Source organism: Carassius carassius, chromosome 37, assembly GCF_963082965.1.
Source record: "Carassius carassius chromosome 37, fCarCar2.1, whole genome shotgun sequence".
In the NCBI taxonomy this organism is placed as follows: domain Eukaryota; kingdom Metazoa; phylum Chordata; class Actinopteri; order Cypriniformes; family Cyprinidae; genus Carassius; species Carassius carassius.
In genome coordinates, this window is record NC_081791.1 from 19051144 (window position 1) to 19187204 (window position 136061).

At 37.9% G+C, this 136061-nt stretch overlaps 4 protein-coding genes across 7 annotated transcripts in view; 2 read left to right on the forward strand and 2 right to left on the reverse strand.

Annotated features, from left to right (window-relative positions):
- Nucleotides 1–11775, reverse strand: part of LOC132117731 (photoreceptor ankyrin repeat protein-like) — a 12420-nt gene extending 645 nt beyond the window's left edge. The window contains exons 1-5 of one of the 2 annotated variants that reach the window (XM_059527043.1): nucleotides 11476–11775; nucleotides 2827–3185; nucleotides 2579–2708; nucleotides 2358–2498; nucleotides 1–683 (exon numbers count right to left, since the gene is read on the reverse strand). The exon at nucleotides 1–683 is cut by the window's left edge and continues 645 nt beyond it. In XM_059527043.1, the coding sequence (XP_059383026.1) occupies nucleotides 1–683; nucleotides 2358–2498; nucleotides 2579–2708; nucleotides 2827–3105 (1233 nt within the window). In that variant the 5' untranslated portion in view covers nucleotides 3106–3185; nucleotides 11476–11775. Of the gene's footprint in view, nucleotides 684–2357; nucleotides 2499–2578; nucleotides 2709–2826; nucleotides 3186–6681; nucleotides 6725–11475 lie in introns of those variants that run through there. The other variant, XM_059527044.1, reaches the window with a different exon arrangement.
- Nucleotides 11776–14308: 2533 nt separating this feature from the next.
- Nucleotides 14309–88661, forward strand: arhgef25a (Rho guanine nucleotide exchange factor (GEF) 25a). 3 transcript variants are annotated; one of them, XM_059528006.1, is made up of 17 exons: nucleotides 14309–14853; nucleotides 17157–17295; nucleotides 66839–67146; nucleotides 67888–67998; nucleotides 75279–75403; nucleotides 76555–76621; nucleotides 76975–77078; nucleotides 77217–77286; nucleotides 80002–80091; nucleotides 80992–81084; nucleotides 82121–82171; nucleotides 82438–82515; nucleotides 83433–83624; nucleotides 83708–83888; nucleotides 84072–84289; nucleotides 85216–85383; nucleotides 87611–88661. In XM_059528006.1, exons 1-17 carry the CDS (start codon nucleotides 14758–14760, stop codon nucleotides 87728–87730), a joined length of 2211 nt encoding a protein of 736 aa, XP_059383989.1. In that variant the 5' UTR covers nucleotides 14309–14757; the 3' UTR covers nucleotides 87731–88661. The 3 variants fall into 3 exon arrangements, with proteins under 3 accessions (XP_059383989.1, XP_059383992.1, XP_059383991.1); XM_059528009.1 differs by having other exon boundaries at nucleotides 14310–14849; XM_059528008.1 differs by lacking the exons at nucleotides 14309–14853; nucleotides 17157–17295 and adding an exon at nucleotides 36492–36876.
- A 1749-nt stretch (nucleotides 88662–90410) lies between these two features.
- On the reverse strand, nucleotides 90411–93803 carry sp5l (Sp5 transcription factor-like). The gene is made up of 2 exons (XM_059527046.1): nucleotides 93347–93803; nucleotides 90411–92814 (listed from the first exon to the last, which is right to left on the reverse strand). The coding sequence occupies exons 1-2, from the start codon at nucleotides 93398–93400 to the stop codon at nucleotides 91780–91782; spliced, it is 1089 nt and encodes a 362-aa protein (XP_059383029.1). The 5' UTR covers nucleotides 93401–93803; the 3' UTR covers nucleotides 90411–91779.
- Nucleotides 93804–113762: 19959 nt separating this feature from the next.
- slc26a10 (solute carrier family 26 member 10) lies at nucleotides 113763–121229 on the forward strand. Its single transcript, XM_059528010.1, has 18 exons — nucleotides 113763–114312; nucleotides 115363–115473; nucleotides 115683–115840; nucleotides 115948–116112; nucleotides 116254–116406; nucleotides 116622–116704; nucleotides 116941–117088; nucleotides 117192–117305; nucleotides 117510–117587; nucleotides 117856–117951; nucleotides 118060–118166; nucleotides 119047–119116; nucleotides 119290–119469; nucleotides 120410–120464; nucleotides 120560–120648; nucleotides 120739–120793; nucleotides 120873–120979; nucleotides 121101–121229. Exons 1-18 carry the CDS (start codon nucleotides 114048–114050, stop codon nucleotides 121137–121139), a joined length of 2073 nt encoding a protein of 690 aa, XP_059383993.1. The 5' UTR covers nucleotides 113763–114047; the 3' UTR covers nucleotides 121140–121229.
- The last annotated feature ends 14832 nt before the right edge of the window (nucleotides 121230–136061 follow it).

Here is a 136061-nt window from a genome sequence, read left to right on the forward strand (position 1 = left end):
TAGCTTATTCTTTTTCTCCTTCTTGGGTGTTGGCTCTCCAGACTTGGTTACTTTGATTTGGGGAACGCAACCAGTGGGGGACACGGTATTGTGACGGGCAATACTGTGCGGGACGAACTTGCGGACTACATTCGAGGCCAGGGAGAGTACGCTGCCTCTCTGCTCCGAGCCGGAGCAGTATGAGCCCAGCGATACAGAAGTGGCAGAGGTAGATGTGACAGAGATGGAGCCATTGCTGTGCTGCATCCCATGTTCCTCGAGCTTTTTCCCAGGGTGCATCTGCATCAGTTCAGGCACAGCCAGACGCCTCTTTCCAATCTCCGGTGGGCTCAACGGACAAAGAGGACGGCATCCGGTTACCACCAAGGGACTGTGGATGCTTGTGGTTATGCGCACCATATGGTCCATGATGCCATTGTCCTGGGGGTCATGTGGAAAACTAAAGGTGAATGTGGACTTCAGGCGATGGGCGAATTTCTGTCCTGTGCTTTTTGTGGCTGTGGCCTTGGCCACTAGCTCTTTCAGTTCTGGCCACTCTGCGACATATTTTTCACAGAATTGTTCAGCCTGAGGTCTGCTGTCCAGCCGTCTAAGTCTGTTTAATGTCTCAAAACGACCTGTCTTCAGAGCCCATTCTCGTATATCCTTCTCCCTTTTGGCATCCACAACATTTACATTGGCTCCTAGCAAAGCAGAGACATAAGGAGACTATATTACATTTCTTCCTCATAGCATACACACTAAAAATCCATTATGTTAGCCAGATATCCAAATGCATATTTTTGTAAAAAAAAAAAAAAAAAGTAAGCATTTTATAGCACATTCTTTATAGTATAATACTTAATAACAAAACTATATTTATGATGGATCTATTTATCTGCTGGTTTGCTGTACATTTGAAAGAGATTACAGTAGCATTATATTTCAAAGAAAGGTCTGAAAATGAAAAGAATCATGGTAATTTTGTTTTTTAAAAGGTTAATAACTGTTTTAACAATTGAAGTTAGTATAAAGTTGAGCTGAGTTGAATTTGTGGCTATAATTACTTAGGGTGAGCGTGATTTGACAAAGTACAACATGTTCCTGGATCAACATCCTCATTCCAATCAACCAATCAGAACTGAGAGATAACTTTTCAGGAAGTGTCAGGTTTAGGTTTACAATCAGGATTAGGTGCTTCTATACCCTTGTTTTTAATCAGCTATAATTGCCCTCTGATTTTAGGGATAAATTATGGGTAAGGTTAGGTTTAGGGGTAGGGATTGGGATTGGGTTTGTATTTTTGTACAGTAATGTTGATCCAGGATCAACAAAAAATGAACATGTCTTACTTGACAAAATCACGGTTACTTAGGACCAGTTACTTAGAAATGCTTAAAAGTGTGAACATTATTGGTTGTAAGAATAGAAAAACATAAGCAGTAATTTTTACCCCGCCAAGTGGCGACTTTAGGAATAACATCAATGTCTAGTCTTGAAGGATTTTACATTTCTACAAGCAGAGTAAAACATATTTACATGATTTTTGAGGACGAAACATTTTATTATCTTTCAAGTTGGGGTACTTAAATTATGTTATTTAATTAAATGATTAAATGGGGTACACCATAAAATGATATAGTAATTAAGAACTAATTAATATATTCAAAATGAATTTTATATATTTGACATTTATAATCTTTTGTTATTGTTGTTATTGTTGTTATAAGCCTATTATTATTATTATCTTGCTCAACTTTTATTATGTAACCAGTATTCACTTGTCCTGTGTCATGACAAATGCAATACAATTCAAGACCACTGCAAGTGAAAGTGATAACATTATTATTGTAAAGAATGTTCAATTTATTGTATTTAGATAAGTGAAAACCTACTGACATCTTGACTACCTGCCTTGTAGGTACAGTGTAAATAATCACTGGTAAGTGCACACATGGCTAATCCATTACCTTGCCGTGAGGGCTAAATGATTATCAGGGATCAGGAAAGAAAATGTCCTCAGGTTCATCTTTTAAACCTGCTCGCACTTGTGTCATGTCACCACATCACTGTGCTACTGTTCTTCAAAAGTTCTTTACTTACCTTACTATATATATATATATATATATATATATATATATTGCAAAACAGTAGCATTTTCAATAGTGGTCTCAAACTTCTGTACTTTTGTACAACCTTTAGTACTGGTACTCAATAGATTGAGGAAGACAGGAACAGCATCCCATGGTTTTCAATATTATGCACCAATTAACTTCATCCAGATTGCTATCCAGATTGCTTAAGGGAAGCTGGTAGGATCTCATCTCTCTGACCTGGTCAGTCTGTAAACTAATTATTACAGTCCTAAAATAACGTACCAGCCATGAGCAGAGAAGCCACACAGTCATCACTGCCTTGCATGACTGCCTTGAGGAGTGCGGTGAAGCCTCGGTTGTCCCGGAGCTCCATGTCCACACTGCTGAAGTAATTTAGGATGTAGGTGAGGATGATTACGAAACCTGGAGTATTTATAGAGAGAATCGGGAATTAGGTCCTTTGTATATTTAATTTTTTTTGTTTGTTTTAATAAAGAGCCTACCAGCCTGTGCAGCAATCATGAGTGCAGTGTTGCCATCATTATCCTGATGATTGATATCCAGAAATGGGCACTGATCGAGTCCATACACCAGATCCAGAAAGCCTTTTGAGACTGCCACCATTAGACCGTTCTATCAGAGATCAAGAAGAGGATTTGTCAGCATAGAAAATGATGTAAACCATCTCTTCTGCCAAGTTTTTGTCATATGGATGATGCTTTATGGGTAATAAGGTTATCTGAATCCCTACCCTGCCATTTATGTCTAGCTCCATGACTTCTTCTCTTGTAACACCTCTCTCCAGAACTCTGCGGAGGGCTGCCGCATTGTTCTTGGCACAGGCTTGGTACAAGGTGTTGGCAGAGCCTCCACTGGCATCTTCCCGTTCATAGTCCGGGAGCACAGAGTCATCTGACAGCACACTCCCAGAATCTGAATCATTCTCAGAAACTGACAACTCAGAGGCATCCTCATCTGGCCCGGAGCCCAGATTTGGATCCTCTTGCACCGTGACTTTAACCTCAGCCATCTGGCCAGCACGAGCCAGGAGTCACACGCTCAGCAGGCACTTCATCATCATCTGCGTCCTCGCCGATCCCTCCCTGGAATCTGCAAAGATAAAGATAAATGTAAAGCTGAAACCATGCTTTGATGTACTGGATGCAAAATGTACTGGAATACATTTAAGTTCATTTTTTTCTTTCATGACAAATACTTATTTTACATAGTGCTATAGTTGGAAATAAAAACTAAGTTAAAAAAAGCCTGATCTAAAAAAAAATAATTGTTTATTATTAAGTTTTTTAATTAGCAAAAATCACTGGCAGAATAATGTATTTTTAATGTACAACATCAGAATAACTTAAATGTTACATTTAAAAACATGAAAATCCACAAATGTAACCATTTTCAGTGAGGAATAATCTTAAATTAAAGAAAAAAACAGCTTGCCAATCTTATATCAGAAATTAATTATAATTAAAAGTAAATTATTATAAATTAAAATGATAATAACCCAGAAGTGGCAACATGTGATCACCCTCCATTAAAATGGGCTCCGTAATAACTTTAAACAATTCACAAACAGTATTGTTTTTAATGTTCAGCTATTTTATACTGGGAAACAAAGTAAAAAATACTGATGAAGGAATTTATTTATTTACTTATTAACTTACTTTATCTTTTTTTTTTCACGAAACAATGTCCTCCCTTTTGGTAGCTTTATTTTTACACGTTCATAGTGCTATTTTTATAGCTATTTTTTGGCTTTTTAGTATTTAATTACATAATTACATTAAATATAATTCATTATAATATCATTTTATTTAATTTGTGATCACTTTGCTTGAATAGGTGGCACAGTGGCACATCTCGGACAGAGAATGGTTCAGGGCTGAACAGGATGAAGAGTCTCACCTGAGGTGAACGTTGTTGTGATTGACAAATGGTAATCTGCACAACTTTACTCAGCTATGCTGTAACAGTCTCAATGTCTGTGAAGAGCTTCACTATAGCTATATCTGGGATGAAGCTATTTATAGGTAGAGGATAACAGGAGAACAGTTACTATAATTTATTTGACTGAAGGTGGAACTTAGGAAGCACAAAGTTTAAGTATCAAACCTGATGAATGTGAATGAGAAGGAACCTATGAACTTTTGTACATGCTTTCTGAAAATATTCAAAGGTTGAAAACAAGGTCGGTAATTGTATGCCAAACTAAACATACTGCAAAATGGGCAATCATTTCACAAGTCAAGCATAACACATTGATATTCTGACTTTAATTTCTCCTAGTGTGGGGTTTTAATGAGAAGAATATGCTGAACTGAACACTTATGATATCTCATATGAACTGTGCAATTCTGTAAATGGTTTGGAAAGAGCAGATTGTGCTAATGGCTCAGGAGAACAGATTCAGTTAGTCAAATTTTAACCTCATGAGTAATGTGTCTGCTTATGTGTCAGCCATGGCCTGACTCTTGACTAATCAAATTCATCATAGTTAAGACCATTTTCACTTCCCACTTTTAAATACCTAGGAGCAAGAAATTGTGAAAGGCACTTAAAAGGATAGTTCGTCCAAAAATGAACACTGGCTGTATTTATTCACCCTTGGGCCATCCAAGATGTTGATGAGTTTGTATTTTCATTAGAACAGTTCTGCAGAAATTTAGCATTATATCATTTGCTCATCAACTGAGCCTCTGCAGTGAATGGGTGCCATCAGGAAAAGATTTAAAAAAACTGATAAAAACATCACAATAATACACAAGTTGCCTAATTTACATGACTACAGTCCATCAATTAATGCATGCTTGTAAAAGGCATATTAACTTTAAACTGTCACTTCTGGCCAAAATATCCATGAGCTACAATAACACTATTGGTGTGAGTCCATAATACATTAAAACACTTCCATCCACTGTTGTTCTCTCACACCAAAATCCACATTAAATGTTTGTTTTCGCTTGTAAATAGCACTTGATCTCTGCCTGTTTGTCTCCCGATTTAGATAAAGATTTTTTAGTGGAGAAAGGAATATTATTGATTGAGGACTTGCCAGAAGAAATGGTATGAAGAAAAAAGGTCTTAATGATGGGTTTGTTTATCACAATTTATTGTGATGTTTTTGTCAGGTACTGTAACTCTCATTCTCACGGCACCAATTCACTAAATAGGATCCAATGGTAAGCAAGTGATGTAAATGCTACATTCCTTCAAAATTGTTCTGATGAAGAAACAAACTCATCTACATCTCAGCCATCCTGAGAGTACATGTTTTAGAACATTTTCATTTTCGGATTAACTATTCCTTTATGCTTAGGTCACTCATGTAAGTCTTTAATAAAAGCTTCTAAATGGCTATATTTTTTTTTATAGAAAGTGCATCCACATGCAGTATTGTTAATAAAATTTGATGTAAAATTTTGCCAGTGCATGAAAAGAACCATTGTTTGAATCTTTTTTTTTTTTAAAGAACATATTTGCTCTCACAGTGCTTTCCCAGCTATATTTAGCCTCTGTTTCTGTTAGCACAGTGGCCAGTGCAGACTGACATAGGGGCGTGTGTGTGTGTGTGTGAGAGAGAGAGAGAGAAAGAGAGACAGAAGGGAGTAGTGAGGATGGGAAAACATTCCCCGTTAGTGCCACATAAACAGTCTGATCAAGAGATTTATGCGCATATATGTTTGTTTAAGAGAAAGTTTGTTTTTAGATGGTGGTCGTTTCACTTCTGTTAACTGTCCACTTTTAACCAAGTTTTAAGTTTCAGAGGTTCTGTGGTGTGACAGTGTTTTTTATTCCAAGTAGTCTCACTAGTGATGCAATTTATATAGTGCCATAACAAATGCATGCACAGTATTTATAATAAAATATAACTGCTGTGTGTTTTATTATAGCACGTCACACCATAGGACATTTAAAGGTATTTTGACACATAGTTTCCAACAGTTTGGCTCCCATTTGCAGCATCTGCACATAATGTTTTAACTTATTTTATGCTTATTAAGCAGTATATTATCTGAAGACATCCCACAGCAGGACTGAATAAATGAACTTTGGGAAGTACATCCACATAAACATTACAAAACCTCTAAATTCTTATTTACTTCCTGTTACGCCCCATGCAAACTTTTTAGGGATCCCCAAGAGACTGCCCAATTAAAAACTGATTTTGGGAGTGACTCCAGCTTAATACAGTTTTGTATTACACGACGAGGACACTTAAATTTCCATGCAATTTCTACATTTTACTTAAATAAATAAATACGTTTTCCTGTGGCTTAGTGGTAGCAGTGCAAAAGGTCATGGGTTCAATTCCCAGGGAACACACATACTGGTAAAAAAAATGGTATAGCCTGAATACACTGTAAGTCACTTTGGATAAAAGGGTCTGCTAAATGCATACATGTAATTACATAAAATTGCTAAAACTGTTTATTTTAAGTTTTATAGACAAAATCTGTTGTTTTTATAAAAACCTGTCAATTTTTCTTCTTTGTTGTAACACTTTACGTGCCCTTTCAGCAACTGATACTTATTTCCCACTTTTAAAAAAAAATCTATATGCACCAAATCAATAAACACATCCATTGTATCTCACCATTAAAAGTGCTCAGAATATGTTTTAGCATTGTCCACGTCTCTCTGGGTGATCAGATCATTGCTCCTGCTGTGTCTGTTTAGTCCTCCCAGTATGGATTCTTACTGTGGACTGCCTGATCCCGCAGGACAGAGCCGTGTCCCTGCTTGTCCCCTCCTCCCAAGCCCATTGATCAGGCACTTAGGCCTCCCATCACTGAAGAATCTTTCCAAATCTTGACACAGGTGCTCTGTTAAGACATGGCCACTCATCCTGATTACAGGAGATTTATGGATTAACATTCAGAAATGGCAGCTGCCAGGAGTCTTTGGTTTTAGGTTGTAAAGACTGCTTCATTTCTCCAGTCTGAGTGGGCATTTTTCTCATTGACTAACTAAAAAATTTACTTTTTATTGAGAGCAACAAACTATTTTACAATTACCTGTGAAATTTGTTGCTGATGTATGCCACTCAATACAAGCACTAAAGAATTTTACACTTATAATCCATAAAACAGAACACCTCACAGCGCATGTGTATTCTGGGAAGAATATTATGAACTTTGCTGCAGTTATTATAATCACCCTGCCGCTTATTGATTTTCTACTGAGTATTGTATTGTTCCTTTCCCATTTCTGCCAGACATGCCTTCAAACCGCCTGTCTCATATATGCGCTGAAATAGCTATGGATCAGAATATGGTAGAGTTTAGCCAATTAAAAAAGCTTAAGTATATCAGAGAAGCCCAGATAACACCTCGTGCCACACATCTTACAGCCAGACGTTGCTCATCTTGCAGCAGTCACGTGAAAAATCATAGTCTGAAACTGAAATTAGTTGAATCAATTGTTATTAATTTCTTTTTCCAATATCATAGTCGTTTCTTGGCCAACTGGTGAAGACACCTGTTATTTTAGGCCTTATGAATGTGTAACTAATTAGATTAAAAAAAAATCTAATGATTTCCTATTAGTGGTCATGTATTGAGGAACTTCCAAACTCCCCCAAATTATAATTTAGTCAAAACAATGTGTCTCATTCACATACGCATGCACATATGAACATTGTGTGTGTAATCTGAGTACAAATGCTTTTGCACTGAAATTTTAAGAGGTTTGTACTGTTAGGTTAGAGGAGAAATTGTTGGGGTTTAAAAGGAGTCTTAAAAGAGAATCTGCTTTCAGAAATATTATCGATTTGACTTCACTAGCAATACTGGATAAGAACAAACTTGACAATACAATGTCCTCTCCTTGGATCACAACCTTAGTGTGGTGGAGGGGTTTAAGCTCCCTGGGAGCTGTTTTGTCGGGAGCTAAATCTCCTGGTACGGTCACCCTAGGCAAACTGGTCCCAGATGAGAGATCAGACAAAGAGTGGTCCTATTTACCTATTATATGGTTAGGAGAAGGAAAACTGTTATTTCAAACCCCAGCTGCCTTGCAGCATACCCGATCATGGGGAAACTCACTAAGGTGGTCCGCTGCTTTTTCAGCAACATTCTGGCAACTCCAGTGACATTTGTTGGTGTGAAACTGTACCCACTTCTGCTGCTCCTTTGGAGGGGGGACCTGCTGCATGGGCAACAGTTTGTTTCTCTTTTTATATATTCCCCTGCCCTGGCTTGCACCATGGAGAGGTCACTCCAGCTGCGCCTCATGGCATCAAAACACCACGGGAAGCAGCAGTTTACCAGTTATAAGCTACAGTTCAGTTGGCATAGAGCATAGCACCAGGGGTTGCTTCTGACAGTGGGAAAGATCCTTGGCTCTCATTGGACAGCTACAACCTGCCTAGGCTGGGCAGCCCTAGCCAAATATGTGTTGTCCCGTCATAGTCTGCCTTCCCCAATCGGTGCTTGGGGATTAGGAAAACTTCTACAAGCAAATTGTAAGATTTGCACCAGGCAAGAAAGTAACAAGATCAAACATCAGACAAAGGGGAGGTTGGAATATACGTACAATGACAATAGAATTATCAGAATTTATCCAAAATATCAGTGATGTGAGAAAGAAAGCCGTCATTAATACCGAGCTCCTGAGACTGCTGGTTGACATAGCTGCATTGCAAGAAACACGCTTAGATGAACTGGGTTTGCTCAGGGAAAAAGACTACACCTTCCTCTGGCAAGGAAAGAGTGCTGAGGAGCACAGATCGTTTGGAGTTGCTTTCACAATAAGGAACACATTGGTGAAAATGGTTGAGACACCAGACAAGGGTTCTGAATGTCTTCTGACTTGCCGTCTCCATACACATGATGGCCCAGTCACTCTCATCAGTGCCTACACTTCTACACTGAAATCTCCACCTTAAATAGGATTATATGCCAATCTCAGCATCATGATCACGAACATCCCCAGCAAAGAACACATTGTTCTCCTTGGTGACTTCAATGCTAGAGTATGCAGCGATCATGTGTTTTGGCCTTCATGTTTAGGACATTTTGGAGTTGGAAAAATCAATGAGAATGGGCAACACCTGCTAGAGTTGTGTTCCTATAAAGTCCTCCGTGTGACCAACTCCTACTTCCAGACGAAGCCTCAATACAAGGTGTCATGGAGACATCCTTGCTCAAAGCACTGGCACCAGCTGGATATGGGCATTGTCAAATGAACACGCCTTATGCTTGTGCTCCTCACCTGCACTTACAACAGTGCAGACTGCGACAGACTGCTTTAGTGTGTTGCAAGATCAGGCTATAACCTAATAAATTGCATCGTACCAGACAGGCTGGGAAGCCTCGCACCTACACCATCATGATGCATTACACAGAGAAAGTTGAAGATTTTGCCGGTCTGCAGACAACACAACTCTGCTTCTGAGAAATGGGACCACCTCTGGGAGTCTATTCAGAAAACAGTCTTTGCAGTCTTTGGGAAGAAGACCTCAAAGTCCAGTGAGATGACCCTCGCAGTACCTTGAGATATGAGAGATGCAATGATTGTCACCCTCTTTAAGAATAAGAGTGACAGAAGTGATTGCAACAACTACAGGGGCATCTCTCTCCTTAAAATCGCAGGCAAGCTTTACGCCCGCATCTTGCTAGAATGTCTCCAAAAACTAGCGGGGCGTGTCCTCCCTGAGTTCCAATGTGACTTTTGCTTAGAATGATCTACTATGGGCATGATCTTCTCTCTCCGCCAACTACAGGAACAAAGCGAAAGTGACATACAGCCAAGTATGGTGACCCATACTCGGAATTCATGCTCTGCGTTTTAACCCAACCAAAGTGCACACACACAGCAGTGAACACATACACACACAAACACACTCGGAGCAGTGGGCAGCCATTTATGCTGCGGCGCCCGGGGAGCAGTTGGGGGTTCAGTGCCTTGCTCAAGGGCACCTAAGTCATGTTATTGAAGATGGAGAGAGCGCTGTACAGTCACTCCTCCCACCTACAATACCTGCCGGCCCGAGACTCGAACTCACAACCCTTGAATTGCAAGTCCAACACTCTTACCGTTAGGACATGACAATGCAGAGAGCACCAAATTCCCCTTTACATCATCTTCATTGATCTTACCAAGGCATTTGACGTGGTCAGCAGGAATGGGCTGTTTAACAAACTTCTGAAAATTGGACATCCTGATCAGATCATTTCACGATGACATAAAGGCAACCTTCCAGTATCAAGACAGTATTTCAGAATCTTTAAACGTCAAAAGCTGTGTGAAGCAAGGGTTGGGATCTATTTTTCCATGAACAATGAATTAAATTAAACTAAACTGAACAATGACAGTTTCTCTTGCCTTTGAAGTTATTGAGGAAGTTTTGAAACATTGCCACAGTAACTAAATGGAATTGAATCAACACTGAACTTGCTTTATCCAAATAAGATTAATATGGATTCTTTAGAACTGCTTTATAGCTGAATATAATTTATTTTGTAAATGACGAACTTTAAAATCAATGCCATCGAACTGAATCAAATCGACCTAACCTGACCTGAATAATGACATTATTCTCTTTTCTAGAGCTGACATTTATAATTGTTGACATTTAAGATCACTGCTATTTTCTTTTATGCTGCTCCAAAATGATCTGTATTTAATAACCAAAAAATACCTGATGTAAAATTTATTCTAAATGTATAATGTATTTAAAATCAGCTGAAACACTCATATACAAAACTCACATAAGTTCTCATATGATGGAAGTTTGAGAACTTTTTCTGCCCACATAAATACACAAAGTGTATGAAATGATTACTAAAGCCCAATGTGCTTTGAAATGTCATCATACCGAGAAAGCAGAAACTCTTAAAGTAGGGGCCTCATAGTATTGTGAAAAAAGACAAGAACAAACTGATAAAGTACAAGGATTTCAGTTAGGTTTATCCAGCAAATTTAGCTGACACATTTGCTGGTTAGCCACAAAATACATTTTGGCCCACGTCATAAGGGCCTTGGAATGTAAAATCTGAACAAAACAAACTTTAGTGACTGGAATGGTGTATTCCAAATGGAATTTAATTTAATTTAATTTTATTTTTACTAAATTCACAGTTTTCTTTATTTATAGTAGCCCAGTTACAATTGGAACTCATTTCAGATCTCTATGTCAGAAGCCTTATAAACATAAAGACCATTCATAGTTCTCCATTCAAGACCACAATGCCACCAAAATACCAAAAACAGAAATCAGTGCGAGCTGTCATCCTCATTTCTTTGCATGTGCAAAATATCACTTTAAAAATATAGTCAGCCTTAATGGTTGACTTTAAATTTATATAACCCTGACTTCATGAGTATGATAATAAGCCTAAACCAGTGTGTAAAGTATTTGCTCAGTGGAAAGCAAAACCAGCCAAACCTTCAGGATTTTTAGAGCTGGTTCACGTCGGGTTGGCTGGATGAGTTGGATTCAGAGAGCATGCGGAGAGGTGATGTACGGCCACAGTTATTTTCGCAGACTGTTGACCTGAAGCAGAAGAGTTATTGCAGTGCGAAGACGTAGGAAATGAGTCAGAGAAAGAGGAAGCTCAGTTGGCCTTAGAGATCATTCAAGTGGGGCGACTCTCTCCACTAGAGGAGAGAGATTTAATAGAAAATAAATCTGATATGTGTTGGTTAAAATGTGTCTAGTAATATAAATACCACGCAAATTACATATATCGCAGCGTTTATTGCTTTACAGTGGCTTTTGAGTGCTTATTCCTCATTGTGCCAGCAGAGGGCAGCAAACTGCACCATTACTGCATTTGTTACTAGATAGGGTGTTGTTTATGTAATGTTCTCAGGGTACTCGGTGTACCATCACAAAATCGACCTCAGCACAAATGAGTGCTTAGTTTTGACATGCTTAATTTAAGTGTACTTTCGTTTATAGTTTTTATGAAAATGAACTTCCCAAGTCATCAAATTTTCATGTAGAGAGCTGTAATTACTGAGGAACGCGTGACCGGTGTTTGGTATTTGTGAAGGGCAAGAAATCCGTTTTTTCAATGTCAGTCACGGTACAAACTGTGTTTACACACACACACACACACACACACACACACACACACACACACACACACGCACCGTACCCTATGGTAATTCTAATTATGTGCAATTATAGCATAATTATATAAAGCACACTCGTTATGTTCAAAGGACTGAATGTCCTTCTAATGATATGTTGTTGTAAACTTTTTTTTTTTTAGAGAGACCAGCACTAGCTCAGATTTTGTCATTTTAGCTCTCCTTATTAATACCATATGGTGCATTTGTGTGTGCGTGCATGTATGAGGTGAGTGTTTGCAGGATGACGGGCTACTGAGCACTAAGTTTAGTCACAAAAGCAGTGCTAAAGACAGCCATGTGCAGAGTTATTATTAGAGTCTTGGCAGTGTTTCCACAGCCCTTCTTTACACTATTTGGATCCCACTCTGAGAGGCTCAGGCGGATCACGTTCCGCTTTCCACCGTCCTCCTCTTTTTTTCACAGATCTCAGTGTCCGTGAACATACACCATAACAGAAGCATCTGTCTAGATGAAAATCCGACCCAAATTTGTGCGGTTTGGGCTGTAATACGAGAGAGAGAGAGAGAGAGAGAGAGAGAGAGAGAGAGAATATACTAACATTTGTAATTGTATAAACGTGTGGCTTGACTCCAGGCCAGGTGAAGAGGGAATGAGCAGCAGACTCAGGAATGTGTATGTCTACACACATATATTGTGGGCCACCCAAGTATCATGACACGGTCATTCATTTAAGCTGGAAAATATCAAGGCTAAAATAAGCATGGGTCTCGCACAGGTTCTAGATAAGTAAACAAAACATCCAGCAAAAAGCCTTTTTATGGTGGGTTAATTGGATGAATGATTTCTGGCACAATACATAAGCTACTCTATGAAAAAAAAAGTTTGTTTTGAATTTCTGTTTAGTTTTTCTAGTATATTCAGTCTTAGTATTTCAAGGCAAAGTATGTTTAAAGATGTTAAAAGCTGTGTCTATTGGAATTTTTTCACTTTTAATGAAATGGATTTGTAAGAGTTAACCATTTTATACTGTGTTTAAATATATACTGTATAAATATATACTGTATTTTATACTGTAAATTTAATTTAAATACATTCATTTAAATGTATTTCAGTTTAGTTTTACTTTCCAAATTGTTTTTAATGTTTGATGTTTGTTTTTATCCTGCTTGTTATGCTTTATTTTATGAAAATGTTTGTTAACAGTATTGGTTGTTTTTTCTTTAAATGTGACTTTAATAATATTAAGGACAATTATTTGTTTACAATTAATTATTTAGCAGATGCTTTTATCCAAATTCACTTACAGTAAGATTTTATTTTACATTTTTGAAAGAAGTCTCGTTCATCAAGACAGCATTTTTTTGATGAAAAATACATTTAAAATAGCAATATTATTTTTTAAATGTTATTATAAATTTTAAATAACTGTTTACTATTTTAATATGTTTTAAAATGTAATTTGTTGTTTTGGCAAAGCTAATTTATCAGCAGTTATTACACCAGTCTTCAGTGTCATGATCCTTCAAAAAAATAAATCTAATATGCTTATTATTATCAACTGAAAAAGTTGTGCTGCTTGATATTTTTGTGTAAACTGTAACATTCCTTAAAAAGAACAGCATTTATTTTAATTATGTATTATTTATTGTAACATTGGATCAATTTAGTGCATCTTTGCTGAATAAAAAAAAATAGTTTAAAAAAAAGTCTTACTGATTAGGACATAAAAAGTTGAGAAACACTTCTTATGTCATAATGTTTAGAAATTTCTGGCAGCCTCCTTCTCCTCAGGCTTTTGTTGTAAGTTTTAAAGTTGGCAGCCATTATGAATTAAAGCTGACATCTTCTGTGTGGTGCCCTGAGCCCAGCACAGCTGCCTTATTTGGGTTATCTGCTGCTTTTTATGCTTGCACCATGCCAAAAGCCATATGTCATCCATTTAGACTGGATAGGAAACAAGAAGTGAGAATGATGGTGAAAGTACAAGAAGAAAAGGAGGAGGACAGAGAAATAGGAGATAGAGGAGGAGGACAGAAACTTGAGGATTGTTCTAAGAATCAGTGTGCTGTTGTGCAAGGGAGGCACAATAGAAGATGAAATTGATGTAGAGAGGGTGGAGAGGAGTCGCTGAAGGGGTGGTAGTTGCACGCAGCCAATGACAATCCAGAAAGGCTGACTCATGAGCGGTTAGATGTTCTGTTCACAAAAGGTCCCAAAAGCCAAGGAACTTGCAAAAACAAGTTACTTTTCTCAAAGGAAAGGAAAGGAGAAAGAACAGAAAGCTATCTTTACGTTTTACTGTGGTGTGGTTAACCCTCTCTTAGGAACAACCTTGACTTTAGGAGAAGAGGAGAAAGGCCTGACTGAGACCCACAGCAAGACCTTCCCACCTGTGTGAAGGACAGGAGCCAGAGAAGACGCTTTAGTTTGGGTAACAGCACTCTCTCGTCCACTTTAAACTAGACAAAAACAGACCATCATCCTCCGAAATACATTATTTATGTGCAAGAGCATTCCAGAGGATCATAGAAAATTGGAGCTTGGCTGCGAATCAAAGCTCTGGTACGAGGGACTTTGAAGGAGGGAGGGAATATCGACAAGAAAATTGACAAAGACAGGCTGCTGGAATATGAAGTCTCTTCCAAAGAACCAGGGACGAACCGACCAGATTTTGGGCGCTATGGCAGATATGCTGACATCTCTGGCGATACCCAGTCAGAAGTGGGTGAGTGACTTCTGTGGCCTTTCACATTTGTACTTAGTTGTTGAACAATATTAATGCAACACACATGTGACTATTGCACAATTATATCTGTCCTTATTTTGTGCTTTGAGAAGCTTTAGGTTTTATTTTAAGTAGCATTTGCTTTCATATGTTTAAACAAAATTCGCATGTAACTCAAAATAATGAACGGCAGCTGGTTTTGCGTGTTTGGAGAACAATTCACATGCATTTAAAATTTCCTGTAACTTAGCATGGTCATTATCATAATTCACTGAGCAGTTCCTGTTATTTATTCAGAGATGATAAAGATTAACGGCCAGTGAAATCAGAAAAAGATGCATGAAGGATACGGTTATTGTCAGTCATCCAATCTAACTGGCTGGAGTCCTGTAATCAATGTGTTAAAAAAGGAACTATTTGCAGACGTGCTCCAGATTGTGTAATTGTACATTTAAATGTAAATGTGGAGTGTGTGCTTCCTCTGTACGTGTGTACAGCTTCAGAAAAAGAGTTGATAGAAAGATTAAATGACCCTTGTGAACACCCATGTTTAAAATGATTTCATAACAATCTTTTAAACGAGGAACACATAACAGATAGGAAAAGAATTAAGAGATAAACAATGAAGTCAGTCAGAGAATGACATAGGAGCATTTCGGAGGAAAACTATGCAAGACTGTGACGGGTTGCAGTGGCACATGACACGAAAGACACTCTCCTGGGTGTTTAGCAGGAATTTAGAGCACTTGCAGGCACAGGAAACAAGTGCTGATTAAGACATCTCCTCATAAACAAACACACGCATGGAGTCTTCTCAAAAAAGCTGTCAAGCTGTAGGTCTGACTGGCTCTTTACTGTTCTTAAAGGCTTTCCAAATATTTTATACTGATTTATGTAACTTTTTTTTTTTTTTAACTACTCTGGTGAACCTGTCACTCAAGACATGATAAGGGCATGAAGGAAAAAGGAGAATACCTTTTTACCCTTTTACTTAAACTCATAAACACACACACACACACACACACACACACACACACACACACACACACACACACACACACACACACACACACACACACACACACACACACACACATATATATATATACAGTTCAAATAGTTTAGAGCAACAATGCAGAGGGTTTAAAATACCACTCTTTTGCGTTTTTAGTTCCACTGCTCATTCCAAAATAAAGTCTGAGGAAGAAAACATTTGCGTGAGGAATGTTAAGATTGGATGGTAGAAACCTTCTGCTAAGAACATAAAGTAAATGTGACATACATAAAAAATTTCCCATTTCACTATCAGTCTATTGGATAAAGAATCCCCAAAATATTGTCGTTATCTTGCAGTTATAGTGATCTCTTAAATATTTTTCTCTAAAATCTTAATCTTTATTGTCAGTCTATAGTATTTGTTATGGCTCAACCTAGATAGGAGAACAGCACTATAAGCATACTAAATTTATGATGAATTAAATGGCAAAAATGTCCATCTATGTATATATATACACTCAAACATCTGGGGTCAGTAAGCTTTTCTTTGAAAGAAAGTAATATTTTAAACCAGCAAGAATGCATTAAATTAATCAAAAGTGACACCAACTGAGCATATTAGAATGATTTCTGAAGGATCATTTGACACTGAAGACTGACACTTATTCAGTTTTGCCATAACAGGAATAAATTGCATTTCATAATATATTAGTTTAATATATTAAAACAGTATTTTTTGTAATTGTAATAATATATCCCAATAGCACAATATTGCTGTATTTTACTGTATTTTTCATGAACTATAGAAATGCAACCTTCGAGGGCATCAGAAACACCATTCACAAACATCACTAAACTGAAACTATTATATGAACATTCTTTAATCATTGTGTGTGTGTCTGAGTGTGAAAATAGTAAATTATTAATTAAATCAGTAAATAATTAAATAAATACGACCCTGGCTGTGAAAACCCAGCTTAAAGTCATTATTTTGTGATTTACTGCTTTCTAAAATCATCCTTCGTAAGGTAAAGAAAATATATCTTGAACCTTGATATCTTTAATATTGACTGAGTAAGGCCATGCCAAAGACTGAAATCATAGTGTAATTAATGGTTGAAATCAAACTTTGATATTTCATCATTAGCTTTGAAGACTTTAGCCTGGTTTTCACAGACAGGGTCACAAATATCTAATATCTAAAATAAAATATGTAAATTAAAATCTCCCATCATTAAAGTTTATATTTTGACAGCTGAATATACACATTTCAAGTATAATTTGTGATTGTCCATCTTTGGTTGTAGAACTCAGAGAGTATTGAGCACCTGGGTGTGACACAGGAACAGAAAACAGGAAAACAACGCCCATGGGACACACAGGAACTGAACTGGGATGATATGTCCCGGGACAGCCTGGAAAAAGTACGAAGAAGAGACAGAGCAAGTAAGACACAACAACCATATTTGGTCAAATGTTGCTTGACATGACTATTAACAGGTTAAACATGCACAACAAGAGTTGCCAGTGATCAACTCCAACGTGATGGATATGGAGCCAAGGCACACTAAAAAAAGAAAAAAAAAACATGGAGTTTGAAGATTGACTTGGTGCAATCTTGACATTCAGTAACGAAGGAATGTATGCCAGTGTTCATGTTGATATAAGACCATGTTCCTGTTTAAAGCAGCTATCATTTCTGTTTGAACTACGTCTCACTTCCATGTGATATGAGGAGTTGTTTTGATCTGAGCAATATGCTTAATGATAGAGTGATATCCTTATTATGGGCTGAAAAAGGCGTCTTTCTGCTGCACTCAACCCGCAGTACAAACAAACATTCTGGCCTACAGTGTTTAGGGTTTGCCAAATATTTACAAGTGCAGTTAACACTATCAGCATGTTTTGGGTCCTCACATGAAATTATAATGGTTTCAGCATGGGCTGAAAATAACTTCACCGAAGATTTAAAGGTGTAGTTTGTTTCGCTGAAAAGTGTAAACACTGTGGCACTATCAAAACATTGATCTGTTTGTTTGACCATTCCATTAGCAGAATATTAGTAACAGATGCTGAACCAATGGCATGGGTTTGGGGATGGACTAACTGTTTGCCTAACCAATGGAAGACGGGGTGTGTAAGCAACCTGTTTGAAAACACTCAGTGAATGCTTCTCAGTACTCGGATGTTTCCTTGTTTCTCCAGCCTATGACCTGGATATCCTTGATGATGAAGATGTAGCATCAAAATAAATAAATAAATAAATAAATAAATAAACCAAGAAAGCACCTAAATAATACTAATAATGTATAGCGATGCAGTTGATCTTAAAACTTCACATCTAAGAAAATGTGTGCTATATAAGTTTTGTAAATGCATAAAGATGTTTAAAAATTCAGACATTTGAAAGAAAACATGGAAAAATAACAACTTGAATGAAATATAATATTTAAAGGGGTCATATGATGCAATTGAAATTTTTCCTTTCTCTTTGGAGTGTTACAAGCTCTCGGTGCATAATGAAGATCTGTAAGGTTGCAAAGACTAAAGTCTCAAATCCAAATATATATTCTTTATAAAAGTTAAGACTCTGCCAGAGAATGACATAGGAGGGGCGATATATTTCCAACGAGTGCTTGTTCGGCCAATCACAATGCACTGGGTCAGTTGGCCAATCAGAGCAGACTGTGCTTGTCGGAATGAGGGACTTTGTACAAACCCGATTCCAAAAAAGTTGGTACACTGTACAAATTGTGAGTAAAAAAGGAATGGAATAATTTACAAATCTCATAAACTTATATTTTATTCACGATAGAATATAGATAACATATAAAATGTTTAAAGTGAGACATGTCATGCCAAATATTGGCTCATTTTGGATTTCATGAGAGCTACACATTCCAAAAAAGTTGGGACAGGTAGCAATAAAAGGCCGGAAAAGTTAAATGTAAATATAAAAAACAACTGGAGGACCAATTTGAAACTTATTAGATCAATTGGCAACATGATTGGGTATAAAAAGAGCCTCTCAGAGTGGCAGTGTCTCTCAGAAGTCAAGGTAACTCATGCATACGTACGTACATAGTTTTAAGACATGTTTTACATTTAAGTCAAGGTAAATCATGCGAACATACGTACATAGTTTAACTGTGCGTTTTGCTTTTTCTTATAACAAGACTTTAACAACAATGCCAGTAGGTGAGAAGTAAATGTGTATTATGAGTGACTCACTGAATCATTCAAACGATTCCTTCAAACAAACGGATTCATTTAGAAATGAAACAACTGACATGAGTGAGTCATTGAATCATTCAATCAACAGTTTTATTCAAACATACTGCACTACATCCAGGAAATAAACGCCAGTAATGTGTTGGTTAAAGATGTGCAACAATCCAGTTTTTGTTTAATTCAGAAGGGCCTACTCTTGTTAATGTAACAAAACGCCTCAAGGTTACGTATGTAACCCTAGTTCCTTGAAGGAACGAGACGCTGCGTCTAGCGCTTTGGGGAACGTCCCTGACGAGACCGACTCTGAATATCGTGTGCAATCCGTCCATCGGAAAGGCGTGACGTCACGGGCGGGGTGACGTAGCGACCAGGAAGCTATAAAAGCACGTGCCGTGCAGCTGGCCTCAGCTTCGAGTAGGGAAGCAAGCGCCGGCAGGGGTGCCGGGAGTATGGCTTTGCGACGCAGCGTCTCGTTCCTTCAAGGAACTAGGGTTACATACGTAACCTTGAGGCGTTCCTTTTCAGGAACTCGAGCTGCGTCTAGCGCTTTGGGGAACGATGTGCCAACGCTGCCAGACTTCCAAATCCCTGCCTAGTGTGTATCCGAAGAGCACAGCTAAGACGAGAGAACAGAAGAGCCCGGCGGGGCTCGCATGTCAAGATTGTAAAATCGGACAAATGTGGAGGGCGTGGACCACCCCGCAGCGTTGCAGATGTCCAATAGGGACACACCTGCTGAGAAGGCCTTGGAGGCCGCCATACCCCGAGTAGAGTGAGCCTTGGCCCCCAAAGGAGGGGGAAGACCAGAGGACTCATAGGAGACGTTGATAGCCTCGACTATCCAACGACTAAGGGTCTGCTTGGTGGCAGGAAAACCCTTGTTAGTAGGACCGTAGCAAACAAGCAGTTGGTCGGATTTTCTCCACAGGGCAGCTCTGTGGACGTATGCGTCCAGTGCTCGCACTGGACACATACAGTTTAGCTTCTCTTGGTCTGGCTCCCGAAAGGGAGGAGGACAGAAGGCCTGCAGTACGATAGGTTGTGGTGTGACAGAGGGAACCTTCGGAACATAACCCGCTCGAGGGTGTAAGAATGCTTTGGCCATACCAGGGGCAAAGTCTAGGTAGGTAGGGGCCACCGAGAGGGCCTGGAGATCTCCAACTCTCTTTAGAGAGGTGATTGCCAGTAACAGGGCAGTTTTAATTGTTAGATGTCTGTCTGAGATGTCTTGAATTGGCTCGAATGGAGCTTTACAAAGAGCCTCTAGCACCACAACCAAATCCCAGGGGGGAACACGGGACCGTACTGGAGGTCTCAGCCTCAGTGCACCTCGGAGGAAACGTGTAACTAGGGGGTGTCTACCCACTGACTGATCATTGAAAGGGACATGGAAAGCAGCTATGGCCGCCACGTAAACCTTTAAGGTGGAGTGGGATAACCCCGCAGAGAGCCTGGCTTGTAAAAACTCCAGAACTGTACCAACTGGGCAGTTTGCTGGGTCAAGCTGGCGGTCTCTGCACCATGAAGTGAAGAGTTTCCACTTCAGGGCGTACAGTTTCCTCGTAGCGGGAGCTCTGGATTGGAGTAGGGTCTCAACAACCTCGGTTGAGAGACCAGCTGCTAACAGTTGTGCCCCCTCAGGGGCCACACCCACAGCTTCCACAACTCCGGGCGAGGGTGAATTATCATGCCCTACGCCTGTGAGAGTAGGTCTGTCCTGATCGGTATCTCCCACGGAGAGCCGTCGAGGAGCGAGACTAGATCTGAGAACCATGGTCGGCCCGGCCAGAACGGGGCTACTAATAACAGACCCGTCCTGGCGTACTCTCGCCAGAACTCCCGGGAGCAGAGCGATAGGGGGAAAAGCGTACAGACGAAGCCTCGGCCAGGTCTGTACCATAGCGTCCAGTCCCAGAGGAGCTGGATGAACTAGAGAGAACCAGAGGGGACATTGCGATGTCTCCTGAGTCGCAAAGAGGTCCACCTGGGCTGTGCCAAATACTCTCCATATCTGCTTCACCACCTCGGGGTGAAGCATCCATTCCCCGGGCCTCGGCCCCTGCCTCGACAGTATGTCTGCTCCCACATTCAACCTCCCAGGAATATACACTGCTCTGATCGAGAGGAGTTTGCCCTGGGACCACAGAAGGATCTGGTGTGCCAGCTTGTACAAGGGGCGTGAACGCAGACCCCCCTGGTGATTGATATAAGAGACCACTGATGTGTTGTCGGTGCGCACCAACACATGGTGACCTCTCAGGTCTGGGAGGAAATATTTCAATGCTCGATAGACTGCTAGCATCTCTAGGCAATTGATGTGCCATGTCAGATGGCGATCGCTCCACAGACCGCGGGCAGGGTGGCCACTCATGACCGCACCCCAACCGGTGAGGGACGCGTCTGTCGCTAGCGTTACACGGCGACAAGGAGCTCCCAGCACCGTGCCCTGATTCAAGAACCAAGGTTTCTTCCACATTTCTAAGGCACGAAGGCACCGCCGCGTGACCTTGATAACTCGAAGTGGATTTCCCCTCGGGGAAAAGCCCTTGGACTTGAGCCACCACTGTAGGGGTCTCATGTACAGCAGGCCAAAAGGTATCACGTTGGACGCAGCTGCCATCAGCCCTAACAATCTCTGGAATTGTTTGACAGTGAGTGACTGGCCTTCTTTGACTCTCTCGACTGATGTGAGGATCGACTCGATCCGAGCAGGAGACAAGCGTGCCTGCATCGTGGTCGAATTCCACACTACGCCTAGATAGGTGGTTCTCTGAACTGGAGAAAGTACACTCTTCTTGGCGTTTAGTCTCAAACCCAGCTCCCCCATGTGTGCGAGAACGACATCTCGATGTCGAACCGCCATCTGCTCTGATTGAGCTAGAATCAACCAATCATCGATATAATTTAGAATGCGGATGCCCTGCATACGGAGGGATACCAGAGCCGCATCTACACATTTCGTGAACGTGCGGGGTGAGAGTGCGAGGCCAAAGGGAAGTACTCGATATTGATAAGCTTTGCCCCCGAAAGCGAACCTCAGAAACCTCCTGTGTTGTGGAAGGATGGATATGTGGAAGTATGCGTCTTTGAGATCTATTGTGACAAACCAGTCCTCGGATCTGATTTGAGCTACCACCTGATTGACAGTGAGCATTTTGAACTTCAGTGGCATAACTGAGCGGTTCAGGAGACGTAAGTCTAAGATCGGACGCAACCCCCCATCCTTCTTTGGAACTATGAAATACCGGCTGTAGAATCCGGATTCCCTGTCTAGAGGAGGGACCACCTCGATGGCCTCCTTCCTTAATAGGGTATTCACTTCTTGTTCCATAACCAGAGCCTGCTGGGGGCCGACCACAGTCGGTGTAACCCCGTTGAACTTCGGTGGTGGATGACCGAACTAAATGCAATAGCCTCTTTCTATTGTACGCAGGACCCACTGAGATACATTTGGCAGTAGCTTCCACGCTGCTAAATAATCTACTAAGGGAATCAGTCTCTCGAGACTGACCTCTGGTGTAAGAGGCCCCCGAAGGGGCGGCGAGCATCCCAGCTCCGCTGCGCTCACGGGCGAAAATAACTGGGCGTAGCGCTCGCTGGAGGCCGCTGCGCCCTGAAACTCTGGCAGGGTTGGCAGGCCGACCTCCTGAGGGCACTGAGGTGAGGCGGGCACCGTATAATGAGGTGGACCGCGCTCTACCCCAGCAGGGGCTGCCCTCTGGATCCTGGCGTCAGGATCTTTTCGTCGAGGACTTCCGGGCTTCAATGACAGATCTTAAATCGGCTTTCGCCCTAGAAGCCCCCGACTCAGAGCGTCGCTGGGGCCCTCGGTCCCGATGTGGGGGAGCACGAGCGGCGACACTCTGTTTTTGTACTTCCCGGTATGAGGAGGCGGTATGTGGCGTGGTCATCTCCCGCCCAGATGCACCACGAGAGCGACGAGGGAGGATACTCTGGAACGCCGCCGCCTGTTTGCGTGCCTCCTGGAACCTGTCGACGACAGTGTTGACTGTGTCGCCAAACAGGCCCGAGGCTTGAAGCGGGGCGTCCAGGAGGCAGACCCTGTCTCTTTCCTTTATCTCTGACAGGGTCAGCCACAAATGCCTCTCCGCGGCCACTAAGGCTGCCATAGACCGCCCAATTGCGCGAGCGGTCTCTTTAGTGGCGCGGAGGGAGAGATCAGCGGTCTTTCTGAGTTCTTCTATATCTCCAGACTTAATCCCCTCCCCCTCATCGACATCTCTCAGCAGGTCAGCCTGATAAGCTTGAAGGACTGCCATAGTGTGAAGGCAAGCCCCAGCCTGACCTGCTGCCACATAACCTTTGCCCACTAGCGATGATGTAACTCGAAGAGGCTTAGTGGGCAATGTCGGAGCCTTAAGAGACGATGCCGAACAGACGCTCGACCCGTGGCATCGCTCTATAACCCCGCTCTCCAAGCCCCATCACGTTGCCATAATATAGTGAATCGGGGCCGAAGAGGCGGGTTGAATAAGGGTGGTTCCACGATCTTGACAACTCATCGTGGAGATCGGGAAAATATGGAAGACTCCGACGTGGAGGTGGTTGCCTCGGCCGCAGAAAGCGTTCGTCTAGCTTGCTTCTCTGCGGCTCGGTTTGTTTTTCAGCAGGCCATTCGATTTTTAATTTATCTACTGCTCGCGTAACCACCTCCAACAGCTCCTCATACTGGGGCGACAGGGGTGGCGAATCCCCAGCAACCGACTCCACATCGACCTCCTCGGAGGAAGAGAGGTGAAGAGTTGATCCCTCACCCTGGGGGGAAGAAACCGACGAGCGTGCTTCCGAACCCAGGGTTTGGGCGCCGGATCTGGCAGATAAGGAAGGAGATAAGGACTGGCCCGTCTCCATTCCCTCTGACAGATCCACCTGCGATCCCCACGAGTGCAGCAGCCGCTCTGCCTCGGCAGAAGCGGGGCCAGCACCGCGAGGAACGCTGGTGAAGGCTCCCTCCTCGAAGAGAGCCCTCCGGGATCGAAGCGTCCGCATTGGCAATCGCTCGCAATGCGGACAGTCGGCCCCCTCGAGAGCCGACTCAGCGTGCTTCGATCCCAGGCAAGCCACGCACAGACTGTGTGTATCCCCGCTCGTAATGTAGCGAGGACAGGGAGGAACACACAATCTATAACGTGGCTTGGAATCGCCCTTCATATGTTTGGTCTTTTGCTTTAGTTTTGGCATATTGAGCTGTTTTAGCGATCTTTTAATGGCTAAGGGACAGACAACAATAAATAGGACCAACGGGACAGACTTTTGACATGCACACACAGAGCGCTTGCTGACAGACGCGAAGCTGAGGCCAGCTGCACGGCACGTGCTTTTATAGCTTCCTGGTCGCTACGTCACCCCGCCCGTGACGTCACGCCTTTCCGATGGACGGATTGCACACGATATTCATAGTCGGTCTCGTCAGGGTCGTTCCCCAAAGCGCTAGACGCAGCGTCTCGTTCCTGAAAAGGAACTATACATATTCACTGGCGATATTATGTCTTACATGTTACTTATTATAATTTTTTTGTTTATTGAAATATGTTTACTGTTGTGGTGAATATCAGCATGGCCTGCACGGTAATATATTTGTTGACAGCTGGATGCAATTACAGCTGGAAAATTATGTTTTTTTATATGTGTTATTATATTAACTGCATTCCAACAATGAAAGTCTGAAGGGGGAAATAAGGCTAATGATGTGTTTTGGGGTGAATTTATGGTGAGTGTAGATAAGTTGAGGTAACAGTGCTCTTATCAGATTGGCTCTGTCACAGGTCTGAGCAGGTTTTAATGAACCACACCCTGGAACTGTACTGCCTGAACTGATAATCAAACTTATTTAATCAAGTTGTAGAGAGGAAATGATCTTTGCTAATCTTCCATGATGAAAACTGGATGAAACGCTGCTCTGAACAGCTTCCAGATAGGAGACCCACTTGCCTGCCTTTGGCCAATGTCAGGAAAATGCACTGCTTGTTGTAACTATGATTATTTGGAGTTAAATGCATTAAATTGAGTTCATCAGAACAAAAAAGAACTTTGTAGTCAGATTGGCGCTGAATACTGAGGTATGTGACATGTAGCCAAATTACTAACTGTACAGGATGAGCCCCTAGGATGTTTGTCGCAAATTAGACTGCTTAGATGAATTGCAGTGTCAAAGCTGTAGCTTCTAAATATTAGTTTAAGACATACCAAGAGCAAGCACCAATGCCCATTTAATCAGGGTTGCTTCTTGAACTTATGTAATTTTACTTATTTTGTTTATGTTGATGCTGTAAATGAAAACAAAGAATTGTAAATCATAAATCATAAGCGATGACCGAAATGACTACTTCTCAGTAGGATAGTTCAACCCAAAATGAAACTCTTTTGCATGTGATTTATTCACTATTATGTCATTCTAAACCTGTATAAAATTATTGGAGCAATAGACAAGTTCTGAAGAGACTGTAGCTATTTCAATTACACTGAATGAGGACTAAAGCTTTCAAGCTTCAAACAAGGATGTAAAAGCACCATTATGTGTCATAAACACCAAAAGTAATCCATGACTCCAGAAGTCTTCTGCAGCTACTGTACACACTATTCACTGATAATCTTGTCTTCCAGTGAACCATTAACTACCGTGTATCTATCCCCAAAATTAATTAAGTATCCAGAGCTGTGTTTCCCAAAAGCATCATAGGCCTAAGTAGATCGGCGAAAGAATTGGCACCAGTGGTCTCTGTGATCTACTTATGATAACAATGCAGATCAGTTCAGTCCAATTGAATCAGTGAGTCATTCAGACTGGTTTTGCACACTGATTAATTAAGAAGATACAAATCAAAATAATGATTGGTTTACAAATAAGACAATACTGTTTCTTTAATGAACGTACCAAAGTACGCTTCAAATGAATAACGATTAAAAGGAATCGTTCATCCAAAAATGAAATTTGCTGAAACCCTCTGCCATCCATAAATACACATTATATACCTTATACATAGACCTTTAAATCAGATGTTTCTCTTTCAAAGCTATTAATAAAGGCTTCAGTACATGCAATTGAATCCTGTTGACAATAGCAAATGGAAGACATTATTCATTTGTCTCCTTTTGTTTTTCACAGAAATAATTTGATTTGGAAGGTGAGTTAACAATGACACAATTTTTGGCACAACTGTTTCTTTAATAGCAGCCCGTTTAACCAAATAAGTTCTCAAAAGAACTTTAGCCATTTTGTAAGATGCCATCTCTTCAAGTTAGTACTTTTCAGTTCCCCATCAATAAGATCTGAAGGTCTCAAAGTGAAATTTCCATTCCTTGCTTTGTCTATGGCTAAAGAGGCCCCTGCAGTACTAGAAGAGCTAGAGGCACAGGAGATCACCCATCTGTTAAAGATTAGAAACAAGATGTCGTTTAGCAGCTTCAGTGGATTCACAGGACAGTGCCAGCATTCACTAAATCACATGCAGAGACATGTAGCTTGCACACATTCACCCTCTTTTTTTACTCCGTTTTCTTCTCTTCCTTACCAAAAACTTATGTCCAGCAGTCCATTCAGGACATTTCATTGGATAGAAGCCCTCAAATCTTCACTAAATCCTCAAACTTCACTTTCCACTCTAGGAGTCTTGAAGCACGTCATGTACGGTAGCTCTTTCATAACAGGGTTGACTGTGGATGATGACACAAATGTTCAAAACGATATGTATGCCCTTCAGTTCCTTTCTTTTGTCTGGTTGAATACTGGAAATCCACAACAAAAGGAGGCAGCTAAAGCAGATTTTTTCAAGGTGAATGGCTCAAATTAACAGTTTCCTGGGCCTATAACCTCAGATACTAAGAGTGACGTAACCAGATCCCTGTGCTGAGGGCATTGGCATTGAGGGCATTGAGAATTATTTGTTGTTCATAATTTTTGTATTATACATTTTAGTGGTTCATGTGCGTTCAAGGCTGAGTCTCATAACTCTAGCGCAGTATTTTTGGTTCGTAATTATTTATTCATTTTCTTCATTCATTATTTAGTTGCAGCAAAGCTGTTTGGCTCTGTCATGTGTTGCTGATGTATCTTTCTCATGCATTCAGAAAATAATCATGCTTTCATCGCTGCAGTAGAAGATGCCTGCTGTGCAAACAAAGATTTTTTTGGGTTGCTGATATTTGACATAAAACATTATGTAGCGCGTATCTAAAAAAACCCTCTATATATGGTTTGCTCTGCAAGAAATGTTCATCCATTCATAAGATGGCCCATTATAAAGATCCCCTTTCCACATATTCCTTAGACTAAAACAGCTGGGGGAATGTGGAGTCAGAATTCCTAAGAGACCCATAGGCTAAACGAGTCCCAACCTTAAAAGGGCCTTTGTTACCACAGCTTTGGAGCTACACTGCCATGCTGGGGAAAATTGGTGGTGGTTGCCTCAGGGTTTTCCAGTGTGTGTGTGTGTGTGTGTGTTTTCATGTCTATATGTTTTATTGAGCATGTGTAATGCATGTCAAACCTTTATTAGAACATAAACATTGACATTTATTGCTACAGTGCGTCTATCCAACCTAACTTCCAGAATTCAGAACTGAAGTAGCGGCATCCTTTAAATTAATAAGAAAGAATTTGCCACACCCCACAGATAATTGAGTGGAAATGACAGAATTAGACATTTACTGAATTAAAAAAAGTCAGAGGTAATGCATTTTGGGAAGTGGTAAGTCCTTCCACCTTAGTCCAGAAAAACTTATCTTTTGGTTGTTTTATTTCTCATTCTATCATTCTGTTTAATAATGTTCTGTCATTCTGTCCTTTTATCGTTTTATATACACTGCAATATAAAAGTTTGGGGTCCGTTTTTTTCGTACAAGAAATTGATACTTTTATTTACCAGGAATACATTAAATTAATCAAAAGTGACAGGAATAACTTTTACACATCTTAAATGCATCAAAGATGGGTTTTCAGCAGTTTCCACAACATATTAAGCAGCACAAGTGTTTTCAACATTAAAAAATAAGAAGAAATGTTTCTTGAGCACCAAATAAGCATATTTGAATGATTTCTGAAGCATCATGTGATATACTGAAGATTGGAGTGGCTGCTGAAAATTCAGCTTTGCCATCACAGGAACAAATTACAGTTTAGAATATATTAAAACCTATGATGCCTGTTAGCTGTCATTCTCTCTAGTTCTGTTATTCTATCTGTCTTACTATGTTTTCTTCCCTTAAATCCTATAAACTTCAAGAATTGTAAACTATTTTATTTGGCTTTGTCAAGCCAACATTCAGTGTTTATCTAGTCAAAGTTTGCCTGTCTAGTTCAATGATTGTAAGGAATTTCTAATTTAATATAATTTTCATTTGAATTCTACTTAATTACATTGAAATTCAAATTGCAAATCTTTATCATCTTGCGACCACAGTTCAAATTCATATTCATTCAAATTCATTCTCAGCTTAATTTCTAAATGTTAAAAATATGTGGCTCTAAGCTTTGCACATCATGGGAAAAAAAAAAACAGAAAAAAGATGTCTATATAGAAAGAATAGACATACAACTAAATCCAATCCAAAAACAAGAGTTGATAAGGAGCACCACTATTCTCTCGAGTTAATGCTCCAGAGCAGGAGACACATTGATAAACTGCTGGCCTCCAGGCCAGAAGCCAAACCTTCACACCCAGTAACCATCAGTCATCATCCTCTCAATCAGCTCCTAGAACAGTTGTGTCAGGAACATCGTAAAGCTGTAGGGCTGTTTGTATATTTCTTGGCATGGTGTTTATCCACTGGATGTTGATATATGGTAACTATTGGGTGAGATGTATCCCATTGTTGAAAGATCTGTGGTTTAGGATGGAGTCTGGGAATCAGATGGGTCATGTGGTAGACGCTGGTCTGTTTTGTTTTGCCTCTTTGGTGCTAACTGTTGCTTTGTTGGTCATTAATCAGAGCAGAGGTTGCTACACCTTCACCACAAATGCCTTAGCCAAGTCCTCATGATGAACAGCGCTCTGGGGATATGTCTTTGATCTGAAGATGAGAAAAGGGTAGCCTGACATTGTTGATTCATTGACTTTTTGGCTACAGGGTTGAGAGAACAGCATTCATGCAGACAAAGACAGCGTTCTGCAGAGATCTGATCTAATGATCTGCTTCTATATGTATCAGGGAACAAAACTGGTCTACTGATGGCATTTCCACACTGTGATGTTTTATGAACAGAAATCCCAGGATGAGATAAAGGACAGAGAGGAAATGCATGCTGTTCTAATCATCAGAATATGGAAATGGTAGCAGAAGTAGTTTGGACTCTGTGTGTAGTATAATTTTTAAACAGATATACCTTACATAAACTCGTTGTATGGACTGTGTTGCATGTCTAGATGGTAAGAAGGATTGTGTTTACATTTTATTAACCTATATGTTTAAATATCTCATCACTAATCTTAGAAAATCCTGAAAATACTCCCCAGCACATCTTAGCGGCTAGATTTATAGGATCTGGGGGAGAGTATTCAGCTGAGGTTCATCTGTTTAAGTACAGTATGCAAAGGATGGGGAGTTCTGGTGCAAGGGATTGTAGGAGGCACCGCTATATGTTTCCCATCAGTCTACACACACACAGTTGACAGCATGTAAGTAAGTATGTCTATTAATGACATGTATTTAAATGTGCATTTGTGTCTCCTTTTCAGTTCATTTTATTGACCACATCCTGCTGAATTGGAATAAGCCATGTTGATGGCTCCATTCTGAGGATAGATTGATCTTGATAGACTCGATTCAGTTCTAAATGGTGCATATACCTTGTATCTGAATGTGTGTGTGTGCACATTTTTGTATATATTTTTGTGAGAGTCCTGGCCAATCTCTTGGCTGGGGTTGGGAGACAGACCAGCAAACAAAGTGCAGAGCATAAAACACCAGCTCACTGCAGCCAGCCGGCTTTCTGCCAGCTGTCTCCCTGTTCTCCCACACTGCTGCCTATTCATGCAGGCCTTAATTGGAGCTCCTGCTTTTAGAAAGAAAAAGAATGAGAATTTGAGAGGTCTGAACATCCCAATAAAAACACACTGCACAGTAGGATTTAGAATGGGTTGGAGAAGGGGAATGAAAAAACTAAGTCACTCTACTTCATTTTCATCTGTACATGTTGATGTAAATGAACTTAGGACAGCTGTATTGGTCACTGCATGATTGCATAATTGCATATTTAAGCTTGCTGACCTTGAACCCTCTACTACTAACATTTTCACTGTTCCTGTAACTGTCAAAGCTGTCAGACCTTGAACCATTGTTTGTGTAATTAGCATGCAGTGAGCAACGCCAGAATCCATCATCATCAGTATGTGCAAAAACAAGGAGGGGAGTGGGCAAGCAGAGCCAACACTACTTTAAGCTATTTGTCAATATTTTTTTCATTTCATGTTCTTAAATGCAGAGGTGGGTAGTAACGAGTTACATTTACTTCGTTACATTTACTTGAGTAATTTTTGGGGGTAACGAATACTTTTCGGAGTATATTTAAAGATGGGTACTTTATACTCTTACTTGAGTAAATTTTTGGGGAAAAATCTGTACTTTTACTTCGTTACTGTGGGCGACGCTCCTCTCGTTACTTTATCTTAATGCAATAAATGTTATAATGCTTCAGTTTATTCCAAACGCGCCGTCTACTTTTCTCTGGGCAATGAGTGATGCCCATTCGTGAATGATTCATTCTTTTGAGTCAATTCTGTTCAAAGGCTTGATCAAACCAATTGGCAAACGAGTGAATTGGTTCATGAATCAGTTTGAATGAGTCGTTCAGTTCCCTGCCGCACGCGCTGAGCGTCTGAAGTGGTTCACTCGGAGTTGTAACGTTTAAGAACAGAAAGAGCGTTGAAAACGTGGCTGGAACTGCACTGAATTGAAATCTGCAAAGGTTATTATTTGCTAGCGATGGAGATCCTTATTAGATGAACACCGCGTGTGCCGTCTACTGTTTAACAGGTAATAACTTGGGCTACATTCGATTACAGTACACGATACCACTGTGACATTAGTTTGTTGTACGTGTGTGGCTTATAACAGAGGGGAGTCAAGTTGAATAAAGCTTCCAAAAGACAAAAAATAGCCGATTAAGATTTTATTAATTTTAATACAATCACACTGGTGCAAGTACGTTCAGCGAGTCATATTATCAGCTGCTAAATTCAGATCTGTGATTGCTTGCTGGCGCTGAGCCAGAGATAGATGCGTTTATACAGCGCTGCCCATTATAACAAATCACACATGATTCTTTTGAGCTTATTAAAGCATTGGCCAATCAGAGGCGTTCAGATGAGTCATCGCTAAAATGCCGGTGCTTCCTTCACTCGCTCCTGACTGAATACCTCTTTCTGGCGAATTCTCTCGCAGAAACAACAAAGTGCAGATGTGTGTACGAATCTTTAATTAAGATATTGATTTCACAGTGTTAACAGTTTCAGTGATTTTAATGGGAGTTTCTGAGAGTGATTGAAATCTAGACTGTCAGTGAAAATTATCTTTAATAATGTAAATGTTATTTGCTCTCTTTCTGAACAATGAAAGATTAGTAGCAATATTTATATCACATTAACTTTCAATGTTAAAAACACATTTAATATAAAGTCAGTCGTATTAAAAATATGCTATGGCATGACACCTATATCTGTTACTTAAGTAAACAGACAGGGTTTTATAATAAATTACATAAATTATAGTAAAGGCTGATGAAATATATACATTTATACACGCACACATACATTACATACATTTTATCTATATATCTAAATAAAAATAGGCTCAGTATATATGACCCAAAGTAACTAGTAACTAACTACTTGAGTAGATTTTTTATCCGATACTCTTTTACTCTTACTCAAGTAACTATTCAAGACTAGTACTTTTACTTTTACTTGAGTAAATATTTCTAGAAGTACTTTTACTTTTACTTGAGTACAGTTTTTGGGTACTCTACCCACCTCTGCTTAAATGTGAGTGGACATTGATAAATGTAGACGTGTTTGAAAATTATATTTGCGGTTTTGTATTGTATATTCTTGTGTCTGAATGCAGTATGTATGAGAATGAGTGTGGATGAGTTTACGTGTGTGCTTGAATACAGTTTATGCATGCCGGGGCAGACTCATAAATGGAGGCAATGAAGTGGGGAGAATAAATAAATAAATAAATAGAAACAGGAAAGGGTGAGGGAAGAACAGAGGGAGAGGAAGAGGAATGAGAAGATAAAAAAGACTTGTATGGGTTTTAATGCACTATTCATCTCACATTCTTTCTTTGGTTCTTTTACCCTGTTGCCATGGAATTTTAAGATTTATCTGTGCTGATGGATTACAATATTCAAATGCCAGACATTATTTATTACAACCTTAAAATTGTGTTGTTGACCTGTTCAGCATAGGAAAGTGCCTTTCAGATTCTGCACATTCTTGTAAGTTTAACAGAAAAATAAGATACTGTAAAAACCTGTCTATTGGTTAACCAGACATTACATTATTGTATTTTCAATCAGAAATTATATGGAACAAATGTTACCAGCAGCTTACCTTAGAGGTTTCTGGATGTCCCTGTCTCACATTGAGTTGTATTTGTGTTTTATTTTATTAATATGCTTAAATAACAAAGAATTATTACTAATATTAAAATTATTATTAATATATATTATATGTATATATAATTAGAAAACTATATGTCTTTGTATAATTATTTATATATTATAATTAGTATAGTAATTTATATATATATAATTGTTGTGTTTTGCTGTAAAAAAACAAAAAATCAGAATAAAAGTGCAGTGAATTTAACAGTGCATATTTTCATCAGACACTCTTAGAAAGACCAATGAATAGGCTGAGTGTCTACAAATCACAGAGAGAGATTCTTTAGAGGGGTAAAGACTTGCCCAGGCACAAAGTTTACACTCCCTCTACTGATCAGAGATGTAAATGCAATCCATACTGACAGCATAAGCATTTAGTGTGAGCCTTGTTATTTATCATAAGATCACATGGTTGAGATATAATAAAATGTTTTTACAAAGTAAATACAATGCAAAAGATTATATTCTTCCCTATACCTGTTTAGGCAGCTATTGTACACTGTGTTGGTTTTGAGGGAGGTATCTGCCTCTGAAATGATTCACTTGCATGCCTTTAAAGAAACAACATGCTTTACCTCATCTGAAAGAGCAAACAAAACAAGCGCTCAGAACAGCTTAACCAAATTTACACTCCTGTCATGGTTAATTTCCTCAAGTATTGCAAAGAGAGAAAGCAAACTGGTTAACGAGGAAGAGAGGAAACTTGACTCGTGATCGTATACAAACAACACCATGCAAGCTACTTGTTGTCATAGCCATGCAACTCCTCCCTTTTGGTCAGCAATGTACACTTGAAGTGAGAAGGAACAATAATAGGACAGGACTGCTTGTTTGATGTGTGGCGTTAGTCTTTGCATCCTATGGTGTGCCTTTGGAATGGCTTTTTCAGTTTCAATTTAATTTGTCTTCCTTTTAGCCAAATCAAAATAGTGTTTGTTCTGTTTGTAGTTGGATTATAGATTATAAGAGAAAAAATGCATTATTCTTGCGAGTAAAATCCTCTGCCATTCACGCCAGGCAGACTACTGCGTGATGGGTTGCGGTTTACAACACTGCAACCTGGTGGAGTTGTTATGGGGCTGACAGCAATTTGCTGTAACAAAGTAATGTCATTCGTTGGCACTGAGAGTTTCCGATTTGAGGTGACAAGAGTGACAGTGATGGGCCGACTAAGTTGTTTACATGCAGGTTTATAAGGGAGCCACAGCAGGTTTTGAATAGTCAAGCTACAGTTTCCATCTGCCTGTCCAAAAATGACATTATGAATTAACAAATAATGTAGGATTAATAATGTATGTCACATGTCATCTCTGTCTTTCAGAGGAAGCACACAATGCTGAGGCTAATGGTAGTTTGATTAATATGTAGAATGCTGAACAAAGCCAATCTACAACCACATTATCAGGTCTGATAGTCTGCCTTAGAACTGGAATGATTGCTGACGTCTGACTAAAAATATGTCCAAAAAGTGTCCAAAAATATTAATGAATAAATTATTGCTTTAATCTGAATAAAACCACATTTTTGAATAGCATGCAAACGCACTTACTGTCTAACATGCAAGATATTTTGTGCTTGTAATGACAGCCTCAACTGTAAATTATTTTATATACGAAACAGGTGGTTTGCCTTTGATGCATTGTGTGTATTCTGCATGTGGTCATCTCAGTCCTGATGTTTTATTTTCCTGGTGGGGGAAATGTTTGTTGGATTCTTTAGTGAATTCTCCATTCTCGTTGGCTGTATTGCACTTACATGGAGCCTCTCTGCTTTTCTGCAATAGACACCTTTAATTGGCCTCTGGAGAGAGACTAATTCCATCAACACACACACACACACACACACACAGACACACACACACACACACACACACACAGACACACACAGACACACACACACACACACACACACACACACACACACACACACACACACACACACACACACACACACAGACACACACAGACACACAGACACACACACACACACACACACACACACACACACACACACAAACTCAGCAAAATCCCCAGCTGCTCATGTACTCTAGAAGAGGCTTGCACTCCATTTCCTGCTACTTTTCACCATTAGCATCACATTCCTACACACATTTTGCTTACACGCGCCTTGTCTGTTTATAGAGCTTTTCACACTTGACACTCTTTAAGGGATAGTTCACAGAAAGTTGAAAATTCCGTCATCATGTACTCAGTTTTCTAATTTCTCTCTTGTTCTGAACACAGAAGAAGATATTTGAAGAATGTTGTTAACTAAACAGTTTTGGTGACAATTGACTTAGATTGTATGGACAAAAAACAAAACAAAACACATTTCTCACATTTTAGTAGTTTTATTTAACTCAACTATTGTTTAAAAAATTCAGCAACATGGAATCATCATTTATTAATAAGCCATATATTGGTTTTTAAGCAATAGCTGAGCAGCACGTTGGTCAAACATTTAACCCAACTGCTGAGGCAAAAAAAAACAGTCGCTGGGTTTGTCCATATTGAACCCAACTTGAGTTGTTTTTAACCCAGCATTTTTTAAGAGTGTAAAAGTTGCCAGGTTGAATCCATCTTTTATGGATTTATCAGGATTTATTTTAATTTTCTATAAAATATATTTATTCATTTTTGTGGCAATTGTGCTTTTTTTATTAAACATATGGGATGGAAATAATTCATATGTAATATTTTATTTTATATTAATTTTACATACACTTGGATGGAAACTAGCTATGCATTAGACAAAGCAGTATATCATCAACTTTAAAAACTGCTTGTTCATCTGAGAAAATGACACTATGTAGATCTCTCGTAGTCACAAGTGTTCTAAAACATACAGCAAAAATAATATTCTCTTCAGTTCACATATTTGTCATTCAAAATTTTGAACTATTCTCTCATATGCTAAAATTGAACAGTTTGTGAAAGTTTGGGGTACTCAGGTAGTTTAAGGATTGGTAAACAACTCTTATATTCAATCCTAATTATTATTGCTAATAAAACTGGCTTTTACAACTGGTTAAGTCTGGTAGGGAAAGCCCTTAGGTCAGCTTTACCTCAATAACAATACCACACTGGTTGTGTTGAAATGACATTGTAAGTCACCAATGCCGCAACAGAACATTCAATCAGAGGTGACAGGCACACAAACTCACACTCACGAGCTTGTATCAAAGCCTTCAGGATACATAACACAGACACATATGATCAAAACCTATAAACATACTATTTGAAACATGATATCTGCATTCACCACACCCAACTCTGTGTGTCTTCCCAGGTCTGTAACTTTCAAAACTAATCAAACGGCAGCTATCTTTATCCCGACGCCCTCGTGTTCTGTAAACCCTGTGTACAGTAAACACAGCACACCAGTTCCTCGTCACAGCAGGTCTGTGAATTGTCTCTGAGTGGAGGTAGTTGTAGAGATACTCTATTAGCCTTGTATTCCTGAAATAATTACCACATGCAATCGATCTCACATTCAGATTTTATTTTCCACCTTGTTAATCTTGGATGTGACTCATGAGGGTTCGAATTAGGACCAGCCGTCTGAGATCTTCTAAAATGATGTGCTAAAAAATTCCAAGAGAGATGGTTGAATAGAATGGAGAGCAGAGAGAGAGAATTTTGAGAAGAGTAATACAAGATGAAGGGGATAATAGGGGGAGTGGGAGCTGTATCCTAGAATAGCCAGCAAGTCGAGCTGCTAACTCCGCCCCCTCACCCCCCTCTTCCTCTCACTCGCTCTTACTCTCTCTCTGGCAGTCTTACAGTCTGTCATTTGAGCAGACAGTGAGAGCAGGAGGGAGGCAAAACTGGGAGTCTGAGCTTTGCTTTTGCCTGCTGTTGACTAGTCTTGTGCAGTGACAACTCGAGACTGGACATCTGGACGGTGTATGATTCTATACCAGACTAGCAGGACATTCTCTCCTCTTAGGATTTGTTTTGAGGTTCTCCCCCACACCTCTTTGGAATTACCGCTACAGGGATATCCCTGGCATGAATATGCGTGTGTGATGTGCCATGCCCATGCCTGCTAATCTTGTGGTCAGTGACTGGGGTAGACCATGAAGGGGGGCCACCACCATCGGGGCTGCGCCTGCCACCACTTGTTTCGAAAAGTCCTGGCAAAGTGCGGCTGCTGTTATGCCCGGGTCAGAGGTCAGTGACTTTTAACACTGTCACGGTGGACTTGATTACAGAGATGAAGGATAAGAAAACTACTTCTATATTTTGAGTTTGCAGTTTGTTTGAATGCTATTCTTGGTCTCTTTCTCCTACACTGGTGTTCTGATTTTCTTATTTAGTCTATGATGTTCTTCAGTGCTTCTCGCATTCCATATTTGCTCAGCCACCTAGTCTCTGAAGTGATTATTGAGTGTCAGTGTATTGCATTGCATGCGTGTCGGGGGGATTGCTTCTTTTTCTTCTGCTCACGCTCAGCTGGAGCAACAGATGTCTGTCACTTCTCCTGGTTACGGCTTCCCCTCACACTTTTCATCTCACTCCCCCTCTCATGCGAATATCAAGCGGTGAGAAACAGCATGTATGCATTAGATGGAGCATGTTTACATGTAAGACAGGGTGCCATGTGTGTGTGTGTGGGGGGGGGAGTGGTGCAGCACGTGGGTGGATGAAACCCTGGGGGCTGCACAAAAACATTCCTTCCTCTGTTCAACAGTGAGACTTTGACTAAGGACACCCTGCCTCTCTCTAACTTCCTTTTTAGTTTGTCTTTCAGCATTTTCAGCCAGTCAGGCTGTGTAAAAAAGTGATAGTTCACCCAAAAATTCAAATTTTGTCATCATTTACTTATCCTCAGTCCAATGTCAATCCGAACCTTTCTCTTTTTTGGTCTATACCATGAAAGTCAGTGGGGCAATGTTGTTTTGGATCCCAGTGACTTTCATTGTAGGGACCAGTACAGTTATTCAAAATATCTTCTCTTCTGTTACACAGAAGAAATAAAGTCATACAGGTTTGGATCGACATACTGTAAAGGTAAGTAAATACTGACACAATTTTGATATCTGTGTGAACTCCTTTAAAGTTGCAGTAGCGAGTTCAACTTTAAGTAAAATATGTCGTTTAAAATGGTAGCTGGAGAATATTTTCGATTGTATTTACACAATTGGTTCTTTTTATGTCCCATCTGTTTTCAATCTAAAATCGTGTAATTTATGTAAAACGCAATACTTTAAAGCTTTCTTTGTGTGCTCTTTTATCATCGTTTTGACTCTGCGGGGCTCTGGCATAGTTCAGATGCCTCTTGTTTAATCTCCAGTGCTTATGTAATGGATATTCTTCCTCTCAGCCAGAGTATGTGCTTTCTACCTTCACTTAGGATCATCTAAGTTAACCTCAGACGTCATTCTGAAGTCGTGCCAAACCGTGCAAGCCATGTAAGGGCTGTGAAGTTTCTGAAATGAGCTTTCATTTAGGGATGTTGCTATTTGAATAATCCAGCTTCCCTAAAGAAATGTCAAAGAAAGAACGAATTATGCATTTGAATGGACTTTATTTCTGTATTAAAACAGTTATGCGGCCATCATGTTTAGATCAAATGACAAAAATGACAACAGTTAATTTTATCATTGAAACCCAACTTTTATTGCTCGCAGAATAAATTAATCATGTCTGTCTGTGAATAGTGCATCTATACAGTGTAGAAAACTACTTTGCACAATACTACGCCAATATATCTCCGAGATGACTCCAGTGTCAGTCAAACAAAAATTGCTAAGTGCACAATTAAAAATCCATGGAAAGAGCATAAAACACCTCGTAAGTAAACGATAGCAATGCACTTACTTTCACCAGCAAAGATGACCATCTCAAAGTGACAGTACCCTGTGGTTATGTGTAGCTGATTTCGAATGCTACTATAAGTCAGCAAATATAATTTTAATGTTGGGCATTAGCATCGGGCTCTCCTCCTTAAATATAAATCACATAAAGAGAAAGCTGTCGGCAGATGGAGATGCTTAAACCCATATGTGACTTCCTCCCACCCTCTCCTTCTTTTTTTACTATACTAGCCTGAATCTCCTGCCTTGGAGATTATATGCCTCTTTCTGACACCTAAGCTCTATTTTCTATTATAGAAGGGAGTATAAATGGCTGGTTTATGTAAGAGCGTTTAATCACGCTTGGATGAGGGCTAAATGTTTATTCAGCCCTGGGAATAATGTACACAACCTGAATGCATCCGGAGAAGGAGGTCTGTCGACGTGCTGCTTTCTGCATGGTTAAAGGGGCAGACATGATCGCATGTGCGCGGACGAGCTATCAGTCTGGTTAAGTGTCACGCACATCCCTTTCGAGACCATACAGATGAAATGTATGTATGTTCCATACTAAGATTGCAATGCAAACACTTGCATACACCCTCTTTGTTTTGATGTTTGTAGGAAAAACAATCTACAGTAGATTGTGCAGAGATAATTATCCTCACATATCTGTTGTTTTTCAGTGTTTTTTCCTGTCTGTGAGGGTGTAATAGATGGAAAAGTCCAGAACTTACAGGAATCAACTTCCTCAACCTATAGTAATTGTACTTTTCCACCCCTCTTAAAAAGCACTATGGTACCATATGGTAGCACCACAGATAGTCACCATACACACCATAGTCCTGAATGATTACCGTATGGTAATACTGTGGTACTTTTGGTACTTTTTTTGTTGGAGCTATTTCTTTTGTTTCACTAATTTCTAGTTACCTTAGAAATTTGTTAAAGGGTTAGTTCACCCAAAAATAAAAATTTGCTCATGTTTTACTCACCCTCAAATCATCCTAGGTGTATATGAATTTTTTCTTTCAGACGAATCCAGTAGGAGTTATATTAAAAATCATCCTGGCTCTTCCAATCGTTACAATGGGAGTACAAGTGGGTGTTTTTGTTCAACAGTCCAAAAGTAGCCAAATAAAGCATGCATCCGTAGTAAAATGTGCCTCACACAGCTCTGAGGGGGAGTAATGGCCTCCTGTAGCGAATGTATGTGTATGTATACGTTTTTGTAAGAGAAATATCCATATTTAAAAAGTTATAAACACAGGAAAGATAAAATACTTCACAAAGATATGAATACTCTCAACATTCACAATACTTCACACTCCCAACTTACCTATAAATGTGAGTTATTTTTGCTGTGTTTTTTGTGTAACAAGCAGTCCACTGAAGGCGAGTTTAAGAGCCCAAGTGCAACTTTATTCCAAACTGATCCAAACAAACAAAGAAAGACTTGACTTGGCATGAACAGACTTGACTCACTGACAGCAGGTTACAACATCAATACTCGACAAAGGACAAAGGCAACATGAGGGCTATTTATATAAAACAACAAGGGTCACATAACAAGAACCAACCAATGAGGACACAGGACACATGACTAACACAACCAATGAGAACATGACACATGAACCAATACCAATAATAACATGAGGGCAAGGTAATCACATGACTAGAAAGGGACCATGACTAAACTCCAAAATAAAAGACATGAGAACATGCACATGAAACAAAACCCAAAACCAACATTACACCCCCCCCCCCCCCCCCAAAGATGGCCCGGCCCATGCAGGGGAACAGGATCAGAATCAGTGGTGAGCCTGGGCTGTGGAGCAGAGGGCAAGACCATGGGCCATAGTGCAGTGGTGGACCTGGACCATGGGACAATGGCAGACCTGGGCAGTGAAGTACTGGAGGATCTGGGCCATGGATCAGAGGCAGACTGTGGACCAGTGGAGTAGGAGACCATGGTGGAGCAGGCAGAGCAGGAAGCCAAGGTGGAGCAGAGGACCACCAGCTCAGCAGAGCATACAGGAGCAAAGATCCCCACAGTAGAACAGATAACCACCACAGCAAAGCAGGTGTCCACCGAGGCAGATCAGGCGAGACTGGAACAGAGAGCAAAGAGAGGTTAACAGCAGCCTCTGCTGCTGTAACAGGACAGGCAGAGAGTTCATGGACGGCCTCCATGGTCATGACAGGGCAGACTGTGAGTTCATGAATGGCCTCCATGGCCATTACAGGACAGGACAGGCAGAGAGTTCAAAAGCAGATGCCACGCCTCGTGAGGTTCTGCATTGGAAGCTGCCACCTCTGGATGTTCTGCAGTGGATTACACCACCTCTGAGGCAGACTCGTGGACAGGAGAAGCCTCTGGGGCAGACTTGTGGACAGGAAAGGCCTTTGGAGTGCAGTGCGCATCACACTGGCAATCAGTCCATGCCCAAGCTCCACATACACAGGAGCTTGGGTAGTACATCAACCCCCCACCCCCGACCCCAAAAGAGAATCCTTTGCATGGTATCCGTGGCATGACGAGGCTCAGGCATGGTGGACATAGCATGGCGAGACTCAGGCGTGTTAGTCATCTTGGCAATAGGCTCAGGCATGGCAGTCATGATGGGACAAGGCTCTGGGATGTTGGTCATCTTGGCCAGGGATTTAGGCATGGTGGCCATCTTGGTCAGGGAGTCAGATGTGGCAGCCATCTTGCGTTGAGACTCTGGGCTGGCAGCCTTCTTGCAAGAAGGCTCCTGAGTGGCCATCATAATGTGAGCAGGCTCTGGTTTGGCAGACATGACATGAAGAGGCTTTGCCTTAACAATCATGATGTGAGCTGGCCCTGGAGTAGCAGGCAAGACATGGGCAGGCTTTTGCGTAGCAGACATGTTGTTAGCAGGCCCTGGATTAGCAGACATGATGTAAGCAGGCCCTGGCATAGCAGACATGAGATGAGCAGGCTTTGGCTTGGCAGGCACGACGTGAGCAGGCGATGGCTTGATGGGCATGATATGAGCAACTCCTGACATAACGGTCGCGACATGAAGCTGCTCTGGTGCAGTAGGTATAGTACAGTTCCGGGGCTCCTCATACACAATTCCCACAGTAAAAGGTGAACCAGCCAGCAACAAATCAAAGTCAAAATATTACTCTAGGGTAGCAGAGAAGGGGTTGTCTGGCATTAGGTCATTTAAACAGTTTAAGTCCATTACAAAAGATACCCTTAACATCATTAAACGTCATTAAAGTCCATCAAATTACATACAAAAGTCCACAACATAATCCTCAATGGGACGGTTTCCTTGGCGAAGTCACAGAAGAGCAACTGCTGGGTTCATAGTTGTTGTTGAGTATTCTGTAACAAGCAGTACAATGACGGATAGTTTAAGAACCCAAGTGCATCTTTATTCCAAAGTAATCCAAAATCCAAACATCCAAACAAACGAAGAAAGACTTGACTTGACATAAAAAGACTTGACTTGGCATGAACAGGCTTGAACAGACTTGACTTGGCATGAACAGACTTAAGTTCAGAGTTCATGGACGGTTTCTATGGTTTCCAGACTCTGAGTTGAATGCTTGTGTTGATTGTGCTTATGTATTGTTTTATGCTGTGTGTTGTTTTATGTTAGTCTGTATGTGTATTTTGTTTACTCTTTGTATGTAAAATAAAAAATATAATAAAAATAAAATTAAAATAAACACTTTTTTCTCACTTGTACTGACTGTTATAGGGGGATGCTGTTCTGGCAGATGACATAGGACGTATGTGTACATAAAAATGTTTAACATTTTAAATGTGGATATTTTTCTTACAAAAACACATCAAATCACTACAGGAGGCCTTTATTCACCCCCGGAGCCGTGTGAGGCACATTTTATTACAGATGCGCACGATTTATTTGACTACTTTTGGACTGTTGAACAAAAACACCCGCCTACTCCCATTCAAATGATTTTTAATTAACGCACGATTGGATCTGTCTGAAAAAAGAAAGTAATTTACTTATAGGATGCTTTAAGGCTGAGTAAAACATGAGCTAACTTTTATTTTTATGTGAACTAACCCTTTAAGTTATGGAGCATCTTCTAAATATGAGAACAGTATATTTGTATGTATTTTACACGTGTCATGCCACTATTTAAAAGTTTAGTGTCAGTAATATTTTTTAGGAAAGTTTCTTATGTTCACCCAATGCTCCATTTATTTGATCAAAAATACAGTAAAATAGTAATTTTGTGAAATATTACATTTTACTTTAACAGGTTTTTTTCATCTTAATATTCTGTTTTAATTCAGAAATAATTTTAATATGCTGATTTGGTAAGAAACTTTATTTTAAGAAAATTCGTTTTTCTTTATTTGAGATTAAAATCTTTTGTAACATTATAAAGGTCATTGCTGTCACTTTTGATCAATTTAAAGCATGCTTTATGTTTTTAACAAATTTCTTTGTAGGGTGTTCTGCATACTTGCCAATGTCAAAAAGCAATAGTTTTATTCAGGGCTTTTTTCCTCTGATTTAGCTTACCTCTTGTACAAACCATGAGCTTGATTTTTTTTTACCCATTTTATGTATCAGTATAAAAAAATCCAGCCACTTCCATTAGTTCTCTAGTGGTGTAGCCGTCTTTCCAAAGACCAGGAGAATGCAATCATATAGCTTTTTTAGCCAAACCATCATTCTGGTAATTGCAGAGCAGTGAAAGCTGTTTCTTTTCCACACTCCAGCTGTAGATGACTATTATTTACAAGCCCAGCAGGAATCCACTATATGATGTCTCCTCTCTCCATCCTTATGACCACCAAGTTGCATGACAATCATCTGCTCAGACACTATTGAGGGGACCATGACTATGCAGCTGAGACAGTTCCCCACTGATATCTGAATGAAAACATTTGGTTGCAATAGGGTGTCTGCATGTGTTGTCTATGTATCATTCATAGACCCACATAGAGAATCAATAAACTTGGAACAGAAATCTTGGACGTAATGGCACCATGCATTGACTTTATGAAATCAAGCATTAGCAAAGCTTACAGCTGAGACAGCAGATTTCAAAGTAATTGCTATTAGCATCACTCTGAACTTGCAGCTAGAAAGACAATTATGTTATGAGTTAGAAAATAAGAAAGGAAAATAGAAAGGGAGGAAGTAGAGGACGGATGCAAACAGTCTGAAGAGACATAACTCAAGAATTGTGTCTGAGCCGAACTAAGACTTATCTTCTGAAACTTGCTTGGCTCTGACAGAAACAGGAAACTGAGTTTTTACCTCAGGAAAAAACACATCTTTGCTTAAAATGAGCTGGACAAAGGGGCTTGTAGATTTTGCAGCTGTGTTCATTGTGAAGAACATTGCCATAGAGGCTGGGAACCATTTCAGTAAAAGATTCAGGAATTGCGCCCACTGATTAGCATAGATGCGTTGTTTATTAGCATGCACTGTCTGGCTAGTTTTAGCATGCAATTTATATAAATACTAAGTCCTGCATGGATATTTCCTGGTTAAACTGGATTAGGAGACATTTATTTTGCCTCAAATAGTAAAGTAGTATAGCTGTTTAGTAAATTTAAGAGAGCCTTTACCTGCTAAGATTTTATAAAACTTCTGCTCTCTTTAAATGTGAAGTATGCAGTTTTTGTGCATGTGTCACTTAAGACAATTAGAGAAATAAAGCATAATAAAAAAATAAAAAAGTTTTAAAATTCCCTGTACATGACATTATGATTAATTTTATTCTTACAAAATCTTACTATTTATCTGAGACATGGCAGTAAAGAACTAACATGAAGAAACCCTACAAGTTTGGTGTCTCGAATAAAACCCAAACATTCCATTAAATTCCTTCTTGTAAAAGCACCCGAATATTTCCCTTGTTTTACCCCATTATCTGTCTCTGCATATTTTGGAAAGCCTTTAAAAACTCCCACTACAATTTGAACAGGAAAGAGATTGATGGATCATTAACAAATTGCATAGTAGTTAGTGAACAATAAACTAGCTTAAGAGTAAAAAAAATCTTACAAACTTCACTTTTAATGTGTTGTTACATTGTCAATGTATAGATGATTACTTTATCTCCCTTTCGCCTCTCAAAGTCTGTCGTGAAAAATATATTTGAAGCTTTAGTCTCATCTTCTCTCTCAGCATGATCCTGCAAATGTAACTTGTATCATGAAAACAAAATGGCTGCACAAAAACAGCTTTACATTACTGAAATACATGCTCTTCAAAGGCATGTAAAGCTTCTTAACCCTTCTGATTTAGGTGGCTGGTGAAGAACGATGCTTTAATGAGGCCTGGGTATGAGCATGTGTTTCTCGTCACTGTTGTGATTAAGATGGAGACAGCACCACTCTGCAGTAAGTCACAACATCTGCTGCTATATTGCGTATCTACCACTGCAAAGCCCTCTACACCTCCAGTGGTGTGTCACAAACCCACAGGTTATCTTGCTTTTATATATACTTTTCCAGAGTACAGGCAGGCATAATACATGTGAGGATATCAGACAGACTCCAGTGGCAGGAAAGAAGTGAGTAAATCGAATAAGGACCTCAGCGCCGTTGCTCTGCCAAGAGGACAGTCTCCTTTCCAAGTCTCTGTTTTCTTTGGCCGTGTCGTATATTGAAACCAATAACTCTACACTTTCTGTCTCCCCATGCCTTCATTTTCACTTGCAGGTTTTCTTTCCCATTTTCACCCCAATTCAATTTCATAGCCGACTGTGGTGATGCCTGAGAGATGCGATAGAGGGCAATTAGGGGTGGAGAAATGGTCACAACAACAATTGTTTTTCTTTCTCTCTCTGTGTGTCTCTGAAACCAAGTGCAAATTACAACACAGAAACTTGTTGCTCTATGATGTTTACATTTTTTCCTGTTCTGTACAGATTTGTTTTTGGTTTCTTTTATTGGGGGGGTCAAACACTTTCTCCATATTGTTTGTTGACATATTGGCTGTAGCTGAAATTGCACTCTACACCCTAATTCACTATTCCCAACGTTACCAATGTAGTCCACATAAAAAGTAGTTCACATCCAGAATAAACATTTCCTGATAATTTATTCACCCCATGTTATCCAAGATGTTGATGTCTTAAGTTTTTTTTTTGAGAAAAACATTCCAAGAATTTTCTCCATATGATGGACTTCAGTGGTGGCCAATGGTTTGAAGGTCCAAACTGCAGTTTCATTGGAGTTTCAAAGGGTTTTACATGATTCTAGCTTAGGAATAAGGGTCTTATCTAGTGAAACGATTGGTCATGTTTTAAAAAAAAAAACTGTATATATTCTTAGCCACACATGCTCTCCTTGCACTAGCTCTGCGATGTGCATGTGCATCATAATGCATTTTGTAATCATCTTGGTTAGTTCTCTGTCTGTGTCCTTTTATTTAAAAAAGGTTTAGGGTAGGGCAAAAAAATCTATCTCATATTCTCCTCCATCTTAAAAATCTTCCGACATTGTTGTTTTAACTTTTTTTTGTCAAGGACATTTGACTTTCTTTGCATGTTTGCTTTGTAAACACTGGATCAGTACTTCTGTCTACGTCGTGCATATGTAATTACATAATGCGTGAGGTCGAGCATGTGCAAGACAAGACTTTCTGGGTAAAAGTATATGTAACGATAAAAACCTTCATATTCATCCGGAAGAAGGAGGCGGGAACCGGCGGACAATCAAATAACATTTTAATTACAAAAATAAACACAAAACAGCGCACCATCCCCTCACGGACGACTGGTGCGCTCAAATAAAAACCACAACACAACTAAGCCCAGGCCTGGTCCTCTCTCCCCTTCACTGTCGTCGCTCCAGTTTTATATCCTTCCATCTCCTACGTGGGACTCGATACCGGCGGTGGGCCGCAGGTGCCACTGATTTGCCCAATCATTGCCGGCCTCACTCCTTGTTCCCACGTCCCTCGGCCCCGCCCCACTCGCCACAGTATATGCATTAATTTTCTTTTTAGAAAATGTCCAATCATTTCACTAGATACGATCCTTATTCCTAGGCTGGGATTGTGTAGAGCTCTTTGAAGCTGCATTGAAACGGCAATTTGGACCTTCAGCTGGTTGGCCACCACTGAAGTCCATTATATGGAGGAAGATCCTGGAATTTTTTCCTCTAAAATCTTAATTTCTTTTCAACTGAAAGAAAGACATAAATGTCTTGGGTGACATGGGGGTTAGTAAATTATCAGGAAATTTTCATTCTGGAAGTGAACTACTCCTTTAAAGAAAATAATCATTGCTATTGATTTTTTGGATGGATGGATAGAAATATCTATCCATAAATCCTATTTATACCTCGATCTGTCTATATGCTTCTATAAAACACTGGGTCAGCATGCATCAACATGACTGAAAACAAGAACCACATCAGTCTTTTAGTGTGTAAATTCATACAAACCAGTCATTTTGAGACATCAACTTCAAACATAAGGTCCATTACAACTTTAGCCTAAATTTTCTTTCTATGTTTTAATCTGGTTTGTCAGAGAAATCTGAGGTGAGCTTCCCTGCTTCGCTTTGTCTTATTCCCAGGTTTCTGCTGGATTTGTCACACACACATCCAGGGCACCATGAGCCCACCTGAGGCTAGTGTCTCTGAACAATCTTGACTCAGCCTTGTAATGAGCTGGCACTCACAATGCTTGGCAGCTACTCAGCCCAGAGAGGGAGAGAGGGCTTCACAACTACAGCAATAATAATGATCTCACACAAAAAAGACTTATCTGCTCCCATTGCACATGAACACTGATAAGTGGCTCTTCAAGGGGCTGGCTGATTGGACTGGTTATTAGCTGCTATTTAGTTACAATAATTTTCATGCAAGGCCACTTACTATGGCGTGTATGCTTGAAACAAACTGGGTTTAAGTGCCAACCTCAGTGGTGTTAGTGGTACTAAAGCCAACTGAAACGAGCACTTAACATGCAACCTATATGGCAGCAGACCTTCTTTTATAGTCAACATAAAATCAAAACTGACTATTTCATGTCTCTGTGAGTATAGAACAGATCAGATAACCAGAGACATTGATAGATATTATTTATAGTGGATGGGTATGTTTTGTGTTCAGATCCCACTAGCTGAAGTCTTTTTAAATTTGCAGACATCTTTTTTTGTCATCCACTTATAAGGTCTCATTCCTCCATGCATAATGGAGAAATGCTGCAAAAATAGCAAAAACTGAAAGCAAGCTGAGGTACTTAAGACTGCTCTTTGCTCAGTAGTAGGAGATATTTTTAACACAACACCCCATCCCCCTTCTTTCTCACTCTTTCTTTCCTTCTCTCCTTTGCACTCTCTCTCTTTTTATCACTGTAAATCTCCCTGATATATTTTCCTTCCATCCCTCACTCTTTCCATCTCTTACTTGGTCAGCCCCTCCAGCAAAATGAAGAAATAGCCCCAGCTGAATATTGGGCAGAAAGTTGTATGATGTGCCTGTGAGGAATGTGAAAATCAAGTGAAGTGTTAAGATCATTCCAGGGGCAAATCTCGCTTTCTGATTCTCTCTTCCCCTGAACCAGACTTAATTAAACTTCTGTCCACAGCTGGATGCAATAACCTACTCAACTATATTCACCTTTGTTTTTCCTCAGCGTTTCCCTCTGTCTCTCTTTCTGTCTCTGACCCTGAATTCCCCAAGGAGGATATGTGAAGAAACATTTCCATTCATCTCAAAGGCTGCTGCTTATTTGGCACCACTGGAAATGTGTGATTTAAAATCTGCCATTTTTGCTTATCTTAGATCTTTAGACACTGTAAATTCCGTTTGGCTAATTAGATGTAATCAGATTGTGTTTGCTGTTTGTCTCAGTGTAAGGATGAAAAGAATGAGGTAACAAGTTATTAGACGAAGAGGGAGGATATCGTTCTTTTGATTTCCACATAATGCTCTAAATTTTGCTGTGATTCACAACATTACGAATGCCAGAATGAGCCACTCGCTTCTGGTGTTTATCTTGGTGGTGAGAGGAGTGTTTTCATTTACTGTTGATGTGTATTTTAGTTGCACATTATTGAATTGTGTTTTTCAGCACAAAGGTCTTTCTGTCACTGTTGGCAATCTCTTGAAGCTGCTTTCCCTTGAGGGTTCTTCATGGATAGCACTGGTAGACATATTTTCTTTGTTGCAAACAAACAAATTGTAGAGGAGTAGAAACAGTTCTTTAACCTCTTGGACCAACAGCAGCTTGACTCCATGTAAATGGAATACATAAAAAAAAGGACAGATGTTCTTTGCTAAGGCTCAGAGCATCCATGAGAATAATAGCTTGTTTATGATATCCAGTGTGTTATCCGCTTATGCAACAAGCCAGTGACTTATTAAGAAATGCTTCTCTGTATACAGTCACTTCTGACCTTGGGCGGAAATGAAATATGTGTAGCAGACAGTGTTTTTTAAGCGGACATTATGTGCTTTGTTCATAGATCGGAAAAGTGTGCTGCTTCAGCGTCAAGCTTTGTTAGTTAAGTCACTCCTGTAGTTTTCAAACTGCTGATCTCAATGCCGTATTGGCCCAAATGCAGGTTTAATTAGAAAAAGGAGGAAAGTGAGAAAGAGCTCTTATGGTGAGACGTACCGTGTTCCAGAGATAGCTGATGATTTAAACTTTACATCTCATAGTATTTATTAGTATACCTATATGCTTAAATAAATTCATAGTAATATCATGATGCATGTTCAGTAACATATTATAAGCATGTTGCCATTTATAAACATGTTAAAATCATGGTATTTTGTGAAAGAAAGAAACAATGAAGAAAGACCTTATGAAAAGTACTGTAGAGGGTCCAATATGTTAAGGTAAAACCATGGTACATTGAAATATACCATACTAGTAATTTATGACTATGAAATTCACATAACATGGTATGTATATTGCACTAGGTACTTCAAATTATACCATTCTAATACAGAATTTTGAAAAAATAAATAAATAAAATTATGCAGATAGATACATAGAAATATCCATCTATTGTAATCAATATCTATTCATCTGTCATAATTAATATCTCTTCATAAATCCTATATATATATATATATATATATATCCACATATCGTTTTATGATTGAGCGTATTACCTATTGATGCTGCCATGGTACTTAGGACGTTTTTGTAAGGTATATACAAAAAACATGGAATTAGCAAAAATGTGTTAATATTTCTTGGGGAAGAAAGAAAGAACCCTTACGAAAAGTACTGGAGAGGTACCATGTTTCTGTGATCTGATAGCAGATGGTGGAACACAGATATATATTAATAATTGATGACTTTGATTGTAAAGTAAATAAAGAATGAAAAACAAGAATGTAAGATTTCCTCCTGTAACCAAATGCTGATGCTCCTGACACCAGTCCTTCACTCATTTGATGATGCTCAGTTGACATTTTCAGAGTCAGTCATCTCTTGTGCTGAACATGACAGTGATTGGCCCGAGCAAGATTTTGATGTGATAACAAGCTGGCTGTGTAAAGTGAACTTTCAGACGTGTGTGTGTGCTGTATGCATATGTCAGTTGATGCCCGTAACTTGTCTCTCTGACAGCTTTTCTTTTGTGTGGTTGTCCCTAACTCTCTTCCCTTGGGGTTTAGTTGCCATGGCAATGTGACTTGAAGAAACAGAGAGACATGGTAAGGAATAAAAATTTGTGCTGGAGGCTTAACAACCATTATTGGTCTGCACATACTGTATACAGTGTGCAATCGGTTAACTATGATGCACCTGAGTCGCTGGAAGCATCATCATTTGTAAGTATTACACAAAGCTCAAAGCAAAGATCCTCCCACACAGATGGTGACACCCAGTAAACTACTATACCTCAACATAGCTGAGAAAAAAAGGCTAAATACAACCTTCATTAGACAGGAAATACTGGGCATCGCTTGTTATTACATTCCCAAAAGACGCTATTCAGATGGTTAAACACACTTGAGTTTTTCCTATGATCAGTAGAAAGGACTATCATATCACTAAAACATCATAACAGACACTCACTGAGCTCATCTGCCTTTTTATCTACACAGAAAGCAAGACTTTTTATTCTACCCTTCTCTGATCAACAGGTTCTCTCAGCATGGTTGCACATCCTGCCGTGTAGAATCTAGTCTCACTTAGACAGGCCCTTCACTAAAGAACAGCTCATTCTGGCCAAAACCACCTACTTAGATGGGAAAAGATCAAGGAAAATAGTTCATATGTGTGTATATATATCATATATATAACCAGAGAAAAAAATATGTAGTTTTTGTTATATTTTTAGATATAATTTTATTATATATGTAATTTATAAATGTTTCTCTCATTCCCTGCTAGTCTTAATATTTTATGCTCCTTGTATAATTTCTTTGCTGTTTTGTTTAGTTTGTTAAGTAAATGTACATTTTAAGGATGTTTAGATTTTGTTGCTGCTGCTGCGTCAAGTTGGCCATCCTCAGACCCAGAAATTGCTTTCCAATTTTGTGCGCTGTATGTATTGACTGGACTGTGGGAGGTCTGTTGGTATGGTGTGTGAGACTTTTAGACTGTAAGAAATCTGTGTTTTCTGTGCACTCTGCAATGTGTGATGCTCTGTTGTGGTCGTGTGTGGGTACAGTAACACGGAGGTGGATGAGCAGGCATCTTCAGGGAGATGTTTTTTTCTTCTTCTAATGATCATTATTGTGGAGATCCGTGCACAAACAGGCAGTGGCACGTGGACTCCCTCGTAATTCAGAGCTTCTTTTTTGGAACGATCTTCATGAGCCATCCAATCAGTGGCATCTGGGCCTAAAAATCCTTCCACATGAACCAAATGCTGCTGTAGGCAGATAAAAGCTTACACACAGGGAGGTCCACCCACACACACACATTGTCACATGCCTAATTGCTGTATGTGTGTTGTGATGGAAAATGAGGTACAGACACAAAGTAGTGTGAAAGAATAACTCCAGACAGATGGTAATGTACAGAAGCGATTAGCATGCTCATCCTAAAGGGATGCTGGTTTTTCTGTTATTTTTTTCCTTAATTATCCCATATAGGGAACAGGTGCTGTTGGTTTTCCTCACCTCTCTGCCCACGTGTTTGGGATGTTATTGTTGCCCAGGGCTGCAATGAAAAACATGCAGATTGCTCACTATTGCAGTATATGGATCTGCATAATGGACTCGCATAAACACAACAGAACTCTTTTCAAACATTTTTCTTATTTTTATATATAGAGATAGATAGATTCTATTTACTGTATATACAAATTCAATTTAATTAGTTCAAAATGTGCACATCCATAATCAGCCACACTAGGTTGACTGAGTGTAAAATTTAGTCTGATTAAGTGGTTGAGTCAGTCAGAAGTGGAAGGTTTTGCTTGTGTTTGTGATACAAGACATCTCCAGATGGTTTTCCTGACATACATTATTTGTTTTTATTGAGGCTCGGTTTATCTGTTTGTCAGTTATGTTCTGTCCCTGTTGATGAGCTTTGACCTAAGCAATTTGTCAGTTTTATGGTCATATGATGGCATTGTTTTCGAGAATGTTCCCCTTGACACACTCCGCTGCAATGCAAAAACTTGGACTACTTGGCCTCTGTTTAGAGACTATTTTGCCTCCTGTCTTTTATGTCATCAAATTGATGTGTTAAGTTGCTAAAGCTCAGGACCCGAATGCAACCAACTCCTGAAGCTAAGAAATCCCTTAATTATATGTATCATGCAAGCAATTTCATTTTTTTTTTAAATAGCTTTTTATGTTCCTCAGAGGAAACAACATTAAACAGACTTGGAAGGACATGAGGGTGAGAAAAGAATTAAAAATTTTGGGTCAACTGTTCTTTTTTTTCCAAGTTTAATGTTTTTGGCAAGTCATGTCAGATATTTTCTGCAGTCAGTGCTTTCTACATGTTTGATTCGATTCACTTACAGAGTTTTCATTGGCACGAGTCAAATATTGTTTTTAGAATTTGATTTAATCAACGTCTGAGGTTACAGTTCCTAATAAAGTTACCGATACACTGGAGAGCAACTCTGCACATGCTCAAGCTCATTCACACATCCCTCTCTTACATTATTGATACTCGCGTTCAGGATTCGGTGGTGCTTTCTTAAGCTGACAGTGAAAAGATAAATCTGAGTCATCAGGAACTTCTATCGTTCACTCCCTGATAGTGACCCCCTCCACCCAGCCACTCGAACAGCAGTCATGGCCCATCTGAATGAGTGCGTCAGCAGTGAGGGGTGATGCCGGGGTTGACTCAGGTCTCCAGTCTGGGGTGTAATTTACATCTCTTTTACCCCTCTTTTGTAGTGTCAGCAGGGCCTGAGCCAGGAAAGCAGATAGCCACGGTCCCGGTCTTGTGCAGCAGTTGTGCGTCTGTGGTAGAACATGGCTAGAGGATGAGGGAAAGAGGCTGGGGTTGCGGTATAGGAAGGCTTTTGGGAGCAGACGGGCAGGAATACTATGGTTTTTTTCCACAGGCCAGTAGTTTATCACCACTGTTGAGCTTGTGCCACGCTGTTCAATTCCAACAGAGTGGTAAGCCTCTTACCCAGGCGCTTTGGAGCGTGAGACTGATATCGCTAGTGCATTATGAATTTTTTATGCCCAGTTTTGCTTTTCTTCGTCATCAAAATGCATCAAATCCAGTCATTTCATCATATTGTGGAATGGCAGTGAGAGCAGGTCATGTGACCCCAGCATGTGCGCATGCTTAAAATAGTTATCTGTATGACGGTTCAAGTTTTCTCAATCAGCCTGCCTCTGAGAGAGCGTCTGATATGCCAAAATTGGAGGGTGTCTCTGATGCTGTGGTGGAGGAAGTGGAAGTCTACTGTCATGACTCAATTGAAAGGACTGAAGTGCACTTATCAGGGTCCAGACTGCCTGTTTTTGGCGTTCATTCATGAGGCAGTAATTATTGTGTCAGCCTGACTGTGTGTGCGTGCTTGAGTTTGCGTATACGTGTGCACTTTATACTTCAATAATATCTGGACACTGTTTTTGACCTTGTGTTCAGACCTTGCATTTGCAGCCTCTTAACAAGTGGCAAATCCCTATCCAGACTCAGGAACAGAAGATCAATAAATCCAGGGAGGTGACTTCTGGAAAACACAGGGCTTGTTTATGTTAATGTGGTTCTTCATTTATGGCCTGTGGTTTCACAGTATTCATATTGTCACTCACAGAGGGTTGCTTCTTTTTTGCTTTATGCCATGACCACAAATCTGTTGTTTATACATGTGGGAGACTAATGGCCGATTAGTATGCTACAACAGCCTTTTATAGCCACATTACGTTAAAAAAAAATAAAATAAAATTATAGGATGTTGAAATGAAGTCATGAAATCAGGTAATTGAGAAAAGAGAAAAGTGATTTCCACAGTAGGAATAGTGCTTCTTTAATCTCATAATTGTTACTTTAAAAAATATTATTTAATTCTCTGAACATTGGGACTTTTATATCAGTATATATATTTTTTAATGTGGCACTAAAACGGCATTATAGAATGCTGCATGATAGATAATAAGGAAACAATAAAGTGGATTCCATAAAAGTATGACTCCGATCTGGTTGAATGGAGAAAGAAAGCATTGTGAAATGCATTGTGAAAGCAACTTTTATACCGAGACTGTGATTTTAATGCTCATCTTAGCTTTTCTTCATGACTGGGCAGGGTGGGGGTGGTGTGGAGTGCTGGTGGTTGAGGGTCTCTGAGGTTGAGGAGGCCGACAGCGACTTGTAATGCTGCAGGATAGGGCGAGTGGAGGAGAGCAAAAAAGCTTGTGGCAGAGAAAATGCAAAGGAGGAAGATGGGGAGGGTGGAAGAGCAGTAGAGGAAACAGCCAAGTGCCAGTTCTCATTAATTAAACAAACACATGAAGAAAAAGAGCCATTAAAGGGACAGTTCACCCCCAAAAATAAAAACAGTCACCCTTATAACATTCAAATAATTAGTTTTTCCTTTCAGATCGCAAGAAGTGTTTTTTCTTACACTGAAAGGGAATTGGAGTTTTTAAGCTTCAAAAAGGAACTTAAAGTATCATAAAAGTGGTCCATACGACTCATGTGCTATATATACTACTTACTACTGTTATTGCTACTGTTTTTTTTGGATTAAAAAATGAGTGCTATCATATGACTAATCACGATTAATCACACCCAAAATAAAAGTTTTTGTTTACATAATATATGTGTGTGTACTTTGTATATTTATAATATATATATATATATAAATATAAAAATACACATGCATGTATATATTTAAGAAAAATATGTTATGTATATTTATAATATAAATTATATGAATGTTAATATATAGCCTTAAATGCATGTAAATATTTTCAAATATTCCAAATATATACTTTATTTTGGAGTATGTATATATAAATAAATATACATAGTGCACACATATATTATGTAAACAAAAACTTTTATTTTGGATGTGATTAATCACGATTCATTGTTTGACAGCACTAGAGAAAATTTAAGTTGTTACTCACTGATAATCATTGCCATCCATTGAGCTATTAACTGCTGATAAACTGATTCATTAAAAATATCTAACTTAAATCAAAGACTCATTCATCAATCAAAACAGTGCCACAGGTGCTAGGAAAAAGAAATCTCACAAAAAGCTGTTGTATTGCTTCAGAAGTCTTGAAGTATAGTCTTTTAGACTTTGTTATTTTCATCATGCTCTTCTTGAAGCCTGAAAGCACCACACTTTAAAAAGAAACTCATACATGCTCAGAATAAATGATGACAGGATTTTAATTTTCCGATGAACTATTTTTTTTAGCTAAAGAAAGGGGAAAAAAGGATTAAACCCCCAAATAAGGCTGTGGCCATAAACATCATACTACATTTAACAAGTCTTGCTGCTTTGCGAGGAAAATCTAATCCAGGAAATGGCTGTTATCACAGCCATCCAGGAAACCAGCACTCTGATCGAGAGCTGGAGATGCTGTGTGTGGCCACATGCGCAGAGCAAATAATGTTAATGGTGCAGTGCAGTACAGTACGGTCCGATCTGGAGCAGCGTGTTATGTGTCCACTCAGAAGATGCCGTCCTTCAGTGTCTCTACACACACAGATCTGTCTGAGGCTCAAACAGCTCCATTTCCTCTGCGTAAGTGAAATGCAATCTAAAGGCCAGGCCTCGGTTGAGAACAAGTGGTATAGAGTGAGAGTGAGACAAAGAGCAGGAACTACGTACATACATCATGACAACAGAGAAAAATAGACTCAAACCATTCTGCATTTGTGGCTCCACTTGCTCGGCACTCTGTGAGAGGACATGACAATTACACAACACAAGAAGAGTTGATACATTAGAGGGCTAGTTCACTCAAAAATGAAAATTCTGCATTATTTCTTCACCTTCTTGTTGTTTCAAATGTGTATGACTTACTTTCTCATTATTATTATTGTTATTTTGAAAAGTGACTGCACAATGGAATTCAGTGTTGTTTTGGGCCGTGATAGCTTTCATTGTATGGACAAACATGGATAAATGTATCTTCATAATATGTCCTCCTCTAGTTATTTTTCAAGGAAAGCTGTGAAATGGAAATAGGGTGAATATATGATGTTCAAATTTTATTTTTGAGTGAACTATCCCTTTAAACCTTTGTGTAAATGTGTGACAATGTATGGTTCGAATCTATAACTTTGTCCACAAAAATAGTTTAAGGCTCCATTAATTTTTTCAGTAGTTTTAGATTTATTGGATAAGAATTAAAAAAATTTTTAAATTACGATTTCTGTTTGATGAAATGCTTTAGAGCTTGGCATAACTAAAATATATATATATTATAAAAATAGCAATGGAGTTATACTATTTTAATAACTTTTTCAGGTCTAGAAATATATATATATATATTAGGGGTGTAACGGTTCACAAAATTCACGGTTCGGTTCGATACAATACACTGGTGTCACGGTTCGGTACGTTTTAGATACAGCAAAAAGAAAAAATTGGCAGATAAATTTCCTTGATTTTTAAAAAATGTTTTATTTATTAAAACTAACAAAGTATGTTTGTTTGTTTTTTACATTGAACAATGATGGAGCTTTTCTTTACCCATCTTCTATGGTGTTTTCTTAGCAGCATACTGTATAAAACAAAAACAGCTCCTTATAAAAAAAATGAAAATGTTATATTAGTTATGAACAAATACAAAGATGTAACTTTTTATATGGAACTCTATAACTCTTTATATTGAGTGTGTTTTTACTCAATTGGTTCTCTATAGGGCTTATGTTTTTATGAACAAAGCAGGAATTACGGTCTGTCTGAAATGGGCTCGTGAAGGAATATTGTAACGGGGCTCAATTCCATTAAGCATGTTCTTAAAACCTACGTTTTCCACTACAGAGTAAGGCGCTCGCTCACTCAGTACGCGCTGAAGGCTCGTTGCAAAATGGCTAATGCGTTTAACAGACCAGAAATAGAAGATCCTCCAATAACCAACAGGTCTGGTGTTTGGGTGCAATTTTGGATTCCCTTTAAGCTATAATGGTGATGATAGAATGAATGGTAAATAGTAAGGTCTCATATCCGCGGCTATAACGTAACCTACCAATCGCCGTGGTGGTGTCTTTTGCCCTGTTTGAATCAGTTGGAAATGTCTATCTAAATGCTGCGGGGATAGTTTGTTGTGTGTATGTTTTCTCCTTTTTTCCGTCTTTTCCCAGATACTGACACACTAAGGTGATGTCGGCGTAAATGAGTTGACATGTTTAAAGTATTCCCGCTGGTGTTTTTTTTTTTTTTGTATTCCCGCTGGTGTATCCTAGATGCGACATATCGTTGTCATCATCTCTTGCCATCACCATTATAGCTTACAGGGAATCCCAAGTGCACCCAAACACCAGACCTGTTGGTTATTGGAGGATCTTCTATTTCTGGTCTGTTAAACGCATTGGCCATTTTGCAACGAGCCTTCAGCGCGTACTGACCCTTACGAAAATTAACCATGGTTTTACTACAAATAAAACCAAAAAACCATGGTTACTATAGTTAAACCATGGTAACCACAAATTAACCATGGTTTTGCTATATTAACCATGGTTTAACCATGGTAATTGTAGTAAATCTGTGGTTCTACAAATGGTAGTCAACACGCCAAAAAACCATGGTTTACTACAGTTTTACTATAATAAAACCATGGTTATTTTTCGTAAGGGGAGTGAGCGCGCGCCTGACTGAGTAGCCTAACATAAACATATAAGTTGGTGTTTTTTTCTTCTTCGAGGGTGTCAGGGGCGTTGCCTGCTACGTCGTTTGGGTTATTGGGCTACCTTGTTGAACGCATATCATTATATTTCACAATTTTTTTTATTTTCCAAATATAATTAATTAGTCCAAAGAACCGTGCGTACCGCGTACCGAACCGAAAGCCTCGTACCGAACGGTTCAATACGAATACGCGTATCGTTACACCCCTAATATATATATATATATATAAATTAGGCTACTGCATATATGAAGATTATTTAAGTCAGGAACCCTTGTTTTTCAAAAGGTTTTTAATTTTTAACTACAGTATTTTAATGCTCGTGTGTTACCTTATTTAAAGCCATTTTAAGTAATCTTGAGGCCTTCTTGTAAGGTTGCTGAGGCCTTACAAGAAGGCCTTACAGAACAGTAGTTCTGAAGTTGAGAACTACTGTTGTAGGTAAATGTTTGGGAGGAGAGGTCTTCCATCTTGGAGAAAATGTGCTTCTTCAATGTGTGGGTCTAAATGAGAAAGCCTGGGTCAGGTGCAATCTCCAGAAATTGGATTATAGCAATATCAGATAGCTGCAAAGAGGAAGTTGATGGAACACCAAATTGTTCTTGGCACATTCATATTTAGCTAAAGCAGTTTTTTCCGAAATAATATCCTCACTTCATAACATCATATTTTCCAAAGCCTCGTCCATTAAAGTTCTGCTCTAGCCTCCAAACGTTCAGATAGCATCTAGTTATCCATAAATTAAAGTCAGTGTCCCAGATTAACAGATGAGCATGTATTTTGGATGCAGATACACCAGTATTGGATGCTGACGTCCTATTTGGCTGCTTAACAAGCTTAACCAAGTTAGTTTGGATGGTTTTGAATGTTGGTTCAATATATCTTTGCCACTTCCCATCCTATAGGAAGACAGAGAAAACATCAGGTGCAGATGCAGTGACTCAACCCCAGTCCAAACGCAGCAACTGTGGCCATGCCAAACAAAGCTGACTAAAGCTCTGCGGGTCTCCAGAGGCCTGAGCCTCTCTGAAAATTGCCGCCATTAGAGCCAACACACTCCCTCCTGCAGAGCGGCCGCCTCAGCACTCTACCAGCCAGTCAATAAGTGGAAATGGAGCACAAATTCCTGGAAAGGTGGACTCCACGACACATTGGTCTTCACATGTCCCTCAGCAGGGTTATCACTAACATTTCTAAAAGACTGCAAGCATTTGCATACTTTTATGTCTTGTGAGACTGTCTGTTGTTTCTTGAGCTGTAAATTGTGTAGCATAAGGCAAATTTATTGAACAAAATTAAATTACTTATCAGTATCTATTCATATAACCCATTTTTATATATTAAATTCATTGTTCCAGAGGCATTCCCATTTGTTTTAAGCATAAACTTCTGTAATTTTAAGGTTTAAAATTTAGGATACACTCAGTAAAAGCAATATTATCTTCACCACTCAGGTGAATTTATCTTTTAATAATGTTTATATTATTATTTTAATTATATTATATTATATTATATTATATTATATTATATTATATTATATTATATTATATTATATTATATTATATTGCACTATTGAAAATACATATTGTGCATTTTTCTAAATAATATTTTTCATTTAATTAAGTTTTGCTTCGAAACAACAATATGAATTGTCTACATGTTTTTTCTATGTTCTACTTCCTAATAGTATTTTGAAGTTTGAATTAAAATTTGAATCCCAGATTTTCCACATAAGTCTGAAATGTTTTTTGCTTTGATCTTCATTAAGAAGTACATTATATGCTTCTTCCTCAGATAACAGAGTCTGGAAAGTTTTTTAGCAAGTGTCTTAGAATCTGCATTATCCCAGAGTACAGAGATTGTGAAGCTCAGAAAAGGGAACAATCCCTTCTGTTGCACCAGACTTCTCATAAATACAGGGCTCAGAAGAAAGTGAGAGAGATTTAGAAGGAAGAAGATTGTGAAGAGAGAGATGGCAGAATCGGAAGAACAGCACAGCATTAGCTGATCACTGGGGACGAGGAGGGCTCAGGCTTAATATTTTGCTTAATTCAGATTTTAATTATCAATTTTGTTGAGCAGTGCAGTGGCTGCATTAACAAAATGCCTATTTGTAATCTCTCCTGGCTCTCTGTCACACCATTACAGAAATGAGTTCACACACACACACACACACACACACACACACACACACACAGACTGACAGGAGAGCAGTTTTTCATTTCAGTATTATATCCCCTCCTCTCCTTGTCAATGTCAGAGTGATGGAGAGAGACACACTTAACCCAGTCAGGAAAACATCTAGAGCGCCTTTGCAATGCCGGATGGGTATTATGTTAATTCCCTGGATCCCAAGTTCACAAAATGCTGTCTTGATGTAGAAAAACTCCTGGTTGCAAATCAGGGTTGGAAGGGTGGCACGATTGATGAGACATGGAACACTAAGATATTATTGGTTATGCTCTGTTGGTTGCCATGGTGAGGGATGCAGGAAGTAAATCATGTGATCTATCTATCTATCTATCTATCTATCTATCTATCTACAATGAAAAGGTTTTTGCCCCCTTTATTTTTTATTAAATCATGAAAGAACTGTGATTAACTACATTATTTTAGAAAGCTGAGTTAAATTTCACTACACAGGTTGTGACCTGGTTACTGGCAGACCAGTTGAAACAAAAAATCACATAAATACAACCTTTCTGACAAAGTGAAGCATGCTTAAAGGGCAACACATTATGCCACGATCTAAAGGAATTCAGGAACAGATGAGAAACAAAATAATTGATATGTATCAATCTGGAAAAGGTTATAAAGCCATTTCTAAGGCTTTGGGATTCCAGCGAACCATGGTCATAGCCATTATCCTCAAATGGAGAAAAAATTGTAACAGTGGTGAACTTTCCCAGGAGTGACCGGCCTACCAAAATTACTCCAAGAGCACAACGATAACTCATCCAGGAGGTCCTAAAAGAACATAAAACAACATCTAAAGAATGGCAGGACTCACTTGCCTTGATCTATCTGACTATTTCAAATATGAAAAGTAAAGTAAATTCTTTCAGTTCAAAATTGAATTAAAATTCAACATCCTGTTGCCTGCCTTATTTTGATATTGAATTGAATTTAAAAGTAATTCTCAATTCAGTTCTACATGGTGCTAAGCTGTAGTTTGTGGGACTGAGTATATGTTGCAGGCCTGGAGTCAGACACATGTTGCATGAATCAGACTCTTGCAAACAGCAATCCTTTCCATAACATTCAGATGCCTGCAACAATGCATGCACAGGTGTCTTATTTATTTTCCTACAAAGTTATATAGAGTTGTTTTTGCTGTCTTGTTTGCAATCTGTTTTCAAGCGATATAGTGTGTTAGTTTTTCTTTCTCCATCCCTTCCACTAGTATCCACTGTGCCTTAAGCTTGTGTTTGTTCAAGACCTTTTCCCTTCCCTCCTATTTTAAGCCCCTGCTCTCCTCCATCCATTCATCTCTCCATCTTAGATCCCCTTACACTAACCCCCCAAACATGCTCTCATGTTGACTTTGTTACTGAGGGCCGATGAAGCAGCCCACCGGCCGCTCTGAGCTGAAACACATGCTCTCCAGAAATTATGGTTTGGCCTGCCAGTGGGGGGCTTTGGGGAATTCTGTGTTTTCTTCCGTCCAACTGAGCCAACCTTAGATAACTGCTCAGTTTCCATGCAGGGTTGTTTTCACTGTGCTCTCTTGGCTAATGTGTTGTGTGGGCACTCATTTTGCTGGAGAGGTTTCTGGTGATGGAGACTGGAGTTTCAGGGGCCGGTAGCTCTTTGCCGTGTGGACAAAACAGCATGTTCTTTTTGTGTAGTTAAAGGCTGTTCGGTAGCCCTGAGGATTGGGATATCCAATAACCTATTAGGCCTGTTTCTCACCTAAGTGTTTTTCTGCTCATATTTACAGGTTACAGAATTCCCACTGTGTCTTCTTTCTGTTCAGTAAATTGGACTGAATCTAGATTGTTTTAGCAGTTTGTTGCTACAGTTTGGGCTTCGGGTTGTGGAAATTATAGATTTCACAACAATCAGAGTTATAATATCAATAGCTATTCATAATAAAAGGGCAGCTCCTGATTACAATTTTATATTTTATGACCATTATTAAAAGAAATATTCAATGTAGTAACAGAAACCACTTGATGTTTTTTTGGATAGAACTGAAGCTTTTTCAACATTACAGTTACCAAAAAAAAAAGATTTATAATAATTTTAATTCTTTTCTTATAGGTTTAACGTTTATTTATTATTATTATTATTATTACTTTTTTTTTACTATCAGCATATGTCAGATATAAAAATTTCTTTGGAGGAATAAAAATAGATGCAAATTGGACAGTTGTATATAAAGTATGTAAAACTATAAAGTCAGTGTAAATGGCAGAGCTAGGATAATTTGGTTTCAGAAAAGATTTATGAGAAATGTTCATATTAATAAATGTTCTTTGTAGACTTTTGTGAAGCTCTGAAAATTGCTGGGATCTCCTAATGTCAAGGAAAGTGTGATTACTAGGATCTTTTTGTCAGGAGAAAAATCTGAGACTCATGTTTTCTATTGCTCTCGGTTTAATCATATTAATAACTGAGATGTTTAAGGGATTTCATTTATAATTTTTCTTTTCCATGAAAAATGCACTGTAAGTTGTGAGAAAAAAAACTTAAAGGTTGTACTCTTTCTTTACAGTGTACATATACAGGTTTAAAGGAGGTTGCATAAAAAAATCTCATTACATATTCTCTCCAGTTTCCTCTTCGCTGAAGCTATCTAGCTATTAAGAAAAATCCGTTCTAATGTGTTGAGCACTCAGTCAGTGTCATATTAAGAGGATCTTTCTGCGCACACCACCAGCACTTAAGCGTAGCTCTGCAGCTTTCAAATCAGTTCAGCTCCTCTGTTTACCAGCAATCAAAATGGAGCATCTCTTCTCATAATTTCAGCCTTTCTCTACAAGGTGTGTGCTACAGTTTTTCAGAAAACCTTGGGTCTCCATTTTCGTGCATTGTTGCACTGCATCTCGTTACTTTAACAAATACCCAGGTTTTTAAATCTGCATGTGGGGATATAGTGATGGATAATGCATTGTTTCATGTGGGTGTCACTGCTGATTTGTGGAGGATACCGTTAGTAGTGGCTGCCTGTTCCCAACAGCCTTTAGTTTCTGATAACATTTAGTTCCCTGCTTAAAAAACAAAACAAAACAGGGTAATGAATTGGTTTTTGCTTTTTCATAACTGGCACTCTTTCTTAATCCGTCGGGTCCATACTGAGTGTGGAATGAAACCATTCCTCTTTTTTTGTATCCCGTGTGGAGACACAGGAGGAACAGTCTGGCATGTTGTTCACACAGAGAACTGTTCCCCTCTGAGCACACAGCAGCACGGTATCAGGAAAGCAGCTTTGCCCTGCTGTTTAGCCAGCAATAAGAGTTATAATCCTTCCACTTTAGGTTCTGCTGAATTCCATTTGGGTTGAGGTCAGCTCCATTATTACACTGATTATTCCCCGATGAAAGTGGAAAGTTTGTGGATTAGATCACGACAGGGGTTGTTTCTTTGTGTATCAGCACAAATTGTAGGTCAGTTCTGCTACGCAAAACATTAGCTTAATAAATGAGTCGGACCTCTGCATTGTTTTCTCAGAACCGTTGTGTTCTGTCTGGAGTCTGAGAGACCCCTGGGCTATTTCAATAGCTGATGTTACATCATAGATGTTATGTTACTTATGCGTTGGGTCCCCGAGACGAAAATTCTCTGATTAGTCTACACAGTATTTTATGCTATTTTTGTGCAAATTTCCCCACTTTTTTATTTTATTGTTAAGTTTGTTATTGTTAAGGCTTATTTCTGTCAGGGCTATATCATCCAAGATGACTGACAATTAGCATAGTTTGGATTGGAGGTACCAGTTCTGTACTGGGCAAGAACTCCCTTTGCATCCATGCAGTCTAGAGCAGGCAGAGCAGTGGTAACCACCTAGGGTAAACAGAACAGAACCAACATAAATGTAATGCAGATATCATTAATGTTCAATAATTCATTGTACAGATTTTAGAAATTAGTCTGATTCAAAAGAAAATCTGAAGGCCGAATCCCTACTGGACGAGAGGAGCTAGGGATGGAGAAGGATAATTAGCTACAAAAAGCTGCTCATAATAATGAAGCAAACCTTATAAATGAATGCTGAGATAGGTGTTTTATACCTATAGGTAGATGTGGATGAGCTGAGAGTAAACTGATGCGAGCTTGACTGGCGTGACCTGCCAGAATTTATGCTACGCTTGATTTTTTAGCCTAAATTGATTTTTGACTTAATTCACAATAATTTAACATTTAATCAAATAGAGGTTCCTTAAAGCAATAGTGTACCCAAATATACAAATTTGTTGAAAATTCTCTCACCATCAGGCCATCAAAGATGTAGATCATGTTTCTTTATTGGAACAGTTCTGCAGTGAATGGGTGCCATCAGAATGAGAGTCCAAGCTACTGATAAAACCATCACAATAATCCAAATGACTCCAATCCATAAATTAACATATTGTGAAGTGAAATCTACATGTTTGTAAATTCGTTAAGGCATTTTGATTGTAAATAATGATTTCTGGCCAAAGTAGTCTATAATAAGCCTTTTTTCCCCCAAAATGAATGATCTGTAAGAAAATGTTTTGCTTGCATTTTTTTTTTTGTTACGGACCAATAGAGAGCATTTTATATTTTATATTCATATTCAATTACATTTGATATTTTTACATAGTTTTCCAAACAAATCCATTTGCAAAACTTGCAAAAAAAGTTTTTCTTAAATGAAAAAGGGTTTAAAGGGAAAACTGACTGAGACTCAAAACATTGAGGCAAAAAAATACTGGTTTGGCTTCCAGATTCCAGTTTTTTATTTCAATTTTTTTTTAAGAATGTGAATGTGAATGAATGTGAATGTGAATGTGAAGTGACATTCAGCCAAGTATGGTGACCCATACTCAGAATTTGTGCTCTGCATTTAACCCATCCAAAGTGCACACACACAGAGCAGTGAACACACACACACACTGTGAGCACACACCCGGAGCAGTGGGCAGCCATTTATGCTGCGGCGCCCGGGGATCAGTTGGGGGTTCGATGCCTTGCTCAAGGGCACCTAAGTCATGGTATTGAAGGTGGAGAGAGAACTGTACATGCACTCCCCCACCCACAATTCCTGCCGGCCCAGGACTCGAACTCACAACCTTTCGATTGGGAGTCCGACTCTCTAACCATTAGGCCACGACTTCCCACCATTATTGTATTTGTTTGTGTTTTTGCTGAAATGACAACCACTGTAAGTCACATTTCACACTAAAAAATGCATGTCTAATTTGTGATTAGATTAAAGCTGCCTACTGAGTTTGCAGTTTATCAAAATAACATTAAAAAAATTTTAAGGGGAAATTAAAGCTTAACTTCATAAACACTATTAGAGACACACAGTTTTAGAAATGGTATGTAGCAGGTACTGAGATGGCCTGACATCTGGGTACAGCACTGCGTGTTACTGGGCAAAGTGTGTGTGTGTTTGTGCCATCTTGTCAGGCTGTGTTCGGCTGAATCAAAAGGTCAACCAGGGGCTGGATTAGATGGGTGAGAGACTGAAACATGTGAAGCCTGTCCTTGCTGCTGCTGATAACCTCAGACAGCCACTGTTCTGGGTCAGGAAGAGACTAGCGGGGGGCGTGAGGCACAACGTAGAGAGAGAACAAAAAAAGTTGGTGACCTTCCTGTGGACGAGGATTAAAGTGTGCTTCCTGTGCACATCCCCCCTGTTCTTTTCCCAGGGTCCCTCTGACACCAGCACCGCAGTCTCAGTCTGAGCCTCGACTTTGGGGCGGGGTCTATATTTAGCTATCCAGGGTCACACGACTGCTTGGCTAACCAGTGTAGCTTCTCAAAGTCTGCCCTAAACCAGTTTGAGTAGTCCTCATGTGATTAATCCTAACTGGGATGTGCAGCACGAGGCCTGTCTGCACGGGTCATATACTAACACATGCACATACATGCATTCAGTAATGACAGCGTGGAGCATTGCATACATAAACCTTCTCACACAAAATGTCCATTGAACTCACAACAGGTGCATATGCACATGATTTTGTTCTTTTCTTCATACTAGTATTGATAAATGATATATTAAAAATGAAACAGTTAGTAAGTAGGATATTACATTCCTAAAACATCTCCATTTAGCTGTTTATCCATAAACTATAGTTGTACTTCATTCTTTTAGTGCATCTTTGTGCTTCATCAAGAAAAGATCTTCAAGTAAAGCAGAAAGATATTCAAGTAAAGCCAAGTGTGGCATTATCAAAACCAGTTGATGCACAATAACCCTCTTTTAGCCTCAACTAAATTTTTTTGTTATGGTTAAATGAAACTTACAATGAAATATAAAGCAAATCATTTTTGTTACTCTGCAATAAGTAAGACTTTTTGTAAAGTCAGTGCAATTAAATGTTTAATTGAAAAACAATTTCAGTTTGGGACGATTTATAACAGTGGCATTTTTGATGTGGAAAAATGAAATTAATTTAAGGTAATTATGTCAGAATACAGAGAACATTATATTTCTTGTGTGTATTTTCCAAACAAGAAAATTCAGCTTTGCCATCACAGAAATTAATTCCATGCATAAATAAATTAAAATTGAGAAAACTATTTTAGTTACAATTATAAATTGTAATAATATTTCACAGTTTGCCTGTTTTTACTGTAATATTAATCAAATAAATGCAGCCTTGTTGAGCATAAGAGACTTCTTTCAAAAAATGTACCCTAAACTTTCGAATAGTAGTGTATTTTAAAAGTCTACAAGGTCAAAAGTGGCTTTAGTTGAAGAAACTAGTCACAGGCTTGAAGTCTGCGATGGGAAAAATGCTTCACAATGCCTCAGCTATGGGCCATATTTAGTGTTATAGTGTGTTTATGTAGAGTGTGTTTATATATAAGGCAGATTTATTTTGTCGTGCTCTCAGATGGTTATTCCCAACTTAATTCCTCTTCCATCTCTTTCTCTCTGCCCTCTCTCTGTTTACAGACTCATACTCAGCCGCTGGCAGTGAGGGCAGTATCTCCACCTCGGTGGCCTCTCTGCCGCCCCAGGCTTCAGGCAGTTCAGCCCCAAACTCCCCAGGCTCTCGTCGCTCTGTCAGCACCCTGAAGAAATGGCTGACCAATCCAGTGCGTAAGCTGAGCACCGGGGCAACCGGAACAGCTAAGGGGGAGCGGCAGGTTCGCAGACTGGAGGGCAAACCCCCACCTCAACCCACCAAAAGCAGCCAAGACCTGGGCAGCCCACAAACAGAGGAGCAGTTCACCATCCTGCCAGTCATAGACAAAGACCTGGTGAGATATTGTTTAATGTGTATTATTTTCATAATAAAAAATGGAAACTCAAACCAGGGTTATCATGCTAAATGCCAGTCTACACCAAGAATGATCACTATAAAGATAATCATAACAGTTTTGTTATCTGTTGCTTTAAACTTGAGCTTTTTTTTAAGTTTGTAGGACTCTATGTTTGTGTTTATGTAATAAACTAAACTAAATTTTAACTAAAATTTAACTATAATAAATATAGAATTTCTAATTTTCACTTAGTTTAACTTGATTTAAAACTAAAATGAATACATAAAAATGAATAAAAACTATATAGAAATAAACTAAAACTAATAAAAATTACAAAACACATCAAAATGACTAAAACTTTAGCTGAAATTAGTTAAAAGTGAAAACAGAAAATGTAACAATAAAACCTAATTTAAAATATTTATTTTTAATCAGTCTCTCACATAAAACATCAGTTTACATAACAGTACAGGTGATCCTATTTTTCATTACGGCGTGTGAATTGCACCACACTGTGCTGCCAGCTGCTCGCTAGAGCCCTGTGGTTCGCCTATGAACTCTTTGATGTGAACTTTAATCACTGTGACCCTCTAACACACCCACTTGTCATAGTCATACACACAGAAAGAGGAATTATCGGTCAGCTTTATTTTGACCTGAGTATTGATGTTTATGAAAGACTATGAAGGTTGTGGTTTCTGGATCTTTTAAAGCAGTATTTTGTGCGTGTGTGTGCAGGAGTGGAGAGATGGCCTGCCTGCTCTCAACGACTGTGATCCAGGTGTCCAGCAGTCCTACAACTTCCAGTCGGATTCTCCACAGGGATCCACCACACTAGGACAAACACAGGTGAGTCAAATTCACAAAATCAGACTTTTGGCAGACTTTCAGACATTGTTCCGATTAGTACAAGGGAGAGTACAAGGAAAGAAAAAGCAAAGTTTTTTTGTTGTTGTTGTTGTTTTTTTTGTTGTTGTTGTTGTTTTTTAAGATGACTTCAAAAGGTAATGAAAGAGATGCGTATTCAGGTTTCGCTTGAAATTTGTCAGGGATTCAGCATTCTGGATAGGGGTGGAAAGTTCATTCCACCAGTCAGGATCGGTGAACAAAAAAGTTCTGGAAAGTGATTTTGTGCCTCTCTGTGATGGTACCACAACGCATCACTCACTCTTAGATCTCAGGCTTCTGAAGGGAATGTAGAATCTCAAAAGTGAGTTGAAGTAGGAGGGTGCTGAGCCTTTGGCTGTTCTATATGCAAGCATCAATGTCTTGAACTTGATGCGAGCTGCAACCGGGAGCCAGTGCTGGGAGATAAAGAGAGGTGTGACATGGGACCTTTTGTGCTCATTGAAGACCGGTCGTTTTGCAGCATTTTGAATCATTTGCAAAGGTTTGATTTTGCATGATGGAAGACCAGCTAGAGGAGCATTGCAGTAGTCCAGCCTAAAAAATAACAAGGGCCTAGACAAGAAGTTGTGCAGCATGCTCCGTTAGGAAGGGCCTGATCTTTCTGATGTTGTGCAATGCAATCCTGCAAGATCAATCAGTTTTTGGTCTTTGAAAGTCAGCTGGTTATTGAAGATTACACCAAGATTTCTGGCCGAACTTACTGATAATAGAATCAGTGACAAAAATACTGCTTTAAAGCAGCTCTATAAAGACAATAGTGTCATTATTCAGCTCAAGTCAGACTGATGTTGATTCAGTTCCGTTCAATAACAGTGTCAGTGTTCCAAAATTCATCAATTATGAAACAAATTTGGTTCAGCTATAAAGCAGCTGAAGCTGAGGCTACTATACAGTGATTCTTAGTAAGAATGCCTGAGGGAAAGAGAAAACAAGAAAGGAGGTTGTAAGGGACTTGGGGGCTCTCTGTCAGCTTGCACATGGCAGTTCAATGTGAGGGTGAGAGAGGCCAGATGGTCATTTGACTGATGAGTCATCTGTTGCCACAGGTCGAACCTTTAAACGTGAAAACACACATTGAATAAACACACTTATTTGTATATTATTTAAATCAAAATATAGTAAAATTGGTAATATTGTGAATTATTGTTGGAAATAAAATGAACTGTTTTCTATTTTAATATATTTTAAAATGCAATTTATTCCTATTATGACAAAGCTGAATCTTTAACTAATTTGGCACTGAAGAAATATTTTAATTTGGCACTCCAGAAATATATGTTGAAAACAGTTATTTTTGTGTAAATGTTTTTTTTTTTAGGATTCTTTGATGATTATAGTTTAAAGTTCAAAAGGACAGAATTTAAGTAAACTAAAAAATATTTTGCGACATTATAAATAAATAACTTTAGTTTCATGTTTGATCAATGTTAATGCATAATTTCTGGGTAAAAATGATTAATCTTTAAAAACAACAACAACAACAACAACAACAACATATTATCATGCTATCAACAAAACAGTTTCATTGAGAAATTAATTTGGAACATTAACACAAATCTATTTATTCCGGCATCTTCTTTCTAGTGCTTTAATTATCAAATCTCATGTTTTCAATGTGGTCTGACATTTTGGACCCCACTGTATATTTTTGCATGTGCATGTACACTATCTGAGCCAGAATACTTAAATGAATACAAAACACTGTGCACAACACAAACAATCACAATCATGATAGCCAGAAGAGAGTGGATGTAAATCCAAATTGATGGCTAAATGTGGTAACATTCATAATTCCATCAGAAGGTGAGTGATGAAAGGTATGACCAGAGGTGAAAACAACAAGGGGAGGAGACTGAGATCTTAAACGGAAATTAATTTATTATAAAAACAACATAAAGTTAAGGTCTAGACAAGTTATATGCTTCTTTATAATTTTGTGTAAAACCAGAATACAGTGGCAGATGGTGAAATTTGTATTAGTAAATTCCCCCCTTAATAGCTTATTCAGCTATTTCTGTCTTATATGTACTGTAGATGTTTACTTATATTTTATTGGAAAACAAGACAACATTTTGCAGATAATATTGGGTTTAACTACTTGGTATTGGTGTTGCTCCTCGGTGTTGTGTGTTACTGTGTAACTTCCTGCCTCTCTCCATGGTGAGGCTGAGGTGTAGTTTGTATCAAAGTCATTTGTGTCTCTGATTCAGCTCAGCTGACACCCCACTTTGTACCTGACACAGAAACATTTGCTGTGGGGATCCAGCGTGAGTTTATTATTTGTTGGCTAATGGAAAATTCCTGAATGAATATGTAAGTACTTCTCGGATCCGGCCTGTCTCCCGGATGGAGGAACGCAGCACATGTTTATCAAACTGGCTGTTTTGTTTCATTCCTCACACAAATGGAGGTCTGACACAGCACTTTGAGCGAGGAACCACTCATGATATAACCATAACGCGAGTCCCCGCTTACCATACATAACAATCAGGGGAAAAGAGGGTTGGATTACCTCACTCTGCTCGAGCTATAGAGTAGTTTTAGAGTAGACTGTAGAAAAACAACTACCAGTATGATCTTTCTTTTTATTAAAGGTCCAGGTAAAGACTTTGTGCTTCTGGGTGGAAAACAAAACGTGGAAATAAAAAAAGAGTAAAGTTCAGGAGTGGGGGTTCTCTTGCGGGCTGTGCCAAAAAACATCTAAGGGAAATGATCTAAGTAGACCTGTGAGCCAACCACACTGCTCTTAAACACACAAACACCACCCAGTACCAGAAAACATCACAACAGTGTACTAAGAGGCCCCAGACAAAATTAAAAGATGAGGCCCTTCTTTATCTTGTTGTTATATATATGTATTATAAAACATACAAAATGTAGTTAAATCACATATAATAGAACATAAATTGTTTATTTTTTAAAACAAAATGCTTGTTCTTTAACAAAATGTCAATCTTCATTTTTATGGCAGAAGATACAATACTGTACAATACAATATTGACGATACAGTACAATCTTCATATTTACAGTACCAATGTATTTGGAAGCAATAGTTTCAATATTTTTCAATATTATGGTCCGTGGGCAACATGAGGCTGAGACTAATCGGTGAGTCATTGCAATTGAATCGAATCATTTAATTGTTTGATTCATTCAGCAACGAAACACGCTCATGTTGCTCAAAGACGCAAAATAGCCCTGCGGCCACTGATCTCTGTTATAGATCAGCGGCTGTGGCTTTGTTTGGAATTATTTATGTTGTCAAAAACAGGCACTATGGGTCTCTAAATTAACTTCTAGTTTTTTGAACTGTTGTAAAAATCATGGTCATTTTTGGAGAAAAAAAATGCCAGAAACACCAGAAATATACTATCCATTATCAATTGCCATTTACACTGAATGGAAATCCCAGTAACTGAGCAGATTGTGAAATACTCAGGCCAGCCCGTCTGGCACCAACAACCATGCCACGCTCAAAATTGCTTAAATCATCTTTCTTTCCCATTCTGACATTCAGTTTGGAGTTCAGGAGATTGTCTTGACCAGGACCACACGCCTAAATGCATTGAAGCAACTGCCAGTGATTGGTTGATTAGATAATTGCATTAATGAGAAATTCCTAATAATCCTTTAGTTGAGTGTATATATATATATTTGTCACTTAGGCTATGTTTTAATCAGTTTATTTGTCTGGTCGGCAAAGTAAAAACAAAAATGCGAGAGGGGTCCCCTTTAGGGGACAGTATTGCAGACATGTTGCTCAATGTTATATTAATAATGATATTTCCGATTGTTCAAATGGTCAGCTGTCGGGGGCCCCCTAAAAAAGTGGTTAACGTCTCTTGAATGTGGCCTGCCTTGCTTGCCCTACTGCTATGCCTCTGATACTGCAATACTTAGACAAGCTTGACAGCACGAACGTATCAGTATCAAAGTGTGGGGCGTAACACTGGACTACAACACAGCATGATGAAAAAATACAACACAATAAAAATGTCATTTACACAACCGTTCAGAAGTTTGGTGTTAGTAAGCTTGGATTCTAACTTTTCATTAAAATAATATTTTAATTAAATATTAGATTTAAGCAGATTTAAACTACTTTCTCATTACTGATAATAATGTTTCTTGAGCACCAAATCTGACAAATGCTGACAATTCAGCACCACCATCATAGAAATAAATGAAATTTTAAAATATATTATAATAGAAAACTGTTATTACTATAGTGGCCGAGAGAGCTCAACGCACTGCAAATAGAAAAATCACCTGCAAATTAAGAAAACAACTTCATCAATTTGACAACAAACATGCTGCAAATACTCACAACACAACCAAACAAAGAAATGCGCTGCAAATTAAATTTTTTATTTCTTTGTTTGAGCATTTGCAGTATGTTTCTTTATTTGTTTGTGTTGTGAGCATTTTCAGCACCTGCTGTCAAACTGATGAAGATGTTTTCTTGATTTGCTGGTGCTTTTTCTATTTGCTTGTGTTTTCTGAAGTTGCAGCGCGTTAAGCTCACTCGGCCAACTTATATTACTGTAGTAAACAGTATTAGTTTTTAATGAATTTTAATCAAATAAATGCAGCTTTGGTGAAACTTTTATATTTTCAAATCTTGCCAACCCCAAAGTTTGAAGGATATTTTAAGGATATTCATAACATAATAAATTGGAAAGATTAGTCAAATTAAAATACGAATATCATAAAAATTAATTTACTGAACTTTTTTTTTTTTTTTTTTTTTACTTTCTTCTGTAGACTGGTTATATTTTTTTCATTCAGTTCTATTCCAAGTTGCAAGCTTCAAAAATAATGCAAAGCATCATAAAAGTGTTTGACTCAAAGACTATATTTAAAATACTCTAAAGCCAAACATTGGCTTTGTGTGTAAAACATAAAAATGTATGACATTATTACAGATAATCTTCACTTCAGTGAACTGTTAACTGCTTGTTTGATTCAGTGAGTTAAACACACACACACACACACACACACACACACACACACGCAAATAGTTTTATTAAACAGGTCAGATTCATGAAAAAAAATAATTCAAACCAGTTTTGATTCATTAAGAAATAAATAAATAAAACAATTGTTCAAGATTTGGTACTCTAATAAATGTAGCAAGGAGACAGATGTCATTTATCTGGCCCTTTTTGTTTTAACTGAATGGAAATGATCAACCAGTGCATATTATTAAAAACATCTCCTTTTGTGTTCCACTGAAATGATAAATCACACAGATTTGGAGCTACATGAGGGTGAGTAAATGATCAAATGATGCAAGGAACTTCCGGTCATTGTAATCCACATCATTTTGGAATAGATTGTGACACATTTTTCTCACACACAACACAATAACACCCTTATAAGCAAAGGAAGTGCTTTGTAAACTCCTGTAAACAAAGAAAGTGAAAAAAGCGATAACAATAGATGGATAGAGATGTGCTCTGTCTTCATCACAAGCTCTGAGCAAAGGAATCCTTGCTTTGAGGAAGCTGTGTGACATTGTAATGGATGGAGTGTAATGTGTGTCAGAGAGAAAGAGAGCGAGAGACTGGTGTCCCGAGAATGAAGATAAAGTGATGTTTCACAGGTGACTGTGACGTTAACCAAACAGTTTTGTTTAATAGACAGATTTTATCAGCGCTTTAGTGCATTTAAGGAGCAGGGAAACACAATAAATGGGTTAATTGCTTTTTGTTGTTGTTGTTCGTATAAATGTTTTTGGTTCTAACAAAGCGGTAATATGTTAGTTGATGTACAGTACTGCAGACACACTGCAGTGAAAACAATGACAAGTGGTTGTTTTTGTCTGCAGGTTATTTGATGTGGCCTTTTACCCTACCCAATAATCATTTCTTCATTACCTGTGACTGTCTTCACGTCTGGCATTGATTTTGTCATACAACAGTGGTGATGCAAAATATTTTATGCCACAAAGAGTGTTCTGTGTCAGTTAGATGACAAGCACTATTGTTTGTTTGCATTTTGCCTATATTGTTACCAAACTGTCAGATTAATGTGCTAATTGATGACTTAAAGGGATAGTTAACACCAAAAATGAAGATTCTTGCATTATTCATTCACCCTCATGTCATTCCAAACTAGTGTGTTTATATATTATTATATTATTTATTAATATTTTGAATTAGCTTTAATTTGTTTCAGTTTTAATAAAAAATAATTGAGTAATTTTGTTATGTGAATTTGACATTTTTATCTGTTGCTATATATATATATATATATATTTTTTTTTTTTCATCTAATATTTTATTTCAGTTATTCAGTTGGTAGACGTTTTAGTTTTAGTTAGAAATAACAACACTGTTTCAAATCAAAACCTGTGTGACATAAAAATATATTTTAGGAAATGTCACAGTATGTTTTATTTCTTTGTCCATACAACGAAAGCTAATGGTCACCAAAACGGTTTGATTTCATGGAATAGAAATGTAATTTGTTCAGTAATAAATCACATATGAGTGTGGAACATATCTGAGTGATTTTAGCACAATGCTTTGCAGTTGCACAATGTTATCTTTCACTAGGCAAAAATGGTAAGTTAGAAAAGAACACCATTTCACAAGTTGCGTGATTTGATGTATTATTCATGTCTGTTGCACAAATAGTGTGGGAAGAGATACTTTTGAGATATTAACGCTTTGTAGAAATAACAAGCATGACTACAAACAACTGTGAGGACGTGACAAAGTGTGAGAATTTATAGCATAGTTTATGTCCTAGTTTTACTGGATTGACTTGATGTGGTTAACAAACGCATTAACAAAGGCAGGACGTCTTCAGACTTCCTCTTTCCGTCTCAAATTATTGAACCACTTGGGGGGCTGTAAGCACATCTATCCTCTACTAAAACAATGGTCCATATCAACCAAATCAATTTGACACAATTTTCTGTGAGAACATTGCTACTTCACGCGGTCAGTGGAGATTCAGGGTAGTGCATCTACTCTGTCTCGTTGGTGTATTGAATATTGGTGAGTGCTGAATTCCTGTTATCATTCAGTCACTGTCACCAGAAGACCCAGCATGCTCTTTTCCTGTCACCTAGGCAACCTGAGCTATTACAACAGCTCATATCTTCCCTATCCACTCTCTCGCCTCTGTCCCTGCAGCCATCCCTGGAGTGGATAACATTTCAGCATTATGTCTCGTCTCTAATTCACAGTTATCCTCCTCTGTGTCTGCAGATCACACAGTGCACCAGCTTGCAGGCTGACGACAATTGCTCTGCATTGATGGATGACAACTCCAGCCAATCATCAGCCACCATAGACAGCGAAGAAGATCGGAAGACTGCCTTAGAAAAAAGCATGTGTGTGTGAATTCTTGTGTAACATAGGAACTTTTTTTAGACTGCTTATGTAACAGAAATGCTTCATTTAAATCTTTTTGATGCGGTATTACTTTGGGATTTCTGTTGCAATATTTAACAGAGCAGACATCAGATGTTCATTAGTACACCACAATCACGTCACCCCTGCAGGAAAATCCAGTTTAAGTCAGTAGGTGGTCATTAACTGGTTTAAGATGGTACAACAGCTTAAGGAGATCAAGTTGGTTTTTGGATCATGGTAGCTGGAGGATCATGACCATCTTGGACTATCTAATGACTACGTTAGATCAGCTAATGACCAAATTGGACCTGTTATGAACTGTTATTTTATTATCTTATCTGGCAAAAAAATTTCAATATAGTAACTTTTAGACCAGGTAATGACTACCAGTACCAGCCAGAAACCAGCTGCCAGATGCCCAACACAGGTCAAACTGGTTTTTGAAACATCATCAATTTAAATTAGCTAATGATCAGCCTGGACCAACTAATAACCATATTTACAAGCTAGAAACCAGCTACCCACTGACCGGGTTCAACCAGATGAAAATCATCTTAAATCGACTAAAGATAAAATTAGATGAGCTAATGACCAGCTTGGACCAAAATAACTATTTTAACCAGCTCGTTTTACAGGTGAAACTTTTTTTTTTTGGACCAGCTAAAGACAATCTTAAACCAGCTAAACATAATCCAGCTAATGACATGTTAGATTATTTTATGACCAATTTGGACCAGTTAATGACCATATTAACCAGCTAGAGACTAGCTAAAAATCATCTTAATCCAGGTAAAGATTTTTAGTCCAACTAATTACAGTTGTAGATAAGCTAATGACCCATTTGGACCAATTAATGACCATCTCCGTACAGCCAGAAACCATCTACTCTGTTCCAAAACACAGCTTCCATCATAAACAGGATTTTCCAGTAGGAATAAACACATTTGATAAAAAAGCCTTTCATCTGGTCCACAGATAGCTCCCACATTATTAATATGCTGCGTCGGTCAGAACTCTGCTAATATTACACCCTGTATTACTCACGGCACATGTTTTGAGCTGTCAGATATTGTTAATGTATTGAATGACTTGATGAAACCAGTAAAAGCTGACCTTTTTTCTTCTGCAGGTATGTTTTAAATGAGTTGATAGAGACAGAAAAGCTGTATGTAGCTGATCTAGGACTTATTGTGGAGGTGAGCTTAAAATATCTATTAACAAATCACATGTGGATTTGATCAACTCTGTTACAGAACTCTATCAATTTTCCTGTAATCTTAGAATGACTCGAATGCATTTCAGAGCATTTAATCACCACAGAATTAGATTTGATGCATCAACTGACCTGAATTCCTCTCAGCTGTAATACTGATCACAGTATAAATCAAAGTAATGGTGCCTGGATGTAAAAAATTTGGAATACGATGATCTACTTTTTTTTTTTATGAGAGCGATATTTTATCACGCTTGAAATGTCTCAGATTTAGTAATAAAGAGTATTTTTATGGGTCATGAGCTTTGAAAGTTAATCATGTTCTGTCTCTCAAAGGGCTACATGGCCACTATGAATGCAAAAGGAGTTCCAGAAGATATGAAGGGAAAAGACAAAATAGTGTTCGGTAATATTCATCAGATCTACGACTGGCATAAAGAGTAGGTTTATCCGTGTTTGTGTGTATATCACAAATCTGATAGAGCTTTCAGTATATTCCCAAACCTTTATACTGAATTGACCTCAGCTTCTCAAGTCCTTGCATTTTCTACACTGATTTCTTTGGAAATGTATTTTAGTTATTTCCTGGGTGAGTTGGAGAAATGTGTGGCTGAGCCTGAACGACTGGCCCAACTTTTTATCAAACATGTAAGTCCCTCTATTATTCACGCTTTCATCTGTCTGTCTGTTTCTAGCCAGGTTGAGCAGAACTTCCTCTTGCACTGAGTAAACCGAGCTGAGAAAACACAGGGGTTTTTTAACACGCACTCCTGTTTTAACACCCCATTTATTTTCCAATCACCCCACTCTATTTCTGTCCCCCCTCAGACACCCTGTTACTGATACGCCACATTTGAGGCTGTGTGTTTGCTTGTGTTGTGTCCATCGGCTCACAACCACAAGGGAAAAAGAGGCGAGAAAAGAAAGAAGAACAACAAGCACAGCTACGTCCTTTGATAACACTACTGCTTTACACACCATATCTATTTCTGAAATTCAGTCCTACGCTTTGGACATACACACATAACTCGCCAAGAAGAAACAACACAACCCCTGCCACCCAAAGGCCTACGCGTTAAAAACTAAAATTCATAGATTTATAGTTGTGGAAGTACTTGCAGAAAATTGTTAAAAGCTACCACATGCTGTGATACAAGTTTCGGTGGTGAATCAAAGTGTTTTGCTTAAATGAAAGCGCTGAGTTACTGTACGAATTGGCGTCTGCCAGCATTTGCCCTTTCTACTGTTTAATGAGCCCAAGCCCTTTGGGTAATAACTTAAAAAGGCTTGAGGGGAATAAAGAAATTTATAACAAAAATCTAAAGGTTGAGTCAAACTGTGAAACAAGCGTAGTAGGAAATCGGTTGGTAATGAGAAACAGTAATGGAGGGTGAGTAAGGGCCAGACTGTCCCCAGACTTTTTTTTCTTTTCACAAACAAGAACTTCCCCCCTATCTTTCTCGTTCCAATTTCCTCAGCCTCTGCTCTTACCCTTTCTTTTGCATAACAAAGTTATTATACACTGAAGTTATGTCCAGACTTTCCAACTTCCAGTCATTGATGCGTAACGTAGATAAATTAAGATCTTTCAGCTTGTTTCAGAGAGTCTTATAAAGACATGTCACTGCACTGAAAAAAAGAGATTCTGAATTAGTTTTTTTTTTTTTGCTGTTTTCTTGTGAAAATAATCAAATATATTACACAAATTACATTTATAATTTTTAATTATAATAATGAATAATACAAATAATAGTTAACATAAATTTAGGAAATAAGTTAGTTTATTTTTCTATACAGTAGTTAATAAACATTTGTTAACATTATTTTATGCATTAGGTATCATGAACTAACAAATTTTACAATAATATTAAAATTGACATTTGTTAACATTATTTACTGCATTAGGTATCATGAACTAACAAATTTTATAATACTTTTAATGTGATATTAATGTAAATTTAATACATTTAAGTTTTTTAATATCCTATTGTCCTTTGTTAATTCGTGTTCGTTCATAATTCCTTAGTACTTTAATTTGTGTTCTTTCATAATTCATTAAAGGGATAGTTCACCCAACAGGTTTGGATTGACATGAGGGTGAGTAAATGATGACAAAGGATTAATTCTTTTGTGAAATATTACTTTAATACTCATATATTTAGAAATTTGCATTAATCCAAAAATAATAAATATTGTAAAATATTATTCATTTTTATTGTGTGATGCCTAATATATGATCTACTGTTAGCAAGTTAAACATTATAAAGTGTTACATATTTAAGGATGTAAAGAACAAAAATCCTGATTATGAAATGAATTTTGTGCAGTGTCCATATGAAGCTCTTACAATCTGTTATTAGAACCATTCATGCTTTGACGTCTACCCAGTTGGCTTGTCTCTAGGCAACTCATTCAGTGTGTATGAGTGTTTATTTCTGTGTGTGAGGTGGTGTCGTTGTAAAGTCCTACTACCTGAATGCATTGTGTGTGTGAGAGAGAATGGGGCTCTGATTACATTGAGGATAATTGGGCTGAATTATACATGGCCTTCTGCTCATGCTTCTCCATCAGTGTTGTGTAATCTCTCTCTCTATTTGTCATCACAGCACACTGCTTTTATACTGCAGACAAAGTCAGTTTCAACTTATTAAACACTTACTGCAGCTTGAAAGTTTCCACTGAATCACCTCTGTCATGAAACATGTCCACCGCTCCCAATTTTTTTCTAGCTGCATTTACGTGTAGGATCAGGAAAGAAGGATTTAGATCAGATAAACTACCAGTAGTGACCAATTTATCAATCTTTTTCTTAAATTTCCATGACATATTTCCATAACAGTTACTGTTTCTTCTCATTGGAAACTATTTACTTTACTGATAGGATTGCTGGACATTAGATTGTACTTAATGAGTGTATGTTTAATAAATATTATCCTTTAAAAGCCACTTTCAGACACATAAGGCATTCTAACAAATATATGAATGTCATTACTTTAGATACAAAAAAATCAGTCTAGATGGACTCTGCAAACAAACGATGATAGAGCCTTTCTGAGATCTAACTGCAGTGATTTTTAGTGACTGTATGAAGTCACTTTCCCTCAAGTTGGAAAAAATTTCCTAGTAGTTTCATCACAGGGACGTTAACTATGTTTTATCTCAATTTGAACTGTATATCTATTTTATTATTCAGTTATTAAATTAAAATAGTATTAAAAAGGAATCACATTTTAAATGTGGTTTAAGTGTCCAAATACTTGTGCAACATGCAACTATTGCTACTCGGTATAACTATAAATACTTCACTGTAACTATCTCTGCTGAGCTAATTCAGTCTGCCCTTTCTGTTTGCACAAACCACAGGAAAGACGGCTTCACATGTACGTGGTATATTGCCAGAACAAACCTAAGTCTGAGTATATCGTGTCAGAATACATTGAGACCTACTTTGAGGTAAGTGCATATGAAGTGCAAGCACACAAACACATGCATACACACTCAAGTGGAGTCCTCAATGATGCACAGATTAAGCGTGAGGGGCTGTTTTGGGCACCCAAGCCCATCTGTGTAAATATCTCAAGGCAGACTTTCTCGCTCTCTTTCCATTTGCACTGTATGTGTGTGTGTGTAATCGTTCAGTAGACAAGAAGGCCCTGACTGACCCATCATTTCGTGGAATGGACAAAACAGGGAGATGTTTGATCGAAAAGTTTGACACTTAATGGATTCTTCTCAGTGCAGTGCCAAAACATTTAGAGGTTTGATAGCTGGCATTACTTTAGGTTTTATAGATCGAGATTGCAGGGCATTATGGGATAATGGATCAAGGAGAGTGTTTGGCTATGTTTGGAGTGGAATACCAGCATAGGTTTAATGCATACTGTCCAGTATGTACTGCATACTGCCTACCATTTTCTAGTATTTGAAACCGAATCTGTAAAATTAAGTTCAATGTATAATTATTAAATATATATATATATATATATATATATATATATATATATATATATATATATATATATATATATATATATATAAAAAAATTTTTTTTTTTTTTTTTTTTTTTTTTTAACCTAATTTTGGTCTTAGTAACATCATATGATGTGTCAAGAAAAATTAATTGCAATATCGTTTATTTGCATTCTGCACTTATCCGCTAATAAAATAGCTCACCTGGGTGCACTATTTTATACTGCACACAGTATGCATACTGCAAAAAAAATAAAATAATAATAATATTTGGAATAGTATTCTGGAATACTGTGGATAGTATTGTAGTATGCTGTCCAGAACACTGGCTTTCTCTTTTTGTGCATAAAGGAATCAGTCAGTGAGGTGAATGTTTGTGTGCAGGAACTGAAACAGCAGCTGGGTCACAGGCTGCAGCTGAACGACCTGCTCATCAAACCTGTGCAGAGGATCATGAAGTACCAGCTGCTTCTGAAGGTGCAACACACAGACATGCACAAACACACACATTACACTCTTGTGCACTCATGGCTCATTCTATTAGGAGTGTTGTGGACCATGTCAATTCCACATTATATATAAAACTAGAATATCAAATTATTATCAAATACTGATGGAGATTTATTTGATTTTTAAGAGTAAATGTAAAGAAAAATGTTCATTGCCACACTTTATATGTTGACCACTCAAATTAGATTTTTTTTTTAAAGAACTCTCTTATGTTTACCATGCCTGCATTCATTTGCATACAGTAAAACCAATAATACTGTAAGTGTAAACTATTATTACAATTTAAATAACGTTCTATTTTAATATATTTTCGTTTATTCCTGTGATGACAAAGCTGTATTTTTAGCAGCCATTACTCCAGTCTTTAGTGTCACATGATCCTTCAGAAGTCATTCCAATGTGCTGATTAGTATTTACGAGGAAAGGCATTTTTTCCTTTCAGTATTGCTTGTTGAATAGGAAGTTTAAAGAACAGCATTTGTTTAAAACAGAGACCTCGTAAAATGTCTTTACTGTTACTTTTGATCAATTTAATGTGTCCTTGATGAATAAAACTATAAGTAACTGTTATTGACCCCAAACTTTATAACGGTATTACATATGTGTTCTTATTTTTTGCCCTGGTTGGCAATTACTTAAGAAAGAAATCCATTCTTTGTATGCCGATCCTTTGGTTTTACATTTATCACAGTAACACCACAGAGCTGTTACTATTCACAACATATCTGAAGTTTATGGAAGAAGAATAATAGTAAAATGTTGCCAATGCTAGCTGTCATATGGCTAAATTGAACTTAAATCTCAATGTTTTTTCTTAGCTGCTTAGTATTGTAACTGTAGAGTCACCCACATACAGTACATTTCTTCTCATGTTCAAGGATCCACCAGCTTACTGTTCAGAATGCACTTAATTAGTTTCCACACACAAAAAGCCATTAGTACAAATAGGCCCATGATACAAAAGTAGAACGTTCTAGAGCTCACGCTGTGTGTCTTGCGACAGGATTTCTTCAAGTACTACACAAAGGCTGGGATGGACACTGAAGAGCTAGAGGTATGAATCATTCAGACAACATAATCATTATGCAAGTTTTATTTCTCAAGACTAGAAACACATAATCCCACCAAGGAATATTGTGTGACTCCTTGAATATGCCAAAATATTTTTTCTTCACTTTGGTTTGAGTTTGAGCCAAAAATCAGTAACACTGTTCTTGCCCATAGACTTTAGTAAGGAACTGAGGCCAGTTTCCATGCATTGCTCTTTTTTGCATTCTGTCCTTCTTCATCTTTCTCTGTCTTTCTTTCACTCTGGAACAGAAAGCAGTGGAGGTGATGTGTTTTGTTCCGAAGCGCTGCAATGACATGATGAACGTGGGTCGGCTGCAAGGCTTTGAGGTATGGCGCCAGACTCAGGCTGTGGTTTAAAGCTGTCGTCTGTGGAAATGCTGGGAGAGACTCTGATCCCCTGAATCAAGGGAGTGCAAGAGAGACTGAAAAAAAATTGAAAATGCAGATTTTAAACGTAAACGTATATGTTAATATATATAATATATATATATATATATATATATATATATATATATATATATATATATATATATATATATATATATATATATATATATATATATATATATATATATATAGGCATCACATATCAAAATATTAAGCAATATAACTGTTTACATCATTGATAATAATAACAAATCATACTTGAAAACAGTTGTTTTTAATATATATATATATATTTTATTTCTATTAAAATAAATGTAGCCTTAATGAGCATGAGACATTTATATATATATATATATATATATATATATATATATATATATATTTTTTTTTTTTTTAAATTTATTTATCAATAATCTCTTTTCATTGCCATGTAGCATATCTATGTATGTATGTTTTGTATGTTGTGTTTTTCTAGGATTTTTTTCTTTGCCTTTAGCATGTTCACTGGTTGCATGATTTTCTATAAAGCTACTTTGGAATGATATTTATTATAAAAAAAAGAAAAGAAAAAACAATGGGTAAAAGAAAACAAACAATTTAGTTAGCTAATGCAGAATAAATATTTTCCACATATTATACTATTTTATTTTGGCTTTAAGGCACAGCGTTTACTGAAATCCAGCCAAAAGTTTTTTTGCAGTAACGTGTTTATGCTTAATTTTTTTCCATATTATGTATATATAATATAATTGCGTGTATATACACAAACACAGTTAGCTGTGTATATATTTTAAGAAGGTTCATCATTTGGAGGTCCCAAGGGTTTTAAAAAGCTTTGCCCTTTCTGTCTTTATCAGGGGAAGATCACGGCACAAGGAAAACTTCTCCAGCAAGACACATTCACAATCGCAGAACAGGACAGCAGCATCCTTTCCCGCTCTAAAGAGAGACGGGTCTTCCTGTTTGAACAGCTTGTCATCTTCAGTGAGCCAATAGACAGGAAGAAAGGATTCTCTCTACCTGGATATGTTTTTAAGAACAGTATTAAGGTGTGATTGAGAAAGATATTATCGTATAAGGTTTCTGTATTACACAGTATGTTTGCATTGGTTAACATGGCTTCTCCTTTCAGATAAGTTGTCTGGGTGTAGAGGCCTGTGTAGATGGTGACCCAAATCGCTTTGCCCTGACATCTCGGGGGGCTGATGGCAGCACGGTGCGATTTGTCTTGCACTCTTCATCGCTGAACATCTGCAAGGCTTGGGTCAGTGACGTGAGCCAAATACTGGAGACCCAACGTAATTTCCTAAATGGTGAGACCTTCAAAGTTTCCCCAGCGGTTGATGAAAATAGTATAAACTTCAGTCAAAGTAGCTGCCATATTTAAATGACACCAACATAAAGCTATGAGGGATAAAAGGACAGTCGGTTCAATGTTTTTGTTTGTGTCAAATTAAAAATGGCTATCAATTTTGTTTTGTGTTGTTTTGTTTCAGCCCTGCAGTCGCCCATAGAGTACCAGAGAAAGGAGAGCAAGAGCAACAGTTTGGGCCGTAGTATGAAGCCTCCTCTGTCAGCAGTGGTTGGTCTGAGGCCCCACTCCTCAGCTTCTATCGACCGACACAAACTGCCCTGTCTGCGCTCCTGTAACACATCTTTGCCCTCTCTCTACCTGCCCAGCCAGGTCCCCACTGATGACCCGTCCCAGCCAGAGGTAAGAGAGCTCAAGCATCTGAGGTTTGCTTGAAACTCAAGCACCATTTTTTTGTGGTCATCCATGCTTTAAATCAAACCTAGGCTGAATCCATTTTTCATGCAAATTAATAAACAAGATTGGGTTTAATGTGTCCCAAATCATAGTATACTTTATGTGTAGTATGCATGCTTGCACAGCTTTTACCAGTTCTCTTTTGACTTTTTGATGTGTTGTTACCATTGGCTAAAACTATTAAAACTTGTTTGTTTACTGAAATAAAGCTGTAAAAAAAAAAGATAAAAAAAAAATAATTAGAAATGTTTCCTTGAAAATTGACTGAAATACATATGAGTTTAACTACTAACCAGGACTGACATAAAAAAATTATTTAGAAATGCTTCAAAAAGAAAAACTACTTATGACAAAACTGAAATAGAAAAGAAATGAAAACTGTTTAGATATGCTTAAAAGAAACTAAGAAAAAGCATTTGATGAAATTATTATGAAATTTTAAATATCCATAAAAACTATAATGGTGTGTGTGTAGTATATACTGTATGTAATATTAAAATAACACTCCACAGATATAGTCAAATCAAAAACAACAATAAAAATAATCATAAATCTATTTCAAAATATTTATTTAAAAAACTATGATAGTATGTAAATAATTGTATTTTACAGATAATAATATACAGTATAATATTTAAATACAAACATGAGTATGTAACTGTAGTTAGTCTTGCTAAGAAAGAATTGCCTCTTCTGTCTGAGATCAATTCCTTAAATTTCACCTCAACTTAATTCTTAAATCTTACTTTTTTTTTTTTTACTCATCCCAGTGTCATCATCTGAGGGGTCACACTCTTATGTGGTAAATAGATAGAAATGACTTGTTATTTCTTGTAATTTTGTAAATGTTTTTTCTTTTCTGATGTTTACAGTCAACACAAGTCCAGCGCTGTCTGGTGGACTCCAGACTGAATTCCCAGACGGTGTCTCCAACTCATGTGCAGCTGGCCTTCTCTGAAGATCCTTCATTCTCCCAGGCACCTCTAAACTGCCAGGCAGTCTCCAATGGCCTGTGTTCCTCCAGCACAAAGGCCTCGCAGGTAAAGTGCACTCTATGCTGATGTTTTGGTAAGCATGCAATTTAGAAAAAGAAGCCACACTGCTCCCCCTGCTGGTGTAATTTAGACATTCAATAACAAACATAAACGGGTTTATTTGCAGGACAGGTACAATGTCTACAGCACTGGTTTTATGTGCTTTAATACATCTGGCTTCATTGCAAACTATATTTCTGAAAAAAACAACAACAACAATTGGAGTTTATTTAAAATATTAACTCATTTGATAAAAAATAATACAGAGCCTTTTTATTAATAGCCTATTTATTATTTATTTTACCTCATAACATATTTAATCATATTTATGACTGCTGTAAAATTTGCTTTGTTGAGGTTTTCCCTATTCCGATACTATTAAATCATCCCTCTCTGTCTACAGCGGCGTCTAGTCCTGAATGTGCTTTGATGACAGCTCAACAATAGTTGTGTGTGAAATAGCTGTTTATCTGCTTTACTCAGGGCCTTTGAGCAACAGCACTTCACAAACAGGAAGGAGACAGGTTGACAGAAGGAAGTAACAGATCCCTATCAAACGCCTGATTGTTCTTGCTGGCTGTTAAATCAGACTGGTGCTGGATCCAAGCGCTGTTTTGACTTCAGTTCCCCTGTTTTTTTGTTTTTTTGTTTTTTTTAAAGCCAGCTACTTTTCATGCTAAGTTAATTTTATCTACTATATCTAAATCTAAAATGATCTACCATCTAATTTCAATTAATGTCGGCAATGATTACATTTCTTCAGGCTTTATCTATTATACTAAGGGAAAAACTAAGGGTTTCGTTGGATGTGCTTATATTAGCATTTTGATTGTTATTGCTATTCTGATATTGAAGGTGAGAAATGAGTCAAGGACAGGTATACCAAGGGACACCGATCGTAACTAAGATCCGAGGTTTATAATAAGTGTGAAAAGCTTTCAGGGTTTCTAGACAGAACCAAAAAGCAAGGCGTAAGACAATAACACATCTGTCTCTCTCATATCTAACAAGGATTCTTGATCTGACAGGAGTGTTAAACAACATGTCGTCATTTCTGAAGCTCTGTTGTGACAATTTTTTAGTCATGCCTATTTTAGTCATGTCATAAACCGTGTAACAAACATATTACTCTTAATATCTTGGGCTGCTCCCGGTAATTAAGACTCTTCAGCCATTTCTAGACTAGCGCTAGGTTTGTGACAGCTCATTATTCTCTGCTTGGGGAGTAGATGAGAATTTCTTTGCCGTCACGCATTGCAAACCTTTATACATTCAAAAATTAATATTCATACTTAATATTAATATTAATTAATATTTCCAAAGAATTGTCTGGGGAAGATTTTGAATCAATGTGAGGACTCAAAAAAATGTAAAGTTAATTGAGACTTAATATATCTCACTTGCTACATTGCAACATACTAATTTCATTTTTTATAATTGCGACTCTGTATCTTATATTGTAATTTTATAGCACACAATTGTGTTTTTTCTCTCTCATAATTGTGGCTTATGTCACATTATGACTGTATGTGGCAATTGCAAATATTTCTCATGCAACTTCATTTCTCCCAGTTGTGACTTTATTTCGCAAAGTGACACTATTTCTCATAATTGTGACCTAAAAGCCCATAATTGTGACTTTATAGCTCACAATGTGACTATATCTTGCAGTTTTATCTTCTATTTTCACAACTTATTTCTTGTCAGTTTGTCTTTATATCTCACAATGCGTCTTTATTTTGCAATTACAACTTTGTTTCTTATCAACGTAACTTTGTTTCTTAAAACTGTGTCTTTTTTTCTCACAGTGTGACTATATTTTGCAATTGCAAATGTTTCTTGTAAATGTAACTTTATATCTCATAATTGCGACTTTATATCTCCCAATTGTTACTATCCCTCAGAGCGACTTTATATCTTGCCACTCTGTTTCTCACATCTGCAACTTTACAGCTTGTAATATGACTATGTATAGCAGTTTTACTTTATTAACTTTATTTCTCATAATTGCGCCTTTATATCTTACATTTTGACTTTACATTTCACAATTATGACTATATCTCATACTTGTGACTTTATATCTTACAATATGATTTTATTTCTTACTTTTAACACTTTTAATCCATTAGGCACAAAAACAGGCTTCCACAGAATCTTGGATGTTAATAATGTGCTGTTTTGAAAAATAAACCATCAGTGACAAAAACAGTAATGTTTTTCTCCACTGTCCCAGAGCTCAGGAGATGTTGGCCGCAGATCTTCACCGAGAGACGGACGCGTGGCTGTTCCAAGTCCCTCCTCCACTCTTCAGCACTCCAGTAACTTGGCCCAGCTTGATGAGGATGACCTGTGAATGGATTTGACCCTAATTCTGATTTTGCACCAGAGCATGCCACAGTCTGGACTTTATTCACGTCTGTTACTTTGTGGTATTCTTCCTAAACCTGTGACGCGAATTACCTAGTGACTTTTTAAATTGTTTTGTATCATTTCTCTTTTTTTTGTTTTTGTTGTCGTTGTCTTTTATTAAAGTAGTTTTTTGTTCAAAGGAGAATCAACCATTCCTATATTGGGAGGCCACTGGAGTAGGAACCAGAGTAAACCTTTATTTGAGGGTGTGAGGATGTCTGTGGGCAAGCGTGCATGTAATGTATGAATGTGTGCTAAATTCGAATGGCTTCATCCTTGCAAACATGCTGAACATTTTCCATCAGATGTGTTTTGCAGAGAACATACTGTATTATTATAAACATAAGAGGGTCCTTATTGGGCTCACGCTGGATTTTAAAGGTTTCGCACTATTGGTGCCTCTTTACAGAAGCTGTCTTTCTATCTCCCGTCTTTATTGAATGCTTTTGTGGGCTGTGTAAACTCTTCTGAAGGAGCTAAGGGGAAACAGACTCTAAATGCAACTAATTTGTATATACTGTATGTAAAAGAATGATCTGTGCATGGAGACATGGACACTTGGCTTTCTCTTCACTAATTGGATGTTTGAATTCTCGAAGACCAATCAACTCCGTTGTAGTGGACAATGAGCAACGCCGCTTGCGGAACTTCGTGTTCAGACTTCATAACTACAGGTGGAAATAAGAGATCACACACAATGAGCATCTGAGGAACTGCTCAAGGGTTGGACTGAAAGATGGACAGCGGTTGTTACAGCAGTAGAACATGCAGTATAAAAGCAGTTATCTGTGGTTAAATGACTCTTTGGTTTCTGCCACCCCTCCTTGTGTAATGCACACTGCCTGGATTACTCTGCAGGTTTTGTCATACAAATTTAGGTTAATTGTCAAAAAGGTAAATTGTCATGTCGTTATGTGCCAAAAGCAGGTGCCAGTACCCTTTACACAAAAATGAATTAAATATTAAGTCTAAAATGTAATTAAATTCATTTATCGATCATTTGAAAACAAGCTAGAACACTTGCTTAATTTTTGGGAAAATGTTTTCATAAAAACGAGGGGAAAAGCTAAATATGTTTTTATTTTCCCAAGTTTTCAACACATTGTGTTTTGTTTAGTTGCTTTATAGTTCTTATTAAAGCAAATGATTTGTTAATGACAAACCAAATCATTAGTTAGAAAGAGGATTGACATTGTTAATCGAGTCTGAAACATATAGTCTGTCATAAAATGTTAGATGTCTCACCAAAGAAGGGATGGTATGTGTTTGGTATTTGATGTTGAAGCATGATCAAAAAGCACTTTCACTCCGTTTAGCTCATTGCACATTCTTTCCAACAGAGGGTGCCAGAGGACTTCAGAGCTGTATACACAACCAATCGGTCTTTTATTTATTTTATTTTTTTCACAGCAAAGTTTAAAACTTCAAATTCAAAACTCTGCACCAAAGCTTGTGTGCTTTACTGTCGGCATGTTTCAGATGCATTCGCATAAATATCCTTAAAATGATTGTAACAACCTTCTCTTGCCTTGATGTAATATTCAAATCAGCAGAAATCAAATAATTTGACATAGCCCTGTATAAACTGAAAGCTTTCCTGTACTGCCTTTCCACAAATGTGGATTTGAATCTTACATTGTTGCATGCTATTTTGAAGAACACCTCTAAAAGATGAAGGAAATGATGTAGAGAAAGAATTGGACATGATCCATGTCTATGTGACAAAACCTATCATTGTATTATATCTAATTAAACTGGTTCCTTTTGGAACACAAGAGTGTTTAGGAACACACAATGTTTCCTTCTCTGCTGTATTCACAGACGTTTGCTGTATGATGTCTTTGAGGATGTGTATTCATTGTATAAGGGAGACCGGGAATTTTGTTTTAGGCTATATATATATATATATATATATATATAGATAGATATATAGATAGATATATAGATATAGATATACAAAAAAACCCAATGTAGTCCACTGAACGTGGCCTAAAAGGGCAGTTTGTTGAAGTCACATTGAAGCCTGCGATTAAATAGCTTTTTTTGGCTTATCAGCAGAATTGTCCAAAACAACTATAAATTATAATTTGTATAAAATTACAAAATGTAAAGTATATGACAAATTGCCCTTATATTATGAAAAACAGTTTTGCCCTGAAAACAAAGTTACAACTTTCAGTCAAAATTATATTCTAATTATAATCTACAATTCTAATCTTCATAAAATAATTGACCTTTTTTGTATCCCATTGTGGTTTCATTGTGGCAATTAGTTCCAAGATATAATGAAAAAATATATATATATATAATGGTATTTCATTTTTTGAGACAAAATTCACAGAAATTATTTGGTTTTTAGACTCTTTTGGTCTGGGTGTTCGAAAGGAACTTACAAAATCATTGCTAGAGAAAGTCGAAATGTGTGTATTTGGACTTTTTGGCTTTTTTACGCATTGTTATTGTGACAACTTGCCCCATTAAGTAGGTTCTGGTGTAGTTTATTCAGAAGCAATTGGTCGGAACTAGACTTGGTTGTTGAATTTCTTCTTATTAAACTCCATCAGACACTTTATGTTAAACTACATGGATGAAAACCTTCACAGTCATTTTTGCTGTGGTGTATCAACTTTTTTGTAAAAAAAAAAAAAAAGTATTTGTTTTTTGTTTTGTTTTGTTTTTTAACGAAAGACCAGAATCATACTAATATCAAAGAAGATCAGTGAGCTTTCTGTGATCTGGCTAGGGAATCTAGTTAACACATGCAGACATCTGGTTAATTTATCTGTTTAAGTCACATTCTAGGCATTCTTGAGCAGTAAATGGTTCATTTACACACACAGATGGGGGAAGAGGGTTTGTGAGCGTTCGCTATCACAAAGGTGCCAAATCAAAGCGACTTCTGTCACGGCAAGTGGGATATAAACAGCCGGGGGTCCATTCACAATGAGCTCCAATAGAGTGCTATCCTCAGTGACTGTTGTCTGTTATTTACACCAGCCATTACGAGACAACATGGCTGTGAACTTGAAGGTCAGACCACTGTTCTCATGAATGGCCCGACTATTTACTGACAACTGTAAAATGTTTGAAGACTCTCCAGTCATGTGTCTTTGCTTTAAGTGCTTCCTCGACACATTGAAAACAATGGGCACCTTAAATTAGCATCCTGAATGCTAGTACATTAACATTAGAATAAATGCAAAACGCTGAGGTCTGACACGTCATGTTAGATTTAACATTAGCCATTTGCTGAACTTCACACATCTGTTAAAATGCACTAAGTGTGCTTGACAAAGTATTAAACGCTGTGAAGGAATAAACAAAACGAAGCACGAGATTATGATTTGCACAGTTATTTGTGTTTATTAATATTTCACATGCTGGTCTTTATAGAACTGTGCACTATATAAACATTATATACATTTGGTTCATGTCTTGAAACTATTTAGATTTAGAGTGAAGTAGATTTATAGCAGTGCCATTCTCTGCAAGAAAACAAGACCTACAGTCATCTGTCAGGGAATCATTTTGCAACCAGAACTTATGATTTTAATATAAGGCATCAATTTTTCCTAAAAACTAGAGAAAGCAACAACAAAATGTAAACAAATGACATTTTTACCATGTAACAAATACTTTTGATTGTGCTGTTCAGAGAATTTGTTTAGAGGAATTGAATTATCTTTAAATAAATGTGCAAGAGCAAATTTGTTCATAATAAGCCATAAAAAATATCACTTTTATCAGCTTTATCACATCCACTGTGACCTAAAGTCTCTACAAGGTCTCAAAGATCAGTTTCGGTACAGCATGGTGTGTGTTGGCTCCAGTGATTTCAAAACAGGCTCATGCTCCTATAGCTTTTTGGAATGTACTGTATTTTTAACAATTTCACCTTTTCTATAAAAACATTTTTTGATGACGCAAATGGCCTCAAAGGGTCTCGGCTTTCATTCCTGATAATATACTGTGTTGTTTTGCATTCAGCATCCTTTACTCTCTCTTAATGTTACTTAGCAGTGCATCAGTCCCACTCTGAGAAGGCTGACTGGACCGGCTCTTCCTGCTCTGGTGGGTCTTCACATGCTTGGAGAGGTGATCGCTCCGCATAAACCTTTTCCCACACTGCTGACAGCCGAAACGCTTTTCCCCGGTGTGCGTGCGAAGATGCCTCTGCAGCTCATCAGAGCGAGTGAAGCTCTTTCCACAGAAGAGCCAGTTGCAGATGAATGGCCGCTCGCCAGCATGCCAGCGCAGGTGTGCCTTCAGGTGAGATGTTTTTTTGTAGACTTTGCCGCAATCTGGAATGTGACAGATATGTAGTCTTTTCTTCCCGAACTCCAGAGCAGCACCTCCATTTCCCGTGGACTGGCAGTTGGGGCATTTGCACCTGCGACAACGGCGAGTTGAGCTCAACAGACCTTTTGAGGTTCCTTGCAGAAGAGCAGCGATTTGAGGCTGGTGTCCCAAAACCAGCTGGCGTCCCAGAGAGAAGGGGTGCCCGGAGTGTGTGCTGTTACTCTGAGGGAGACTCCACCACTGCTGGCCATCCTCAACATGTCCACCTGGCAGGTGAGGTCTTCCTGAAGCATTCTGAAGGAAGCTAGGAAAGTTCTGACCCACAGCGTTGTGCTGCGTGTAATACGGCACGTTCCCCTGCGCCTGGGAGGAGAGCATCTTTACTGGAGACAGATCAAATGAGTACGCGGATGGAGGCTCGGCTGGAGGAGTGAGGGGGAGTTCGTGGTGGTGATGGTGGTGATGATGGTGATGATGGGAGTGCGAGCCCAAGGTGGGCTGCATGTGGCCGGGAAACTGCATTTTGGGCACAGTGAAGGTCATCTGGTGGGCACTCAAGCTGGAGTTTGGGGCCATGTCATTGCTCCAGAGCTGAAACATGCTGGAAGTGGAGCCCACCGGCCCCTCGTAAGGGAGTTGAGACCCTTCCTGCCAAGCCTGACTGCATGTGGTGGCCAAAAAGGAAAGGGTGTTAGGACCGCTTTCTGGAGAGGAGCTGGGAGTACGATCCTAGAGAGGGAGAAAACAAATCATTGTAACTAACTGGACCTTCATACCTTCATATATACAGAATTGATTTAGAATTATATAGAATTATATTTGGTATAAAAAAAATCATTTTGTAAAATAAGTTTAATCACAGCCTTGTTTTTATTTTTCATTATTAATTATTATAATTGTATTACTATTTTTTATTATATTATTAAAAAATTAATCATTTCAAAATAATAAAAATATAATGAAGCACATTTTACTCAATTATTACTATTTTAATATGAATATATTGAATATAATACATAATTTTGCCATAATGACAACTTTAAGTTACTTAAATTAATTTAAATCAGTGGAAACTAGATGATATAAAGAAAGAAAGAAAGAAAGAAAGAAAGAAAGAAAGAAAGAAAGAAAGAAAGATGCACCCAAATAAAATTTATGCAGCGTAAAAAAAAAACTAAGTTGTATTTAATTGTGCCAAAGTATCCCTAGTAAGCGGAAAATGCATGCTAAACAAATTTATCAAAAAACAAAAGTGCAGTACCTGTAAGAAATTGTGCAGGAAATTGTCCGCTCTGGATAAGGTTAATGCAGCCATGTGTGCAAAGGAGCTTTAAGATATATCCACACCTGCGTGTAGCCCTGCGCGCAGTGCGTAACCGTGCCGAAGTCAGAGCGTGCGGGCGAGGAGGCGCGCAAAGATCCTGCACAGATTGACCCGGTTACACAACCAGGTTACCTGTGCATTAGTTAGATATAGTAATCATCAATAATCCCTTGATTCTATCTTCCTACTCCTGTCCTTTATCGGTTATAAGAGTCTTTGAACGCCTCGCGCTCTTGCTCCTGGTTTTCTGGGTCCCTTTTTCAAAAGCAGCGCCTTTCAAACCAGGACTCTTCCTTTTGAAGAGCGAGTGAAGGGCCTGTTGCAATAAGTCCTGAATATCTTTTCAAAGGCGGTCGGATTGCATCTTCTCTTTATAGGGAAAAGATCCTCTCGACGGGGTCTCTTAAGTATGTATCTGGAGGGCCAGTGAATGGAGGAGAGATGGCGGAGGGGGAATATTGGGGAGGGCAATCTTTGGGAGATTAGCAAGAGGGGTGTGTATTATAAATTTCATTTCATTCAAATGAAATTTTGCCAAATGTTAACCTATGAGAACCCCTTTACTTTAGTTGTTGGTGAGAAGAGTCCAATATGAGAAAGTTTTTTTTTCTTCTGATTATTCGATATTTAGCCTAGAGGTTTAACGACTCGGTCTTTTGTCACAAATTAAAAACCAAATGAGCACTTGCTTCTTACAATCAAGACTTTATAATAACTGAATGAAACCAACAAAATGTATCTAGTCACAATAATTTCTACTTGCATTTAAGAGTTTCAATTAGATTTTTTCCATCAGTAATTACATAAAAGTGCAACGAACCATGCAAATTATAACTTTTTTAATAATCCTTTAAATAATAATATTAATAAAAAAATACATATTTAGCATGCATTTGATGTGCATTTAAAATTAATGTTAAACTATATTATATATATCAAAATGTGACATTTCTAACTGCTTAATTGCCATTAATAGACCTATAATGCTATAATGCTTTTCTAGTTCCAAATGTAAGTTTTAGGGGTTTAAAGTATTTTATGTATGTTGGTTCTACTGTAGGCGGTTCGAATTCTCTTTTAATCTGTTTTTAATTTCTTCGGCTGTTATTAGTTGTCCATTTATCATTACGGAAAGATGGCGTATTAATTATGACGCTAAATGATGTTTGAAGACGATCGAATTAGGCTGTTATTCTTGTCCCATGAATAAAATCAGTGAAGAAGCTATACCAGGTAATCAGTAAAAGTTTCCAACAAAACAAATGAAATAAATCTCTATGCACACTCAGTAGTTCGCACTCTGAAGTGATATTATAAATAAAGAGCCCTGCGTGACATTTTCACACTCCGGGTTCAAGTTAAGGGCGTCATCACATTTAAAGGGATTAAATGCAGAGCATCCAAAGTTCACCTAACACTTTGAGTCTTTTTCTCACAGAATTTACATTCAAGTCGGAAAGCCATTTAACATCTTAATACACAGAAAATCCTCACTGCTTTGTGTTGCCTCTCACCTCCAGCCGCATAACAATCGCCCTTTGTCCTCGCAGATGCATTGCTTTAGTCTGCTAAAATATACCACAGTGATGGAGAAATGAGATGACACGTAGGAAACGTGCTTAACTTCGCCTTCAGATCAGTCAAATAGAGGATTGAGCTGCTGTAACATACATTTTTATTTTGAAGACTGCCTTTAAAATAAACTAACCTAGGAAATAATACTCAGCCCATTAATGATTGTTTATATTACTGAGTTAGTGATTTCATTCACACATTTAAAGAAAAAAAAAGAAGTTTAATAGTCCAAAATAAAAAAAAGGAAAGGAAAGGAAACAGAGGACGGAGGTATAACACATCAGAAATTTGGTGGCTTTATGTAGGGGAGGCTGCTTCTGTCTCCTTTTGTGTGCTTTATTACGGAGCAGAAGTTGTTAATTACCCAGGTTCTTATTTCCTGACCCCTAAATCCCCCCCTCCTTCCCCCAGCCAACCCCCACTCCTCTCACTGCCTCCCAGATGAGTGTCTTTGAAGTGCAAAGTATGCTCTCCTCACTTTGAACTGTGCAAACAATGCTCCAGTGGTTGTGCTTAGCTTCCCCATGTTACCTCATTTAAATAGACCTGGATACTGATTGCGCCGTTTTCAAGGGAAAACTCATTTCCAAAGCAAGCGCAGATCCCAGCCTTCATTAGACAGCTGTAGAGATGGCAGGCAATCAGGAGAACTGCCTTTAACAGAGGTTTCGGCTGCTGTTAGGTGGTTGCACGCTATTTCCTGAGCATGATTAGTTTACTACATCCATTCAGGTATAAAATTGTTAGCTCCTCCATTTATAGATGGTTTGAACTGAAATAAAATTATGCTTTGAATTAAAAAACAAAATGTGTGGGATATGATATATGTGACCCTGGCCCACAAAACCTGTTATAAGTAGCAGAGGTATTTGAAGAGTTCAATGCAAAAGCCTTTAAAATCCATCTTGTTAAAAAATGCGATAACAATACTGAGTGAATGCTGTCCACAAATAGTATATGTTCATCAAGTACTTTCACTTCAAATGCGCTTAATCCAAGCCTCAACCCATTCAGAAGTACCAGTATAGAAACCTATACATAGTAGATAGAAGGAAATGGTAAATTTTAAGAAAAACATCAGACATAGAGGTTTTTGCCTTTGAAATCTTAAATTTTGTAGCATAGCCAACAATACATTGTATGGGTCAAAATTATCAAATATTATTTTATGCCAAAACTCATCAGAATAAAGATCATGTTCCACAAAGATATTTTGTAAATTTACTAACGTAAATATTTCAAAACATAATTTTTGATTAGTAATATGCATTGCTAAGAAAACTTCATTTGTACAAGTTTAAAGATGTTTTTTGCACCCTCAGATTCGAGATATTCAAAGAGTTGTATTTCAGCCAAATATTGTCCTATCCTAACAAACCATACATCAATGGAAAGCTAAACTATTCAGCTTTATAATTCTCAATGAAAAAAAAAATGTAGTCCATGATCACATAAAATGCTAATTTACTTTCATTATTTAAAATATTTTATATATTCTATATATTTCCCTATCAGTTTAACATATGAAGGGATAATATCATTATGTATAATGTATAAAATGTTTAATATCTACTGTTTTATTTTTATTTTTCAGCATGTCATCTGAAATATTATTCTAAATAATGGTTGTAAATGGTAGTAAATTTAATATGATAAATAAAATATATTACTTCCCTTAGCCTTTTTAAATTTCAGTTTAAACCATTATTTTTACATTTTAAAATATTTGATTTATCAAATAATTTATCATAGAGAATACAAACGTATATATGTGTATAGATTTAATTAATTTCTACAATCTAATTTCTATTACTTATCTCCATTATAAATGCGAAATCCAAAAGAAAACAGATAATAGATGTCCAATACATTATATGTCACAAATTATATTACAAAAAAAAGGTATTTAAATAATATAATATGTAGAATATTATGTTTTTCTTTATGTCATCTTAGATGAATATAATTTTAAGTAATGGTAATAAATGAGCAATTTCATTATAATTTATCATAGAATATATATGTATTAAAGTATGTAGATTTAATTTAACTGTGCAATCTAATTACTAAATGTATTATTGGTCCAGACAATAAGATTCCTACTCTTCTCTATTACATGCAATATCCATTCATTCAAAGATCAATGTCGTCATAAAATGAGCAAAACAATGGCAGGCATGTTGTCAAGCTGTTTTTTAGCATGTCTGGAGGGCAGTTTAAGAGTCTCAGATCACTAAATTGTCCCAGCTGTCTTGACCATCTGCACTCCAAACAGCCAGCCACAAGCTTTTGTACTGCTGGCCATCTCCAAAAGCCAGTTTACAGCCCCACATGGACTAAATGACTTGAAACCCCCAAACTTGACAAATGTGGCATAATGGATGAGACAGAGTGCATGTAAAAACCTGCTCCCCCCTGCTTCTTTCCAGCTAAAACTCTAATCAGTGCAATCAGGAATAGCACTGGTCATAATTACCACGACAGTGTCAATGAATGTAGTGTAGGATGCTGATGATGCTGAGGTTTAGGCCAGATGATTTTGCACAAATATTTGATTTAATTTCCATAATCTCTCATTTAATGTTCATATAATGCATCTTTAGAACACGTGAAACTGTAATGCACATAATACAATTGAAAGGATTCTTGAGGCAGTGGAGAATGGTCTGGATAACCTCTAGCACCCTGAAGGGGCCTCAAAAATCCTACTTTTGTATTCAAGGAAACCTGTTTCCACCAAAAAAAAAAAAAAAAAAAAAAAAATGTAAACTTAAAATACTACTTAAAAGACTACTTAAAATAAAAAACTTTTTTTATCACAGTTCTGAGTTTATATCTCACAATTCTCGCAATCTGAGAAAATAAGTCACAATTAAGAGATATAAACAGAATTGTAAGATATAAAATCCCCTAACAATTTTTTCCCCCTCCACTCCAGTTTTTTATAAAAGTTTATTGCAACTTTTTCTCAGAACTGCGAGTTTATGTTGAAGGTTATCTTACAATTAACTAACTTTTGTTTATATCCCACAATTCAAACTTTGTTTCTCAAAATTCTGAGAAAATAATCCAAATTGCAAGAAATAAACAAATAGTTGTGAGATATAATCGTGAAATTTTGAGACAAAAAATTTAATTGTGATTTAACCATCCAGTGCCTCAAAACCTCGCAGGAACTTCCTCGATTCCCATTTCTGAAAAGGTTCCACAAATAGTGTCTAAAATATATCTATCTTATTTTTTATTTTTTTTACTTACAGTACATAACTGATCAATTTTTAAGTTATAGGGTAAAAGTACAAATGAAAGTTTTTGAAAATACTAAAAAGAAGATTAATTGAATTGGAGTCAAGAATTATAGCTATTTTGCACTATGAAATGCTCACATAAGCATTTTGAAACTATGAACGGAGTTCAACTGTCCATTTGCATTAATATGAGATGGAATTCCATCATTTGTGTGTGAAAATGCAAAAGCACAAAAATCTACTCGTCAGAGAAACTTTTAGCATTACTAGGGGCACTTGAAGTTTGTTTGCATTTTGTTTTTCAGTACTCTTAACAACTTCAGAAGTCAGATCACAGGAACCTGTGATCAAAGCAGCTTTCGGTTAGTTCAGGAAACACAGGAGCTATACCCAGTGCTTTGATATTCTACATCAATATTTCAATTCAACAATCGCTTGACATGCGCCTGCACTCCCTGAGACGAAAGACGAAAGGAAAGAGTGAAATGGAGGGGGTATTGGAACTGTATATAAAAACGAGAGTGAAGACTTTACAGCAAGGAACAACTCCCTTCCTCAGCACCGATCTGCCTCGTCTGTTATTTAAATACACCCTGACTGCTTAATCCCACAGCAACAATGGATGGTAAACCAGAGCGATTCAGGTCTTTGACCCACACAAAGCCACGTGATAAACTCTGAAAGTTGCCCATCTGAAAGAAATTGGCTCAGTGTTCGGAGCTTTGAAGAATACTTCAGCACTTTGAACTCTCACATATTGAAAAGACATCCTGTTTGAAGACCAGGCATTCAACCACAAGCACTCAGCTCCAGTGGAAGACAGACAATTTGATACAGACTACTGTTCAAAAGTCTTGGGTCAGTAAGGTTTTTTTTTTTTTTGAAAGAAATTAATACTTTTATTCAGCAAAGATGTATTGAATTGATCAAAAGACATTTACAATGTTACAAAAGATTGCTAGATCAAATAAATGCTGTTATTTTGAATTATTTTATTAATAAATCCCAAACTTTTGAACATAGTGAAGTTTGTTTGCTTCTTATGATGAGAAAAGACTTTCTAAAAATATCCACAAAAGAGTCCAAAAGACTGAGATCATTAATGAAAATGCTATTTTGCATCTCTATACATTTTACCAATAAAAACCAAATTTTTCAAATAATAAAATGTATTTCAGAATGTCTTAGTATCCAATACGTCTTATTTCAGTGTGGATTTTGGACACACAATTCTTTTATTACACTATTACTTTACTCTGACACTTAATTTAAATGCACTGAACTCAGACACAGCAGATGTTGGTGTGTGCAAATAACGTATCTGAAATTTCAAATGAATGATTACTAATTTACAGTGTGAGGGGGGGGGGCATTGTTTATTTATGGATCATGTTCTTTAAACCCCTTAAAGACTAAAAACTAATTCCCCAAAATAGCTGTCAGTCTAAGGCAACATAATATAAATAATATACAAGCCCGGCTGAAAACAAAAGAAAAGAACAGGCGGATTATAAATCAAATACGGCTCATAACACGCAAACACACACTGAAAACAAAAGAAAATAAATAGTCAGAACACCTGACAATGTCAAGTTAATGTGGGTATTGCGCAGCACATGGACCCCAGCCAATTTCCTTAGAAGCTCAGAATTACAGTGAGACATGTGAGCAGTGTGTTAGGCTTTGATGGCTGTGTTCTAATTACACGTATAATTCCTGTACCTCCATTTGATTACATGGCAGAAACCTTTACTCTGTGGAAATCACTAATGTAATCATGGAATTCAGATTGGATGTTAACTAGCTTTGCAATACATTATTTTTCTGTCAACTCACTTTAGTTAAAAAACATTTCTAAGAATAACTTTATTTAATTAGGGGAGGAAGTGAAAAAAACAAAACAACCTATCACATTTTAACCAGCAATCTAAACCAAAACATTTGGTTAGAGGGGTCCAACCTTCCTATACCAAGCTATGCAGATCACAATTGTTTCTACATTCCAAGAAAAGCTGTTGAAATGGATATGACATTTGCTTGATACTGCAAAACTTCTTTGACACAATCTGTATTGTTTAAAGCGCCGTTTAAATAAAGGTGACTTGACTTGACTTCTGGCAGTGATGGCATTCACATGGAAGGGACAAAAGTGAGTGATGACTTCATCATTTGTTCCACAAAAAGTTATTTACAGTGGAAAGGGGTTCTTTAGATTATTAAAATGTTCTTCACACTAAGAAAAAAAATGGTTCTTTCAAGAGCAGTTCACTGAAAGGTTCTTGGGAGAAACCAAAATGGTTCTTCTATGGCATGCTAAGTAAATAGTATCCTGATTATTATTATTATTTATTTATTTTAATTTTTTTCATGGAACTGACACACCATAAATAAACACATGCATATTTAAACACTTTTTGGAGCCTGAAAGTCTGAAAATCATTATTGAAGGCATAATTCACACCAAAATGATTATTCTGACATCATTCATTCTGTCATTTTCATATGGCAGCTTGTTTCTGCCACTGGATAAAGAAAAAAATAAAAAAATAAAAGTGATCACACACTATTTTTTTTAAATCTAACAATACTTGAGTTTGTGAGTTGTGAGGTAAATCGAAATTGTGAGATATAATTGGCAAGATAATGTCAGAAATGTGACATATAAAACATAATTGCAAGAAAAAAAGCTCTTTGTTTATTGCAAAAAAAAAGTATGAAATGCAAGATTAATAATTTTGTTAATAATAATAATAATAATAATAATATTTTTTTAATCCTGTGGCAAAAATATGATACAACACCTTCATGTTATTTTAAATCTGTATCACTTTCTTTTGCAGAATATAGAAGATGATCATTTGAAAAATGTTGGTAACTGAACCATTTCAGTTCCCATTGACCTTCACTATAAACAAACTTACAGTGTAGGGCAGTGGGACCCACAACAGTTCAGTTACAAAGATTCCTCAAAATATCTTCTTTTGTGACAGGGGGAATAACAACAGAACTCTCATTTTGTTATGAATTCTCCTCACTCAGACCCCTCTGTGCCTCTCCTCCAACCAGCTCAGGCCATATGCGGCCTACTCATCCAATGCATTAGTGATGAGATGAGTCCCTGACATGAGCAGCAGCTCTCTGCTCACAGATGTAGATTTATTTGTGTTTGCACACCTCCATCAGCAGCTGTTTGGCCCCCACGGTTATCACAGCCCCCGTAATGCATGGAGAGATGTCAACCGGCAGGAGGCCATGCCAGGCATCGGCGGTGTGCTGTTGTGTGCTGCTTAACCAGGGGCTGTTTGAAGATGCCATCTTTTGACAGAGAGGTGCTTTTATCTAATCCTCATGCTGTAATTTGCACCCCCGTACCTTTAATTTATGACTACTGATCAAATACCTGCCTTTGGAAAATGGAAAACTTAAATGTTTTTTTCTCCCCTGCTTTTCTCGATGGAAAAGAATTCCTAATGTTGCAGGTTGAAGGGGGTGCATCATGATGGAGAAGAACACTGGATCAAGGTTTGTTTGATCTCGGTTTTAATTGAGTGTGAAGACAATAATAAATCCAAACCTACTGTGATGGATCAACGACAAATCAATTCCTGATACAAATTCATAACGCTAACTTGCACAATGTACTAAGGAATGATGGGCATTTTTTATATAAAATATATGTTCACACTCCTTTAGTTCAATGAATTTCCTGTCATTTGTTACTGAATTGCTCTGTATTTCTAGCAACATTTTAGAGCTGCGAATAGCGGGGGGGGGGGGGTATTTATTTTATCATAAATAAATAAATAAAAATATGCATAATTTGCTCCATTTATTTTTACATTTTTATTTTTATTAGGATTTTCATACTATATTACTATTCATACTATTTTCATCCCTAAAATTCCCTGGAATTGAACTGAAATTAATTTAATTTGTATTAATATACTGTAATATGTTGTACATAATACACTGTATAATTGCATCTATATAATAGTATTAGTTATATAGTAGCAGTAGATAGATAGATAGATAGATAGATAGATAGATAGATAGATAGATAGATAGATAGATAGATAGATAGATAGATGAAATATAAAACACTTAAAAGTGACATACTTCTGAGTCATACTGGAATAACAAACACTGTGTGAGGCATTTGTGAGAAAGTCCTTTCAGGACGTCTTGGTCTACTGTACATTACATCTATTAACTTCCCTTCATTGAGTTCACTTCACCCGCTGACGACAAGCAGGCATGTCAGAGACAGTTTTACTCCTTGTCTTCTAAGATCTTTTCTTCCTCTTTCCCCACAATAGAACAGACGGCTCTTGTTTGCAAAACAAATGAACAAACAGATAACAGGAATGGAGTGATGAAAGAGTAAACAACAAGCTCAATGCCCCAAAACCATAATACACTCTAAGTAGGTTATCCTTCTATAGCCTACTATCTCAACGACGAACTTCAACTGTCCACTACATCCAGGTGAAATAAAAAGAATAAATAAATAAGTCAACGCTCTCCTTTCATAAGCTACAGTATACCCCAAACACTTCATTATGAAGAAAGATGATATTTAGTCAATCTATTGATGTTGCCTAACTAATTGTAAAGCAGGGACTCAAAGCAGATGCTGCATTTCAAAGCACTTGTGAAAAACTAGACAGGTTATGATTTATGCTAAGATGCGTGGCTTCAAAGCGCTGAATGAGGCTTCTAAACAAATTGAACAAGTCAAGCACTATCCACCCAGGACTGAGAGAGTGCCGAGTGCATGCAGATCAGAGGAGAGCGCCTGCCGCTTGTAATACCCCTCAATGGAAGCACAGGTCCGCTGGGAAGAGCCAGCAGATAGCGGTTAACACTGGGCAAGGGAAATCTGTGCCAACGCTGCTGCAACACCTGTGCTGAGGATCCAAGCCCCACTCATGTCAGGGGCATGATCAGGCTGTGGGTAGTGGGGGCGGGGCTGGCAGACCCTCCCTGGAGACTTGACACCTTTTCTTCACGGCACTGTTATTTAGGTGCGAACAGAGAGAAACACACGGTCTGTGTCAACAATCTGATGCAATATCAGTAAACATTGATAATTATTTATGAAGCGTCGGCTTACTGTACCGTGATAGCTGTTAAAAAAGCTTTTGGAATATCCTCTGGATATTGCAGCTTGTGAGTAATGAGCGTTGATAAGTCAAGTTAGTTGCCAACAGGTTTTGACGGAGGTAGAGATGCAGGATTGTCTGCACAGACCCCTAAGAGAAAAAAAGAGTTTATTGTGATATACGTGTGATGGACAGTTTCAGTGTATGGGCAAAATCAGTTCTTGTATCAGTTTTCAAAATATCTTTCAGGAGGGTTAATGATAACTGAATTTTCAGTTAAATTATGTGAACTCTTAAAAAATGTTTCAACTCTTAAAAAATTAAAGTTTCAAAGGGAGGTTTTCACAGGGACACCATAGAAGAACAAGTCTGATCCACAAATAACCTTTCATTAAACAGTTCTCAAAAAAAAAAAAAAATTCTTAGTGAGAAGAATATTTTAATAATCTAAAAACTTTTTCCTCTTCTAAATAACCTTTTGTGCAATGGAAACCCAGCTAACAAAAAATAAGAACATTTTGTTAGTTCCTATTTCCATATGTTCTCTTAACATTCAAAACATTCCGTTTTTTTAAGATTAAAATAAAACCAAAGATTACAATATTTTTTTTATGAGTGTATAGCCAGAGGAAATAAAAAGTATTGTATTTTTTTATATATTAAACATAAAATATTATAATATTATAAATATTATAGTTATTCCTGATATCTGTAATGAATTTTTTTTGTCAAAAATGTAATATGACAGGTTTATGCATCTCTCTCGCTCATTTTTTTCTCTCCCTTTTCCTTTCTCCCATTTGATGCAACCTAAATTGGTGCTGAAGAAACAAATTGCTAAATTTTTAATTAACTTCATAACATCTGCACTTCAGCTTTGAGAGAGCAGGGAGATTTCCTTTTAACCTATTCCAGCACATTTGCACACCAAGGTAAATCTTGATGCTGGCACTTTTACAGAGAGGAAGAAAAAAAAATTAAAAATGGAAATGAACTCGTACTTGGGTGTGTAGATCAAAGACACAGAATTATTCAACTTTTTGCCATTGCTTGATCTTCAAAAATAAAAGTAGTGAAAGTGGGGAAACGCAGAGATGGATAGATCGGTCTAGGTTGGGTGCCGTCTGCTTATTTATCACACTGCTTTTACACTCCATCATACATTTGTTGTAAATACCTTTTATATCAAAGTAGAAAATCCACATGGCAGAGAAAATAATATTTTCACATCAAAAACCAATCTGCATCCCTGTTCTTGTGGGGCTGTCATTTGCATTAAATTATGCATTAAAACATTATAGTAAATGAGTACAGATAGACAAGTGTTGTTCATTTTAAGATGTGAAAATATTCAGAAGATAGAATATGTGTTTATGTAAAGTGACTAGTTAAATGCAAATATAAGGCTATTTTATAATTAATATTTCATTTAATTGTATTTCCAATGTGGAATACTAATTTAAATAATATACATTTAAATTAAATTGACTGTATTTAATCTGTATTAACTAAGATTTTTTCTTTCTTTTTTTTCATAAAAACATAGGAAATAAGTTTCAACTGTCTGTATTGCAAGTTCTGGTCCAGCAGAGAGCAGTGCTGAGTCAATGATGAACCAGTTAGTCTACACAGTATATGCTTCACATAGGCCTGTTGCAATAATCATAAACATAGTCTAACTAACATAAATAAACTGACAGTTTGTTCTGCACAGACTTCACAAGACAGAACTCTGAAGAATGACAGATACACTATATATCTGCCAAAAACACAGATACATTCATGCAGTAGATTAAGCATGGCTCAAATGTGAGTGGTCCGGTGACCATCCCCCTCTGCACACCTGCACTGATGTGTATCATAGTCCAGAAGAGCACAGCATCTTCAACTCTCTCTTTGATGAGAAAAACAATGCCAGCTCTGTATGGCAGCCATCACCTGTCTACCTGTGGGAAAATAGGGCACCAACCCAAACAGCAGGGAGAGTGGGCTGTGGTTGAAAAAATTTATTCACATCTAATAAAGTATGAGGCTGTCTTGTATCAGCCTCTCCACTAGGGGGCAGTCTTTAAATCATTAATAAGTCTTACATTATAAATAACATTAGTCTTTAGTTAATTGATTAAAATATGTATACTATTAATAATAATTATATGGCTACACCATTCATAAGTAATCTTTTTTAAATTATATTTTTATTTAGCTTGGACCCAGCAAAGATTTTAAATTCCACATGCTTTTGACTAAATGCTGTTCTTTTAAACGTTCTATTTATCAAAGAATCCTAAAAAAGAAAAAAAAAACTATCATATCCATAAATATGCAGATCAAACATTTTAATTTTAGTTGAGTACCAGATCCACATATTATAATGATTTCTGAAGGATCATGTGACACCGAAGACTGGAGTAAGTCAGGTTTTTTTTTTCATCACAGGAATAAATTACATCTAAAAATATATTAACATAAAAAAATACTTATTTTAAATTGTAATAATATTCCACAATATGTATTTTTGCTTTTGTAAGCATAAGAGACTTTACCGACCAATCTTTTGAATGCTATTTTATATTATTAAATATTTCAATAGACTAATCTATTATTTTTTGAATATCTTCCACCCAGTTCAACACATAAACTTTTATGTCATAATTGTGTACTGCTATTAATCTTCAGCTGTGACAGATTGACTAAGAGCTCTGATGAGGTAGGGTTGCACTTAAGCATAAGTTCTAAAATGTATAAACTGGAATGTGTATGAGCAATTTCTTTGTGTAATGAAAATGTATGAAACAAGAAATGGTTGTGAAAATAATTATAAGAGAATGAAGATCATAGCTTAACAAAATAACAAAGTAGATTTATCACCTCACTTTCACACACCAGTCAATCCTCCACCTATGATTAATATTTCACCTACATAGACCCTTGCCTTGACCATTATAAAACTTGTTTATTTTATTGCAATTAGTTATGCTCATTTAAAACGCCTGATGTTTGTTTTCATTGATAATATTTAAGTTTCATTCACCTCTTTTTAATCACACATTGTCATGCTTTAAAAAAAGCACCGTAACCTCAGCAAAGCGGAAGGGGTGAGTCTCCAGGCACTTGGCTTTGTCTGCCTTTTGGCTTGGGCCATCAGATAAAAGTCTGGACAATGGCCCTCCATTCTGCAGCACAGGTCTTAATGACCAGGAAGTGGCCATGAGCGGTCCCGTTGGTCGGATCCCATGGGTCCGCTCAGCCCTGACGGGGCCTGGATCAGGATGAATGGCAGGAGAGCATGTGGAGGGAAATAAGAGGCCGGTGACCACCCAGCTGGAGCCATGACTGCCCTTTGATGCTGAAAACAGAGGGGTGAAGGTGAAGGTGGGTGCAGGGAGAGAAGGAGGGACACTGCCCAATTACTGGGTCCCGCTGAGCATCTCGCATCTTTTGGCCTCCTCCAAGAGAACACAGACAGGGAACTATGTTAATTCATAAAAGCATTATACAATTCACATTGAAAAGAATCAATATTAACCATCACTGGCATTCATCACTTACCTTTGTTAAAGCACTTGATTGTAAAAAATATCAGACAGGATGGTAGTTTGGCAGCCCTTTCTTAAGGTCTCTTCCTCTGCCCAGTCTCAGCATTTGTAACACAGCTCATAACATCCTTGTTTTTACCGACTGCAGAAAGCTTTGCTGTTACAATGTATCATGTTTTGAATCTACATTAAAAAATTGTAGCCCTTGGGATATAAGTTTCTGCTCTATTCATCTGAATGAACCTGTGATTTAAAGGGTTACTCCACCCCAAAATGGAAATTTGTCATTAAGTACTTAAGTACTGTTGTTCCAAACCCATAAGACCTCTGTTAATCTTCGGAACACAAATAAAGATATTTTTTATGCATTCTGAGAGCTCTCTGGTGTCCAACAACGTAGCTAGATCAGTAAAATAATCCATGTGACATCAAAGGTTCAACCGTAATTTTACAAAACTACAAAAATACTTTTTTTATGCAAAAAATAAAATAAAATAAAAAAATTATGAATTTATTCAACAACTTGTCTCCTATGTGTCACCGTACCACCATTTTGGAGAGTATCCCCTGAATGCAAACAGCGTATGGTGTTCTGTGTCAGCTGCATCAAAAAAAAATATATATATATATAAATGTAGAAAACGAATCTGTGTGGTGCGGTCAAAGAGCTGCGAAGGTCTAACGGGTTTGGAACGACATGAGGGTGAGTAATTAATGACATATTTTCATTTTGGGGAAATATTAATTAAAATGAATATAAAAGTATTTTAAATTAATTCGAATATTATTAGTATAAAATTAATATATATATATTTATATATATATATATATATATATATATATATATATATATATATATATATATATATATATATATATATATATATATAAATTTATAAAAATCTAATTTCAATAAAGAAACCTAAATACTCAAACAAATATTAAAATAATATATTTTTATTTGAATATTACTAATATAAAATGTGTTATTTTAGAACTGTATATTTCTATAAACATCCTATTAAAACAATGAAATCTAAATTCTAAAAAACATAAAAAATTATATATTTGTATTTTTAAAAATGTTTATTATTAGTAGCATTAAATCTCTTATTTTATAAATCTATATTAAATAAATGTAAATCAAGTTATATAATCATCAAATTAAATTAATATACATTCTAAATGAAATATGAAAATTATATTTCATTTTAAATGTTTATTATTATTAAATAATTTTATTATTATTATTATTATTATTAAATACAAATTTTATAATACGTGGAATCTTAAACTGGTAATCATTAAAAGAAAATGCCAATGTTTTTTTCATATTCCATTATGTTCCATTATATATATATATATTAATTCAGGGTGACAGTATGACCCCAAATGACTCTATGTATCCGTGTGAACAAGACAAGTACTATAAAGTACCTCTATTACAGCCTCTCTTGCAAAACTGACCACGTCAGTGTTTTGCCTGAGAAGATGCATTTGTTAATTAAAACTGTGCATCTAAGCAATACTGTAAGAACTCACTGTCTCATTATTGCTAATCATTCTCTAAATCAAAACCATATGGTTAACCATAAACATAACATTAACCATCTCAACAACATTTGGTATAAATAAATCAAACTAGCCTGACAAAGTGGCCTAGAAATCACTGATGTCAGCTCTCCTTAAGAGCCAAGAGTCCTTCAGGATCTCTGGACTCTTTACTTAAGATGAGTGTGTGTGTGTGTGTGTGTGTGTGTGTGTGTGTGTGTGTGTGTGTGTGTGTGTGTGTGTGTGTGTGCGTGTGTGTGTGTGTGTGTGTGCGTGTGTGTGTGTGTGTGTGTGTGTGAGAGAGATAGCTGACCTGGGTCCACCCAAGACTGCTCTCTGGCACCAAATATTTGTTATCAGTCTCCACTGAGATCCTCAGGGGTCGTATAGAGAAGGAATATAGAATTTGAGGGCCACATGGGTGGAGAACACAGAGATGGAGCTGCGGACAATGCAAGAAAATTTCACAATGTAGTTCAAGGTTGTGTCCCAACAGGGCATTAGAGCAGCACAATGCTGAAAGTAAGGGCCAGGAACAGTAATTCCCTATAGCGCAATCTAATGCTACACTAACACTTTGGAAGTCATCTGCTTACCATACATTTTAAGAAGATTGTGTTAAAATAAAGGTGCTTAAAAGGTTCTTCACAGCGATTCCATAGAACCATTTTTGAACCATAGAACCATAGAACCATTTTTGGTTCCACAAAGAATCATTAGGTTTAGAATCATCTGTTTCTTAACTTTTAAAATCTGAAGAACCTTCTTTCGTCACAAAGAACCTTTTATGAAACAGAAAGGTTCTTCAGATGTTAAAGGTTCTTTATTGAACCATTTAGACAAGAAAGGTTCTTCTGTGGCATTGTGAAGCATATTAGGAGTGTATGTATAAAATCTATCAAATATATAAATAGAAGAGTAAGAGTAGAGGTGAAGGTGTGTTTGCAAAAGTTAATTCTCCTCAGAGAACACAAGGTTGCATGTCCTTCCACTCCCCTTCCTCTCCTGCTGCTGTTCAGACACCGGTCACACTCCTGTTTTCCCAATGACAAGACAAGTTACCATGGTTCAAAACCATTTAAACTTTGTAAGCATTTTGTTGGCCTGCATTTTCTGAGTCAGCACTCAGTGACCCAAAACATTTGCTTTCGTAATCAGTTATTTTCTGGCTGATTCTTGGTATAACTGGGTTGGCATAATATTTAGGAATAGTATCATATAATTTGTGTGTGTGTATATATATATATGTATATTAATTTTTTTGTTTTTTTGTAGTCTTATAATTATTTTCAGATTAAAACTAATATAGAAAAAAATCCAAACTGTACAGAAGTGTAACATTATATATATATATATATATATATATATATAAAATTATATAAATATGTTAAATTAGTATTTTACAATTATACAATAACATTATATTGGTTTAATAATTGTGGAATAAGATTGAAAAATGTTAATTACAAATGTAAATTTTAAACAAAACAGATGACCCCCACATTGACCCAAACCTTATTTTTTTTCAATAATAACTTCTTTTCTGGCTGGTTATATGCATAGCTGGTATAATATTTAGGAATAATTGTATAAAATTAGTAAAAATATTTTGGATTTACATATAATTATTCTAATAAAATTTAAAAACTATATTATTAAGGCAAAAATCTCACTATATATAAACAAATAGAGAAAACAAAGAAAGTAAAATAAACTACGCAATGACAAAAGGTAAAAAGTGCAGGTTATACAATACAGACACAATCACATCTATGGATGTGCCCAGTATTGCTAAGCCGGTCACGCAGTATAGTACAGAGAGACCAGAATAGCTGAAGGAGCAAAGGAGAACTAATCATTATTTATTATAAACCATAAAATGAATGTGGAGGCGTACTCGTGACTGAACAGGAAGGGAGAGGTGGTCGGATAGCAACAGAATGATAGGTTCAGCACCCGTCTTGTTGTCGAGGTCAGAGCAAAGAACATACCAGTGGGGGTAAGCTGAAGTAGCCCATAGAAAAGATAAGGAACAATGAGAGGAACTATAGAATTCTGACAAATTATTATGACACCCCTCCCATAACAAGAACAGCATGATGAAGCAGACGACAATAGCCGAGCACCACGACACCCTCTCAGCGTGAGGGGGGCATGAAGGTTAACAAGATATTGTTCTAATGCAATTATGGCATATACAACTAGGGAAATTATACCACAAAAGATTTCTAGCCAAAGAAAACCAAGTTTGTCCCCCTTATGCAAGTATTATCACATGACATGCTTTAGTTTATGCAATACAAACTATGCAATGGGATCCAACTTTCTGTCACAACACTAATTCCTTTTGTTAAAATAAATGGATTAAATAGTTTCACAAATGCGTTATATGATCAAAAATGCTTATAAAAAAAGGTTTTATGCAGACTGTTGGGCAGTCAGAGGGGAAATATGTCTGAGAATCAACACTTTATCAACTACCAACCTCCTGTCAGCTGACATCCAGATAAGACTGTAAACACACTCCAGTCAAAGTGAATCACTCTTGTTTATGATATCTATATGGTCTGGTTTATCATAACCATTGTTTTCTTGGAGTGCTTGAGCTTCGTCTTGCTTTTGAAGGAGGTTATTCCACACTCCATATCCTCTTCCATTCAGTGCATTGTTCCTTTCACCGCTGATTAATATCTTGTTTAAACAGCGCCCAGACGCAACACTCCATCAGCATGTCCATAAAATCTCCTGAGCTGATGAACACAATAGCTGCATTCCTTGACAAAAAAAAATCCACATATCTACAGAGACCTGGAGATTCTTGGAATATGAGATCAAAACAACCGTATTTTTCACTTATAATTAAAAATACACTTCACATTTTGGACTATACCCAACGTAAAGACATTGTGAAGGCATCCCCTCTGGTTGGCTTTTGCTTTGTCTTTAGCAATACAGCCACAGTGACAAAAAGAGCTTACGAAATTAATGTCTAATGCTGATATAAAATGTTTGTGTAATTTGGGAACAATCTGTTAAAGAATGTATGATTAGTCATAAAGTTCATGCACTTTAACCATGTTTCTCTCAGTAAGAGAAAGCATTATTTTGAAGTGTTGGACTGACTTTTCTGTTACATCAAAATGCATGATTTTTATAATAAATTATTATATTTGATAAATTCAATATTTGATTAATTTATGACTAAATGACTTCTCTCGTTCATATTGCTTTGTCAAAATCTCTGTCAGTCAGAAGCAATGTAATTTTAGTATTACTGTTTTAATATTTTTTTTTTTTAAATATTTTCAATTAGATTTATTTTGTAAGTTTAACTTAGATATTTTTTGTAACTGATTTTTTAGTTAATTCTAATAACAGTGTGTTATTTAAGTAATACTGATATACTATTAGTTTAGTTAGCCTGTTTTTGCTTTAATTTAAGTTAAAGGTATAGTAATTTTAGTAATTATAGTATAGTACCGGTCATGTTTTTTTTTTCATTTTTAATCATTTTCTTTTCTTTTCTTTAATGTCTATACAGTTTTTATTAATTTATTTAGTTTTTAGTTATTTTGAATTTAAGATATATTAAAGAAAAACAGGAAATGTTTCCTTGGCAACTAGTTGAAATAATTATAATAATTCATAAGAATTTTGATTAAGTTGATTAAAGTTTAAGTTATGTTATATTTTATTTTATTTCAGCTAACATGTATTTTATTTCGAGTAAAATGTATTTTTGTGGTTTTAGTTTTAGTTAACATAATAACCCTGATTGAGACAAACAAAAACTAGCAGTGCCACCTCTACCAACAGTTTGCAGTGTAACAGTAGCCAGTCCAGTCTGAGCCAACACAGGTGCGTGGCATTCTGCATGAACCAACAAAACAACATGCAGGAAGAGGATCATTCCTGCGTCCTAATACTGGGCTATTACCAAAACAACTGTTCCATTTATATTGTATTGGTCTTTGTTTTATGGGTTGGACATTTTGTGAGATTGCAATCTCAGGCACCCATGACATTGTCTAGAGGTACAAACGGCAGTGGTTTTGTTGGCTGAGCCAGAGCTGGAGTGATCTCCACCACGTTCACACTAAAACTCAGAGGCTCACCCATTTTTCATTGCAGTTTAACAATGCAAGTTACTCTTCAGACAATAGAAATTACTTGACAATGGCAATGAAGTACATTCAGTTGGTTTATTCCAAATTGACACTTTGGGTTTAGCTACTAAAAAGTAGGAATAATTCACCCAGACATGAAAATTTGCTTAAAATGTATACCTATTTAGATTACTTTGTTTCTTCATAAGAACAGATTTAAGAAAGGGATCATCCTCAGTGAATGGGTTCCATGAATGAGAGTTGATAAATGCACCAAAGTAATCCACAAGTAATTAAACTCATTGCGACTTGATAATATGACTATTTCTGGGCAAAATCGAGTTATCCATAATCCAAAATAACGCTTTCTCCAGTAAAAAACAAAAAAAACAAAATCCCCTTTTGTCTTGTCACATCCACCAACATATTTGTTTAGAATTCTGTAATGTTTTCGCTTGTAAATAGTGATTGATCTATGCATATTTCTCTCCTGATTCAGACTTGACAACTCTTTCACTGGAGAAAACAATATTATGGTTAGAAGACAAAAAAAAACAATGTTTATTACAAACACGGAGCTTTTCAATTTAGAACTAATTTAATTAATTTATCGACTAGAGCCGTGTGGATTACTCATGGATTATTGTCGTATTTTAACTCTCATTCTGGCAGCCCCCATTCACTGCAGAGTATTGGTGAGCATGTGCATAATGCGAAGTTTCTTCAAATCTGTTCCGATGAAGAAACAAACTCATCTACATCTATTAGTATTTCTTCAGCAAATTTTCATTTTTGGGTGAACTATCCCTTTAATGAAATAAAAGGACACAGTGTATGCTTACCAGAGTCATATTGCGGTTTGATCAGCGAGGCAAAGAAAACATATATGATTACACTTCACAAGGCAGCTTCGGTTCCTCAAAGCCTAAGAAGACACTAAAGGCAGGGAGAAATCGACCCCCTCTCGGAAATGACCACCTCTAATAATCAGTAATAGTTGTGGTTTGAGGTTTCACCTTCACCCTGTAAACAATAGCACTTTGATCATCATGCAGATGTCGCACAGAGCAATACATTGTACACTTTCTATACAGCATGACTCCTCATGTCATAGACATGAAGACAGAGTCTGTTTGAAGAGTAGCAGTCATGATTAGGAGGAGGGACCACGTGTTGAGCAGGTCTATGTGTTATAGATGAGGTGTTCATGCCATTATTTGTTCTGTAAAAAGCCTATGTTGCAGTAGGATCTGGAAGACGTAACATTGAGGTTTTTGAGAATACATGGAGTCTGTTTTCCTAAAAGTAGGATGTTTTTTGCAGTTTGACTTTATCTAAAAAAAAAAATAAAAAAAAGACACTGGTGTTCAATTGGCTCCAGTATTTGACAGGAAAATACAATTGTTCCTGATGTCAAATTCCAGCGACTCCTGCTATAAATGAGGGGTTGGGCACTTGTTTGGAGCAGTTTAACTCTGAAGATTATTTACTTTGCTCTCCGAAGAACACTTTAGGACAAGATGAGCGCATCAGTTGCCATATATAGAGATATATACACGGAGGATCGCTTCAGACAGACGTATGGTACGGAAGACCAGTCTAGAGGGAGAGAGCGGCTCCGAGACAGACTGGCGCAGAGATGCAGCTGCTCTCAGGTGGACTGCCTTCACCTGCTCAAGAAGAGACTGCCCGTGTGCAGCTGGCTGCCAAAATACAAGCTCAAGAAATGGCTTTTAGGAGATATCGTAGCGGGACTGACTGTTGGAATAGTACACATTCCCCAAGGTAAAAAAACAACAACGAAAACTTTAATTTACGCTATGAAATAGGATGGTAAAGATAAATAAATGATTCGAGAATATGAAAAAAGTTCAGTTCAAATCAGGTTAGGATCATTCACGTGCACATAGTTTTGGAACGATACAGCGACTCTGATGAGAGAAACGTATTAAATCGCAATTGTTTACACACTGGCTGCTACTTTGGGATAAACTCAAAAATTACCCTATAAAAATAGTTCGTTATATTATTATAGTACACCAAGTAAATCATAAAGGTTACATATTTTTATATTTTTAATATGTTATGTTTTTAATATAAACATTTTTAGTTAGAACATGTTATGAATATTTTCACACTGTGTGAAAAACGTTCGTAATTTTTTCAAATTAATTAATGAATTAATAGCCTAAATAAAGTCTTATAGCATCAAGTTAGAGGAATTAAATAATTTATCTGTGACTTGAATACACGTGTTTATAAGTTAATAATTACTTAAAAATATGTTTTCTATTGTCAAATATATATATATATATATATATATATATATATATATATATATATATATATATATATATATATATATATATTTGAAATATAATATACTAATATGAAAAATATAGAGATTGTTTTTAGAACAAATATAGTCGTTTTCTTGGGAGTAGATTCGCCCTTAACAAAATAAATTGATTAAACATATAGGTGATTTTTAATTTATTTAAACTTTTCTAGTCACATGACAGCAATATGGCGTCCTATATGTTACGTTATGCTTGTGGGGGTCATTTTGAGATAGCTGACCGATTAAAATAATAATAGTCTTACTACTAATAATAATAATACTAATATTAACACTAATAATAACAAATCAACAATAATAATTCCGATATTGATAACATATTCATAATAGAAACTGCATATTAATCATCAGAATGAGCTTTTCTACCAGGTAGGCTATGTTTATACGAATTAAAATTTTAATGTAGCTTTAATTTAGTAGATGAAATATGCATCATGTATTTGACCCATATTCAAAACACCATATTTGTTTGCTAGGAATGGCCTTTGCTTTGTTGACATCAGTGGCTCCTGTCTATGGCCTTTACACCTCCTTCTTCCCTGTAGTTCTCTATATGCTCTTCGGCACTGGTCACCATGTTTCCACAGGTAAAAGACTTTCATTTACCAGAGTTTAGCACTGTGGATAAACTGTGTTTTATTTGTGTCAACTGTGTTTCAACGTGGTTCCACTAATTTGTATTCCAAAGAGTGCTTGAATATTTACATTGTTATTAATCTGCAACCATGTTTAACCAGTGCAAGTCAAGTTTAATCAAGAAAATGAAATATAATTTCAAGAGTTTGGCTTTTTGTAGGTACCTTTGCTGTGTTGAGTTTGATGACTGGTTCAGTGGTGGAGCAACTAGTTCCCATCCCACTCACTCTGAACTCCAGTAGCCCAGAGGCCGCAGAGTTTGAGGCCCAGAGGATTGGGGTGGCCTCAGCTGTAGCATTTCTCTCAGGCATAATGATGGTAAGAAGATCTTGCTGTATTTAAGCACAACCAGTTTGTTGTCTGATGAAATTTTAGACTCGGACTACAGATTTATGATAACATGTTGCTTGTTTTTATTGTCCCAGCTCTGTATGTGTGGGCTCCAGTTGGGTTTCCTTTCCACATACCTCTCAGAACCAATTGTTAAGGCATTTACAAGTGCAGCCGCCTTCCATGTAACTGTCTCACAGCTGCAGAGCATGTTGGGATTACGGCTACCCCGATATGCTGGTGCCTTCTCTCTTTTTAAGGTCAGAAACGGTGGAACACAGACAGTTCTTTCTGTTCTGGTTACTAGTGTAATGATTAGTTAAAACTACTATAATAATCACTGTAGTATCTCTCACTATTACTGGGCACAAATGAGTCAGCAGCTTCTTTTAAACCCACAGACTCTGGCATCAGTGATGGAGAATGTACCCCACACTAATTTGGCAGAGCTGGTGATCTCACTGCTTTGCCTGGCTGTTCTGGTGCCAGTTAAAGAGGTCAACTCACGCTTTCGGGAGCGTCTGCGCACTCCCATCCCTGTGGAGATCATCACTGTGAGTTTGCACTCCTCAACAGACATTTAGAAGATTTAGAACATATTTGTGAATTGTGTGAATTACAGACATAAATAAGCAAATGAACTTTTGTACAAATATTTGTCATTCACCACCAGACTAGTCCAGTATAATGAGAGTTTCATCATCAACCCTATTTCTACTGTTGTCTGCACTGTGAAAAATAATCTTCCATTCTCTTGTGGCCCCTGCAGGTAATAATTGCAACAGGAATTACATATGCCTTTTCCCTGGATTCCAAATATGACATACAGATAGTAGGACATATTCCAGCAGGGTAATATATTGTTATTGTTTCTAAATATATATAGTTGTAATAATATATATAGAGACCTACCTACCAATTAAGCTACAGTACTGTTAAAAGTTTGAGGTTCTTGTGTAAAAATGTTGTAAAACGATGTCATAAATAGATTGCCTTAATCAGTTAAATTCTATTAACTAAATCAAATCTTGTGTTTGAAGTCCTGCAGTTTAACTATAATTTAAAGCGAAATATTTACTATTTTTCAGCTTCCCCGAGCCACGGCTGCCTGCATTAGAGACCATTCCAGAAATCGCCGGTGACACAGTTGCTATCACCCTTGTTGCTTACGCTGTGTCTGTATCACTAGCCATGATTTATGCTGATAAGCATGGATACTCCATTGATCCAAATCAGGTAGATACTATATTAATAATCTGAAATGTTTTCCTGGTTTGACTGGTTGAGCATAGATTTATAATTATAATAAAAAAAACAATGTTCTTTCATTTTGCTGTAGGAGCTTCTAGCACATGGGATCTCCAACACAGTGTCATCTCTCTTCACATGCTTCCCCAATTCAGCCACACTGGCCACCACAAACATACTGGAGAGTGCCGGAGCTCACACACAGGTACTGGTTTGTTTGAGATCACCTCTATTGTTCTTAATCCATGTTAGAAAACAACGCAATGTTATGCAGTAAAGGTCCCGCTGAGATAATATAATGAATATTTACTGCTAGAAGTGTAAGTTGAAGTAAGTAAGTTTTCTGTACAAGATTGTCAAAGATAGTAGGAGTTAAATACAAGAATATCCTTTATGTGTACTTCAACAGCTTGCAGGACTGTTCACAAGTCTGGTTGTTCTTATTGTACTTCTGCTAATAGGACCTCTGTTTTACTTTCTACCCAAGGTAAGCCATATTTGCAATGAATTAATCTTCTAATGTGACATATTTAAGAATGAAACAGTATTTTCTTAAGAGTATTATTTTGAAAGACGCTTTGGATAAAAACGTCTGATAAATGCACCAAATCAAGGTAAATATTGACTTATAGGTCATAGACATTTGGTAACAAAAACAAAAAAATGGGTAATTTTGGATTTCATACTCTTTTTAAGGAATTATCAATATACAGTAACCTTTAGCATCACCGCCTGTCTCCTGTCTCTTCATCCAGGCAGTGCTTGCATGTATAAATGTGACCAGCCTGAGACAGATGTTCCTGCTGTTTCAGGATCTCCCAGACCTTTGGCGAATTAGCAAAATTGATTTGGTACAGTTTTACCACCTCTCCTCCCCAGATGAGCACTAAATACGTTTAAGTTCTGAATGACACTGAGTCCAGGTGATTCATTTAAATTCTTGTTACATGTTTGAACAGATGGTGTGGCTTGTGACCTGGCTGTCAGTAGTTGTGCTAAATGTTGACCTGGGCCTGGCCATTGGGGTGGTCTTCTCAATGATGACAGTTATATGTCGTACACAGAGGTAAAAATAATTACACTTTTTATTATGACTACTGGACTACCATGGGCTTTCATATACTCACTCCATGAGATATTTAGCATAAATTAGAGCAAGGTTTACTAACTTCAGGGTCATAACCCGCACTAGGAGGAAAGGATTATGATTTCACTCTAATCTGTGCTATAAACACATTAATGAGGGAAAAATATTGTGTTAGAAAAGATTATTAAAAAAATATATAAATAAAAGGCAGAATGAATTTAGCTCTATACCTGTTAAAAAAATTCTAAGCATGTTTTACCAAACTACTTTGGTAAGCGAGAAATGATTTTTGTTTAGCAAGCAATATAATTACTCCTGAATGTATATGCTGAAGAAATGCATGCACAGGTTTCACATTAAACATGAATTGTTGTGTAATTTAATATTTTAATAATAACCAAACTGTCCATAGATTAAGGGTACTTCTGTATAAATCTAATTAAATGTACACTTAGATTTCATAAGGGTTTGAAACATATAACATGTAAAAAAGGGATCCTCTGGGAGAAAGATTGTGAACCACTGAATTAGAGTGTGTGTATCATAATGATATTATCAATCCAACTAGAGCAGCCCCAGTGAAACGAGGCATTGAGTACATAAAATAATAGAGATTGAAACTACCTAATTAGATTTGTGTATTTATCTGCTTTAATAATCATGTTTACTACATCCTTTAATTATGCGTTCCAAAGCTCAGGGGCTGTATGAAAACAGCGAACCAGTATCCCTTACAGACCCCTGTGTTCCAAAACAACCTTCTTCTCCTGGCAGATATGAAATTCACATTTAAGGAAAGGGGAGATAAAGTTGAGACAAAAAGATATCCCTGAACTCATAGTAAACTTTCTGTTTTTAGGGCCAACTGCTCTGTGTTAGGAAGAGCTGCCAACACTGAGATTTACAGATCCATCAACAACCATAATAAAGTGAGTCAACAGTCATCATATTAAGTTTCTTTTCTTATTACCACACGTAATGTAATTTACTATGATTAGAATTGGACCTTGTGCTTTTGGAAGTTAAATCGATTAACCATTGCTGCATTTGTCTTAATCACATCTGTGTTGCATTATACCCTCTTCATCTCTCTGTGCTGTAGTGTTATGAAGTCCCTGGTGTGAAGATCCTGACCTACAATGGGCCCATCTACTATGGGAACCGTAGCTTTTTTAAGGCTGATATGGCTCAGCTTCTGGGCCTCACCCCTGAGAGGATACGCAGCCGAGAGAAAGCCCTGAAGGCCATTGAGAAGAGAGAGAGAGAGGCCATTAGCTCTGTAGTAAGATGATCAATCCATCAGTTTATATGTAATATCCTCAGATTTAGGAGTTTATTTTAGCTTACTTACTCCTGGAATTTTATGTTTTACAGTATATCTGAACGTTCATAAGCCACATTCAGAGCTGTTGTAAATGCACAGCTGCACATTCTGTGTTGAAGGCATAGTTCACCCAAAAATGAAAAATCTGTCATCATTCACTTAGCCTCATTTAAGCAAAAAATAAGACATTATATCCTCTGTCTCTCCTTTGAAAGTCCAGATAACCAAAACTTCCCAAAGAAGATACCAAAATAATTAATTGATGCTTTTGAGCCTTCCACGTTGCCATATGTCATGTGCCATATGGATGTGTTTTTATCATTGTTTAGATAAATAAAAGCCTAAATTAAATATGTTTATCATATAAAGTGATCATATGCCTTCACATCACCTGGATAAAACATTTATTTTATGATGCGTTTATGGACTTTCTGGATCTTGGAAGTCTATAAACTTTCAATGGAGGGACAGAAACAATCCGATTTCTTTAAAATACCTAATATTATATTCCAAAGATTAAAAGATTTGGAACAATGTGAGGGTGAGTAAATGATGACAGAATTTTTATTTTTGGGTGAACTATCCCTTTAATGAGCCATGTAGAATATATAATAATATATAATAAGAATATTGAACTATATTACTTGGTGGAAGAATTGTTTAAGATAATAAGTATATTGTCAGCTGTTGCTGTGGTTTTATTTTACTTGCATTTAAGTGGTTTTAAAATCTAGTGGTTTTTGCTTTCATAACCTCTGAATGGCTTTACTTGTACCAGGCCTGTATTATTGCATTGATATGTCTTTGCCTTGATATTTAGGAGATTTACTTTTAACAACAACAAAATAACATATTTAAAGAAATCATCTGATTGGAGAACTATATATTTTTTTTCAAGGAACAAGGAGTTACAGACAGTTCATTTTCTTCAAAGAATGACTTATTCAGATCAGGTGCATTCCCACTTGTTCAAGTAATACTAAAAATCACATTAAAGAGACTTTTGTTTCAGTTGTTTCACTCATGTTTTTTTTTCTGTTTACTGCAGAGATGGCTGAGGGTGAAATCGAGGCTGTTTTAATAGACTGCAGCAGTGTCATTTTCGTGGATGTTGCTGGAGCTCGGTTATTCATACAGGTGACCTGGAGTGTATAGGTTTTGTTTAGACACCCATCAACATTGTCATGAAAAATGTCTTATGTTTATGGTACTTATATACTGCCACAGATGTGCATGGAGTGCCAGAAGATAGGGGTACGGATATACCTGGCTAACTGCAATGGTGAGTTTTCACATTTACTGTATACTTAAACGAACCTTTCAAACAATTTCCTGAGGGTAATATTTTCTTTCTCCTGTAGAGAGTGTACTGAAGATTCTCACATCCAGCGGGCTGATGAACTACATGAATCCTCAGCATATTTTTGTTACAATTCATGATGCAGTGGTCTACATACAACAGCAGCGGGTATGATGCAAAACCTTCTTCATAAATGTGATTTCATATCTCATCAAAACAGCATATTTTATGTGCTTAACTGTAGTGTTATGGCACAATTTCATTTAAATTGCATCGTTTTGTTTGACAGGAGAAACCTCCCGAGAACAACACAACGGTATGGGTGTGATCTATCTGACACAAGGTAATGCAAGACTGAGACTCAAAACAGGACCTAAAGAAGTTGTTGACTTCAGATGTATCAGAGAAATGACTTAAATTCACTAAGGGCTATCAGTGGTTGTTTTAAAAGATTACAGCTGTAGTGGCTGTTGGGTTCATTATATTCTAAAGGCCTGTTCATCCCAAGACAAATGTTCATGTGCGAAAATTCATTGCCATACACATTTTAATTTAAATGAATGACCAGTAATGTGTGATCAGCACAAAAACTTTAATGTTATCAGTGCAATGGATTTTTTTTATGTAGAGGTGTTCTAATCTCTCTTCCATTGCACTCGTAAAAAAAACCTGGTCAATTGAAACGATTCATGCTTTTTGTCAGTTGCCCAGAGCCACTGTTGTTACTTAAAACTAGAGGATTATTTTGCTGATCGTCAGTTAACAGCTTGGCTCCCTTTTCTCTGTACTCTTGTATTTGGTATTGGTTAATAAACATCATAGTAAATACAAATATCTGAATGGCTGTTTGGAAGCATGTATATATTGACTCATTTCCTTTGCAATGACAGAAACCAAAAACAGCTCTTTATGTACTGGAACAGTCTGTGTTTTTCAGCTTTTATAAATGCCACCTACTGTCAGAGAGTGAAACCACATTTTTATTCAGCCTCTGTGTGTTTTGTGCACTGGTCCGAAATCTGACTGAATATATTTGTGTCGAACATTCTTATTGGTGTGAATCGGCCTTAACATTGCCAACCATGATTAACAGCAGTGTTTAACAATATTTCCAGCCCTGGAACTTTTTTTATGAAAATGGATGTTCTGATCTTTTATTGTTGCCATTACTTCTAAAGTATACATAAATGTTACTAAAATGTCCTTTCATAATCTATATATTATTTATGCAATATTCATATTTCTGGTAATCGTTACATGGGACAATTCATTTTTCTTTTGAGTGTCATTTAAAGTGCAAATTATGAAATAAAATGAAGTTTCATTTAACTGTATCCAGCTTGCCTCTATTTAACCATTTTTGGATCAAAGTTTGGTGACTGTATGAAATCTTTTAATTTGTAGAGTTTGTTTCTAAGTCTGCAAGTAAAATACTTATTATAACCTGTACCTTGACCTGATAAAAAATACTGTTCAAACACAGACTCAAAAAATCTCAAATCATTTTTCTGTTTAATGTTTGATGTCTGCATTTTTTCCTGTGGTATTTCAAAGACCACCCTCAGGAGAACACCATTTTTTCTTTAAAGCTCAAGCAATACTATACTAATTGGCTGAATGGAAATCAGCCCACATTACTGGTGCACAGGACTGGCCAGCTGCCACTGCAGGCATGTCCCAGCCACACTGGATGTTGGTGTTATACAAAAGGCTTAAAACAGTAATTTAAAAAAAAAATGATGATGTGATCTGACATTGGTTTTTCTGTGGTTCAACAGAAACAAAAAATCAAAATAAAATAAGAGAGACTGGGGAAAGCTGTATCAAGGGGAAACATTTTTTTTCTGGCCCTTTTTGGTGGACTTAAGGATATGATTCTATAAATAAATTACTTATCAAAATAAACCTTTGTTGATAAATATCAATAAGGGATAGAAAAACCCCGCATGTGCCAGCTGTACAATTTCCTGTCAGTTTAATGGACGCTCTGATGAGCTGCCGCCATCTTGTGGCTTGAAAAGGAAATCGCCTAATGTAATAAATTGACAGCAACATATGGCTGCCAAATATATATATATATATATATATATATATATATATATATATATATATATATATATATATATATATATATATATATATATATATATATATATATATATATATATATGTAATTTGTATTATTATTATTATTATTATTATTTAATAGGGCAAGATGGACATAATGTTCATAATGATGATGCATCATACATTATCTGTTAATAAAGGGTAATAAACAGAAACATTTATTTTAGTTGGCATATAGTAGACTACAAAATGTAAAATTATTTAAAAAGAAAGATATCACAATTATTTTCTCTCTCTTCGGAATAAAAATATTTTTACTTCACATTATGTAAAAACAAACAAACAAAGTGTCCACGAATCCATCATTAAAACATATGCACAAAAACCTTTGGTTATCAACATAATGTCACATAACACTGTTTTCCAGTGACAACATTTCTTGGAATGAAACAATTAATGTCCTTTCTGGCCATGTTTTATAAAGGCTCAATTGAAAGTGCCAGCCATGAAAGTGCTTTGCAAAAAATACATTTTAACATTACACATTTAGTCACTGGTGACACATTTAAAATGATTCTTGAGATAATAAAGATATTCATTAATAGAGGTCTCCCTCTATTAACTTGGAATAGGCCTTGTCAGTCTCAGACTGCCCCATGGCAACATCGCCTTGATCTTTGATGCATGACTGATAATAATATCATCACAGGAGCCCACATGGAGGGAGCCGAGCCCATCAATAAAAAATGCTAAAGAGGAACCAAAAACGACATAGTAACGCATACACGTGTCAAATACATGCATAATCTACTTTGGATTAGGCCTCTTACCTAAATGTCCAACCCGAGCCAGACACGGGTCAAAGCCCACCTGTCGGATCTTTTCTGTGCGAGCCATGAAGAAATTAATGACGGCATCTGCAACCACACAATTGGGAAATCCCTCAATAACGTGTTGGAATCCCGTCCTTATGTGTATGCAATCCCCCTCTTCATCTCCTGCGTCTGTGGAGATAGTGTGTCGATAGTTCACTTCCAGAACTGAATGGGCCAGAGAGGGTTCTGTCACATCCAGTCTATAAAAACGAGCAAATGTGTGCGGAGAAGACCAGCTGACTGCCGCGCAAATTTCCTGAATAGAGATGCCTCTAAATAGAGCCCAGAAAGTAGCCATGCCTCTAGTAGAGTGTGTTCGTAGTCCTATTGGGGGCTCCAAATTAGAATTATTGCAACATAAAATGATAGCCTCCATCACCCAATGAGAAAGGCGCTGACGGGAGATAGGTCTTCCTCTTTAAGAGTCAGCCCAAGAGACAAACATATGTTCTCAGAACGTACATATGCAGAGTATGAATAGGACATAAACTGTGTAACCTGTCCTCCTCTGGGGATGCAAATGGTGGTGGATGAAAAGCTAGCAGGTCCACTGATTGAACTGCACCAGCATGATCAGACACTTTGGGTACAAATGCCGGGTTAGTTCTAAAAGTGACTTTTTGAACACCTGGAGTGAACATCATACATGAGGAGTGAACTGATAAAACAAGAAGTTCCCTCACCGTTTTTGCTGTAGTGAGAGCGAGTAACAGAGCCGTCTTTAGAGCTAGTAGCTTCAAGGCAATTTTATCAATGGGCTCAAAAGGGGCTTTTGAGAGCTCGTTCAGAACCACAGACAGGGCCCAGGGAAGAACCAGTGGCTTCGACACTGGGTGTAACCGACGTGCACCTCTCATAAATCGCCAGACGAGAGGGTGCTGGCCAATAGTACCGAGTTAATACCCACATGACATGCAGAGATGTATTCAGATTTAGCCTCTCACAGGCCAGGCCCAGAAAGCTAGTTTCTGAGGGGAGGAGTGAAATATTTCCCCCCGTGCTTGTGAGAGGAGATCCCTGCGCGCTGGTAACGGCCATGGCTGATACTAGAGCAGTTGCGCAATCTCGGAAACCCAAAGTCTCCCCGGCCAGGTTGGTGCGATCAGAATCATTACATGCTTTCATTCCCGAACCCTTCGTAGTGTCGGCTCGATCAGCCTCAACGAAGGGAAAGTGTAAAGTAACACGTCTGGCCACTCATGGGCTAGAGCATCCACCCCCAACGGTGCATCGTTGCCCACCAGAGAGAAGTACAGGGGACATTGTGTGTCTTCGCGCGATGCGAAGAGATCTACGGTGGCCTGGCCGAATCTCTGCCACACCATGCACATAACTTGGGGGTGGAGTCTCCATTCCCCGTAAAGAGCATTCCCTCTGGACAGTAAATCCGCTCCCCTGTTCATTATTCCTGGAACATGCGTTGCGCGTAATGACAGGAGGTTCCTGCTGCTCCACATAATCAGTTCTTTCGCTAACAAGTGAAGCTTGTGAGAAAGCACTTCTCCCTGTCTGTTTATGTAGGCTATCACTTTTGTATTGTCTGTCCTGTCCAATACATGATGATTCTTGAGAAAATGCACAAAATGTATCAGAGCTAGTCAGACTGTCTTTAGTTGGAGAAAATGTATGTGCTTCTCTCTCAGTGCCGGAGACCAAACTCCCCTCACTGTTCTATCCTCGAACACTGCCCCCCAGCCCGTGAGAGATGCATCTGTTGTCACCACTTTTCTTAATAGTACAGGACCCAGAGGACATCCTGTCCTGAGAAAAGATGGGGCTCTCCAATGACAGAGAGCTCTCATGCATTCTGGCGAGACGCACACTCTGTGGCTGAGACGGCTCATGGGGCAAATGCCCTGTGATGCTGTCCAGTTCTGAAAATCACTCATTCTCAGCAGTCCCAGGGGAACCACTGACAATGTTGAGGCCATCAGACCCAGTAGTTGAAGACACATTCCGAAAGAGATTAAACTTGCTGAAAGAGGGAGAGGCAGGTGAGAAATGTTTTGATGCGCTCTTCTGATAGAAACACTCGAAACCTCACTGAATTCAACCTTAGACCAAGTAGACTATTTCCTGTGAAGGAATTAGACAACTCTTCATTTGGTTTATCTTGAAACCTAATCTCTCCAGATGCATCATTAGTGTATGTGTATCGCTCTCTGCTTGATGCGGAGATGGCGCGCAGATGAGCAGATCGTCCAGATAAGATAAAACTCCTCCGTTCCTTAATGGTGTCACAGCCGCTTCCACACATTTGGTAAATACCCTGGGTGCCAAAGCCATGCCAAAGGGGATCCTCATATACTCATGTGCTGTGCCCTGATAAGCGAACCTCAGATAATTCTTGTGAGCAGGAAAAATATCTATGTGAAAATATGCGTCCTGGAGATCCACTGAGGTGAACCAATCCCCTTGACGAATACTTTGACACAAAGTTCTGAGCGAAAGCATTTTGAATTAGTATTTTCTGAGGTGTTTGTTGAGGACCTGTAAATCTAAAATGGGACGGAGACCTCCCCCCATTTGGGAATCACAAAATAACGGGTGTAGAAGCCTGTCTGGCTTTCCTCCATTGGAATCGTTCTTATCAATCCTTTTCTCATTAAAGAGGTTATTTCTTCCTCTAAAACCTGAGCTGCTTCCCCTTGGGCTACTGAAATTACCACTCCATTTAACACAGAAGGTTTTACAGCGAATTGAAGTCTGTATACTCTGTCTATCGTGGTTAGCGCATGCGCGTGCGCGCCAGTTCTCTGCTTGAGCACAGAGTGAGCCCTTCCCGGCTTCGCTCACTAGCGCTGCACCCTCTAGTGGTGAAGGGGGGAATAACGCTCCATTGAAGGAGTTATATTCGTTATTTTTTTGTGATTGTTTTACTTTTTTGTGATCTCTTTTTATATTTATCCCACTCTGTGCCGTCAGCCCCCTACTGCCACCTACAGTACTGGAGTGTGAAACAGATTAGTGGGGGGAAAAAAACAGGTGATGACTGCGTGCATGGCGGGTGGTGGGGTGGCCGGCGGGAGTACCGGCCGTTCTGTGATTCTCCAGATCACACAGATGGCCAGTCCACCCCTGGACACTAGTATCACTAGTATCACACTAGTATCGTTCCTGTAGCTCAATTGGTAGAGCACTGCCTTATCAAGCGCAAGGTTGGGGGTTTGATTCCCCGGGAACACATGATAGGTAAAAATTGATAGCCTGAATGCACTGTAAGTCGCTTTGGATAAAAGCGTCTGCTAAATGGATAAATTTAATTTTTTATTTAATTTTAAATTTAATCTTTTGTAATTACTACTAGTAACTATACTTATCTTACTCAGATCTGCTTTTTCTCGTCTTATGTTATGAATAGTCCAAGTGGCCACAGTAGAGTTCAATTAAAAAATTTACTAGTAAAATAAAAAATCATACTAGTTACATTCAAATAAGTACTAGTATCTAATAAAGGTGTACTAGTATCTATTAAATGAGTACTACTATCTAATGAACAAGTACCCAGTATCTAATAATAAGTACCAGTATCTAAAAAATAAGTACTAGTATCCAATGGACAAGTACTAGTATCTAATAGTAAATACTAGTATCTAATGAATAAATACAAGTGTCTATTTAATAGGTACTAGTATCTAATGAATGAGTACTAGTTTTTAATAAATAAGCACTAGTACCTAATGAATAAGTCCTAATATCTAAAAAATAAGTATTAGTATCTAATGGACTAGTACTACAGTAGTATTTAATAGTAAATATTAGTATCTAATGAATAACTACGAGTACATAAAAGTTAAGTACTGGGCACTAGTAGAATACATACTAGTCAAAACTGAATAGTTGAAATCTCAATAACGGATCCCCATAGAAGTCAATGGCAAAAAATTTACATTTCATAATAGTAACAATATAAAAGATACTAGTCACTACTGAATTAAGTACTAGTATATATATGGCAAGTCGTGGTAACATTTAATCTTTAAGCCATACTAGTATCTTTTTTCATGTTACTAGTACTTATTTTTAGATACTAGTATCTTTTCCATTAAGTACTAATACTTATTCATTAGGTAGTGCTTATTCTTTAGGTACTGGTGTCTTTTGTAAAGTTACTAGTACTTATTCATTAGATACTAGTACTTAATCATTAGATACTAGTACGTAGTCCAATAGTGACAAGTATTAAATTAAACCTTTCTTGTTAGCAAAAAATAGAACTAGTACTTATTTTTTAGTTACTAGTAACTTTTAAGACCAGAGATATCCTGAACTTAATAGATACTAGTTGTTGCAGGCTACCACCTCTGTCAACCTTGTTACATTTCAGTTCTACTGGCGGACAAATATGGACATTGATTCCGGTTAGAGAATCAGGCATGGTCGATGTGAATCCTTTCAAGCTTTTCTTTAATAGTACCTTTCAGGTAATCAGTGATATCCCTTACAACATCATCTGAAGATTTGATAGATCAAATGGCAGTATTTAACATAGGTTATTGCGTTGTGGTCTGTGAAACAGATAAAGAATACAGTATGAATACAACATCTGTATATATTCACTGCAAATTAACTCACAAAATATCAATAACTGGTTAAATCACTCATCACAAACGAATACTCAACTATCAGATAATATATGAATATTATATAAGAAAGTAAACTCCAATACACGGCATAACGCAGCATGAAATACAACAACACGTGTGAGTTCAAAGTGATCAGACTAACGCGGCTTATGGAATTAGCGCCTATCCGCGGTCACATCGCGATCGTCATTACACATTTTAAAAAACATTCCACAGATCGCCAGACATTCACAATTATAACTACAAAGTGTTAATTAAATATTTTCATGATTACTCACATTTGTTTGCATAAACGCACAACACTGAACAATAATGGAGAGCACACGTCTGGAGCTGGCTATTGCATCAGTCTACTGAAAGTAGCAACTACAATATCAGTCCGTCAGAAACCGTTCCGGTTGTCTTTCTGACATTGCCGCCCCCAATTACCGGCAGGCTAATTGTAGCCCTTAAGAAAGGCCATCCAAAGTGTCTTTATCCTCATCCCTCTTTGGAGGAAATGGAATCAGCTTCACAACAGGACGCAGATACATTTTGTCCTTGACTTTGACTTTAGCTGTCCGAATCCTCTTGTCTGCTCCTGCATAGGTCTCTGTCACGGTACCTACAGGCCATAGTGCTCGTGGGAGTTGATGGTCAATTAGGAGCACCACCTGTCCTACTGCCAACCCTTTGCCATCCGATGTCCATTTCTGTCTGCCCTGTAGTTCTGGTAGGTAGCTGCGTATGAAAGCAGTCCAGAACTGATCAGCCAATACCTGGCTATGTCGCCACCTGCGGTTGCCCAAGAGCTCGTTGGAGTCATAAAGGACTTGTGGTAAGCCGCCCCGTCACAGGACTCCACAGTTGCTTGAAGTAGCTCCTTCCAGGTTCCGAATTGACTGAAGTCTAAAGGCACTGGACTGGGAACAACTGTGATTGCTCCAACAAAGGATGCTCTTTTCATCTCGCTCAGGTCTGGTTCAGACTCTGAACTGGGTAATGCTGGCCACTTCTTCTGTGGTTGAGTCAGGAAGGAAGGACCGGATCTCCATTGGTGAGGGCAAGCTAGTTCCGCTAAGGTAAGACCCCTGGTGATGTGGTCAGCGGGATTTCTAGCAGAGACAACATACCGCCATCTGGAAACATCTGTCAAAGTCTGGATCTCGGCTACTCTGGACCCCACAAAGACTTTGTATCGACAAGATTCTGATTTTAACTAATGCAGCACCGTGGTTGAATCAGTCCAGTATGTGACTTGGTGTATGGGAATGGGAAGTTCAGTCTGTATGACTTTGGCCATCTGAGCTCCAGAGAGCGCCGCTCACAACTCCAGACGGGGCATAGATAGACATTTCCGAGGGGCCACTCTAGATCGGGCTAGGACAAAGGTGACATGGACTTCATCACTCTCGTCGGTGACCTGAAGGTAGGCGACAGATCCATATACCCTCTCCGAGGCGTCGCAAAAGACATGTAACTCTCTGACAGTGGACGGAGTGTCGGACTTGCCAGGAGCATAAGGTCGAGGGAATTGTAGTTTGGTGATACTGGAAAGCTCTGCAATCCATGTGGACCATTTCTCACGCAGATGTAAGGGTTCAATAGGGTCATCCCAGCTTAGGTTGTGTTTCCAGAGATCCTGGATCAGAGTCTTTGCCCTCGTGATAAAGGGTAGGATGAACCCCAAGGGGTCATATTGGCTTGCCAAGGTCTTATACAGGTTCCTCATAGTGGGCTGAGCAGACTCTGCTACACGGTTTCTATACCCAAGGGTGTCGTCGAGGCAATTCCATTGTAAGCCGAGTGTAAGTTCTTGCAGGTCAGTGCTACTCTGAGACAACCAGCACTCACTACTAGCTGATCTGGCTTCCGATGGGAGGTGCCTGAGAATGGATGGCACATTGGATGCCCATTGTCGGATTTCGAAGCCTCCCTGTAGCAAGGACTGACGCAATCCATCTATTATGACCTTGGCCTCACGTTGATCGGGGGTACTGTGAAGGCAGTTATCAACATAGAATGAGGTCTCCACAATGTCAACTAGTCCAGCCATGGTATGTCTGTATTCTTGGGCATGATACTGAAGAGCATAAGTGGCGCAGCACGGGCTGCAGGTCGTACCAAAGGGAAGTACCTGCCACTCGTAAATGTCTGGGTGAGCTTCCTGGTTCATGTTCCTCCAGATGAAACGCAGGACCGATTTGTCACCAGGTAATAAGAGTACTTGGTGGAACATGCCTTTTATGTCCCCGCTCACTGCAACAGCATGTTGCCGGAACCTCAATATCACGCCCAACAGAGATGGCCCAAGTGTTGGCCCTGGAAGGAGTTGTTCATTCAAGCTCTGACCATGGTACTGGAAGGAACAGTTGTAGACTATTCGATCCTTTCCATTGTGGTGCACTATGTGGTGGGGAATGAACCACGACTCTGTGGACTTGTCTACCTCATCTGGTGCTATCTTAGCAATGTAGCCTGCTGATTCAAGCTTTTGAATCTCAGAACAGTAAACTTGTGCTTGCTCAGGATTCTTGGCCAGTTTTCTCTCAATGTTTCTTAAGCTGGGGAGCACAGACTCCAAACCTGCGTTAAGCAAAGTGATAGGAGAGCGCCTCAGCAGTGGAGTAGCATACCGCAGGACACCATCCACGGTCACTCTGACAGTGGCAGTCTGCAAAAGGTTATAGCACTGTTGGTCTTGTTTCGATCTTGTTATCACCTTTTCATTGTATGGAACAGTGTCAACTTGCCACAAGCGCTCAACATGCTGATACAGCTCGTCACGTGTTGGGGCTGTCATAATATGCAAACATTGTTGCAGACCTTTAGGGGGCTGAATTGGACACATTGGGCCTTGCAGTACCCAACCAAGCTTGGTACATATGGCAATGGAGCTGCTCTCTGCTCCTCTTCGCACTGGCTGAACTGGCATCAGGAGGTGTGGCATATCAGACCCTATGAGGAGTAAGGGTTTGACGTTGTCAACTGGCTGTAAGGGTAGACCTCCCAAGTGGCGATATGCTTTCTGGAGTGCTGCCACAGGGTAAGTATGTTCAGCAAGGCTTAAACCAGAGGCAGTAAAGGCGTTTCGAATGACATACCTCTCTGTAGGTTTGGTGAGAGAAGACACCTCAAAGGTTACTGTGGACCCATCAAGTTTGGTATGGCTCTGGTGGATTGTCTCCAAGGGAAGAACTTCTGGAGCTCCATTTAGCCTGAGCTGTCGAACCACTTGGGGAAGGACGATAGTTCTTTCAGAGCCGTCATCTAAGACAGCGTGAGCTTCCATTGTTTGGCCACCATTGTGCAAGAGAACTCTGACAACTTTTAGCATGACTTTCTGTGAGCGGTTGGGTCTATCTAGATAGATCTGTGTCGATGGTAGGCTCACCATAAGCACTGCTCTGGAGGTGTCATTAATCGAGTCATGCAGCACGGTAAGGTGAAGCTCTTTGCAGACTTTACACGGTCGCTTGAGGTTACAGGAGTCAGCTGAATGATTCCGACCACACTTCCAACAACGTTTGGCCTCTGCGATCCAGGTGATGATCTGTGCAGTGGTCAGCCTTTTGAATTTATCACAGGAGTTAAGATAGTGATCTTGGTTGTCGCAATGAGGACAATAGGGCTTTGGCTTGGAGATGACCTTTACTTGTGCCGGTGCAGAAGGCTTGACAGATTTCTCTGATGTCAGAAGTATAGGTGTTGAACGCTCTCGATGATATGGAGTGTATTTACTCTTCCCAGATGACTTTGTAGTGTCGGACTGAAATACAGCGGCTGCTCGGCTTGAGATACGTTTAGCTTGTGACTTCGTTTGTAACCAGGATGCGAAGTCGGGGAGAGTATAGGTTCTGTCTGTACCAGTTTGTAGAATTCCATGGCTCAGGCAGTATTCTACGAAGCTGTCTCGGTAAGCAGGTGGCAGTTTACTCAGAAGGCAGTCTACGTGAGAACCACACATTAGCTCTGTAGTGTATTTTCGTTTGTCATGGATCTGAGGAATCACATTGTCTCTGGGTTTTGTTTCCAGAAGAAAGATTTTATTTTCAAGAGAAAATAAAACCGAGAAAGCTCTGCAGAACAGTCTGTCGAGTCTGTGTCGGTTCTCTATTTTATACAGTGCTTCTGAAGGCGTGCCCATGTTCAATACATTTCATACATATGATTCTGTTTATCTATTCTTCTACCTTTTATGGCTGTCTCCAGCTTGCTTTTAGGATGTAGAATTTATTTTAAGTGAAACGAGGAGGCCTAATCATATATTTTGTCTTATGTCAAAACAGTGTGTCCAACTTTACTATATGCTGTATTTTGGTAATGTCTGCACCAAGGAGGTCTGATCATATATTTTGTCTAATGTCCAAATAGAGTGTGCAGATGCACCATATACTATACCCCTGCACTCTCTGCACATTCCATTCTCAGGCAGGCCTCTACATACAGTCAAAAGCATGATTATAACAGTAGAATAACTTGATACATAAATGGCTAGAGTCACATTGATTATGCCTGATTAGTTTACATATTGACCAATAAAAATCTTCCACAGCTCATACCCGTTTTGACCTTCCAGTGTTCTCAGCATGCCTACTAGGGATTGGACAGATAAGTCGAATAAGTCAAATGCATTAGAATCACCCATTTTAAGTGGTGGTGTACTCATGATTGCACCTAACTCAGATTGCACAAGCTGCCTGGGCTGGCCATACTTCTCCTGCAAAGCTTGTAAGGCTGTGGTGTATGGCTGTGGGTGGTGCATATATGCTTTAGCCAGTTGTTGGCTCTGGGTTTTGTTTCCAGAAGAAAGATTTTATTTTCAAGAGAAAATAAAACCGAGAAAGCTCTGCAGAACAGTCTGTCGAGTCTGTGTCGGTTCTCTATTTTATACAGTGCTTCTGAAGGCGTGCCCATGTTCAATACATTTCATACATATGATTCTGTTTATCTATTCTTCTACCTTTTATGGCTGTCTCCAGCTTGCTTTTAGGATGTAGAATTTATTTTAAGTGAAACGAGGAGGCCTAATCATATATTTTGTCTTATGTCAAAACAATGTGTCCAACTTTACTATATGCTGTATTTTGGTAATGTCTGCACCAAGGAGGTCTGATCATATATTTTGTCTAATGTCCAAATAGAGTGTGCAGATGCACCATATACTATACCCCTGCACTCTCTGCACATTCCATTCTCAGGCAGGCCTCTACATACAGTCAAAAGCATGATTATAACAGTAGAATAACTTGATACATAAATGGCTAGAGTCACATTGATTATGCCTGATTAGTTTACATATTGACCAATAAAAATCTTCCACAGCTCATACCCGTTTTGACCTTCCAGTGTTCTCAGCATGCCTACTAGGGATTGGACAGATAAGTCGAATAAGTCAAATGCATTAGAATCACCCATTTTAAGTGGTGGTGTACTCATGATTGCACCTAACTCAGATTGCACAAGCTGCCTGGGCTGGCCATACTTCTCCTGCAAAGCTTGTAAGGCTGTGGTGTATGGCTGTGGGTGGTGCATATATGCTTTAGCCAGTTGTTGGGCACTAGCAAATTTCAGGTGACTCAGCAACACTTTATATTTGTACTGCTCGCTGATGTGAGTATGGTGACTTAAGAGATTATCTAAGGCCAACTTCAACAAGGCAAAGTCACTTTCAGTGCCACTCTCAAACACTGGTAGTGTGGGGCGAGGAATGCCATAGGCTGCTGCCATCAGAAGTTCTGTCCCGGGTTGTGGTATGTAACCAGCTTGAGGAATAGGTAGAGGTGAATATGGTTGAGGGCAGATGGGTGTGTTAGATAAGAGAGGTCTCTATGATGAGTGGTTGGAATAGGCTGATTCTGATTCATAAGAGGGGCTGACTGCCTTGGTAATGGAGTATTCACATGTGAAGTTGATGCAATGGGTGCAACAGGAGGTTTAGTCTGTGATATCAGAACACTACCTGGGTATGGTGTCGCAAGCTGAGTCGCTGCTTGTTGCACAGGGCTGAATGGAGGTAGTGGTATTGAGACTGGGCTTGGCTGCTGCAAGACATGTGACATATTCTCCTCATAATGTGCTACTTGTGATCTTCCTTGGGTTTGAGTGACTGTACATGCGGACAACTGTGCGGTGTAAGCTGGAACTTGTAATGGCATAGTTGCTTGTAATAACAATGGAGGAGTTTTGAGTGACTGAACTATGCATGGTCCCCTTGATGTGCTCTGTGCCTCTGAGACAGTCTGCGTGGCTTGCATCATGGACAATACGGGGCTGGGAGATTGCTGAGATACAGGAGACTGGACTGGGCTGGCATGAAGTGACTGTGGTGGTGGCACGGTTGTGTCTGGGGATCCTTCAGAACCTGCATTGTCCACACTCAAGTCTTGGCTGAGCAAAGAATTCACCAGTTTGGACACTTCTAGGTCAGTCTCTGCCTTTTTTAGCTTACGTCGTCGTTCTAATTGGTTAGTTAGTGCTTCCTTTGCCATGAGAGCCTCTTCCTGAATACGTTGAGCCTCTTTAGCTTGTGTTTGCAGTCTCTGATATTCTATTTCTGCCAACGTGTCCTCCTCTATCTGCTGAAGTAGGTTGTCATACTGCCTCTGCTTGATTCTCTCATCCACCATGGCTGCCTGACTGCTTGTGAGTGCAGAAGTAGCTTGCACACCAGAGATAATGGAATGACCACTGGATCCGGAATGAGAGCTGGCTTTACTGTGGGACGTTTTCCTCGATTAGCTCTTATGTTGGCTGTGACAGCGAGAAGAAGAGATTGGGTCCACTGGGGGTATGTAGTCAACCTCATAGTCACTCAGATGTGAAGGTGGTTTACTTTGTCTCTTGGGTCTGACCACAGGCTCCGCTGTATCACTAGCTGCAGTGTCCATATTGTTCGCTGTTGCCAGTATCCGGCTCGAAGGACCAATTTGTTGCAGGCTACCACCTCTGTCAACCTTGTTACATTTTCAGTTCTACTGGTGGACAAATATGGACATTGATTCCGGTTAGAGAATCAGGCATGGTCGATGTGAATCCTTTCAAGCTTTTCTTTAATAGTACCTTTCAGGTAATCAGTGATATCCCTTACAACATCATCTGAAGATGTGATAGATCAAATGGCAGTATTTAACATAGGTTATTGTGTTGTGGTCTGTGAAACAGATAAAGAATACAGTATGAATACAACATCTGTATATATTCGCTGCAAATTAACTCACAAAATATCAATAACTGGTTAAATCACTCATCACAAACGAATACTCAACTATCAGATAATATATGAATATTATATAAGAAAGTAAACTCCAATACACGGCATAACGCAGCATGAAATACAACAATACGTGTGAGTTCAAAGTGATCAGACTAACGCGGCTTATGGAATTAGCGCCTATCCGCGGTCACATCGCGATCGTCATTACACATCTCAAAAACATTCCACAGATCGCCAGACATTCACAATTATAACTACAAAGTGTTAATTAAATATTTACATGATTACTCACATTTGTTTGCATAAACGCAAAACACTGAACAATAATGGAGAGCACACGTCTGGAGCTGGCTATTGCATCAGTCTACTGGAAGTAGCAACTACAATATCAGTCCGTCAGAAACCGTTCCGGTGGTCTTTCTGACACTAGTACTTTTTTTACATTTGCATTTCTGCCCAGTATGGTAATTATATGTTGAATATTAATGAGCCAGCAACATATAGGAGAGAGATTAGACAGCAAACAA

Coding starts and splice junctions, on each gene's coding strand:
- arhgef25a (XM_059528006.1), top strand. CDS start 14,758: ATGAAGTCTCTTCCAAAGAACCAGGGACGAACCGACCAGATTTTGGGC. Junction 76,622..76,974: donor ATCTAGGACTTATTGTGGAG/GTGAGCTTAAAA, acceptor TGTCTCTCAAAG/GGCTACATGGCCACTATGAA. Junction 81,085..82,120: donor AGTACCAGCTGCTTCTGAAG/GTGCAACACACA, acceptor GTCTTGCGACAG/GATTTCTTCAAGTACTACAC.
- sp5l (XM_059527046.1), bottom strand. CDS start 93,400: ATGGCTGCATTAACCTTATCCAGAGCGGACAATTTCCTGCACAATTTC. Junction 92,815..93,346: donor TCCTGCACAATTTCTTACAG/GTACTGCACTTT, acceptor CTCCCTCTCTAG/GATCGTACTCCCAGCTCCTC.
- slc26a10 (XM_059528010.1), top strand. CDS start 114,048: ATGAGCGCATCAGTTGCCATATATAGAGATATATACACGGAGGATCGC. Junction 114,313..115,362: donor AATAGTACACATTCCCCAAG/GTAAAAAAACAA, acceptor TTTGTTTGCTAG/GAATGGCCTTTGCTTTGTTG. Junction 116,705..116,940: donor GTAGGACATATTCCAGCAGG/GTAATATATTGT, acceptor ACTATTTTTCAG/CTTCCCCGAGCCACGGCTGC.